General features: G+C 37.6%; 1 protein-coding gene across 1 annotated transcript; it reads right to left on the reverse strand.

Moving 5' to 3' along the window:
* Positions 1 to 32792: 32792 nt before the first annotated feature.
* On the reverse strand, positions 32793 to 117639 carry Vwde (von Willebrand factor D and EGF domains). Its single transcript, XM_087901628.1, has 30 exons — positions 117573 to 117639; positions 112973 to 113157; positions 109279 to 109510; positions 102356 to 102421; positions 99787 to 100034; positions 93914 to 94003; positions 91487 to 91625; positions 89688 to 89905; positions 89204 to 89277; positions 87259 to 87532; positions 84561 to 84769; positions 83482 to 84416; positions 81866 to 82002; positions 78791 to 78946; positions 78580 to 78684; positions 77060 to 77174; positions 74906 to 75156; positions 73717 to 73936; positions 71646 to 71783; positions 69190 to 69753; positions 67722 to 67817; positions 67543 to 67638; positions 66767 to 66862; positions 66083 to 66178; positions 64397 to 64492; positions 54822 to 54917; positions 54635 to 54730; positions 52278 to 52373; positions 49856 to 49959; positions 32793 to 32903 (listed from the first exon to the last, which is right to left on the reverse strand). The coding sequence occupies exons 1-30, from the start codon at positions 117637 to 117639 to the stop codon at positions 32793 to 32795; spliced, it is 5406 nt and encodes a 1801-aa protein (XP_087757754.1).
* Between the last annotated feature and the right edge of the window lie 26540 nt (positions 117640 to 144179).

Raw genomic sequence — 144179 nt, forward strand, 5'->3', positions numbered from 1 at the left:
AGATAATGCTGAATATATAAAATTGACTATTTTTATGATACCACAATTTGCATGAAAAGCTACTATGCAATAAAACTTTAGCAGAAAATTGAGATTAAGCTATTTGTCAGAGAACATCTATTTCTAATTTCAAAGGTTATTAAAATCATTTGAAAAGTTCTCTTTCACCACATCCTCTCATTCCACTTCATAGAACTCCTATTGAGCCCACAGGGCTCAGAAGCTCAGGCCAAGTCAGTTCCCATGCAGGGACATTTTAGTGTGTTGGCTTATTGCATAGTCATTAAGAAGACTGATACTTTCTCTAAAGTAATTTTCATGTTTCTGATTAAACCTTCCACTAACTTATTTAAAAAGTTGTGGGGTGCATTACAGATATCCAATAAAGTAATTTAATTCTAAGTTGAAACCTTATTTCAACCACTATTGTATATTTTATTTCAATTCAGTTAATTCGTTAGTAAAAAAATTAATTAAAATTTTCACTCAAGAAGTATTTTTTTTTATGTGGGTCTCTCAAACTCACGAACTTCCTTCCTGAGCCTCATAATTGCTAAGAGTACAGGTGTAAACTATCATTTCCAACAAGAGGTAACACACACACACACACACACACACACACACACACTTATACTTTGCTTCTGTTGCTATGATGAGGACCTTCTTGAGGGTCTTTACACATACCTTCCCCAACTTTTTGCCACCTGTTTTTGGCTTCATTTGGTCAGAAAAAGCAAAACCTAGACAGTAATAGGGGGATATTATTAATATATTCAGTGATTCGTTTACATTTCCAGGGCTTAATCATATCCTTTGTCTGTTGCCTGTTCCCAGGTAGCCTTCTCCATGTGTTTGTCTTCATCCAGGCTTCAAGCTAGAGCTACCAAGAATCCCCTCTTATTTCCGGATTGACTCTGTGCATTATTTCTTGATGCTTTCTGTCTAAACATTGTGTACTGATGCCCAGGCAGTAATTGTTCTCAGATCTCCTTCACATGCTGCCTTTAGGACACATGTGCTCCTTACCAGAATCTTGCATTATAGCTTTACTACAAGGATGTTTTATTTTTCTTCTCTGCTATAACAGCTAAAATATTTGGTTGTAAACCAAAAATGGAAAACTGAAGCTCTTCACTTACAGAAAGAGAGACACACTCATCATCATCATCATGATTATTAATTGCTACTACTACCATTACATTAGTTTATTTTAAGTGTCTATTCAGTGTCTGTGACTGAGTCTGTCAACTGTGTATGTGTGTGGAGGAGGGCAGTCAGAAGATGACTTTCTGGAGTTGGTTCTCTCCCTTTACCATATGAATTTAAGGACCAAACTTAGGTCTTCAGTTTGGCACACGAGTCTTTAACTAATGAGCCACCTCACTGATCACTTTAAGCTGTATTTTGATACATTTCTGTTTACATCATCTTTAGTAATAAGTATTTTTTTGCAACATAGACTGTATTTTGTCTTTTACAAGAAAATTTGGGTTAACAAATTTACATAAAGACTTGAAAATTCATTGTTCTTTAACAAATTATAAGGCTATTTCTTACTCTAATTTAAACATATCTTGATGTCTAATTAAAAATAAAGCAAGCATTTCTCATGTGGTGATTTTGTATATCACTTTTTTCAATTTATTTTTATTGATTATACTGAGCCTTAGATTTTTCTCTGTTCCCCTTCCTTTCTCTCCCCTCCCCTTCAATCCTCCTCCATGGTCCCCATGCTCCCAATTTTCTCAGGAGATCTTGTCTTTTTATACTTCCCTTGTAGATTAGATCCATGTATGTCTCTATTAGTGTCCTCATTGTTGTCTAGATTCTTTGGGATTGGGATTTGTAGGTTGATTTTCTTTGCTTTATGTATAAAAACCACTTATGAGTAAGTACAAGTGATATTTGTCTTTCTGGGTCTGGGATACCTCACTCAATATGATGTTTTCTTGATCCATCCATTTGCCTATAAATTTCAAGATATCATTAGTTTTCTCTGCTGGTAGTACTCCATTATGTACCACATTTTTCTTATCCATTCCTTGACTGAGGGGCATTTAGGTTGTTTCCAGGTTCTGGCTATGACAAACAATGCTGTTCTGAACATAATTGAACATATGTCCTTGTGGTATGATTGAGCATCTTTTGGATATATACTCAAAGATGGTATTGCTGGGTCTTGAGATAGATTGATTCCTAATTTTCTGAGAAATCACAATACTGATATCCAAAGGAGCTATACCAGCTTGCACTCCCACTAGTAATGCAGAAGGGTTCCCTTTACCACACAATCTCTCCAGAATAAGTTGTCATCAGTGTTTTTGATTTTGGCCATTCTTATAGGTGTAATATGGAATCTCAGATTTGTTTTGATTTGCATTTCTCTGATGACTAAGGATATTGAACATTTCCTTAAGTGTCCTTCAGCAATTTTAGATTCCTCTGTTGAGAGTTTTCGGTTCAGGTCTGTACTCCATTTTTTTTTTATTGGATTATTTGTTCTTTTGATGACTAATTTCTTAAGTTATTTGTATATTTTGGAGATCAGTCCTCTGTCTGATTTTGGGTTGGTGAAGATCTTTTTTTCATTCTGTAGACTGCTGTTTTATCTTGTTGATCGTGTCCTTTGCTTTACAGAAGCTTTTCAGTTTCACGGTCTCAATAATTTATTGGTTCTCTCAGTTTCTATGCTACTGAGGTTATATTTAAAAAGTGGTTTCCTGTGCCAATGCATTCTAGTGCACTTTCCACTTTCTCTTCTATGAGGTTCAGTGTGGCTGGCTTTTTGTTGACATCTTTGATCCATTTGGATTTGAGTTTCATGCAAGGTGATAGATATGGATCTATTTTCTTTCTTCTGCGTGTTGATATCCAGTTATGCCAGCACCATTTGTTAAATATGCTTTCTTTTTTCATTTGATGTTTTTGCTTCTTTGTCAAAAATCAGGTGTTTGTAGGAGTGTGGGTTAATATCTGGGTCTTCCGTTTGGTTCCATTGGTCCTCCTGTCTGTTTTTATGTCAATACCAGGCTGTTTTCAGTACTGTAGTTCTATAGTAGAGTTTGAAGTCAGAGATTGTGATGGCTCCAGATGTTCCTTCACTGGATTGTTTTGATTATCCTGGCTTTATTGCCCTTCCATATGAAGTTGAATACTGTTCTTTTCAGTTCTGCAAAGAACTTTGCTGAGAATAGCATTGAATCTGTAGATTGCTTTTGGTGAGATTGCCATTTTTACTATGTTAATTCTACATACCTAAGAGCATGGGAGATCTTTCCACTTTCTTGTGTCTTCTACAATTTCTTTCTTCAAAGATTTACAACAAACAACAAGTTCTTGTTATACAGGTCTTCCACTTGTTCGGTTACAGTTACTCCAAGATATTTTATGCTATTTGTTGCTAATGTGAAGGTTGATGTTTCTCTGATTTATTACTCAGCCCATTTATCATCTGTGTACAGGAGGGCTACTGATTTTTTTGACTGAATTGTGTATTCTGCTACATTACTGAAAGTGTTTATGAGCTGTAGAAGTTCCTTGGTAGAATTTTTGAGATCACTCATGTAAACCATCATATCATCAGCAAATAGTGAGAGTTTGACTTCTTCTTTTTTCTGATTTGTATCCCTTTGATCTCATTTTGTTGTCTAATTGCTCTAGCTAAGACCTCAAGATCTATATTGAATAGATATGGAGAGAGTGAACAACCTTGTCTTGTTCATGATTTCAGTGGGATCAATGCGAGTTTCTCTCCATTTAGTTTGATGTTGGCTGTTGGCTTGCTGTTTATTTCCGTTATTATGTTGAGGTATGTTCCTTGTATCCTTGCTCTCTCTAAGACCTTTACCATGAAGGGATGTTGTATTTTGTCAAAAGCTTTTTCAGCGTCTAACAAGATGGTCATGTGGTTTTTATTTTTCAGTTTGTTTATATGGTGGATTACACTGACAGATTTTTGTATGTTGAAACATCCCTGACTGTCTGAAATGAAGTCCACTTGATCTTGGTGGATGATGTTTCTGATGTGTTCTTGGATTTGGATTGCAAATATTTTGTTAAGTCTTTTTGCATCAATGTTTACGAGAGAGATTGATCTATAATTCTCTTTCTTAGTAATGTCTTTATGTGGTTTGAGTATCAGGGTACTTGTAGCCTCATAAAATGTGTTTGGCAATGTTCCTTCCATTTCTATTGTGTGGAATAACGTGAGGAGTATTAGTATTAGTTCTCCTTTGAAAATCTGGTGATGGATGGAGATAGAGACAGAGACCCACACTGGAGCACTGGACTGAGTTCCCAATGTTCAGTTGAAGAGCAGAAGAAGAGAGAATATGAGCAAGGAAGTCAAGATCGCGAGGGGTTTTTCCACCCACTGAGACAGTGTGCCTGATCTAATGGGAGCTCACCAAAGCCAGCTTGACTGGTACTGAATGAGCATGTGATCAAACTGGACTCTCTGACTGTACCTGACAATGGGGGCTGACTGATAAGAAAAATGAAAATGACACTGGGATTTGTCTCTACTGCATATACTGGCTTTTTGGGATCCTATTCTGTTTGGATGCACATCTTCCTAGGCCTGGATGGAGGGGTGAAGACCTTAGAACTGGAGAGGGAGGGGGCGGGTGAGTGGGGAAATGGGAGGGAAATGGGAGGAAGGGAGGAAGTGGAAATTTTGAATGGTATTATTTATAAAGCAATAAAAAAATTTTAAAAAAGAAAAAAAATCTTGTAGAATTCTGAGCTGAAACCATCTGGTCCTGGGCTTTTTTTTTTCTTTTGATGACTATTTCTATTCCTTTAGCAGTTATAGGTGTATTTAATTTGCTTATTCTAGACTTGATTCAATTTTAGTAAGTGATACTTATCCAGAAAGTTGTCCATTTCCTTTAAGTTTTCCAATTTTGTGGAGTACAGGTTTTCAAAGTATGACTTGATAATTCTCTGAATTTCCTCCGTGTCTGTTGTTATGGTCCCCTTTTCATTTCTGATTTTATTAATTTGGATATTCTTTCTCTGTCTTTTGGTTAGCTTGGATAAAGATTTGTCTGTTTTGTTGATTTTCTTGAAAGACCAACTCTTTGTCTCATTGATCCTTTGTATTTTTTCTTTGTTCCTATTTTGTTGATTTCACCTCTCAATTTGATTGTTTCCTGCCTCTAGTTCTTGTGGGTGAGTTTGCTTCTTTTTATTCTAAAGTGTTCAAATGTTCCATTATTTCACTAGTGTGGGATTTTTCCAGCTTCTTTATGTAAGCATTTAGCACTATGAAATTTCCTCTTAACACTGCTTTCATAGTGTCCCATAAATTTGGGTATATTGTATGGTCATTTTCATTGAATTTTAGGTAGTCTTTAATTTCTTTGTTTCTTTCTTTCTTGACCCATTGATGCATCAGGTGAGCATTATTTAATTTCCATGTGTTTGTGGGCTTTCTGGAATTAGTGATGCTGTTGAATGCAAATTTTAAGCCAAGGTGATCCAATACGATATATGGAGTAATTCCATTTTTTTTTTATCTGTTGAGTTACTGAGTATGTGGTCAATTTTTTAGAAGGTTCCAGGAGGTTCTGAGAAGAAGGTATATTCTTTTATGTTTGGGTGGAATGTTCTATAGATGTCTGTTAAGTCCATTTGAGTCATAACGTTTGTTATTTCTCTGTTAATTTTTAATCTTACTGACCTGTCCAGTGGTGAGAGTGTAGTGTTGAAGTCTCCTATTATTAGTGTATGGGGTTAAATGTGTGATTTAAATTTTAGAAGTGTTTCTTTTACATATGAGAGTGCCCTTGCATTCAGGGTATAAGATGTTCAGTGTTGAGATTTCTTCTTGATGTATTTTTTTCGTGACTAATATGAAATGTTCTTTTTTGTCTCTTTTGATTAATTTTAGTTTGAAATATATTTTGTTAGATATTAGGATAGCTACACCAGCTTGTTTCTTAGGCATTTGATTGTAAAATTATTTCCCAACCCTTTACTCTACGGTGATGTCTATCTTTGAGGTTGAGTTGTGTTTTTTGTATACAGCAAAATGACAGATTCTGTTTTTGTATACAATCTGTTAGCCTGTGTCTTTTTATAAGTGAGTTGAGTTCATTTATTTTAAGAAATATTAATGACCAGTGATTGTTATCTCCTGTTAATTTAGTTTTCATTGTTGGTAATGTTATTTAGTGTATTTTTTTCCTTATTTAGTATTTGCTACAGTGAGATCATCTGTTTGTTGTCTGTTTTTGTTGATATAGCCAACTTCCTTGGGTGGGAGTTTTCTTTCTAGTACTTTGTGTAGGGCTGAGTTTGTGGCAAGTTCATTTTCATTCAAGTTTGTGTAGGTTCATTCTGATTTTGCCATGGAATGTCTTGTTTTTTCCTTCTATGGTGATTGAAAGTTTTGCTGTGTATAGTAGTCTAGGCTGGCATCTGTGGTCTCTTAATGTCTTCATAATGCTTGACCAGGACCTTCTGGCTTTCATGTTTCAATGGAGATTTCAGGTGTAATTCTGATAGGTCTGCTTTTATATGTTACTTGGATTTAATGCTTTGAAGCTCTTAATAGGCTTTCTTTATTCTGTATGTTTAGTGTTTTGATTATTATGTGGTGAGGGGACTTTTTTTATCCTGTCTATTTGGTGTTCTGTGAGCTTCTTGTATCTTCATAGGCATATTTTTGTTTAGGTCAGGAAAGTTTTATTCTATGATTTTGTTAAATGCATTTTTTTGTGTTTTTGAGTTGAACTTCTCCTTCTGTACCTATTATTCTTAGGCTTGGTCTTTTCATGGTGTCCCATATTTCCTGGATATTTTGTGTTAAGCTTTTTTGTTAGATTTAATGTTTCTCTAACTGATGAGTCTATTTCCTCTATTGTATCTTTAGCACTTGAGAGTCTCTCTTCCATCTCTTGTATTCTGCTGTTTATGCTTGCATTTGTGGTTTCTGATCATTTTCTCTTGATTTCTGTTTCTATAATTCCTTCAGCTTATGTTTTCTTTATTGTCTCTCTTTCAGTTTTCAAGTCTTGAAGAGTTTCTTTCATATGTTTGATTCCTTTTCATGGTTTTCTTTAAGGGATTTGTTGATTTCTTCCAATTTTTTGTTTGTCTTTTCCTCCATTTCTTTGAGGGAATTTTTCATTTCCTCTTTAAGGGCCTCAATCATTCTCCTAAAGTTACTTTTTAGGTCATTTTCTTCTGTTCATCTATATTTGGTTGTTCAAGTCTTGCTGTTTTAGATTCACTAGTTTTTACTGATGTGCTGCTCTTGGTGTTGTTGCGTGTGTTCTTACCTTGTCTACCCGTCTTTTCTTCTGATTGGTATAGTTGGGACTGTCTGTGACTCTGGTGATCAATTTTCCAGGTGACAGTGGATCCAAGTCTCAGATGGTTGCTCCTTGTGGTACAGTCAGTGTCATGGTTCCAGTCACCCCACTGGTCAACCCATGTTCCTGGAGGTCACTCAGTGCTCCTAGGGTTTGCTCTGCAATACCAGGAGTCTTTCTGGACTGCTCCCACAGATTGTTTGCTTGGGGCCTCTTTCTGCTGATGTTCCTGCCTTGCTCCTGCTCTGGCAGAGGTCCTGGCTCTAGCCTACTCCTTCTGCGGTTCTGGATTCATGTCCTGGACCCGGAGAGTTCTCTGGTTCCTGCCTACTCACTCTGAGATCCTAGATTCATGCTGGGACTACAGAGGTACTGGGTCAGACCTACTCCCTCAGAGGTCCCAGCCTCATGCCCGGACCTGCAGATGTCCTGGATCCGGCCTACTCCCTCAGAGGTCCCAGACTCATTCCGGTCCCTCAGAGGTTTCTGGTTCTGGCCAACTCCCTCAGTGGTTGCTCCCTTGTATCTGTTCCTGTGGATTCTCTGTCTCAGGCCTGCTCTGGCTTAGGTCACTGGCTCAGTTCAGTTTCAGTAAATGTGGTCTGGGTCCACTACTGCAGAGTTCCCTGGCTTCAGCTTGGTCCTGCAAAGGTCTCTGGCTCTGGTCTACTCCCTCAGAGGTCCTTGACTCACACCCAGACCCAGAGAGGTCCTGGCTCAGGCCTTGTATATCACATTATTTGCAGGATTATGTTAAAATTTGTAGTCAACAGTGTGTTGACTTTTCTTCCTGCCCATAAAATCTTAGCTGTAATGAAACTATCTAGAAATTACTTTGGAAAGTAGTTAAGTCTATTAAAATTATTTAAGACCTTTTAAAATGCTTTTTTATGGTGCATGCCTTTAATCCCAGCACTCGGGAGACAGAGGCAGGCCTCTTTGTGAGTTCGAGGCCAACCTGGTCTACAAGAGCTAGTTCCAGGACAGGCACCAAAGCTATAGAGAAACCCTGTCTCAAAACACCAAAATAAAATAAAGTAAAGTAAAATAAAATGCTTTTTTTAAAAAAAATTAAAAATCACTTTAAAAATGATTAATATTTTGTCACTCTGAATAAACAGCAATTAGCTAAGTCATAGACTGCTAAATTTAAAAAAATGTAATGAATCCAGGGAATCAAACACCAAAACTGCTGTTTCAAAACAATTTTAGCTATCTATTAGATAGATTGTTCCTTATTGCTCAAAAAATAAGATTAGTCAATTAATCTTTGAGTATGTGTACTAATGTGTATGTTTGAATGTGTCCTTATGTGCATCTATGCATATGTGTGCCATAGCATAAGTGTGATGGTCAGAGAACTGTCTCAGTCTTAGACTTCTACTTTGTTTGATACAAGGTGACTTGTTCACTGTTGTGACTTTCTCTGGAGACTTTCCTTTCTAAGTTTTCCTTCTCCTGGTAGGGACACAATAGAAAGACAAGCACATGGGAGCTACCGCATCTAGCCTGTTGCATGGGATCAGGGGATCGAAAGTTAGACTGTCAGGTTTGCATGGTCAACCTTCTGAGTCATATTCCCAGTCCTGGTTAACTTATCAAGAACAGAAGAAATGTATGTTTCTATGGTTTTGGTGGCTAAGATGTTCAAGATGAAGGGAATGGGCTAGGTGTCTGAGGAGGGTGTACTCTACGCATTCCAGAAGTCACTTTGAATGTTGCTGTGTCTTCTCATCAGGAGGGCCAAAGAAAACAGGTGCTATCCCCATCAAGCCAGCATTTTAGCTGATGAGACTGCACTTGAGAGGGCAGATCACTCATGATGTAGCTGCAACATCTCGTTTCCCAAAGCCACTCAATTTTAATACTTTCACATTGAGTATTAAGATTCAACATTAATTTTAGAGAGGAAAGAAATATTCAAGTCACCACATAAATAGAATTTGAATGATAAATAATACACAATCTACATTAGGTACTGATCAGTCATTTGGATAGACAAAATAGGGGTAGCTTCTCTGATAAATCTTGAGGGCATCTCTTCAAAAGCATTCATATCTGTTAAGATGTTTAAATTCCAGTTTATAATTTTAACGGAAAAGAATGGATTTATTCACACCGAGCTTAGTATAAGTACAACAAAAAAATGGGCAAGAAATATAGCAAGAAAGCTATCAAATCCTATAGACCCATGTTTAGCATCTGGTACTTTTAATGTAACGCTCTGGGCTCCAAACATTTTAATAGCACTACTACTTCATCTCTACTGTCTGAGACATGTACGGAGTATGGAAAGGTTTATTACTTTTACTAGAGAGAAGCTTCCAATATAATGCCATGCAAAAAGAAACATGAACATTTTAACAAGGTTTTTATGTATTATGTATGCATGTACATATGTATGTTTATACAAGTGTTCAAGCCATGGGCAGCAAAGGCATCAGATTCTACTAGAGTTGGAGTTGACAGGCAGCTGTGGGCCATCCAAGTTGGAGGCTGGAAAACAGACTCGAACCCTGTGACAGAACAGTCAACATTCTTAACCACTGAAACATCTTTCCAGCTCCAGAATCAAGGATTTTATTTGAAGATCCTAAACACACTAATTCAGGAAATTACATTAGAAGCATCAAACATTTTAACAGTTTCTCCAGTTTGAAAGTATAGTAAAGTGAAAGCACATCATTTTTTTTATTTTTTTATTTATTTTTTTTCTCTTTTCTTTTTTTTTATTAAATTATAAAAGTTTCCATTTCAGCCCCTCCTCCCAACACCCTCCCACTCCCCCCACTCCCTCTCCTCCTCCCTCTCCATACCCTAGAGCAGTCAGGGTTTCCTGCCCTGTGGGAAGTTCAAGTTCCTCCCCACTCCCTCCAGGTCCAGGGAAGATGAGAGTCCAAACAGACTGGAGCGCCAAAATCCAGTATATGCAGAGGAAACCAGTCCCAGTGTCATTGTCAATGGCCTCTCAAAAAGGCTCCGGGCCAGCCACATTCAGAGAATCTGGTTGGACCACGCCCTCCTTCAGTCCCAGTCCAACAGGCCTTGGTGAACTCTCATTATATCAGTCCCCTTGTATCAGTGGGTGCTCGCATCCCTCGCAGTCCTGATTACTTTTTTAATTTTCTTCATCCTTCTGTTCCTCATTTGGACTGTGGAGTGCTCAGTTTGGTGTTCCAATATGGGTCTCCATCTGTATCGCCATCCAACGTCGGATGAAGGTTTCCTGTGCCCTTGCCTTCTTTGCTCACTGTAACATGAGGGGGCTGGCTTGTTGGGGTTTCTGTCCTGCCCAGTACCCCAACAGCCGGCAAATCCCAAAGAGAAATTACACATAGGACTCCATAAGGTTATAAACTGATTGGTCCATTAGGTCAGGCTTCTTGTTAACTCTTATAACATATATTACCCCATTATCCTTATCTATGTTAGCCACATGGGCTCGGTACCTTTCTCGGTGTGACAGCTTACATGTTGCCTCTTCGGTGGTCTGTACAGGAATGGCTGAGAGAGAGCTTCTGCTTCCAGAATACTCCAAGTCTCTTTGCTCCACCCCTACTTCCTGTCTGGCTTTCCCGCCTATACTGCCTGCCTGGCCAATCAGCGTTTTATTAAAATATGATTGACAGAATACAGATAATTCTCCCGCACCATTTCCCTCTCTTTTTTTTTTTAAACAAAGGAAAATACCCATAATCCATTTGTTGGGAATGTGGGCGTAGTATTTCAGGCTACTTCCTGCTGGTTGGGGGCGCTGATAGTCTTAAGGGGACCTAAAGAAAATTTAGAGTTATAATCAAGTCATGACTGGAGTATCCTGTGAGTCTCGATCATCTCAGGCAGCAGTCTTGGATCAGTTCTGGATGTAGACCTCTGTCATCTGGGCCATCTGTTCCTATCGGAGATTTTTTAGGTGGCCTCCCTTGGTCAAAGGTGATTATTCTTAACTCTGAATAAATCCAGAGACTCTCGTTTTCTGTGGAAACAAAAGCAAAATCGCTTCTCCAAAGTAACATACCTTTTGACTTCAGTTTTGAAGCCAAGGTATTTTCAAAATTTCTATCTTGGGTTAGTTCAGCAGCATTTATAAACAAAAGTCTTTTAGCAGTTGTTGCTCCTTCCTCAACAATCAAACAATTTAAAGAGAGCATAATAGCATACAGTATGAAGATTCTCTGTGCATTTTCCATCTTTATGTGGCTTTATTTTAACCTCTATTTCTTTTATTTTTACTTTTACTTTTTGCTTTTGAGACAGGTTCTCTGTATATATCTTTGTCCTGGAATAACTCTGTAGACCAGGCTGTCCTTGAACTCACAGAGATCCTCCTGTCTCTGCCTCCCCAGTGCTGGGATTAAAGGTGTATGCTACCACACCTTGAACTCACAGAGATCTGTCTGTCCCTGCCTCCCAGGCATTGGGATTAAAGGTGTGCACTATCACACCTTGAAGTCACAGAGGTCAATCTCTACCTCTGTCCCTTGAAGTCATAGAGGTCAATATGCCTCTATCTCCCAGGGCATTGGGATTAAAGGTGTGTACCACCACACCTAACTATTCTCTTTTTACTTTAAGAACTTTAACTTTTATCCTGAATTTATTTGTAACACATTATAAACCATTTAGAGGTTTTCTTCATCTTTGAATCTCTCTTTACTGTTTATCTCCCTTTTCTGACCACATGAGCCTTTAATTTACTAAGCAATATGGAGAGCAGTGGCTTTGACGGCTAGATCCAACCCATTCCCCAGCTCTTCAGTCTCATGGCTGAGATACCAGCCAGAGCTATGTTCATTGCCATAACTCTATGGCGTTTCAAGGTCCTTGCCAGCAAGCAAGCTGCAGCATTTTGCTCATAGACCACACTCAGTCAGACTGCCTGCCTGAAAGAGTCAGAGATTACCCTGTCAGGACAGCCCAGAAAGCCGGCATTGTAAAACAGCGCAGCTTTTTTCCTGCTACGACTGAAAACCGAAAAGCATGTGTTCTGCTTTTCATCAACATGGTTTAAGTGCTTCATGGCAGGACCTCTTTAAAGAGCTGCAAGGTTTTGCAGCTAAAGCTGAGTCAGGAAGCCTCTCTCAGATGAGAGTGCTTGCTTGCCTCTAGCAAGCAAAGTAGACCCAAGAAATTGCTGCTACCAACAAAACATGCTTTACTCTATTCTTTCCCAAGCTTTCTCAGGCTTTCTGTGGATTCAGTTATCCATGTCTGGGCGCCATATGTAACATGAGGGGGCTGGCTTGTTGGGGTTTCTGTCCTGCCCAGTACCCCAACAGCCGGCAAATCCCAAAGAGAAATTACACATAGGACTCCATAAGGTTATAAACTGATTGGTCCATTAGGTCAGGCTTCTTGTTAACTCTTATAACATATATTACCCCATTATCCTTATCTATGTTAGCCACATGGGCTCGGTACCTTTCTCGGTGTGACAGCTTACATGTTGCCTCTTCGGTGGTCTGTACAGGAATGGCTGAGAGAGAGCTTCTGCTTCCAGAATACTCCAAGTCTCTTTGCTCCACCCCTACTTCCTGTCTGGCTTTCCCGCCTATACTGCCTGCCTGGCCAATCAGCGTTTTATTAAAATATGATTGACAGAATACAGATAATTCTCCCGCACCAGCTCACGATCTCTTTCCTTCTGCCTCTCATTTGGACCTAGGGAGCTAGGTCCAGTGTTCCAACGTGGTTCTCCGCCTCCATCTCCATCCATCTCCAGATGAGGGTTCTATGGTGACATGCAAAATATTCATCAGTATGGTTGTGGGCCAAGGCCGGTTCAGGCACCCTCTCCTCTGTCCAGAGAACCATCTGGGGATCTCTCCTTGGACCGGGGATCCCCTTTATAATCAAGTCTCTTGAAAACCCTAAAATGATTCCCTTAGTTGAGGTATATACTTGCTTGATCCCATATCCATCCTTCCTCCCTCCCCCCCATCCCAGTCCCCCGATCTTTCCCCAATCCTCCCCTACTCCCTTCTCTCTAACCCTCTCCCTTTCGGACAACCCTCCCACCCCCCCCCCATGCACCCTAGGTTACCTGGGACTCTTGTCTATTTCCTACCTCCTGGCGGGTAGCTATATAATCTTCATCAGGTTCATCGTCTCATTTAGCTTCTCTAGGATCATGAATAATAGGCTCAAAGACCTTTAATTATGGTTAGAATCCACTTATGAGTGAATACATACCGTGTTCCTCTTTTTGGGTCTGGCTTACCTCACTCAGTAAAGCGTTTTCTATTTCCATCCATTTGCATGCAAAATTCAAGATGTCATTGTTTTTTTACCGCTGAGTAAAACTCTAATGTGTATATGTTCCACACCTTTTTTAACCATTCTTCTATTGAGGGGCACCTAGGCTGTTTCCAGGTTCTGGCTGTTATAAATAGTGCTGCTATGAACATAGTAGAACAAATGCTTTTGTAGTATGTTAGGGAATCTCTAGGGTATATTCCCAAGAGTGGAATTGCTGGGTCCTGAGGGAGGTTGACTCCCAGTTTCCTGAGAAACCGCCACACTGATTTCCACAGTGGCTGCACAAGTTTGCATTCCCACCAACAATGGATGAGTGTTCCCCTCATTCCACATCCTCTCCAGCATAGGCTATCATTGGTGTTTTTGAGTTTGGCTATTCTGACAGGTGTAAGATGATATCTCAAAGTTGTTTTGATTTGCATTTCCCTGATCGCTAAGGAGGTTGAGCATGACCTTAAGTGCTTTTTAGCCATTCGAAGTTCATCTGTTGTGAATTCTCTGTTAAGTTCAGTACCCCATTTTTTAATTGGGTTAATTAGAGTTTTAGTATGGGCCTATTTATTTTAAGTTCTCCAGCCTGGCTTGCAAATTTCTACTTTAACTTCAGATAAATAAAGTGATTAGGAGCCATCACTTCAATCCTTACAACAAGGAAACTTGCTAAAGAGGCACCCCTCCACACACACATTTTCAATAATTACTTTTCTAGGATTCCTCAGAGAATTACAGTTTCAGGCAAACTGCTACCCATCATCTTTCACCAGAAAGATGAACAAATAAAGGGACTCACAGGCAACACAGAGTCTCCAGAGGAGAAGTTACTGGTGCATAAACTGGAGGAAAAACTTCCAGGATAACTTTGATAACTGTTACCTGAGGAGTGAGGAACCATGGCTGCAGTTCTAGAGGGATCCCTACATGTCTCTTAGGCTTCCTCTTCATATTTTCTCAATGCTGTTCAGTGCACTGCTAATACAACTCAATAATTTATTAGTTTCAGCATACGTGACTCAAACTTTTCCAAATATACTTTGTAACCTGATTTGTTTCCCTTGGGATGATAATGAGAAGATTCAAGCACAGGAAGGTTATTACAGATGCTCAAGTGCGCTAATAAATATATATAAGGCTTTAATTTGAGAAATAAAGAGACAATGTGTTTAAAAGAGAACTGATTAATTGTAAGTTTCCCAGTAATGTGCCCCATGACTACTGGAGCTTAATCTTACCAGAACATTTGCACGTTTCAGAGTTATGTTCCATTGGATCTAAGGACACAGCTAACACGTTTATTCCTTGGTACTTCTCATCTATTATGTATAGAAGATAGAACTTCAGCTTTCAGAGAAAGTGATAAAAAAAACCATAATAACTAAAAGTTAAAGCAGATGGAACATACTTTGTTTGAAAGATATAATGAAATTTAGTATAAACAAAATTAATTTTAAAATAGTTGAAATCTAGAACAATGAAGATTCCCTATGAAAGTTGATTGTATAAATCTGTGTTGTATTCATACCATGGACTATTACTCGGTACTTTAAGATATATGAACTCACAGGTCAAGATAAGACATCAATGGCATTTGTTAAGTGAAGAAGACAGTGAAAAAAGCTTGTAATTTTTTAAACTCCCAGTTATATGATATTTTTCAAAAGATAAAACAATAGTAACAGTAAAAAAAAATCATGAGAGTGGAGTGGGAAAAGAATAAATAAGTGAACCCCGGGATACTTAAGTAGTGAAACTCTTTTATATGATCCCACAATGATGTGGTGCATGACTTTTTGGCTTGATAGACACCTTTGTAATACATAGAAAGACATATATGGACAATAATTTTATGAAATATACCATACCAATAGAAGATGTTAGTAGTAGGAAGATGGACCAAAGGTGGTAGTGGAAGTGGAATGTGTGCTTGCAAGTTCATCACATACTGTCTGATCCCTGTACACAGTCAACTACACTACAAACAAAAATAAAATTAAACTAAGCCTGATGCATATACAAGTAGTTCAGGCTATTTGTGAGGCTGAGACAAGAAAATTCATTAAGCCCAAGAGTTGGAATCCAATATGAAAAAGTTTGGGGCATCCTGTCTAAATGAAAAAAAAATCAAATTTTATGAGAAGCTGTTGAAACTATGAAAAAATTTCAAACTATATTGCCTTCTCAGAACCTTTACCTTAGAAATTTTGTAAATGTTTCTCAATTTTTGAAATACATGTGACTCTTTAAAATTCCAAACTCTCTGACTGCGGCATGTCCTTCAAAAGGACTTAGGTGGATCTGCTTGAAATTTAAGCACGGAGAGAGCTAGCCCTCCAAACTCCCAGCTTTGACACAGCCATAGGAACTTAACAATGCACCCACTGCCCTAGGATGTGAAACCACCTCATCATAAAGATAGGAGAGGCTTGATTTTCTTTTGAATAAGGTCAAGTAGCTAACACAACAATCAGGTCACGTCAGGATAAGTTATATAAGACAGGCAGTGCTGTGAACTGCTCTTCCTCAAAGACTGGTTTTTGCTCGTATGTGTCTGCTTTATTACATCAAAGAGTGGAATTCCTTTCTTGTTTCATAGCCTTGGAAGTTTGCCTGGGGTCAGCTCCCTATTCTAGGCTTAACACTTATTTAATTAAAGATGTGTTTTATTTTTCTTTGTAGTAATGATTCTACATTATAGACAGATTTTTAGAATGAAAAGAATTTTGCTTTTATTGTGTTTCCTAAATATAAGTCATATTTTCCTGCAAAAAAATGGTCCATAGGGGTCTAACACCAGCAGTTCTTGCTCACTTATACATTCCAACTTTGAGAAAATAGTGCCATCATTAAATTTCTGGCTTAAATTAATATACTGCACTTTAAAGGACAATATATAACAATCGTACTGCAATTTATAGGCTAGCCTTTGCCACTCCAGAAGCCATTTCAAAGTTTTCTTAGCCTAGCAGCTTTACAGAATGAGCTATATCATATGATCCCTAGATACCTTGCCTTGCACTTACTCCTGTTAAATGGTGCCTTAGTATTAGGTTCAGCTCCATCCCATCTGCAACAGTTATTGGAAACTCTCAGGGTTTCCTTTGCCTCGGCATCACTGTTACAGATACATGGGTGATCAGAGTTTTTTACTAAAACTTTGAGAAATCTGAGCTGGACAGAAGAAGCAACAGAAGTTAGAGAGATTGCTACTCTTCTTTTATTTGTCTAAATTGAGATGGCTTGACAAAAAAAAAGAGTACTTTTCATTTCTATGGAACAAAGATGAAAAACTGAAGACAAATAAACTCTTCTAAATATAATACCAGAGGCCCTAACATTAGCAAGCTTTACCGGCTTGTCCTATTTGTCATTTATTTGACGTCTCACAAATTGCTGCCTGAGAAACTCTGCGACAGGGCAAGATAGTGCAAAGGTTCCTCCTTTGCATTCTTTGTTTATTTGGTTTTGTTTTGTTTTTGAGACATGGTTTCTCTATATAGCCCTTACTTTTCCTGGTACTAGCTCGGTAGACCAGGATGGTCCAGAACTCACAGAGATCAGTCTGGTTCTGCCTTTCAAGTGATGGGATAAAAGGCATGAGTCACTACCACTTAGCCCCTCTTTGTATTCTTGCTGAGGCCATTTCAGATTTAATCAGAATTTGACCCCCTTATTGTAGAATACCATGGGAAATTAACCAACTCTATTATAAAAGCCAAAGGTCAGGTTATTGATGTGGGATTCTCCTCTGTATGCTGTTAATATGTTTTATTCTCATTGACTAATAAGGAAGCTTCTTTGGTCTATGGCAGGAAAGAATATAGCCAGGTGAAAAATCCAAATAGAGAATTAGAGAGAGAGTAGGCAGAGTCAAAGAGACACCATGTAGCTGTTGAAGAAGAAGGATGCTAGAAACTTATCAATAAGCCACAGTCTCATAACATTACACAGATTCATAGAAACGGGTTCGTTTAAATGTAAGAGTTAACTAGAAATATACCTGAGCCATTGGGCAAACCGTGTTGTAATTAATATAGTTTCTGTGTGGTTATTTGAGTCTGGGTGCCCAGGAAACCAACACGCAGTCTCTGTTTACACAATGACGCCCAGTGTTTGGCAACATACATCCACAAAAGACTAACAAAGTTTTAAAATAGGCTTGTAGACCCACAAAAATGGGAGTCAGTTGGAACTTTTTGGTAGCCACATTTTTTCAGACAGGCTCTGCTTGCTGGCTGCAAACAGAGTCATGGCTTCTTTTGGAGAAGGTTTTCTGGTTTGTGTTGGTCATATGAACAGCTCTGGTTCTTTAGGGAGGTACCACTATGGAGCACTTAAGTGGGGTCTGTGAGCAGCATGTTACACATTGCTTAAGGGTCATATAAACCTGTTGCATCCCTGGAGCTGGGGCGGTGAACATGGCTCTCAGAGGCAGTGAACAGACCTCTGCCATGCTGGACCTGGCAGAGACAACAGGCAAGAATTTCAAAAAAAAAGTAAAAATAAAAAAAAAACCTCTCCTGGTCAGAAAATGATTACAGATATACAGTAAGACAGATTCAGATAGAACACCTGTGAATGGGTCACAGTGTTGGATAAATGTACATAGGTTTAAAAGAGACAGAGAAGAAAGAGTAAAGGCGGTCATTGATTAAAAGAGTAAAGATAATAAAAGAAATATTTCAAAGTATTAAAGTAAGCCATGTAATGATGAAAAATAATGAAGAGTATGGATTACGTGTATTACTGTGTCTTCTTTGAATTTCTTGATAACAGAGAAACATTTGATTCTGGGTGCTGCTAAGCTAAACCAACATATATATTTTGAAGATTTCAAAATTTGAGTTCAATATTTGAGTCTAAGGATATGTTACTTTGGAAAAAAGGTTCTGCTTTTGTTTCCACAGAGAATGGGAACATGTGGATTTCTTCCAGACTAATGTGATTTGATGAAAAAAATCCCCCACTCTGGGAAAGTTCTCCATGAACCTTAAAAATTCTTCATCCAACAAACAATAGGAAGCAGTTTGAAGAAAACAACACCAAAACTCCCAAAATTACTGTTTATAAATGTTGATTTTCATTTAAATAGGGTTTCATTTAAATTATAAGTAGTTAATGATCACAGTCAATTTTAAATAAATAAATAAATAATGGTGATATGATATAAAGATAAATATTATTTTGCATTGTTATGGCTCTTGGTCTATTGATACAAATTTAAGGTACAGTTTTGTTACACTGTGTATATATGTATTTCTGCTCATTTAAGGTATTATGTTTGTGCACCCCATTTAAAAATATAATAAATAATTTAAAATTATGGATTAATATATAGTCATCTATAATAGTCAAACTGTAGTCATGTTAGTTGGGTTTTTCAGATGTACAGACAGATATTTAAGTTAGATAATCTTCACACCTCAACGATCTTCAGAATATGGCATATAAACTGTTTTAAGAACTTAGACTTTTCTCAACAATGAGACATGTCTGCTTCTGACAGCACCAATTACTTCAGAAATGTTGATGAGTACTGAAGAAACTCTTTATGGAATTTGCTTTCATTGTGACAAGACTAGCCATTTAGGCAAGAAACTGTTCTTGCCTGGACGGCTTGATATTATGCTGTATGAACTGGATCCACAGAAAAGTCACTGCTGAATTTGCCTAAAGGTGAGATGTTCCTTGAGGGACATGTTCCTGCTTCATAAAAGAGTTTGTCAGACATTTTGCAGGACACAGAAGAAAGTGACTGACAAATTGCCAGTATAGGTGAAAGAGTCTTTAAATTTCCCACTTAATGAAAAAGTCTGCCAGATTCTGTGTTCCTGTAGGCTGAAGGTGGATGTTCCAATGTTACAGAAGAATTTTGGGTGTCAAAGGGACACCATGTAGCTGCCAAAGGAGAAGGATGCCAGAACCTTATAGCTAAACCACAACCTCGTGGCAATACACAGATTAACAGAAATGGGTTAATTTGGATTTAGGACCTCTGGAAGAGCAGTCAGTGCTCTCAACCTCTTAACCATCTCTCCAGCCTAACTTAGCCAAACCTTGATTTTCATAAGTCAAAGAATAAGAGTTGAAATTTCTTATGTGATTTTTGATAAACTGCAGTACCGTTTCTTGTTTCTTTCCATTCTATTGACTGGAGATCCAAAATGGAAGAAGCGAGGCATTCCAAGACCACAGCCACAGCCGCCTCTGAGGTGGTACACAATTTTCTGCATGCTCACAGACCATACCAACTGCCACTGTGCATGTATCAGTGGATTCTACTGTTGCTACGGCTATGCTGAGTCTCAAGCAGCAGATATAGACAGACATCAAGTTCCCTCTAATAAACTATAGTTTCCCTGTAAAAATCAGTGGCTCTCTTTGGTACAGTAACCCCCACTTGACTTAAGACCTGTGTTCTCTTCAGTTGGAATCCTTTTGGCCCAACCATGTCACCCAGACAAACCCCAAAACTCTGGTTGCTCTCTCAGCCCTGCCTGCTACAAGGAGAAGGTAATAGTTCCCAGAGCCATATGCTCCCCAGGCTGTCTTAAGTGACTGGTTGCTGTGGAACAAAGGTCTGTACCCTGTCACTTGTATTATTTTTAATAAAATGCTGATTGACCAGTAGCCAGTCAGGAACTAGAGGTGGGGCAATGAGAACAGTAGAATTCTGGGAAGAGGGAAGCTCAGTCTCCAGTCATGACCCAGATGCAGAGGATGCAAGATGTGACCACCTCACCAAAATATGTACCAAGCCACTTGGCTAAGACAGAAAAGAATTATGGGCTAAAATAAGTTATAAGAGTTAATAAGAAGCCTGAGATACTAGGCCAATCAGTTTCTAATTAATGTAGACCTCTGTATGATTTCTTTGGGACTTAATGACTGCTGGAACCAGGCAGGACAAAAATCTCAGTCAACAACTGGTTGCACCAGGGAAGGGGAAAGTAATTCCTCAGGTAATATAGCCTATGGTGTGTGTGTATGTGTGTGTGCACATGTGTGTGTGTGTGTGTGTGTGTGTGTATAAATTCATCTTCTTCCTCATTCATAGTTCATGTAATCTCTCTGCCAGTTGACTTGTATAATTGGAAGGCCCCAAACTCCCCACTGTTTGAAGAAACCACAGGCCCCCATTAGCCTGTTAAAACTGTTTTAAGGTAAAAGAAAATTGGACACCTTTTTCAACAAGTGTTATTTGAAGGATTAAAATGACAGCCAGAAAACATACCGACTAACTTAAAGAAACTCAAGTCACTCATGGACCTCAGGGGTTTCTGGAAAGGCTGTATGAGGAATACCAGGTATTTACCCTCATAGTCCCAGATGTCCCCCTCCAACCCAGTGAACCACTAATATTGTGTTTGTCTTGCAGTCAACCAAGGCACAAGTAAGAAGGTACAGAAATTAGAGGTATTTGTGGGATGAATAAATCTCTTTTGAAAATTGCTCAGAGAGTTTACAACATCTGAGATTAAACCAAAAATAGAAAAACTCTCTCCTGCAGTGATCTCTGCACTTGGGGAAATAGACAAGTGTGGAAATGTGGAAGATAGAGAAGGGGTGCATGGATTCTACAACACCATGGGGCCCTGAGATCTGTTGGTGGTTAGAAAAATAATATTCACAGAGCACCCTGCTCCAGTATGTGGATGACTACCTCATGACTCCAATTACTGAGGATTGTAGAAAGTGAACAGAAGCTTTCTGAGAGGGACTCATAGCCCTGGTGTACAGAGTCTCAACAAAGAAAGCTCAGTTCTGTGTCCCTCATGTCCATACCTAGACTACAACCTCAAGGAAGGAAAGCAAAAGCTTTCCCACAACTGTATTTCAGGCATCCTACAAATCCTTGCTCCCACATTGACTTACAGGGGATTGGATACTGTCAGCTATGCATAATAGGATTAACGGAGATAGCCAAAGCCCTCTATGCCAGTACCACACTGGTGGTACACAGCCTTTGGAATGCAGTAAGATTGAGCAGAGGGCCTTCAAAGCTGTAAAAAAAGGCCCTGGTGTCTGCCCTGACCATGGCCCTACCAGACATTACTAATTCATTCCACCTGTACATGTATGCAGTCAGAGGCATTGCCTAGAGGCTCCAATTTGTTCTGTGAGACCGCTTGTTTGTTTCCAGTTGTTCAGTTCTGAAATAACCACACAGAAACCGTATTAATTAAATCACTGCTGGGCCTATTAGCTCTAGTTTCTTTTTTTTAATTAAAATTTTTTACCTCCTCCCATTTCCCTCTTCCTCTTCTCTCTCCCTCCCCCTCCCTTTCCAGTCCAAAGAGCAGTCAGGGTTCCCTGCCCTGTGGGAAGTCCAAGGTCCTTCCCGCTCCATCCAGGTCTAAGAAGGTGAGCATCCAAACAGACTGGGCTCCCACCAAGCCAGTACTTGCAGTAGAATCAGAACCCAATGCCATTGTCCTTGACTTCTCAGTCAGCCCTCATTGTCAGCCATGTTCAGAGAGTCCAGTTTGATCACATGCTCCATCCGGCCCAGTGCATCTGGCCTTGTTGAGCTCCCATTAGATCAGCCCCACTGTCTCAGTGGGTGGGCACACCCCTCACAGTCCTGACTTCCTTGCTCATGTTCTCCCTCCTTCTGCTCCTCAGTTGGACCTTGGGAGCTCAGTCCAGTGCTCCAATATGGGTCTCTGTCTCTATCTCCATCCATCGCCAGATGAAGGTTCTATGGTGATATGCAAGATATTCATCAGTGTGGCTATAGGATAAGACCAGTTCAGGTGCCCTCTTTTCAGTTGCCCAAGGAACAAGCTGGAGACATCTCCTTGGACACCTGGGAACCCCTCTAGAGTCAAGTCTCTTGCCAACCCTAAAATGGCTCCCTTAATTAAGATATCTACTTCCCTGCTCCCATATCCACCCTTCCTCCACCCCAACCATCCCATTCCCCCAAGTTCTTCCCATCCTCCCCTCTCCCTTCTCTATCCACATCTCCCCTTACCCCTATACCACCCCCACCTACAAGCTCCCAATTTTTGCCTGGCTCTCAACAGAAGAAGTTCAAATGGCCAAAAGACACTTAAGGTCGTGCTCAACATCCTTAGCGATCAGGGAAATGCAAATCAAAACAAATTTGAGATACCATCTTATACCTGTCAGAATGGCTAAAATCAAAAACACCAATGATAGCCTTTGCTGGAGAGGATGTGGAATAAGGGGAACACATATCCATTGCTGGTGTGAATGCAAACTTGTGTAACCATTTTGGAAATCAATGCGGCGGTTTCTCAGGAAATTCGGGGTCAACCTACCCAAGGATCCAGCAATACCACTCTTGGGAATATATCCCTATCATAATACAAAAGCATTTGTTCAACTATGTTCACAACAGCAACATTTGTAATAGCCAGAACCTGGAAACAACCTAGATGCCCTTCAATGGAAGAATGGATGAAGAAAGCATGGAATATATATGCATTAGAGTACTGCTCAGCGGTAAAAAAACAATGACATCTTGAATTTTGCATGCAAATAAATGGAAATAGAAAACACTATCCTGAGTGAGGTAACCCAGACCCAAAAAGATGAATATGGTATGTACTCACTCATAAGTGGATTCTAGTCACAAATAAAGGACATTGAGCCTATAATTCATGATCCTAGAGAAGCTAAATAAGAAGGTGAACCCAAAGAAAAACATGTAGCTGTCCTCCTGGATATTGGAAGTAGCTCTAGTTTCTTATTGGATAACTCTTACATCTTAATTTAACCCAATTCTATTTCTCTGTGTATTGTCATGTGACTGTGGCTTACTGGGTAAAGTTCTGGCATCTGTCTTTAGCAGGGCTACATGGCTTTTCTTGACTCTGCCCTCCTTCTCCCTGCATTCAGCCTAGCTTTTCCTGCCTAGTTCTGTTCTGCCCTGCCTTGGGCTCAAAGCAGTTTTTTATTAATGAATGGTAATTATAGCATAGGGGAATCCCACATTGTAGGGGTTCTCAAGTAATCCCAGAAAATACCCATGGTGTATGTGTGCAAGAGACCTGTCATAGTCAGGTAGTCAGCATATATAAGGACTATAGCTGCCACTGCCCTGCTGGTAAAAGAAACTAACAAATTAACTTTTAAGACAGGAACGTTTATGATAGCCCCATACTCTTTTGAGGTCCTCTTGAGGTGAGCACCTGAGAGATGGTTATCCATGGTGACTCAATGCCAAGTTCTAGTTCTAGATGAACCCTGCATTCAGTTTCATAAGAGCTTAGCCCTTAACCCTGCCAGTCTTCTGCTGGTTGACACTCCCACAAGTCCCCTGCATGACTGTCCCAAAGTGACTCTCCTAATCTACTTCATCAGGCCTGATCTGACTATTGATGAACCAAATGAGGTATTGTTCACAGATAGGTATAGTTTCATCCCAAATGGGAACAGGTGGTTAGGGTCAGTTGTGATGGCCCAAACTAAGACTATCTGATGACAATCTTTAAGCAGGGGGTATCTGAACTGAACTTTTAGCTCTAATCAAAGCATATCACTAGAGGAAAGGGAAGACTGTAAGCATATGCACTGATAGCAGATACTCTTTTGTCGTGGCCTATGTCTTTGGGGCTCTATACAGGGAGAGGGGATTGCTACCTTCATCAGAAAATGATGGAGGAGGGTCATCTGTCAATGTGTACTTTCATTGGTTAATAAAGAAACTGCCTTGGCCCTTTGATAGGACAGAAAATTAGGTAGGCAGAGTAAACAGAACAGAATGCTGGGAAGAAGGGAAGTGAGTTAGATGCTATTGTAACATGAGGGGAGCCTGCTTGTTTGGGGGTTTCTTTCCAGCCCTGCCCCCCAGCTGTTTAGTCCCAGAGAAAAATCACACAAGAGATCTCTTTAAGTTATAAAGCTGATTGGCCCATTAAGTCAGGCTACTTATTAGCTAACACTCATATCTTGATTAACCCATTTTTCTGATCTATTTTAGCCATGTGGCTCAGTACCTTTTTCAGTGGGGCAGCTCACATCCTGCTGCTTCGGTTGTCTGGGCAAGAGTGGGGAAATCAGCTTCTTCCTCCCTAGAATTCTCCTGCTCTCCTTGCATCATTTCCACTTCCTGTCTGGTTTTCCCACCTACACCTCCTGCCTGGCCAATCAGCGTTTATTTAAAACATGATTGACAGAATACAGACAATTCTCCCGCACCATGCTATAGCTCTCCTCTCCAAGATGGATGCAGGTTAAGATCCTTCCCAGTAAGCCACCACCTCGTGGTGCTACACAGATTATTAGAAATGGGATAGATCAATATGTAAGAGTTAGCCAATAAGAGGCTACAGATAATGGGCCAGGCAGTGTTTAAAAGAATACGGTTTCTGTGTAATTATTTCAGGTGAAAACTAGTAGGGGAACCGCTGCTCCTTTCTACTACAAGAAAAAAGTAAAAACTAAGAAAAATCTTGGCCCTATTAGAAGTTTTCTGGTTACCTAAGAGGGCGGACATTGCCCATTGCAAAGACATCAAAAAGTCAGAGACAAAAACGTAGTCTTAGTCACCCTTAACACAAGTCTTGGTAACCTTGCTTCACCCTAACTTTACTCCCCAGAATGAAGGAATGTAACCCCAGGCCAAGACAAGAACTGCTCAAACAGGAGACACAAAGACAGTAGATCCTGCTGGAGGAAAGACCCTTCCTTAACTGAGTTTTGGAAGTCAACTGGTTAGGCATTTTCACCAAGCCACCTACCCAGGGGCTAAGAGAATTACTTTCCTTCTCACACAAAGGCATAATGTTCCAAATTTGAAAAGCCAATTAAAGACAACATTTAGATGTACCACCTGTGCTCAGGAAAACCCCAAATGAGGAAGGAAGATCCCACGAGAGATCCAGGCTTCAGGAAGTAGGCCCGGGGAACATTGGGAGCTTGCCTTTACCAAAAGTCTATCTGTCTGTCATAAAAACACAGAATAACTATTTTATTTCCAAATATAAGTTCAACTTTTGACCCATAAAAATCTGTACATGATACTTCTGTAATTGTATATCCCTGAACAACTCAGAAACAGGAACTAAAGTTCAGATTATTTCCTGGGTAATATTTCAAATCACAATGAGTACATGTTTCAAGTAAGTGACTGCCATTCTGGTCTCAAAGCTTATTTATGACAAAAAACACTAAACTCTTCAACTCTTCAGTGGGACCAAAATTGACACCCTCAAAGTTGCTCATCATTGAGTAACTGAAAGTCCTACCCCTTCAAATATATATAAAACAATGTTTGAATCCATAAAAGCTAATTGTTGGGAGCTGTGCAGTCTAGTTTTGGACCAGAACATGAATGATTGTTCAACAAGTCGTATGAGCCAAAAGCCCATGGGGACAGTTTTACTCAGCAAGGACCAGTGTACTCTGGGACAGCACAGAATACTGCTGGGACTGCTTGGCGTGCATGCTCTCTCCTCTCTGGTAATACTGAGGACTCTCTTGGCAGTTTTACTGTCATTTCTTCATCATTCCTTGAAACCCCATCTTTTCCTTGAAGGTTTTCCCCATCACTTGTGAGAAATTCATCTGGTGGTTGGACAGTTCATTTCTTTGAGCCGACGCCCCTTCACCAACTCAGGACCTGAACACAGGCTGCAGCAGAAATGCAGCAGCTACTAGCAGTATCATTTATATGTTATTGACTGATTTTCCTACTCTTTCTCCTCTTTGGGGGAGCCTCTTTGGGGGGGCCTACGCAACCCCCCAAAAATCACACACATGGCTTATTCTTAGTTATAAATGTTCAGCCTTAGTTTGGCTTGATTTTAGCCAGCTTTTCATATCTTAAATTATCTCATCTACCTTTTGTCTCCGGATTTTTTTCCTTTTCTTACTTCTGTAATCTTTCTTTCACTCTTACTCTGAGGCTGGCTTTGTGGCTAAGTGACTGGCCCCTTGTATCTTCCTCTACTTGTTCTCTTGCTCCTCTTCTTCCTCCTTTCTTCTTAGATTTATACTGTCTGCCAGGCCCACCTGTCCATGTTCCTGCCTCACTCTTGGTCTTTTCAGCTTATTATTAGACCATCAGATGTTTTAGATAGGCAAAAAAAATCACAGCTTTACAGAGTTAAACAAATGCAACATAAACAAAAGCAACCCATCTTTACATCATTAAATTTTCCACAGCATAAGTAAAATTAACATACCTTAAAACAATATTCCCCAACATATATTATTTCTTCATTGTAAATTTTACATGTAGATTTGACAGTGTATGTATTTATATCATGGTTTATAGTATGTTTTAAAAGTATATGAAGATGATGACTACATTTAAGAACATCAAGAGTTACCTTAATTCACATATCAGTTTGCTTTTTAAATTTTGTATCAGTGAGAGCTTAAATAGAAAGAAGTAATCTATTGATCCTTTCATGAATTTCCCAAATATTTTGGATCACCTTTTAAATATGATGTATGAATGACAGTTGCTGGGCATTCATGGCGCAATGTTACAACAGTAGATGTTAAATATGTGCAAGATTCAAGAACTCTTGATACTTAAATCTGTTTCTTGTTGGGGGGGGTCAACAAGTCCCAATGAAGGAAATGCACATGAACTAGGAATGAAGGTATTCATGGTACCTTCAGATACTGCACCACCCCAGGAAGCATTAAGCTGAAAAATGATAATCCTTAAAAGGAGGACACTACCCCTCAGGAAATGACCTTGGAAAAAGACAGACTGTGGATGGTGGCTGACCTGCTGAAGAGTCTATGATCCTATTGCTCTTGCTGAGGCCCTTCATTATCTTCCTGCTGTGACAGGAATTGGAGAATCAACCTTCTAGCATGTTCTAGGGCTTTCCAGAAGGCATTTGTTTGAATTTTATTGAGACCTAAGTAAAGTAATTCTACTAGTTTCATATGTGGGTCCCATTGACGTTCCTACCAAAGCTAATCTGAGAAATGTGTTCAGATTCACAGTCTTCTAATGTGCTAGTCACTTGTTGATACAATCTGAAATTTTTTGCTCATGCCTTGATTTATCAATATAATTCTCCCTCTTAGAAAACAACATTTTTTTGCAGTACTCACGAATATGTGCAGCGTTTTTAAGTGTGGTGGGTTGACTAGGTATACCCCCATAGGCTCATGTATTTGAATTCTTGGCCCATAGGGAATAGTACTATGAGGAAATATGGCCTTGTTTGTGTTGGTGTGGTTATGTTGGATGAAGTGTGTCACTGTGGGGGCAGGCTCTGAGGTCTCATATATTCTCAAATTATGCACAGTGTGACAGCTTTTCCTTATGCTGCCTGTGGGTCAAGATGCAGGCCTTTCAACTCCTTCTCCAGCACCAGTCTGCCTTCTCACTGCCATGCTTCATGTCATGATGATAATGAAATTAAAACTATGAAGCTGTAAGCCACCTTCAATTAAATGTTTTCCTTTATAAGAGTTACCATGGTCAGCAGTATCTCTTCACATTGATAACACTGAGACAGGAAGAAAAACAGTCTCCATAGCTGCTACTCACAGACTAATAGTCTGTGAAAATAGCCAAGAAATTGCCACTATTAAAGATGAGATCACGATAATGTAAATTAGGGTGGGAGGTCTTCTATGGAATCAAAATAGTAAACAAGAAAGTTTAGCTATTCTGAAGGAAAGAAAAGGATGACAAAAAGAAGAACGTTTGCTTTTGCTCTGCTTTTGCAAACACACACACACACACACACACACACACACACATACACATACACACAGAGAGAAAGAGACAGAGACAGTCAAGAAGTCATGGGAAAGTTGCAAGACTGAGTTTAGGTAGAGTAAGGGTAGACTCAGAAGCCCTTAGTGGTGGCAGTGGCTCTGGAAATGTTCAAGAACGTACGCAGCCAAGTGAAGCTTAATATTAACAAGTGTGGCATAACTAACTGATAAAATTTCTGCCCTTTGCAAATCTTATGCTATTGGTTTAGTTTAAAAAGAAGAGATAAGGCAATGCAGTGATGCTTTAATGCCATGAGACAATGAAGGAATGACAAGGTAACAGCAACAGCTACTGTCCCTTCTACCCAGTAACTCGTAGAGAATATCTAATGCTGGATTGGATTAAGTTTGTATATGTACCCCAAAGGACTCATATGATAATTGACACAAAGGCTAGAAGACTTACGATGAAAAGTCTGAAATTATTTTCATGTGTCCTATAAACCAGAAGACATTTCACAATGATTCTTATTGAATACTCTAACCCATTAACTTTCTTAAGTTATGTTCACTTACATTAGAAGTTAAAAAATGAATAAATGATCAGTCAGGGTAACTTATGCCTATAATCCAGTACTTGAGAGACTGAGGCAGGAGGATTGCCATAGGTTTTTCAGAAACAACTTGCAATGCCAAATGAAAAAAAGCAAGCCAGTGTCTGATTTATATGTTCTATCAGCCTTAGAAATCATGGTATAGATCTGTGAAGTGAAATATTTTTTGGAGAAAGTAGTTTGTCCTGATGATTCTACATACTGACTGATTAATTAGAACTTTCTGCTTATGAAGGTTAGGGTGTTGCAAATTGAGAACCCATATTATTTTGTACTATCTTTCAGTTACCTTGTTGCTCTAATTTCTTAAATAAGGGCTCACTTTCTATCTCATTTGGTTAAGAACTTACTATGTAGCCCTGGTTGTCTTGTAAATTGAAGTGATCCTTCTGCTTCAGCCTTTGACATAAGCACTGGGACTGTGACTGGGAACAAATAAATGTATTTGGGTTATAGTGATACACATTTTAAGTCATCTTTGTATTGGACCTCATGCTGCCTTTGAGTATCAGGTAAAAAGTTTGCAATTTATTTTTAGACCACTAGCTTACAGTGAACAAAAACTTCCAAGGATTTGATCAGATAGCCTCTGAAGCTGTTAACAGTTCTCCTTGACTTGCTGTAACTGCTGTCCCCACTCGTGTTTTTTTTTTTTTTTTTTTTTTTTGTAAATACGTTTGTGCATGAGCATCTTTTGTTCTGAGATTACAAAAGTTCATGCAACCACTTCCTTGGTGGAACATGTCATTCTGGTTACCTGAATTCACATTCTCTATTGTGTTTGATCTCATTTGATTCAAAACACTATGTCTTTTTTTTCGTTTCTGGGTGAGTTGTTTGATGTTGTTGACACATTCACAGTTTTCTAAGAAGTTTATGAAAACTTTTTAAGGCTTTTAAACCTAGCAGCACAGATGGGGCTGATGCACACAGAGCTTTGTATGGGAAGTAGAAATTTACCCTGTAAATGTCGGAAACATCTGGGGAGACTCAGTTGGAAAGAGAATGCCACTGTCAGCTTATAACACAAGCTAGTGCTAATGGAAAGAGGCGAATCTCAAAAAGGAAACCCATTTTGAGAATAAAAGCATACTAAAAACCTACAATTTATTCCTAATGGTGCTTCATTTTTCATTTTTTTTCATGGTTGTGTTCCAGCCAGGGGCAAATACTGACAGACTATTCCTTACTCCCTTAATTTTAGCTGTCCCCTTTATGATGACTCTGGGGCTAGAATGCACAAAGAGAACAATAAATCACACTTAACATAGACGGGAAATGCTGAAAACGTATGCTGAACAAAGTCCCCATACCTCCTTAATAATTAATAAAATGTATTTCATTTTCTGGATCCAGGAATGTAATTTTCAAGGCACATACATTTTCCTATGGTTTCCCTTGCTTCTGTTTCAGCAGAGGCAGCAGTACTCCTTCATGAGGTCATGCGGATGCTATTCTCTAGTCAATTTATTTAGAATGGGAGTGAAATGATTTTGGTTTTAGAAATATTCGTGCTTGCTATGTCCTCTGCACATTGGAAACAACGCATGACTTGCTAGGCTTGAAGCAAGTCCTGCACTGTTGCATTAGCCAAGAAGATTGTGAACCTAGGGTTCCTGCCTGGATCAATCTGTCATTTTAAAGGAAAGCTTCATTCACCTTCGCTGACATCGTCATTTTTTAGATTCTTGGATTACTTTGGGTCATATCTCACTTGATTTTCCTTTATCTCAAGGCAACATTGTAACCTATTTAGTTTAAAAATTCTTAATTAATTTAGACCCACAGTTCTAGAATAGAGCAATCTTTATATCATTTGTACAGATCCAAACACTGCTAGGGCTAAGTGGTCTCATGATATTTTAGACAGTCAATTAAAGCGACATGTACTCAGCATAATTGTCTACACATGGGTGTATGCTCTATTGAACTCAATCTAAGGTTGACCCAAGCTCAACTACTTTGACTAAAACTCAACTCTTTGTACCATTAGTTTGCAGTCTAGTATGTGTTCATGCTGTCTGTCTACATAGGTGCACAGGGAGCTTGAGGTTTCAACTTAGTTAATACCTCCCTTAAATGCTTGATACTTAGACTGAAGAATCATATCTTATATTTGCTGATAAAAGGGGAGAGAATGTCGTTCACATAAGGAGCAAGCAACCTTTAACCTAACACAAGAACCCGATATAAGTAAGTTAGACACCAGGCTTAGAAGCACTTATTATTGGTCATTTTATTCCTGGTCTTTATTTCTGTTCACTTTATTTATTTAGAAGTTAAGTCAGATCAGAAAGAAAATACCAGTGGAGGCTACCTAACAAGGTTTGGCCTCACAAACTGGCCTCTCATGTATCAGTATTTTTTTTCTTTTTCAAAGTTTATTAAATTATGAAAGTTTCCATTTCCGCCCCTCCTCCCAACATCCTCCCACTCCCCCCTCCCCCTCCCCCTCCCTATCCATCCCTAAGAGCAGTCAGGGCTTCCAGCCCTGTGGGAAGTTCAAGTTCCTCCCCCCTCCCTCCAGGTCCAGGAAGGTGAGTATCAAAACAGACTGGATCCCAAAAATCCAGTATATGCAGAGGAAACAAGTCCCAGTGTCATTGTCAGTGGCTTTTCAGAAAGGCTCCGGGCCAGCCACATTCAGAAAATCTGGTTGGATCACATGCTCGTTCAGTCCTAGTCCAACTGGCCTTGGTGAACTCTCATTAGATCAGTCCCCTTGTATCAGTGGGTGATCGCACCCCTCGCGGTCCTGAGTTTTTTTTTCATGTTCTTCCTCCTTCTGCCCCTCATTTGGACCATGGGGGGCTCAGTACGGTGCTCCAATGTGGGTCTCCGTCTGTATCGCCTAAAGTCAAAAACACCAATGATAGCCTATGCTGGAGAGGATGTGGAGAGAGGGGAACTCTCATCCATTGTTGGTGGGAATGCAAACTTGTACAGCCACTGTGGAAATCAGTGTGGCGGTTTCTCAAGAAACTGGGAGTCAACCTCCCTCAGGACCCAGCAATTCCACTCTTGGGAATATACCCAAGAGATGCCCTATCATACTACAAAAGCATTTGTTCAACTATGTTCATAGCTGCACTATTTGTAATAGCCAGAACCTGGAAACAACCTAGGTGCCCCTCAGTAGAAGAATGGTTAAAGAAGGTGTGGAACATATATACATTAGAGTTTTACTCAGAAGTAAAAAACAACGACATCTTGAATTTTGCATGCAAATGGATGGACATAGAAAACGCTTTACTGAGTGAGGTAAGCCAGACCCAAAAAGAGGAATATGGTATGTATTCACTCATAAGTGGATTCTAGCCATAATTAAAGGTCTTTGAGCCTATTATTAGAGATCCTAGAGAAGCTAAATAAGAAGGTGAACCTGAAGAAAATCATGTACTTATCTTCCTGGAGATTGGAAATAGACATGTGTCCCAGGTAACCTCGGGTGCATGGGGGTGGGGGTGGGGGGGAGGGTTGTTGGAAGGGGAGAGGGTTAGAGAGAAGGGAGTAGAAGAGGAATGGAGAAAACTCGGGGGATTGAGATGGGGGAGGGAGGAAGGATGGATATGGGATCAGGGAAGAATATATCTCAACTAAGGGAGTCATTTTAGGGTTTACAAGAGACTTGATTATAAATGGGATCCCAGGTCCAAGGAGAGATCCCCAGATTGTTCTCTAGACAGAGGAGAGGGTGCCTGAACCGGCCTTGGCCTATAACCATACTGATGAAGATTTTGCTTATCACCTTAGATCCTTCATCCAACGATGGATGTTATCAGTATTTTTATATGTCTTTGGTTTGGGTTAAGCTTCTGTCTAACAGAAGCAGAATGGAGTTTCCTGATGAAGGTCTCTCCACCAAGTGGTACCCATTTGTTTGAGTTTCTAAAACATCAGGAGAGAAAAGGAGCATGTGTTTCCATGTGGTGATTTCATCTCATCAGTCTGGACGGCCAAGATTGACAAAGTAGTGAACAACAAGTTCTAGTGAGCTTGTGGAGGAAACGATTCCTGTGCTCACTACTGGGGAACGCAAACTGATGCAGTCACTCTGGAAATCAGGATGGAGGACTCTCAAAAACTAAAAATAAGTCTACGCCTAATCCAGTTCTACCACTTCTTGGTTATGAAAAGCAACTCAACGTTCCACTTCACAGATGCTTGCTCAGCCATGTTCATTACTGCCTTATTCACAAGAGCTAGCATATGGAAACAACCTAAATGCCCTTCAACTGATGAATGGACAATAAAAATGTGTAGAAATACATAATTGGTTGCCATTAGGCTGTAAATAAAATGAAGTCATGAAATTTTCAGGTAAATGCATGGACCTAGAGAAGATTATATTGAGTGAGGTAACCTAGACCTAGAAAGACAAAAAAAGCATGCTATCTCTTTCTTGCTGTTCCTTGCTCCAAATCATGAAGTAGGAGTGTATAACATGGGGTAACTTCTGCTTTTTCTTAATTGTCTTAGAAGGTAACTCATAATTTTTCAACTTTGCTTATGTCCTATTAATATTGTAGCACTTATACATTAATAAATAATAAAAATACACAGAATACGGAATGTATTTTTATTATCATCATTCATATTTTACTTGAGCAAAATGAAAAAAAGTTATTTCAAAAATTTCCCTTTCATCTGTCTGCATTATTTCCTTTCTGAAAGCTTGTGATCACATTTTGCAGTCACTAAACATTTTTCTTTTTCTGTAATCAGTTTCCCCATCTTCACTCAACAATGGCCATTCTGTTTCCAGATGTGGTGCCTCAAAAGAGAATTGCTCTGCCTCTCATTTAGAGTGGGAAGAGTTTATTTATCTTTAACAGTTTTGAGGCAATTTCAAATAAAACAGTGATGATGGGTATGGTAATAGAAAAGTGAAGCAAAGATGTTTTCTGTTTTCTCATCTATTTAGGAATTGGCCATGGTTCTGCAGAATTTAACCTGGCCAAATTTCAGGTAAAGTACTCTTTCTGTCTTTCATATATATATATATATATATATATATATATATATATATATATATATATATATATTTCCCAATGAAGTACGTTTTAACTCCTAACATACACATGTTTTCCTAACAGAGGGTTAAGGAAAGGACTAAGGAGTCTGACACGTCTCTTCCTGACCTTGTCCCCGGAGATGCTGACACCTACTGTTCCCATCTTACCAGGAAGCACAACTGAGGTTCTCTGGGAAACCAGTCTGCAGAGCCCAGAAGCAGGTGGAGTGGGCAGTGTGTTCACATTGCTGACACCAGCAAAGATGGGCCAAACATCACAAACATGTTAAATAATGATGAGGAATTTAAAAAATAGTTATAAAGAAATTTTCCAGCCAATGTGCAGAGAGTGAGATTTTGGTGCATTCTATCTTATTTGGAATGTCTTCATCAAACCCCTCCCTTCCTGACTTGGGAATCCATATAAAAGAAGAGACTAGAAGTTTATAATAGCAAGAGTACTAATACATATGAACCCAGAGTCTGTAACAGTGTGCTGCGGAAGACCTGTACAAATTCAAACCAGACAAAGTCCCTGTACTGTAAAGGGTCAGTAAACAAAAGCCCCACCACTAACCAAGAGGCTATTTGCAATCGATACCTGCTGGGAAAGGAAAAATATGTTTTCTCCAAGAGAGTATCACTGAGTATATAAACCCCACTCCAAGGCAGGTCCCAGACCCAGAAGTAGTTAGCCAACACAAAATAAACTCCATGAGTTTTGTATGTGTCTGTGCTTTTTGTTCATTGTTGTTCTATTCATAATAGCCAGAAATGAGATGTTCCTCAACAAAAGAATAGATAAAGAAAATGTGATACATTTACACAACAGACTATTACTCAACTCTCTAAAAAATGACATCATAAAATTTTCAGGCAAATGGAAAGTGCTAGAAAAAAATTATCCTGGATGAGGTAACCCAAAATGATAAATATGATATGTATTCATTTATATCTTGATATCAGCCATTAACAAAATGATAATCAAACTACCATACATAGAGGGGTTAGCATAGAGGAAGGGATCAGGGACACTCATGGATCTTCCTTGGACAGGGAAGAAAAATAGATTTTATACGTGGAACTGGGGCAAGAGTCATGATAAAGAGGGGCAGGTAGGAAGGAAGAGGGAAGATGTGGTTGGGGGAGAGAATATGGGCACAGACAGCTAGATTTGAAAGGCATTTCAAGGGAGATATAGAAACCTTGTGCAGTGGAAACTTCCTATAACATATGAAGGCAATACTAAAGAAATCTCCAAATAATGAAGGAGACAGAATGGCTATTGGTCATCACTTGTCACCAAACACAGCTTCCAGGGCCAGGATTGGGTTTCACCAAATTGAGTTGCTAGCCAAGAGGGTTCCATGGAAGTCTCCAAACAACCCAAGCTGCTGCCAAGACAATAGATTGAACAAGGAGAGGCCAAACTCTTCTAGTTCTAGTGTCTATAAAATGGAAAGGTGTCTATAAAATGTTCTAGTATCTATAAAATGGAAAGGGACTCTTCAGGCTACAAAAAAAGAGGAAACTAAACACTAACACAACCATAAAACCCTTGATTTATAATCTGTCCTGCCTGCAAAATATGCTGGGACAATAGTGGCACAAATATTATGGGAATAAACAATCAATATCTGATTTGACTCAAGGCCCACTCCATGAGATTGGACGCATACCTGACACTTCTTGTGTGACCAAGAACCAGAGACTGGATATCACAGAAACCTAGGATAAAAATGAAATATTACTGATTTAAAAGGAAAATATTATTATAATGACTCCTAGGGATACTCTGCTATATTCATAGTTGAGTGCCTTATTCAACCATTATCAGAGAAGCTTTTTCCTGCAGGAGATGGAGCGAGGTACAGAACACAGACATTTAGTGGCGAGAGAGGGAGACCTTAGAACCCACAGTTCTAAATGATATTTCTCCATCAATCTTGTTTTCCCATACATACCCTGGAAGAGGAGGCAGAAGAAGAGAGGAAGACAGAGGGGGATGGGGAAGACCAGGAGAACAGGGCCCTCTAAAATAGTAGAGCAAAGCTCATATAAGCTCAAAGAGACAGAAGCAGCACACAGAGGACCTATGCAGGTCAGGACTAAGTCCTCCACATATGTACCATAGCTTTCAGTTTAGTACTATTATGGGACTCATGCATGTGTAAACAAGTGGATCTTGAGTCTTGTGCTGTTTTCTTGGGCCTGCTCTCAATTTTGGTTGCTTGTTTTGTTTAATTTCAATATGATGACTTTTGTTTTACTATGTTATTTTGTTACGTTTTGCTGTTATCTCCTCGGTGCCTGTTCTTTTCTAACGAGAGGAAGGAAAGAAGGACATCCAGATGTGAGAGGTGGAGAAGAACTGAAGGAACAGAGAAAAAGGAAACTGTATTCAGATTATATTTGAGAAGAAAAGAATATCTGCTTTTTAAACGGGGGTGGGGTGGTGTGAAAAGTGGGAGGGGAGATTGAGTCCCAATGACTTGTTCTTACTATGAGTCGATGATCATATGTCATCTGGTTTGTTGGTCTCCAATAATGTTGCTTTATTTCAGCATACTGCACACAGCTCAAATAAACTTAATAGTGCATTTTAACTCTGCCACTTAAATGAAAAAAAATATTGATTAATATTGCCATATTAGTGGTTCAGTCCTTTGAATGCCTTAGAATTTTCAGTGAAAGATGTTCTTCAAGCTTAATAAAAAATACTAGCTGTGTTTTTATTTATGCCCATAAGATTATATAGATATGAGCTTTCTGCTTGAACTGTTCAGTTATATTCTTAATTCTTCTATAAATAAGAACTTCAAACACTAAAACTAATGCACGCAAAACCATGTCATTTTGATTCCAAAGTCTATATATTTTTCTCCTACCAATTATCTGTTCTAAAGATATCAGAAATATACCTTAGTGATTCTAATCATCGGGAAAAAAAATACCAGCCTATAACTGATACTTGTCTAGTTTGGCCCCATAGGAAAGCCACATAATTAAGATCTGGGTTTATAAGCAACTTCTTTTAATTTAAATAGCATAATTTCCAAGTTTAAGACTTTAAAAAAGCTAGTGTCTTAATGTTTGAGTATCCTTTTACCCATCTAAAACTAAAATATTGTAAAAATAACATTAATATATAATTTCAAAATTGTTTCCATTAAGTAAAGCATAGTTTTTGTTTGGTTTGGTTTGGTTTGGTTTGTTTGCCTTTCAATTCATCTTATTCAGAATGTTTCTAATTTTATAATTTTGTAAATACTCTGCTGAAGCTATAATCACTTTATAAGGGGGACCCTCAGATGAGAAAAATGCTACCACTGTATGATTGATATGGGTGGGCACATCCCACAAGATTTGTTACCACTCTTGTTTAGGTGGTCCTAAATGGTATAAGAAAAAAGACTAAGCAATCCACAAGTAGAAAGCTGGTAAACAAGACCCCTTAATGGCTTTTGCTTCAGTTTCTACCTTTAGGTTTCTACCCTCTTTGAGTTCTTGCCCTGACTCCCTTCAGTGGTGGCCTATGAAGTGAAACTGCAAGATGAAATTAACTCTTTCTTCCCCAAGTTCCTTTAGGTTATGCTGTTTTATCATACCAACCAAGCACCAATCAAAAGAGTAGTTGTAACTAAAGACACTGAGGTGGGGGTCAGGGGACAAAGAAAAAGAAAAAGTGCAAAACTAATTTAAGACCATGGTAAGGTTAGAGCTATAACTCGTGATATGTCTACTTCCTGGAACACACAAAGCCTTGAGCTCAATGCCCTCTCTTACCAGGAAAGAGTCTAACCAGTGTAAGTCTCAGGCAGGAGCTTTATGGCATCTGCCACTCTGTCCTTCTTTCCAGCATTTAGTTCTGTCTACTCCACCTACCTAAGTTCAGCCCTATCAAAAAGCCAAGGCAGTTTCTTTATTCAACCAATGAAAGGAACACATAGACAGAAGGACCTCCAGTACCACTACATTATTTATAAACTGGTTGGTCTATTAGCCCAGTCTTCTTATTAACTAACCATTACTTCTTAACCCACAGTTCTTGTCTGTGTTAGTCATTTGGCTTGGCAACTTTTATCAGTGAGGCATTCTCATCTTGCTTCCTCTCTTTCTGGGGGACAATTGCAGACTGAACTTTTCCTCTTCCCAGAGTATTCCTGTTCTGGTGGCCCCAGCAATACTTCCTGCCTGACTACTGGCCAATCATCATTTTATTAAAACAATACAAGTGATAAATCTATACAGGGTACAAGACCATTGTCCCATAGCAAGTTGTTCTCATAATGGACCTGAATTTCATTCACAGAATCCATACTATAGCTTTCAGCATCTGTAACTTCAAACCCATGGGATCTGATGGCTTTTTCTGATTTCTCACACACCAGGCACCATCATAATGCACACACATACACACAGACAAAACACCCATATAGATAAAATGATCCTAAAAATTAGTAAGCAATACAGCTACATATAAAGTAGTAAGTGAAGTCTTCCCCATTTCTCATTATTTCACAGTCCTATTCTCTCATGAGAACCAATTTTAAAAGTTAACTATCTAGCCAGGTAATAGTGGCACACACCTTTAATCCCAGCACTCTTAGGAGGCAGAGGTAGGCAGATCTCTGTGAGTTCAAAGCCATTCTGTTATACAAGAGCTAGTTCCAAGACAGCTAGAACTTTTATAAAGAGAAACCCTGCCTCAAAAAACAAAATCATACAAACCACCCATCCAAAGAAAGTCAACTATCCATCCTTTTTTACCTTTAACATGACTTTTAAAAGTTGCATGTAGTTACATCTGTGTGAATGTTTGCTTTTGCTTTGCAATGAATTTTCATGTAGCCCAGACTGACATCAAACTTGCCACAACATAGCTAGGATAATATTGAATTTTCAATTCTCCTATCTGACTACCCAAGTGTGAGCAGAATTGTAGGTGTGTGCTTTCCCAGGTGGCTTGAAAATATGTTCAAAATTAAAGTGCATTTTTACTATGTCTGGAAACTTCCCTTTGTATCTGTAATAGTTAGACATAAACTTGTTTTGCTCTGTGGTCAACTAGGTGTACACCCTGGGTAAATGTAAAAGGGTATTTCTTGGGGGAACTGAGAAGGGAAGACCATTCCCCAGTATATTCATCATCAGATTGTTGCTGCCTTGATAGAAGAGGCTGGGAAAGAAATCTGCGTCACCTGCTGGCCTTCTTCCTTGTAATGTGTGCATCTGCTCTGCTGCTTCCACCACTGCTGTCCTTCACAGCAGGAGCCCAGCTTCTTTTACTTCCAGTATAGGCTGAAGATGAGTCACTCTCCACAAGCCCTCCCAAACTTCAGTGTCAGACTGACACTCCTGAGCCAGCCAGTCTTGTGGGTGGAGTTTTACAGGATTCTCAGCCTTTCCAGTGTGTAGACAGTCATGCTGGGCTACTCAGATCATATTGTGTTAGCGAACATAATAATGCTGGCAGTAGTTATTCATTCTTTTAGTACTGTTAATCTGAAGAAACTCATATTAATACTACGTCATTCTCATCTACATTAACACAAACCTGTTTGATCAAGATAATTTTACTTTGTCATTGTTATATACGATGCATAGAAACTCTATTGTGGGATATATAATTAGTTAACTATTTTTCATATGATGGTTACTTAAAATCTTTGAATACTTGTCACTTTTCATTTTGTAAGTCTGTACTATCAGTTATAATAATTTTATTTATTAAATTTAATTTTATATTAAAATTGATATAATAAATACTGTTGGCAATACAATTGTCATTATAAGAATAATATCTCATTAAGTGTGTAAATAAACATATACATATGTATATATGAAGATTTATGCCCCCAATCAATTTGTCTTATAATTTGTGGGACTAGAGATTAAAGTTGGCTCCTCATACATACTTAAAATTTTTTGTTTCCTCCCTAATGGTGAACGTTTCCACTGAATGGAAACTGCACAGCAGTGACAGCACTGAACCAAAAGTGGATGTGGTCATTCTTCCTAAACTGGTCCATAATAAAAAGTTACAAACCTTGAATTTAGTTTTAAGATGTTAGCTCAATACTGGTAAATGTTAGGCAAAGGATTTATAATATTATGACAGTTTTAACTCAAACAGCTGAATAATGACATTAAATATATCTCATAAATAGTTCAGTACAGAAATTACAATATGGCAGCTTAAGTGTGCTTACTTTACATGAACACATAATAAAAAATTTACTCAGTTTTCTTTTTAAAAAGTAATGAGTGGCAGTCATTTTAATTAATCGCAATGTGGTTTTTAAGAAGAACTTGGGGCCTAATTAGCTAGAGGTGTACATGTATATTTTCATCATGAATGTTCTGTGGGGTGCTACAAACTGGTTATTCATTTTTGCTTCGAGCATACTTGTCATGTTAGCAGTCCCCGAGGGAGGAAACAGAGCATTCTCCCAGCAAGTCTTCTCACTGGTGCTCAGTAGTAGAGACTGGCAGAGTTGTGTCTGCATTCACAAAGGAGTCTAGCAATGATTTGGAAATTCAATGCTTATTCACCTAGAAAGCAGTGATAATGTATAAAATGATTAGAAATAGCTGTAAGAATTGACTCGTTTGAGTAGGACTGATAGGGTCAGCTTTTGCCTCTGTGTTCTTATCAGGCTAAGCCTTCAGACCTATGTTTGGAAGCTTTTATACCTATATTGAACATCTGCTTTTAACTGTGGTCCATCTTTCTTCTTCTCTGGCCCCATGCTTTTCATGATGCAACCCTACAGCTTTAGAGAACCTCATTCTTAGTGAGCAGAGCCAAGCACACAACTGAATGACAATCTCAAAATGGCCAATTTGGGCTTATATTTGGGTAGTGCAATTTCCAATCTTTTACAGTTGTTTTGTCATTTAAAGTGAGGGACTGAAAATGAAACTGTTTAAAAATGTTTGCCTACGATTCAAAATTTTCTCAGCAAGCTCTGTGGTTGCATCGTAGTTTTCTCTTAAGTTAAACCACTCACTTCATTTTCTCTGAGTAAACTTCTTCCTACCATAGATGGAACAATCAGACTGTAAACTCATCGATATTATCTTTTTCATCTGTAATTAGAATGTTGTGATAAAGTATTTATTCTTTATATAGGGATATGGGTCTCAATTGAAATCCAAAGAAACCACTGACCTGTCTCAAGAAGGAATTTCAGAGGTTTTTTTTTCCCTCTCAGATCCCATAGTCACCAGAAAATTGTAGTCATCAGAGGATCAACAGTGACTGGCAGGGCACAGACAGTAGAGTGGAACATCAACAAACCATCAACAAAGAGCTGGCTACATGAATTAACTGACAGTTCTCTTCCCTGATGATCCAACCTTGGTCCCTAGAATGTGAATTCACCCAAGAATGTGATTTTAGTAGTCATCAGAGCTGTTATCCAGAAAAGCACTTCAACTTGAACATGGAGACAAGGCACTAAGGGAATAGCAGGAGTTTATGCTAAGTTCACAAAATAAAAAAGCAAAGTAGACAGTGATAATAGCTTTTTTTTTTTACCATACTAGACAAGAGTTATCACTGATGTTGTGGTGAGGACAATTTAATTTGATATCATATCTCTTTGTGCATTTTATCTAGATCTATCATCCTTTAAGTTGAAGAACAATGGATGAAGGTTTGTCTTGGTAAGTAAGGCCTTTTTTTTAGCAGGTGTAAGGCCCTGCTTTGATCCTCAGCACTGAATTTTAAAAAAGGAAATTAATATAATTATTGCTATAATATAAATGGCTGTAATTTTGCTATTTCTTACACTCATAGTATCTCAAATCAAAGACTCCACAGATGTTGATAAACATGGTTAGTGATGGGAATTGTACTTAATTTTGATGAAAATGAAGTGACAAAAGCTAGTGTGGCAATGCATGGTTTAATATCAGTACACAGAAGAATAAGGCAGGAGGCTACACTGGGCTACACTGCAATAACCTTCTCTCACAATAAATGAACAAACCATAGTGGAAGGAAGAAGCACAAACAGGTGAGTACTGTCCTTTATAGAAGTTCTTTTCATCTTGAAGTCATAATATGGCTGGGATTATTAATGTAGGATTCCCTTTTGGATGCTGTGAATACCATTGATTAATAAAGAAACTGCCCTTGCCTGATAGGGTAAACAGATCTAGGTGAGGAAAACTAAACTGAATGCTGGGAGAAAGGAGGCAGAGTCAATGAGAAGCCATGGAGCCACCACTGGAGACAGACATGCTGCAACCTTGTCAGAAGGTCACAAACCTCATGATAAAATAAAATAATGGAGATGGGTTAATTCTATATATAAGAGCTAGCTAACAATACTTTTAAGTAATTGGCCAAGCAGTGATTTAAATAATATAGTTTCTGTGTGATTATTATAGGAGTTTGGGTGGCTGGGAAACAAACAAGTGGCCTCCTTACTACCAACTGGCACTCCAACATGGTCAACTAAATTCACAGAAATCCTGAGGAAGCTTAAAAAGAAATCCTAGACACAAAAGAACAGAGTTAAGCATGGTTTGGTAGCGGCATTTTCTTAACTGGTCTCTGTTTGATAGAAGCAAGCAGAAGCATGGCTCCTTTAAAAGCGGTTTTCCTGATTCAGCAGTAGCAGAAAAAAAGTCATGCTTTTTTTGAAACTGCGGCTTCCTGAGCTGTGCTGCCAGCACAAACTCAGATGAGGACCAGCAATGGAGCATTTAATGGGTTTTGTGAACAGAGTGATACAAATTGCTTAATGGCAACATTGACCTGCTATGTGCCTCAAAATGGAGCTGTGAGCATGATTAACACTAAACAGACTTCTTCCCCCACCATGTTGGACTGGGTGGAGCCAAAAAGCAAAGCAGACTTGAAAGTGCTTCTCATTTTAAGAAATACTCCTCAACAGAAAAGGATTACAGATGCATAATAGGATATATTCAGACATAAAAGAAAGCTAAATGAGTCATAGTGTTGGATAAATACATGTAGGCTTGGGAAAGAGAAGAAAATGAGTATAGAGAGTCATCAAAGAAAGTAAATGGTTTAGAAAAAAATGAAACAAAGTCTTTAAAGAGACAGAGTACAGACAGTCACAGATTAAAGGAGTAAAGGTAATAAAATAAATATTAAAAGTAATAGAGTAAAAATGACAGCCACATATAGATGGAAATACACATAGTATGTATTATGAATATTATTTTATTTTCTTTGAATTTTTTGACTGTGATAAAGCTAAGTACAGAGAGACAGTTCTTTGCATGGGCTGCAAAGTTAAACAAACATAAAGGTATCTTGATTTCAGAATTTGAGTCTAAGGATTTGTTGCTTTGGAAAAGAAGTTCTTCTTTTGTTTCCACAGAGGATGAGATCCTGTGGAATCCTTCTAGACTAATGTGGTTTAATGGACCAAGAACCTCTGAAAGGTTGCCTGGAACACCCCTCAAAAATTACTTTGCCCAATAAGCAGCAGGAAGCAGTTTGGAGAGAACTATACCCATATTCCTAAATATTGTTTATAAATGTTTGTTTACATTTAAAGGGGGATATGCTATAGAGATTTGCATTGGTATGGATCTTGGTTTACTGAAACAATTTTAAGGTTAATTTTGTTATATTTCTGCTCTTGATTAAGGTATTGTGCTTGTGTAACTCATTTAAAAATGTAATGTATAATTACGAAATATAGGTTAATAGTCATCTATAGGAGTCAAACTTGTAGTCATGTTAGTTAGATTTTCTAGATATATAGAGATTTATTTCCGATGAATAGGGATTCTTAAAATCTTTCAGAGATCTTCAGAATATGGCATTTAAAATGCTTTAAAATCTTAGGACTTTTCATGACAATGAGACACATCTGCTCCTGGCAGCATCAATTACTTCAAGAGGATGATGGGCACTGAAGAGGCTCCTCATGGAGTTTGCTACCCATTTGGGTAAGAAACTGCTCTTGCCTGTACTGCTTGATGGTATGCTGTGTGAATTGGATATGCAGGACCCACAGAGAAATGACTGCTTAATTTGCCTAAAGGTGAGATGATCTTTAGGGGTTCCTGCTTCATGAAAAGCTCTGCTAGACATTCTGCAGGATACAGAAGAAAGTGACTGGCAAACTGCCAATATAGGCAGAACCGGCTTTGAAATTTCCTGCGTTATGGAAAAGTCTGCTGGATATTATGGGCTCATAGGCTGAAGATTGGATATCCTAACAATACGGAAGAATTCTGAGTGACTGTCCAGGCAGCGAGATGTCTCTGTTAATTCTAGAGATTTGGAAGTTGCTTACAATGCACTTCCTGTTTACTTAGGCAATATTATATCCTTCTGGAGTTTTTGATAGAGTTGAAGAATATATAGTTATAGTTTCCCTTAGCTATGATAAAATATAAAATACATATAAATATGATAATCATATTCTTACTTGATACCTGTTTTGTTATATGCAATTTTACTGTGGTAAAGCTTTCCTTTTTGTTTAACCAGAAAAGGGGAGGTGACATGTAATTCCCCTCTGTATGCTGTGATTACCATTGGTTAATAAAGAAACTAACTTGGCCTGATAGGGTAGAACAGAGCTAGGTGGGGAAAACTAAACTGAGTGCTGGAAGAAAGGAGGTGAAGTCAATGAGAAGCCATGGAGCCATCACCAGAGACAGACATATTGTAACTTCGCTGCCTTGTGGTAAAATATAAAATAATGAAGATGGGTTAATTCTAGATGTAAGAGCTAGCTAGCAATATGCTTAAGTAATTGGCCAAGCAGTCATTTAAATAATACCGTTTCTGTGTGATTAGTTCGGGAGTCTGGGCAGCCAGGAAGGAAACAAGTGGCCTCCTTACTACAGATTATATTCTTTTTCAATGGCACCAGAGAATATGCATATTCTCAACTACCTGGAGCACTGTCTGTTTGAATTGATCAACATTTCCAAATTGACAGTATAAAGGGGAAAATATATTCTGTCTAACCGACTACTACTCAAGACTATGTAAGCCTCTGGTCAATTCAGTACATCACCGCATCTTTACATGAACGCAGTATCCCTTACTAGCACAATTGGAATTGTTAATTGCCACGGTCTACATTTATCAGATAATCACTAGCTGTAATGGAGATGTCTAGGCTTGTAAACAATTTTCTTATAAAAAAAAGTCATGTTTGCATTAAATATCATTATCAAAGAGGTTACCTTGTCCCTAGGATGCAAAATATGAGAACTGAGGTTATGTAGCACCATCTGCAGGTCAAGTCTGGTAATTTCACTTCGCCATAGAAACTACTTAAGGTTACAATGAAGATTTAAATGGTTTTAGAATGAGAGACATTGCTTCCTGTTTCTTTCTCTCTCTCTGTCTCTCTCTCTGTGTCTCTCTGTCTCTCTCTCTGTCTCTGTCTATCTCTCTCTCTCACACACACACACATAAAATTGGAATAACATCTAGTTTTCTCTTCTTTTTTATCATCTTGAAATATCTTCAATAGATGTTTAAAGAGTACTATGCAGAAAAGGCTATGAGTGTGACCACCTTTAACTTTGAGACACTTACCAGAAAAATAACACACCACAACACCACACAAAAGTTGCACAGTCTATGAAGCCATGTGCATAAGTCTGCCTCACTCTGGCAGCAAGGCCCTTCCTGATCAGCAGAGAGAAGTAGCATCTCCCACAATGCTTTTAAGGGCCTTGGGGAGTAGAAGAATCGAACTTCAGGTGTGGTCTTCTAACATAACACTGATACACCCATCTTTATATCAACATGACTCTAAAACATAATTTTGTTTACTTTTGGTGCTGGGGATTATAATCACAGGATCCTGAGTACTAAATATGTATACTCCCTTTGAGCACCCAACCCAGGATTAATATTTAATATTTTTTAAAATGGAGAACACACGTGATAGCAAATGTGCTAAAGGCCCACTGAGCACACAGGCGTTGCCGTTCAATTACTAAATGCTGAGAAGCTACACAGGAAGCCTCATGGTTCCATCAACCGAACACTAGTCAACCACACCGAACAGCTCAGTGCACATTCAGCTCTGCAGTTGTTCTCCTGATATGTCAGCCCTTGTTAGGCTCTTTGCCATCTAGTTACTAAGAACTGTTGTGGACAGTTTAAAGATATGTCTCTTTTAAAGATGGCACCTTCTGATTGGTTTAGGCAGGATTTTCAGGCCGAGAGAGAGGAACTCTGGGAAGATGACCAGAGGAAAGACACCAGCAAGATGCAGAACAAGTAGGACGTACAGAATGGGAGACAGGTAAAAGCCACAGCACAGAATATAGATTAATAGAAACAGGGCAATTTAAGTTATAAGAGCTAGTTTGTAACAGGCCTAAGCAAAAAGCCAAAATTTTTTAAAATATTTATTCATTTATTATGCATACAATATCTGCCTACATGTGTGCCTGCAGGCCAGAGAGGGCACCAGATCTCATTACAGATGGTTGTGAGCCACCATATTGTTGCTGGGAATTGAACTCAGGACCTTTGGAAGAGCAGGCAATGCTCTTAACCACTGAGCCATCTCTCCAACCCCCCAAAAAGCCAAAATTTTATAATTAAAAAAAGTCTGTGTCACTATTCGGGAGCTGGAAACTGACTGACAAGAAAGACTAGCTACAAAGAACTGTGTCTTTGAGTTGACTTAAAGTTTATGCTCTATAGTTTTACTTGTTTAATTCACACATTGCTAACTTGGTGCTTTTAATGAGTATATATTTAAACTTGGCAACAAACCATACCTACTAAATGTAGTAATCACTGAAAAATATAAAATCAGATACTGGCGTCTACTGATGCCCCAGCCTGCTTAAATTATACATTTCAGTACTAATAGTATCAATAGCAGACTAAGATCCATATTCTAGGCTTTGTTTTTCCTTTTTAGTGCTGAGAATTGAACCAAGAAGTTCATGAATGATAGACCAGAGTTCTCCCCTGAACTATACTCTAGAACTATGCTTGGTCTTTGTCCAGTTTAAAGCATGTTAGTCACTTTAAAAATTTTCAATTACCACAATTTAATTTAAAATTACCCAGCAGTCCTGGAAAATATGTATGCTCACAATTATGCTGTAAGTGAATGGATTCAAGAACATAAGGAGGTAACATTTTCTGCATGAGTTTACATGCCTGGAATGAGGTAGAGCCAGGATTTGGAGCTGAATTGCAACTGTGGTTTGCCTGTCACAGGCTTCAGCGGGGTTTGTGTCTTTCATGGCTCTCTTGTCTCATCCCTGTGCCTACACTGTGCTCTTATTAATACCTCTCCAGGTGTGCAAAGATATTCTGTATCTACCCCCACTTACACTTTCCAACTCCCAACATTCTTCCAAAAAAGCGCCCCTCTCCCAACCCAACAACTTTCCATCTTTTTGTTTGTTTTGGACAGTCCAATCTACTTAGCACTACCTGTGTGTTCTCAGGTCTGGAACCATCCACTGGAACATGAAACCAGTGATCGTATCCATGGAAAGAAATGATACCCAAGCAAATATCTACTGCCAGAGCTAATCAGAGGTGGGGTCTGGAAAAGTCCATTCACGCTGGAATTTGGCTGTCTTGATCTTATGTAGCTTGTGTGCAGTGACTGCAGTTGCTCTGAGTTCACAGATGTGATACCAATGTCATGTCCAGTAGGAAGCACTGGACATCACTGCTCCCCAGCCTACAGCCTCTGTGTTCTTTCCACCATCCCTTCCTTGGTGTTCCATGATCCAAGCTACTAATTTTTTCCACTGGTATCTATACCTACGTGATGGATCAGTGAAAGCCTTGTGGCGGCATTATAGTATATGTTTAAGGATAACCTATTGTATCTGAGAATTGTTGCTAGAGTTTGAGGAGTATTTAAAAACTGCATCAGCAACAGCAAAGCTTCTAGAAAGCACTGGGTTGGTGATTTATGCTGAAATCTTCTGGATCAACCTCTGAGACCATCAGTAGCTGATTTCCCAAATTCTCACTCCCTTTCTTCATGTGCAGTTCTTATGAAAAGCCTTGACGATCTCCAATTGTGTATTAAATATTGTGCATATGGGAGACATAAAATGACATGTCATTCTGACTGGCCTCTGATACAGACATAGTCACAGCTGGAACTGAGAAAAACACAAATTTGCAAATATGGCATAGTATCAGAAATACCAACTTAATGTGTAAAGGTCAAACCACACTCCAAAGCCAAATTCAATTACTGAAAGTTCTTATTTTGCTTTTCTCTAACACTGACAACTTAGGTCATTCCATATTTTATTAGTTATTTCAGTATTTATAATATTTTTAAGCAATGTTCAAATAAACTTTATTTAAACTTCACCATTTTCTGAATCAAGTTTCATCTCCAATGATAGAGGCTTGTAAGTAGCGCTTGTACCTCAGTGATGTTTCATCTGGAATAGAAAAAAAAAGTCGAGTTCCTGTAAACAGTAGAAACTGTTTGAGCTTTATTAGCTTTTGATTTTCTCTTCCTCTGACCTGACACAAAACACCCTTTCAGTTCTGTTAGCTGCTATAGTCAACACCACTTTCATAGAATAGACGTAAACAAGAGCAGATGTAAAGCCAAGCTGATATATGTAATGTGACCAATTCCAGAGTAGTATTGCATTAAAATACTCAATGTATTTTAATACATTGATATAAAGATATACAATGATATAAAGATGACTTTTATATCATTTGGGAAAGACTACATACTTAGAATATTTTACACATTTCTCTCAAGCCTCATTCCATGTCCTTTTCTTTCCCCACCTCTTCTCTCCTCTATTCAAGGTAATATACAATAGAGGACTTATATAGGCCTTCCTCATATCTACCATCTCAGCACTGAACAACTTTGCTATCTGAATTTCTTATCATGTCTCTATTTTGTCCCTGCTCTTTTCAAGATGGGACCATGTCCTGGTGCAGGGATAAAGGCATACAGAAATTGATTTTTCACCCAACACAGACTGATTCGATTTCAAACTTCAAGAAGAAAATTTATTATTTTAAGCATTATAATATTTCAGCATATTTATATCTTTATAACTTCTAGCCTATTTTGTTTTCATGTAGTTTCTCACTTCACCACGAAGCTAAAGATGAACTTGAACATCTAATCCTCACACCCTCACATCTTGAGTGTTTTTCCCTTCCAGCCTTTTGAAGTGCTAAGTAGCATGTGATAGCTTTATATTAAAATCATACTGTAAGATATTTTTGAGGGGTCCCTATACATATGTGTACACCTGTGTGCTGTCACTGCACATTTCCAATATGTCTATAAATCAGAACCAAACAACATCTTGATAATCTGGAATTTGAGAGGTGACTGAAGAGGAATAATGCAAACTTCCACAGAGAAGCTTTGGGACAAATGTGTTACAAAAGCTGCCTTATAGGTCAGTGTGAGATCAGGCTTCATATTGCAAGGAACCCTGTCCATGCCTTGGTTCTTTCATTTTCAAAATACAAATTTCAGTGATTCTCGAATGTCTAATTCTAGTGATAGGCACATTTATTTTCCTAGAAATGAATTTTAATAAGCAACAAAAAAGAGAAAGAATTTTTTTGTCAGGGAAAATTATGAAAACATAATTTTTGTGGTATGTGGTCATGAGAAATGTATAGGGCTGCACTTTAATCAGTGAGGTAGTGACTCCTTAATTTAAAGTGATGGTTATATTGAGAGAGGTGAGGCTGGCTTTTCGACTGCATTTGACCAGAGCATAAGTTAGTTGTGCCCTATGCCGTATTGTGGAGTAGCTGCACGCTGGTGTCTTTGAACCCTGCATCCCATTGTGCAATGGGACATGAACATTCCATTCCATTAGGTGCACATAAGACATTTGTGTAAGTATAAAATGATTTAAGCTATAGTTTGGAGGAAAATGTTGAATCCATGTATGTTCTCCTTTGGAAAGAAATATTAATAGTAGTCAGTTACCAAGGACACACAGAGACGCCTGTATCTGTCATTTGTCTTATCAGGTACCTGTATCTTCTTTTCACATTTTACTCCAGAGTAGCCAGTGCGGCAAGAGCATACATCAGGAAATGCACATCTCCCTCCATGAAGACACTTCTGGGTGCAGACGGCTGCAAAATGCAAATGCTTTTTATTCACCGTGGCTTGGCATAGAATCCTGCAACACACAGCATTCCATTGGCCTGAAGCTATTTTGTGATTGAAGCCTTTACTGTGACTCTTGAAGTCATTACTTCATATCACACATAAATGAATTGAAATACCACACAAAGATGTGTACAGTATCTGTGACACATGAAAATAAATTATAATTGACCATAGGAAAAAAGTGCAATGGAAACAAACGTGCAACTTAAATTTTCTGGTAGTTGCATTAGAGTAGAAAAGAAGCAGGTAATGTAAAGAATCTCCTGGTTTCCGCCTATGGGCAGATCTCATCTATGTGCTCTCGTACTTTAGAATCCACACCCCCAACTCAATGGATAATTTATTAAATTAAACTAAAATTGTATTCGTTACATTTTAAGGTATTCAAAGTACATATTTTTAAAAGATTCCAAAGAGACCATTGGTTGTAGCATGTTTGTGAAGGAATTTATATCCTACTTTGGACAGTCTCTAATTGGAAACCCACTGACTCCTTCCTTTCCATTTCTGTTCTTTATGGAGACAGGATCTTGCGATGAGCCCTCAGTAGCTCTGTGTTCCCTATGTAGCTTGCATTGGCTCAGACACATTGCTGTCCTCCCAGGCCAGTCCTTTAAGTACTTAGATTACAGGTCTGCACCACCATGCCCAGTTCATTCAGGAACTTCCTAAACATATTTTCACTGTCCATACCATAAAGATTTTCATGGAAATACATCTCAAGGTAATCTAAAATAATTTACATATATCTCTGTAACTATTTGTGCATCATTATCTGTAAAAAAAATATGCTTGTAATAAAATTATTGTTTGCTACTACTTAAAATGGCCACCACAGGGGAAAGGTCATTGCATTAAATATAAACACCATGCAGTGGCATTACAAAATTTAATGTAATACTTAAAATGATGTTTTAAGGGCAGGTAATGTTTCTAAGTAATATCGAGTGAAAAATAAGCATACCATAAAATTTCATATATGTAGTTATTTTTCACAGTAGTCATACTGTTGTAGCATATAATTTTAAAAGTTCATATAATTGAAGAATTGACAAGCTATGTTTTCCATCAGGTCTGCTATATGTGGTTGGCTGGGAATGTAACACTCACAGTTTCTAGACTAAGAAAGTTCTATTATCTAGATATAATAAAATTGATTGAGCATTATCAGCATTTCCCTTTAGATAGCAGTAACATTTATATTCAGTTAGCATTGTCAGTACATTAGATAGTTTCTGGACAGTAGGAAAGAAAGCACTTTGAGGAAGAAGGTTTGCCTTTTGATTCACATAAAGGTCCTGCACGGTGCAGAAACTGTATCTCCAGCTTCAGGCTCTGTTTAGAGAACAGCAGTTTACAACTATGGTAGGAACTTCCAAGTTCATGGTAGATCATGAGGCACAGAGGAGATAAATGGAGGTGAATATGATCGGAAGACATTACACATTACATGTGTGAAAATCTCATAATGAAACCACTATTTGTATGATCACTATACTATTTTAAAACTTTAAAAGGAATTAAGAGAAATAAACCATCAGATGAACTCACTTCTTTGAAATGTGCAAAAAATTGGCCAATGTTTATTTTTATTTGTAAATTCTTAACTATATTTATTTATATTTTGTATGTGGGACAGTTTTTAATGTCACTCTGACACAGTCTAGGACCACTTGGGAAGGGAGCTATAGTGAAGTTTTGCTTAGATCAGGTTGTCTTTTGTACATTTTCATGGGGGGTTGTCCTGATTACATCTGTGTGAAGTGCGAACAACCAACCTGACTGAAAGTGAATGACACCATTCCCAGATTTAGGGCCCTAGAATGTAGAAGAGTGGAGAAAGTTATCCAGGTACTGGAGTATTGATTTCTCTCTTTTATTTACTGTGGATGGATAGGAACTTAAAGCTCCTGTCACTGTGACCGCTGGATAATAATAAAATGTGGCTTGTAATTGTAAAGCAAGACAACTTTTTCCTTCCTTAAGTAGCTTTTTATCAGGATACTTTTCAGAGTGATACAATTAGATTAGGAGAGTATATGGGGGGGAGGGGACAGGACACACCCATGCTATGGCACATATGTGGAAGTCTTCTAGTATTCTCTTCAGTCTTCATGAGAAGCATCTTTACTCATTGAGCCGCCTTGTGGATCCATCTTTTCAGTTATAAAGGGATCAATAATCTATAATTCTGTTTTTACTGTGAATCTCTCAATGAGCTACAGGTCAATTATTTCCATAGGTTCATAACCAGGCCATCAAGTAGAGAAAGGTTCCTTACGTTTCTCGCACTGTACCCCTTCCCAGGTGGAAGGGCAATGGCACATGCTGGGAGCTACGCATTCACCACCATTCATACATTTCTGAAGACAGATTGCTGCAAGCACAAAGGTGAACAAATTAAAATTTTAAACTGCTAGTCAAAGTTTAACATAAACCACACAAAGCAATTTTCAAAAAGAAAAATCGGTAAATCGAGAATTAAAAGATCGTTCCTCAGATGGGAAAGATGAAACACATCTGCAATTCCACCGTTTTGGAGACTAAGGCAGTAGGATCAGAAGTTCAAATCTATCCTCAGCCACACAGCAAGTTCAAAGACAACCTGGGTGATATGACACCCTGACTGAAGTAAAAGAAAATAAAATAAGAAGGAAAAGAAAACATTTTATCAATTAATCATATTCTTGAAAAAAAGTCTCACCAACATATCTAGCTAAACAAAAACTGAACAAGGAAACAACTGACATACCAAACTAGATGGGAGAAAGACCTGAAGCCTGAGCTGTACATAAAAAGCTATATTCAACTAAGGAATGTGGAGTGTGGGAGAAATAGTCTTCCCCAGAGGAGAGCATACCAATTTGTTATCAATAGTAAATGGTCATCCATTGAAAACATACATAAAAGAAACATTATATAGACTGAACAGGTTGTGTCTGTCATCTATCTATCTATCTAAATATCATCTCTCTCTCTCTCTCTCTCTCTCTCTCTCTCTCTATCTATCTATCTATCTATCTATCTATCTATCTACACATATACACACATACACACAGACACACACACACACACACAGAGAGAGAGAGAGAGAGAGAGAGAGAGAGAGAGAAAGGATAATCAATGAAAAGCCCATGTTTTTTAAAGAAAGCAAGAAGGAGCATACATATGGAAAGGTTTGCAGGGAGGAAAGAGAGGGGAGAGATGATGCAATTATATTATATTCTTAAAAATGGGAAATAAGAAAGAAAAGAAAAAATGTGATTTTAATGATCTTCAGAGCATCAAGGCCCTTCCTAACTTCTCCCCCAACTCTTGGGGTTCTACAATTATTTTCATGTTAAGCAATATACTATAATAACTGTTAATACAAAACATATTTTAGTTTGTTTAGGGATAGAGTCTCATTATGTAGCCCTGCCTAGCCTGAAACTCACTATGTAGACCACCTTGGATTCACAGAGATCTGCCTGCCTTTGTTTCTGTGCTGAGATCAAAAGCGTGTATCATCATACCAGGATTAAATAACAATATATGGGATCCCAGGTCCAAGGAGAAATCCCCCAGATTGCTCTCTGGACAGAGGAGAGGGTGCCTGAATAGGCCGTGGCCCATGACCATACTGATGTATATTTTGCTTATCACCATAGATCCTTCCTCTGGCGAAGGACGGCTATGCAGTCGGAGGCCCTCATTGGAGCACCGGATTGAGCCCCCCGAGGTCCGGAGGGGGAGCGGAAGGAGGAGGAACATGAAAAACGAAATCAGTACTGCGAGGGATGCTATCACCCACTGATACAAGGGAACGGATCTGATGAGAGTTTACCAGGGCCAGCCGGACTGGGACTGAACGAGGACGTGATCTAGCCAGATTCTCGGAATTTGGCCGGATTCTCTGACTGTGGCTGGCCCGGGGTCTTTCTGAAAAGCCATTGACTATGACACTGGGACCTGTTTCCTCTGCAAATGCTGGATTTTGGGGATCCAGTCTGTTTGGACGCTCGCCTTCCTGGACCTGGAGGGAGGGGGAGGGAGCTGGAGCTTCCCACAGGGCAGGAAACCCTGACTGCCCTGGGGGATGGAGGGGAAGGAGGGGGGGAGTGGGGGGAGTGGGAGGGTGTTGGGAGGGGGGGCGGAAATGGAAACTTTTATAATTTAATAAAATTTACTAAAAAAATAAATAAATAAATAAATAAATAAATAAATAAATAAATAAATAACAATTTCATACAAAGAATAAAGAAAACATTTGAGTGAAGGGAGTCACCACCATCTCTGCAGTTAATCTGCTGAAATGGAGCATCCCACTCTGGAAAGGCCTGAACTGCTGAACTGAAGAGGAGCTAAGAAATCAGTGCTTCTTTTCACACTGTCCCCTGAACCTGACTTCAGATTACAAATCCAGATTTGGAGTTGGTGCTAGCATAAGTGATTGTCAAACTGAAAAACACTGTATACTGTCTTCAGATGACTCTATCTTTCACTATTTCAAAACGGTATCTCCTAAAGCAGGAATGTATTAGCAGAAATGAAAGAGAAAGAATGAAAACAAAGATACTCTCTTTGTCTCAAATTTTGCTGTATACCTTCAGGAAGGCAGGCCTTCACTCTGAGCGTCATAATCTTTGCTTTACTTACGTGTGTTACACCATTTCCCACTCCAGCCAGAAGCACAGGAGCAAATATTTGGTCCCACACATTTTCCTCCATTCATGCACATAGGTTCACAGATGCCTTAAGGTTAAAATAAGAAGAAAAATAGATGTGTTACAAAACAAAGGTTTAGTTTTACCTGTAGTATGCAAAAATCTTACTGGTGTCTTACTTTTTTGGCATCTCTTTCCGGTGTACCCACCACGACAGGTGCACACATTATTTCTCATACAGTGGCCACCATTCTTACAGGGAGGGTGACAGACAGCTAAAAGAATACACGACAATAATGTGTGAACAGTACATATTCAGTTATTATATATTACACAATGCTTTATAGGCTTGTTATCTATGGAGCCATAAGATAGAGAAATGTGCTATAAAAATAAAAGATCACAACTGCAAGTCATTGCTACTGTCCTTTCTAAATAATAAAATGCGGAACTCAGAGCCACCCGTTGCTAGCAGGTTAACAGCCTTGGAGTCTTCACTATAATCCTGCATGATTATGAACCTTAACTTATATTTCACTAGCATGCAAAGAAAATCGTGAATTGATCTGGACAGATCCAAGAAAGTGAATCAAAGTTTAGCTCAAAGTTAGAATATATTTTATTCTGTGCAAATTAGAATGACTCTCACTATTTGCTATGTTAATTCATAAAATTATGAGGAAATACTTTAAAATGACTTCAATCTGGTCATGAGGCAACTTTATATGACTGGCTCCTATGAATTCTGGGTAAAAATCTTTTACTCGATGTCTTTTGCTTTATTGAGAAATTTTGTTAGCTGTTTGGTGTTCATTTTCCTGGTACTGACACCACACAAGTGTATCTATGCTAGGAAACAAACCTGAATATTTGTCATTTTTAACGAGATGATGGCTATTGCTTTGTGTTTTGTCCATATATTAAAATTTAATGACATTTTACTTCTTATCCAGTGCTGAGGATTAAAATGGGGCTCTGCAAATGCTAAGCAAGTGCTCTACCAACCAGCTACACTATAAATATTAAATATTGGGTTCTCTTTCGCAGTTTGTTTTGTTTAACTGCGCCCAAGCTAGCTTGTGCAAAAATTTTTAAAATTAATTCCTCACTGCACACATTTTCTGTAACAAGGCCACACCTACTCCAACAAAGCCACACCTCCTAGTACCACTCCCTTTGGGGACTTTTTCTTTCAAATCATATTCCACTCCCTGGCTGTCAAAGGCTTGTAGCCATATTGTAATGCAAAAAATGAGTTCAGTCCAACTTCAAAAGTTACCATAGTCTAGTACAGTCTCCAAACTTATTGGAAAGTCTAAAGTTTAAAGTCTTTTCTGAGATTCATGAAATCTCTTAACTGTAATTTGCTGTAAAATCTAAGCCAAAAAGCAGATCATAAACTTCTGACATACAATGCACTGGATATACATTACCATTCCAAAAGGGAGGAAAGAAAGGATTGTAAGGAAATACTGGACCAAAGAAAGACAAAAAATGACCTGGACAAACTTCAAACTCTGCTTATCCATATCTGATGTCAAAATACTCTTCCAATCTCAAGCTCATTTCATCTTTTTTGACTGCAACATGTTTCCCTTTCTTGGGCTGATCCCACTCCTTGCTAGCAGTTTTCCTTGACAGGCAGTCAACCACTTTGGCATCTTCATCAACTTGGGCTTCAATCCAAGGCTTCAATCCAAAGCAATCCAGGCTTCAACTTCAGAGCTTCACAATGGTCTTACTAGGCCTCCATTTAGGGACACCCTTGACACAGACCTGATCTCAGCAGCTTACCTTAGTCACAAAGGAAAATTCCACAAAGCCTTTCTTCTATCCTTGATTCTAAAGCCAGAACCACTTGACCAAAGCTGCCAAACCTTGCTATTTCTTGGGGCTGAAACATCAGCTAAATGTTCACTCAACTGAATTTCCACCAGTTTTCTGTTTTCAATAATTTTCATCACTGATTAAGCTTGTGTGTCCTGAAACTGGATCTATAGAGTAGGGTGGCCTCATACTCAGAGATCTTCTTGCCTCTGTCTCTGGAGTACTAGGAATAAAGGTGTGTACCACCACACCTGGTTCTAAACTTTTCTTTAATTCCTTTTAAAAAGTTGGAAACATGGCTTTGTGGTGTCTAGTCCTGAGGTCACCATTCCCTTTATTCCAATTCTTAATCTGTTTATTTCCTTGAAAATAGAATTTAGCTCCATTCTCCTTTCAGGGGCTCCTTTTCTCATCAAATTGTACATTTTGTATTTTCCCTTATTCAGCTTGATCCTTTTTATTATCAATCTTCACTAAAGTTACTAATAGCCACACAACAGTCTATACTGGTTTGTTTTGAGATTTCCTCTGACTATAGCATTAATCTAAATCCCTCAGGTAGACTCTTTGAACAAGGGCAAAAATCAGCCACATTTGTTACCAAAATATCACAAGAATGATCTTTAGGCAACATACTAAAATTCTTCTCCTTTGAAATCTGTTTGGGGAAGGGTCACTTGTTTGTTCCTGGCCACCCAGAACCAAAATAATCACACAGAACTGTATTAATTAAAACACTGCTTGGCCCATTCACTCTAGCTTCTTATTGGCCAACTCTTACATCTTAATTCAACCCATCTCCATTAATCTGTGTATCACCATGAGGTCATGGCCTACCGGCAAATTTTCAGCACGTCTATTTTCAGCAGCAGATCAATGGCATCCCCTCCCAGCCTTCCTTTTCCCAACATTCAGTCTAGTTTTCCCTGTCTACCTAAGTTCTGCCCTATTAACAGGCCAAAGCAATTTCTTTATTTATTAACCAATAAAAGCAACACATAGACATAAAAACCTCCTACACCATTTCCCCTTTTCTGTTTAAACAAAAAGGAAAGTTTTAACACAGTAAAATTACATATAACAAAACAGTTATCAAGCAACAATTACAATATTTATATCTGCTTTATCTTTTGTCATAACTAAGGAAAACTGTAATAATAACTATCTATTCTTCAACTCCATCAAAGACTCCAGAAGGATATAATATTATATAAGTAAACAGGAAATGTATTGCAAGCAACTTCTAAAACTCTAGAATTGACAGAGACATTTTGTTGCCTGGACAGTTACGAAAAGTTAGTTTGTATCATTGGGGCATCCATCTTCAGCCTATTTTCCCATAGTATCCAGCAGACATTATCATGAAGCAGAAAATTTCAAAGACAGTTCTGCCTATATTGGCAGTTTTCCAGTCACTTTCTTTTGTATTCTGCAGAATGTCTAGTAGAGTCTTTTATGAAGCAGAAACCCTGAAGGACCATCTCACCTTTAGGCAAGTTCAGCAGTCATTTTTTTTCATATGTTGCATGTCTAGTTAAGCAGTCCAGGCAAGAACAGTTTTTTGCCAAAATGTCTAGCAAACTCTATAAGGAGCCTCTTTGATGCCCATCTACCTCTTGAAATAGCTTGTGCTGCCAAAAGCAGATGTGTCTCACTGTTATGAAAAGCCTTAAGTTCTTAAACATTTCAAATGCCATATTCTGAAGGTCTCTGAGTGATTTGAATACCTATCTAACTGAAATATATCTCTATGCACCTAGAAAATCTAACTAATATGACTACAAGCTTGACTATAATAGATGAGTATCTATTAACCTATATTTCTTAATTTACATTACATTTTTAAATGAGCTACACAAACACAATACCTTAATCAAGATCAGAAATAATATACATATAATAAAATTGACCTTAAATTTGTATCAATAAACCAAGATCCATACCAATGCAAATCTCTATAGCATATACCCCTTTAAATATAAAGAAATATTTACAAACAATATTTGGGAATATGGACATAGTTTTTCTCCAAACTTTTTTCTTCTGTTTATTGGGTGAAGAACTTTTTTTGTGGGAGTGTTTACAGCAACATTTCAGGGGATCTTGTTCCATCAAACCATATTGGTCTAAAAGCAATTCACATGTTCTCATCATCTGTGAAAACAAAAGAAGAACCTCTTTCCAAAGCAACATATCCTTACACTCAAATTTTGGAATCAAGAAACCTTTATGTTGGTTTAACTTAGTAGTCCTTACCATGAGCTGTCTCTCTGTACTTAGCTCCCTTACCATCAAAAAATTCAAAGATAACACAGTAATATATTATGCTATCCAGTCTCTCTGTGAATTTTCCATTTTCATGTGAGTTATTTTTCTTTACTTTTTTAAATCTATGACTATCTATACTCTGTCTCTTTAAAGACTTTACCTTTTTCTAAAGTATTAAGTTTATTTTATGACTCTTTATAAATCTTTTTCTTCTCTCTCCCAAGGCTATTACATTTATCCAACACTGTGACTCATCTGGATTTGTCTTTATTGCATATCTGTAATTATTTACTGTCCAGGAGCAACTTGATAATGGTAAGCCTTCTTAAAACTTAAGTTGCACCATTTTTAGGGTTCATATGGTACTTTCTGCTTGCCCACCCAGTCTAAAACTTAAGCTGCACCATTATTATGATATATATGGTATACCAGCTTGATTCACACAGTCCACTATGGCAGAACCACTTGTTACCTCTGAGTGCCACCATGCACATATGCACAGGCAAACAGCTGGTCCAAGATGCCATCAAGCAAGCCACAACACTCTGCTCCCAAACCCCATTCAAATACTTGGTCTTCTGAAAGAGCCAGAGGTCATGCTGGCAGCACGTTCCAGAAAGCCTGCATTTCAAAATGGTACAGCTTTTTTTTCTGCTGCTGCTGTTGAGTCAGGAAAACCTATCTTAAAGGAGCTGCAACACACTGTCAGCAAACAGCAAAAAGCTGTGTTAAACTCTGTACTTTTTTGTCTAAAATTCCTTTTCAAGCCCTCTCAGGTTTTACGTGAATTTTGTTGGCCATGTGGGCACCAGAAATCTTGATCCCAGCCCCGACAGTTCATCAGACCACACTCAGCATCACTGTCTTCCATGCTGCTACTAGGGTAGCCCAATAGACAGTACTGAAAGTATTCCACTGCTTTCCTAATTTAAACACCTAGATTGTAAATTCCTTCAAACAAAAGGCATGGTCAGGCCTATCACAGTAATACCTGAATCCCTGGTACAAACTTCTGTCTTATGGTTTCTATTGCTGTGACGAGACACCATGACCACAGCAATTCTTTTAAAAACATATAATTGGGGCTAGCTTATAGTTCAGGGGTGTAGTTCATTATCAGACCAGGTGGCATACAGGCAGACATGGTGCTGGGAAAGGAGTTGAGAGTTCTATATCCTGATCCTTAGACAACAGGACGAAAACTGTGACACTGGGCATGACTTGAGCTTTTATGAGGCCTGAAAATCTGCCTCCACAGTGACACACTTACTCTATCAAGGTCATACAAACTTCAACAAAGCCATAACTCCTGATAGTGACAGGCCCCATGGGAGCCATTTTTTATTCAAAACACACTGGTTGATAGATTATCAAGTAAATTTTAATTTGCATCAAAAATTAATTTCAAATAATGTGTTTTGGGGAAAGAACTGTGTAGCCTGCCAGTATTAGATTCCCATTAACAACTGCTTTTTATATTTCTAGCCCCTCTAAAAACAGAATTGTTTTTAACAAGATTAAAAAATGAAAATAGCACTGGATATTTTAATGAATAGATAGTTTGTCGTACACTAGGTTGAACCTCTTCTGGTTCATGTTGAGTCTACTCTTTGATCCATGCACACATGTGTGTGTGTGTGTAATGCATGTGCTTGTGTATGTGCATGAGTTTGTAGTGTATGTGTGTTGGAGGGCATGCAGATCAGAGAAGACAAGTTTCAGGAGACAGTTGTCTTCTTCCACTGTGTAAACTCTGCAGATTGAACTCTGTTGTGACATTGGATCTCAAGCACCTGTACTCTGAGATCCATCTCATTGGCCCTACTGATGAATTATCTTCTAAATATGTACCCAACATAATTTGTTAGTTTTGGAAAAGAAAATTATAAACTATGCTTGTACCTCTGTAGTGCTTTGAAAAAAATGGCCCCTGTAGGCTCATATATTTGAATGCTTCATCATCAGGGAGGGGAACTCTTTGGTGGGATTAGAAGGATTAGGAGGTATGGTCTTATTGAAGGAAGTGTTTCACAAGGGGTGAGCTTTGAGGTTTCAAGAGTTCATGCCAGTCCCTGTGTTTCTCTCTCTCTCTCTCTCTCTCTCTCTCTCTCTCTCTCTCTCTCTCTCTCTCTCTCTCCATCTGTGGATTAGAATGTAGCTCCGAACTCCTTCTCGAGCATCAAGGTGGTTGCCTGTGTGTCACCATGTACCCTAATATATAATGATAATAGACCAATTTGTCAAACTGTAAGCAAGGTCCAGTTAAACAATTTCTTTTAAAAAGTTAGCTTGAGCATGATGTTTCCTCACAGCAATAGAACAGTGACTAAGATGATGTCTCTTCAGCCATATACTTGAAACCATGTTTATCAAGAAAGTAATTTTATGATATATTTACTGTGGTGAAATTTTGTTTCTGATCTAACAAAGTTTGCCTAATGATCAGAGTACAGAGCTAGCCACACTAGTTAGTCATAGAAGCTAGGCAGTGTTGGCACACACTTCCAGCACTTGGGAGACAGAGACAAATGGATCTCTGTTAGTTCAAGGCTACCCTGGGCTACAGAAAATTGATCTCGTCTGAAATAAAAATAGAGCAAAGTGGTGGTGGCTCTCACCTTTAATCCCAGTATTTGGGGGTAGCATGCTTTTAATCCCAACACTAAGTAGGTGAAAACAGAAAGGGATATGGGAGGGAAGAGTGAGGAATATAAGACAGGAGGAGATAGGAGCTTATTACAGTCAGTCTGAGGATGCATTCTGAGGCAGCAGTCTGAGGACAGGATTTCCTCTTTGGTCTGAGCATTGGTAGAGGTAAGAACTCTAGTGACTGGCCACTCTGCCTCTTTGATCCTTTGGCTTTCACCCTCTGATAACTGACACCAAGTTTTTCTTATTAAAAAAAACCTAGAATTTATGCAACAATTTGCAGCTTAATTTCTTTCCTTTCTCTTTTGAAATTCTGCGATGTATATGCCCATCTTCCTTCTAACCATATCCTGCCTATTTTGATTCAGTTGCCCTCAGTATGTCAGCCACCTTCCCTTCCATCTATATGATCAATCTCATAAGGGAATACAATCATATCACATCAAGTATGATAGCCAGGAAATCTGGGCCCTAACAGTAGACTTACAGGAGATTTCCAAGGTCCTAGCATGCTTTGTTGAAACTAACTAGTTTTAAAACCTGCTTTAACTTCATAACAAATTGTTTCCCAGTCCCTTATAACAAGGCATGTACTCATTTGGTTTAACTTAATAGATTAGAGATAATCTCCTTTATTCATTATTGGCACACATTTTGGGGAGGAGTATTTTTCTTATAGTCCTACCCTTACTGTAAGTAGCTTGGTACTGTGAGCTTGCCACTTTCCCTTTATTTTCTCTGCTCAAAACTATATAATGCTTCAGTATAGATTTGGTCATATTCCTTAAGTTTCCAAGATTTACCTTAACTTAATCCTCTTTCTATTTCACAACCCAGTTCCTCAGAAGAAATCTCAATGAAAGGAATACTTTCCCTATGCCCATCTTTCTAGTGTTTAAGTGATATTTTCTTCTCTGCTCCAGTTTTATCTTATGAACCTGAATCAACTTCCCAATAAAAGGTATATGATTATAAATCACACCATATAGCAGAATGTCATTAGGAGTTATTTTATTGCTCTGTTCCTTTAGCAGAACAGTAGTATTTCTTTTCCTTTTAGGTCCTGGCTTATTTTATCTCCGGTACATGGCCACTCAAGAGGTATCAGAGACCTGCTATATTCATGGATCACTGTCTTGTTCACTCATTATCAGACAATTCTCCTGCAATAGTTGGGAACAAACACAGAGACCCACAGCCTGACAATGTGCAAGGAAATCTTGGAATACTCAGTCTTAAATCTGATATCTCCACAGATCTCTCTACTCGGGGCTTAGGCAGCCCTGTGGAAAAGGAGGCAGAAAGACTGTAAGAGCAGAGGAGAGATGGAGACCACCAAGGAAATAAGGTCTTCTAAACACAGTATGATCAAAGCACATACAACTCAAAGAAAATATAGCAGCCTGCACAGAGCCTGTGAAATTCTAAGGCAGATGGAGTCCTAGCTCTGAGAGTGGAAGCAGAGGAAACTCTCCATTCCTAACCCAGAAGATTTAATGATCTAGACACAAAGGAAAAATCAGTGGTTTTGTTTTGGTTTTTTAATGGAGTCTCACTGGGGATACAAACTACTCTTAAGGACAGACCCTGTGCCCAGCAGTAGACAGCCAACACAACATTAACTCAATGGCATCTTGTCTTTGGAGGTTCTTTACCACCCAGCATTTTATCAGGGCATTTTTCTTTTCTTTTATGGGATTTCTCTCTCTCTCTCTCTCTCTCTCTCTCTCTCTCTCTCTCTCTCTCTGTGTGTGTGTGTGTGTGTGTGTGTGCATCTATGTGTATTTCTTGTGCTTTTTTTAAAAAAAAGCTCTTTTCCTTTTATTTTCTTGTTTATTTTGTTTTATTCAAGTTTATTTTTATTTTATTATTATGCTTTAGATACACGTTTGTTTTCTAATAAGAGAAAAAAGTAAGAAGTTGGGTGTGAGGGCAAGTGTGGAGGACCAGGGAGGAGATGGGGAAAAAAATTGTAATCAGAATATATTGAATCAAAATACTATTTTCTGAAAAAAATAAGTCAAATTGTATCACATAATAGTGTTAATTTTGTAAATCTAATTGTGAAGATGTTCAAACATGTTCTAAAAATACATTTGGTATAATTCTAAGAATAAAGATAAAGGAAATATTTCATGCATTTAATTCGCTGGAATTAGTTCCTAGTTCTTATCAATAAGCTCATGTCTGAGATATTTCTATTAATCTGTAAGAGAGGGAGGGAGGGAGGGAGGGAGGGAGGGAGGGAGGGAGGGAGGGAGGGAAGGAGGGAGGGAGGAGAGTTATTGCTATCACAGTGGTTCTCAAGCTGTGGGTCACAGACCCTTTTGTGTCAAAGGACACTTTTACAGAGGTCGTATGACAGATTTCCTGAATATCAGATATTTACAATTCATAACAGCAGCAAAAGCATATTTATGAGGGAGTAACAAAAATAATTTTATGGTTGAGAGTCACCACAGCATGAAGAACTACTTTTATTAAAGAGTCACAGAATTACAAAGGTTGAGAAACACTGCCATAATAGAGTTAACGATATGGGGAAAGGTATTAAAACATGATACAGAAAAGGAAAATGATTCTTGTGTCTCCACATCATCTTGCATAGAGTTGTACACAGGTGCACTTCCCAAATGTTTAATGAAACTAAAGTTAAGAAAGATCACATAAAAACATTCGACAGCATTAAATAAAACGTCTCAGAAATCATTGAACTGAAAGCAATGGGGACACACCATTCATTATGATCTCCACTAGCATGTTGTACAATTCATGTCTTGTCTTAACAAAACTCCACAGACAGTGCCCATGCTGTTGACCTAACATATGTTGATTGACAACTCTAGTACATTTGTATGAGTTAGTTTTTGTGGCCATATCTACATAATCATAAGAAACAGATGGGAAACAATCTTTTTCTGAAACTTGACGTGTTTCTACAAAGCTCACTCTTCAATTTGGATTCCTAGCTTCCCAGTAGCCTTTTTCATTATGCAGAAAGAACGCTTACCATTCTGGCACCGTGCACCGAAGAATCCATTGGGGCAGAGACAAGTGTTTGGCTTATAACAGGAACCACCATTGAGGCAAACAGGCTCACACAGAGCTAATGCACAACAGGAAGAAGGGATCACAAAGTATGGTTATTTTAAACTGAAGGTGGCACAGATGTATAGAAGGAAACACAATGATATATTTTAACTACAAGTAAAAATAGCCTATATTTTAGGCTTTAACAAATGAAAAATAAGCAAAATAACTTTGTAATTGCTTTGAAAGTAGGTTCATTTGTTCCATTAGTAGTATTAATAATAAAGATGAGAATGTGGAATGACTGTGATTGAAATTCAGAATGCTTTTGTTAATTATCACAGAGTAAGAAAGAACAACGCAACTGAATAGCATTGACCACTGGATGAGGCTATGCCTAGGCCTTTATCCCTTTGCAAATAAAATAGGGCTGCTTTACTTAAGCCCTTTCATTCCCAAAATGGCCTGATGTTTCATCACCTTTGTTCTGCTTTGATTGTACTTCTAACTCTATTTTCAGCCTAGATTTCATCCAGTCTCCAATGTCTACTACAGATAGTTTTCTTCCAAATTCAACTTGCTGGAATTAATTGGTGTTTTTACTTCTTGTAATATGTGGTTTATTTACATTTTATATCATAAAACAACTTGCTTCATGGTCTTATATTTAAAAAATAAATGCATCCCATGCCTTTTCATTAATGATATGAATCCTGAAATAAGAGAAAGAATCAACTTAGTCTTTTTTTTTCCTTTGTAGCAGGCTTCACATATAACTAGTACATTTTAGATGGTGGGCTATTTTTATTGAGAAAAGTCATTTGATCAGAGTAAATTAGAATAAACAGACAAACTGCAAACATTTCTGCTGAGGAAGCATGCTGTGGGACAATGGTCTTGTAACCTGCAAAGATTTTTCTCTTGTACTTATTTAATAAAACGTTGATTGCCCAGTAGCCAGGTGGGAAGTATAGGTGGGGTAACCAGAACAGGAGTATTCTGGGAAGAGGAAAGGCTCAGTCTGCAGTGGTCACCGAGACACAGAGGAAGCATAATGAGAATGCCTTGCTGATAAAAACTACCAAGCCACATGATTAACACAGACAAAAATTATGGATTAGTGTATGATGTAAGAATTAATAAGACGCCTGAGCTAATAGGCCAAACAGTTTATAATTAATGTAAGCCTCTGTGTGTTTCTTTGGGACTGAACAGTTGTGAAACTGGGTGGGACAGAAACTTCTGTCATCAGAAGCACATTTGATACTGATAAGTAAATGGATTGATCTGATGGCTATGCTTAACATTCAGAATTGAATAAATGTTTACTAAAGTAGAATGTTTATGTCCTGATAAGAAAAAGAGAGAGAAATTTAAATGGAGGAATTATAACAAAGACAGGTGTTCTGTGTCCATATCAGGTAAGTGAATGACGGACATACAAAAGCAAGACAATACTGATTAGGAAACATCACATGCAAGACAGCATAAGGTTCCAGATAACAGAAAAACAAGAAGATGAAGGTAAGAATTTTTAAAATGTATTATATAAAACAACCTCATATCTTCCTTGTCAGTTCAGTTTTGTTATTTTAGGTATGATTTTTTGAGATATTTAAGGTTTCTTTTTGTTGATATGTTTATTGTATGCAGTGCTGATTTTTACCTGTACTACAGGTGGGTCCATACCAGCCAGACTTGCACTGGCAAATATCTGGTGCAACACATTTGCCTCCATTTTCACAGTGCTTGTTACAGACTACTAAGATCACAAAACAAAGACAAAAGAAAGTCAAATTTAGCTCACAACTGTCAACTACTTCTAGTAATAAATTCTACCAAGGAAGGACCAGGATGATTCACACTCTGGCTTAGATACACTCCAGCTCTCATGTTCAGTTATTTTCTTACTGATAAAGATGTCAAAAGTATAAAATTATTAGCATTAAATGAGGATTAGGTACTTATGGAAATTATTAGTAAGTGGTGAACATAATAAAAAATAAATAAAATAAAGCAAACTTACATGCAAATTAATATGTATTAATTTTACTTATTTCAAAGAACAAGGTAAGTCACTATTCAGAAGAAACTTCTTTATCCATTTTTTCATGAGACAGGGTTTCACTGTATGTAACTTAGACTACTTCTCAATTCATGACTGGCCTTTCTTATCTTCCCAAACATTAGGATTACGACCATGTCCATTTGAACTTCTTTACCCCATTTGTGGCCACTCCTACATCCTCTAATGCATCAACTTCTTTAGGGGTGGGTTTGTTTTCTTTATCACGAAACCATCAACTCATCAAAAGTTTATTATGGCAGACTGCAAGAGAACTTTACTTACACGTTTCACACCTTGGTCCTACAAATCCGTAAGCACAAGTACAGAGATTGCCAGGCAAGCAAGTGCCCCCATGTCGGCAAGGAGGGCTACAACGTTCTGCAGACACAGATACTATTAATTCAGGTTTAATAGTCTACACATATGCATTCATACAGAATGGCTACACTAAAGCCCCCCATAAGAACAATTTGGGATAAACTTGGTTCCCTTTTACTGTGTAGTTACTTTTCTGTGGGGATTTACTACATGGCTTCACTATTACAAAGCAATCATCAATCAGCACCATGTTATGGTTTATGAATGAGTTGTACCTAACTCTCAAAAACAGATTTTGGAAGACAAATATTTGTTTTTTGGATCTCTGATTTCTGAAGTTTGAGAGTTTAAAATTCCAAAATTAGGGGCTGAAGAGATGGCTCAATGGTTAAGAGCCACTGACTGCTTTCTAGATAACCCTAATTCTGGATATTCCAGTACACATGGCACCTTATAACCTTTTGTAAATCTAGTCCTAAGGTATATATCACCATCTTCTGGCCTTTACGGGAATTACATGTACATGGTGCCCAAACACATATTCTGGCAAAACACCATGTGGTTAAATCTCTAAAATGGATTATTATTATAGTGAATATTTTTAAAACTGTGTACTTTTATCCAAGCATTGAAAAGTACTCATTAGCATAAACATAGCAAGAAAATTATCTTTTAAAATATTTTCAAGGAAATAGCTCTGTATTTAGGCCCATATTTGAGATTTTAATTGGAATTATCACCTTCATCGCAGGTTGCTCCATCATGCCCTGGAGGACATTCACAGATGTTAGGCTTAATGCATTTTCCATGTTTTTTGCAAGCAGGGTGACAGATGGCTACATAAAAATAAAGCCCATGACTTAAAAATATTGATTATCAAAGAAAATTTATTATATAAACTAATGAATAATGTACCTACCAGTTTGACAGTTGGAACCAATGTAACCAGGTTTACATTTGCATATATTTGGTGCAACACATTCCCTGTTTCTTCCACATGAGCGTCTACAAAATGCTGCAAAAATCAAGGAAGAATGTCAGAACTATAGACGTACTACATCATATATATATATATATATATATATAATCTTGCCTTCAGATTTATATGAAAAATAAAGTTTTTAAAAACTTTTGTAGTGCAAACATTTCAATGAATTATAATGCACAGCTACTACATCTACTACATTTAATTATAATTCTTTTTCTTATACTGGTTTCAAGATTGATTGAGAAAAATAATTACGAGACTAAGAAAGTACACTGTGTGGCAATTAGTCCGATAGCACTGGCTCATGCACTCATGTTGCAGAGTGTGATGTAGTTTCTGATACTGTACAGCTAAATGTTCATTATAGCACAGTGATGATCAGAATCCCAAAGAGCAAGGTTCTGGGAAGTCAAAAGTTAATGCGACTAGAATCCTTGAGCATCTTCAGTCACCTGACATATTCCAGTGGGAATATAACACTTCTCATGTGGCCATATTACATGAGATGGCTGCATTTTATTGTTAATAATAAGCAATTTAAGGTTATATACATACAGGCATTGAGACTTTATATTCTTACAGGAAACAGAGAGAATGCTCATTTTTGTTGTTGTTGTTGTTGTTATATTTTGATGTTGTAATACCAAGAACATAGAAGTACTGAATTGTTTCTTTTGCTTAATTTTAGTCTCGATTCAAAATGCACAACAACAATAAAAGTAGCAAAGATATAACAGGAACAATATCAAAATACCTAAAAACAGTTTCTCAGTTTTAGGACCAAATCTTTATTTTTATTATACAAAGGCAACGACTATACAGGACAAATAGACAAACAATACTTGTAAAATGGACAGAAAAACTGTTTAAATGCCAAAAGAACTTGAGGAATTACAGAAAATCACAGTTTGTGAAAATGAGCAAGTATGTCAGTGTCAGTAATTTGAGGTGTTGACTGCCAACCGTGTTCTGAAAAGAAGCTGGGCCACAATACTGACCAGGTTTGTATTCAGAACTGTGACTCGTCACGATACTGACAACTGTGACTCGTCTCTTTAGCTGCTTGATTCTAGACAACCAGACTCACAAAGCTCTGCTCTCTCATCTGTACACACAGAAAATCATACTAAATCTGTGAGGTGGTTGTGGATTATATGATAGTTAAAGTAGAATGTTGCATAGAACTTAGACTAGAGCAGGTATCACTGTATTAGTAATACTTATGTAGCAATGGTATTTTCTAACAGTAACAGTATTTTAAAAAGAGCATTTCAGAAAATCCACTTTTCCAAAATGTATTAAACTGAACAGAATGAATATAAATAAAGTGGAGAAATATAATTGCCTAGTTATCTAAGCTCTCCATTTTCACGCTATGATTCAAAGAAATTCACAGTACCTCTGCAGTTGGTCCCATCTCCATAATACCCAAAGGGGCAGCGTCCACACTTGAAGTTACCATTGGTGGTTGGCACACAGGAAACACCCAGGAAACAAGATGCTTCTGTGCAAGTTGATGTTTTTGTTGCTCCATAGTTCTCTGGCAAGACAGTGTTTTCTTCAGTGGTCAAGGATGCAAACTCATGCTGAGTAAAACCTTGGAAAGGTTTGCTAATTTGAGCATCATCCCTTCTCGTCTCTGTTTGGAAAGTGCCCTGGATAACATCTCTTATTTGTCCAAGAGATCTGTTAGGATTGTTGTTTAAAGAAGTACCACTTTGTGCAGGAACTTCTGACTCACTGGGAGTAAGATTTGTACTGAGAATGTGATCTGCATGCTCATAAGCAGGTGTCTGATGAGAAACTGACTTCTTTGTATTATCCATTTGAGTTGTAACTGATCTTATTGACAAGGGAGAGGTGCCTATTGAGTTTAAGAATTCATTGGTAGTTGTTCCTGGACTCCGAGTAAAGCTTGGACTTGAGAGTAAGTGTTCCTGTGATGGTGACTGCAAGCTCAAATCTAGGTAACAACAAAAAAATGAATAGAAATGCTCACTAGAATCAATCATTAATTATCAATCAATAATTAACAAATTCATAATCCATTATAATTTAATTCAATTAATAATAAATTAAAATTTCATTAAAATTAATTCATTACTAATGTTCTGCAATAGTCACAGTTTGGTGCCAAGTTATTCATTCTTTTATGTGGGGTTTACAATATGTAAGACTAAGAATCATAAAGTAATGAAAAGTTGTCATAGTGCGCCAGTCTTCAAGGACACTGTAGCCTATTTGAATACACAAGGTAACACAGAAAATAAGCTAACTTGAAAGTGAACACTCACTAATAAGCATCTCTGAGATTCCCTTTGTTCATTTTTCTATAATAGATACCCAAGAATTAAGAAGATTAGCAAGGATAATATGTATTACAGGTTGCATTATATAACCCTTTTGTTTCTAAAAGTAAAAATAACTGAGGTGCAACTTGTTAGTCGTAGGAAAAACAATAGGGAAGTTTTCTGCACTGGACTCGAACCAAGACCATAACCTACTGGGGGATATTTCCATCTATTGGCCTAGCAACATTTTTATGTTTTTTGGCAGTTTTACCATCCTTTTCTTCAATGACACTTTTATCAAGCCTCATGAGAATCATAATGTTTGTAGTAAAGTCATTTTAAAAAATGGTTTCAACTGTAAGTCAGTACATGAAGCACACCAGAATTCAACTATCGCAAACGAAACTCAAAGAATCACAATCTAAGATTCACAAGTTACTTGAAACTAACTCTTTTCAAATTAGATCAAAGATTCAATTAAGATGTTCTTTTTTTTTTCCCACCAAATCTTCAGATACAGAACGACCTGCGTTCCTGAAAATTTGTCTGTAAAAGTGTAAATCCTCACCATGCCTGTGTTTGGGGAGGCAGTCTTTGCTAAAGGAATTCTGAATGTGTTCGGTGAGAAGAGTGATCTCTGATCTAAGAAGGTGAAGACAGTCATCCTGTGGGGGGGTACCAGGAGAGTTCATGCATACACACACACACACACACACACACACACACACACACACACACACAAGGCCCAGTGATGATATTGCTATCTACCAGCCAAGAGGACAACCAGACTAGGTCCTTGCTCTTGAGTTTCCTGATGCCAGAATTAAAATTATCAAAGAAAAGGACATATTTTGTGTGACATTATACAATCCTTACTATTCCACACAATAAAAATACCCCAGGAGTAATTATTTCAGTCTTATGGAAAAACCAGTGGGTTGGTACTGACTTTCTCACTTGTTATCCTGACAGAGAGGCCAGGATGATATTTGATCACTGGGTGATCAAATTTCCATCAAAAGCATGTCTTTATTCACTTAATTGTACCACAAAAATCATTCTTTGATGCTGTTTTCTGGAACTCCCTTTTAAAATACTAATGTCCCTTAGTTTCTTTTTTCCCCTTTCCTCTAAAAATCTCTGTGTCCCTGGATAATAACCATAGGAGTTGCATCTGTCAGTCACTCCTCCCTCAGCCTTTACACAGATATTCTGTAGCCTCTTTCTATCTAGACGCAAGTCATGCCTCTATTAAGGTCTTCCATTGAGCTGCCTGGCAGGAAAGATGCCCTGCATAGTAATCTTGTGTCCCTCAGGCACATCTATCAAAACACACAAAACGTCTTTTTGGCACCACGGAGCTCCTCATCACGTTTCTCTGTACCACATGGTGATCTATTAAGTGGAGGACAGACGTGGCACACTTCTGTATGTTGTGCATCTAGTTCTCCATGTAGTATGATGCATAGATACTGAAGGAACAAGTGAGTAGAAGATAATGCAATTAAGTGACCCGAATTAGTTAAATGCAACACAAAGCATAGCAGCAATCCGGGGCTTTTACCGTGACATGTGTTCCCATCCCCATGAAATCCTTTTGGACATGGACCACAATGGTAGGAGCCAAAGACATTGATGCACTCTACACCTGGGATGCAAGGCCAAGATTCACACTCGTCAACATCTTTCTCACAGTTCTTGCCTATAGGAAAAACAGACCAATAGTTCACATTATTTATTTTGAAATCCAGTATACGTTTAACATCCCACTGTTTGGTTACTTACACTCCATTTTATTCTGCTGAAATTTTAGACAGAGCTAGTATGTAGACTAGGCTGTCGTGGTACTATATGTGTATCTCATGTTAACCTAAAATGTGTGATATTCCGGCTTCTTGAGTTCTGGGATTGCAAACACCTGCCACCACACCTGCCATATTCTCCTACTCTTTCTTTAGAGAATCCAAGCATCTTCTGAGGAAATAATTTACTCTTTATTTAAAAACTACTATGAAATCTAGTATAAATCCATTAACACTTCTTTTAAGCCAAACTCAGGTATTCACACACACAAATCTGTTTTTCTATACAGAAGACGAGTATTCTCATCACTAGAGAGGGCCAGGAAGGTGAACCTGGAATGGATTAGCATAAGTAACATAACCATATCTGTCTCAAGAAACAGTCTATTAATATTCAAGCTAAGAATTGCAGTATATAACATACAATTCTATACTATACATACTTTTCTTTTAAAACTCTAACTTTTGGAACATTGTACACTTAGGCTAAAGATATCTCATTCAGTCAAATTACAGAACTTTGAAATTTTTAATTATACATGATAAAATGTAAAATTTTTCTCAATAAGGTATTTTGAGCTGATATAGTGCCCTTTGATAAGCTTAACATCTTATTTGAATGAATAAATTCATATTATGAGTAGATACTATCCCTTGTTACATATATATTTCTGAGACAATAGTTAAACATTTTTCAAATACAGTTTGTAACAAAACACAAAAGAAATATCTACTTTCATCTGTCCAAGTGATAACTTTAAAATTATAAAAAAATTAAAAGATAAGTAAATATTTTGCTCTGTTCATATAGTTTAAAACTGATATATTTTGGAAAAGTCCACTTAATGACTATATTAATCTAATAATTACATCTATATAAATGAAGAACTATTTTTAAGTAAGACCTTCGAATATTTGATAAAATAAAAGCTTATTAAGTTTATGTGTTATTTCTGGAACTGGACATTTAAGGACAAGTAACCAATTAATGAGTATGCTAGCATTTCATTTGTTTCCGTTTCTGATTTAACAAAGTAGGTTATTAATGGAGCATTTTGTGTGATAATATTTTTATTCTCCTTAAAATAATTGTTATTATATATATGCTTCTTTTTAACAAAATAAGGTACAAAAAGATAAAACAAAACCATCACATTGAAGCTGGACAAGGCAAAGCCACAGAAGAAAATGAACCCTCCAAGAAAAGGCACAGGAATAGAGACCCATTCATTCACACATAGAAATACTTAACTTAAAGCTATAAAATATACGCAGAGGACCTGGTGCAGACTTATATAGGCCCTGTTCTAGCTGCTTCAGTGTTTGTGAGTTCATAAGAGCTTTGCTCAGTTGATTTAGAGGGCTTTGTCCTCCTGGTGACCTCCATCCCCTCTGACTCCCACACTCCTTCTGCCTCCTTGTTCCCTGATCTGTTATATTTCAATATGTTTAAATGTATTTTTACTTGCAAGAGAGATATAGAAATGCCTATAAAATACAACAGAGTTTCCTTGACTGCTGTAAGACTTAAAATTAGGCAAAATTGCAAGAATATATGAAAACAAAATTACAAAAGTATATGAAAGTAATTAAAAACAATTAAAAAAATATATTTTAAAATAATAAGGATATAAACAGTGTGTATTATGTGATACTTTTTGCCAGACTTTAAAAAATATGCATCAAAATCCCAAGAACACAGATTTGCATGGCTCCAAATAATATATATTTTTATATATAATATATATATTTAATATATATATACAAATAATATTCCAAGGAGTATTTCCTTCTTTGACATTTTCACTTGGTTCATAATGAACCCATACCGACCTGTGAGCCCAGAAGGACAGACACACGAATAACTGTTTAAGTCTCTAACACATTTGCCAGGGTCACAGGGGTTTGGCTGGCACCCACTGGCATCAACTTCACAAAGGCGGCCATGAAAACCAGGCAAGCAGACACACAGGTATGCTCCACTTCCTGGAGGAAATTTCTGATCTGACTCACAGGAGCCTCCATTCAAGCAGTCACAAGGCTTCACAGTCACCTATAAAAGACAAGTAACAAATGCTTTACTTCTAATGAAATTATGTTTAGCTAATTCTAAATATGAAATCGTGACAGGCATGAGAGCCTATGTACAAGTATAATCAAATTATGTATTTCTGCAAAATGCTTGTCTAACAATTATGTCCACTCTTGAGAGCACAACTAAAATATATGTGCTAGGGGGAGTACTTTTAGAATGTTCCAAGTAGAACAATTTATTTTTACTTTCTAATTTTTCAAATAGATTCTATTTGGTTCAGAGTGACTTTTGACCTTTGACCTCCTTCCTCAGCTTTCCAAATACAGATTTTTAGGTATGTAATGTAGCATACTCCATAGTTAGAATGATCCATTTCTGCAATACAAACAGAACTCTAGGAAACAAAATCAGAAATGTTAAAGACAGTCAGCACCTATGTATATCCAGGTAAAGAGCAGACCATAACTTCAGTTTCCAGGCTAATATGACCAAACACAATTACTTTTCATCACATGTCTATGTGAAAGTGAACATGACAAACTTCAAACCCACATGCACATCACAAAGAGTTTATAATACTTCAAGCCTTATGACTGGCTTAACTACATATATCAATAAAGAAAAGTTGTCAATTAGTTCTTTCATGTCTTCTTTCTATATTTTTGGTTTCTAAATCAGCATCCAAGAGTCTTTCATTTGAAGGAAAAAAGTATAATTATGGATCTCATTTTAGTCAGGACTTTCCTGGGAGTGGCAATGAGATTCTCATCTTTGTCTATCAAGTACGGAGTACAATGTCGGCTTTCAGTTTAGACCCATGATTAAGAATGTCTCTAAGGTGCTATGCTGTCACAAGCAACAGTCAAAGATGCAACATTTCGTGACTTCATTGCTCTTTGACATTGAGACTATGTCTTAGACTTGGGTTTAGGATGACATGGTTGTATTTGTAAAAGAGGCGGTGATGTATATAATTACGGCTCTGACCTCCATTGTGACTATAGTTTCAGCCTCGCAGTTATCCTTAAGATGGACAGTGAATCTCTGAGGGGTCAGTGACTCTGTTTTCCATGTAAGAAGTCCTTCAGAGGAGATCCTTGCTCCATCAGGACCAGAATCCAGTATAAAATGTATCTCAGAACCTTCCGGATCCCAGGCCACGAACTGGTATTCAAAGTCTTCTCCGTAAAATACCTGAAATGTGCCTTGCAGGGCCTGTGTCACAGGGGGCTGGTTATCTGCAACAGAGAAAGTCAGAAGGGACAGAAGCCTGATTGTGATAGTTCCCACAGAGACAAGTGTCTAATAAGAATTTAATTCTGATTAAAGTTTTATTAACTGCTCGGTTGGTGATTCTGTTATTTAAATGTTTTCCATTCTGTGTAAATATAAAAGTAACCAGCAGGTTTATGGTCAGTTTAGCAAAGCAAATCTGTAAATACTTTGGGTACTGCATAAGACATACAGGCGGCTTTCCACTCTTTGGGTTGGAGACATTCCTCTTTTGTCTTAAATAACTCTGTGTGGACCATTCCACTCTTTAGGGATCCGGGTGCTCTTAGCCATCACTCTGTGTGTGCTCACTCTTTCAGCTTCACTTTCTCCCTTGGCACCGCCCATTACTGCCTGTGATTATACCCTTCATTCAGATCCTTACGGTTTCTTTATTCTACATGCTACCCTACTTGAAACCATTGGGAGCAAACACTCAGACTAGACTCCTGTTCCTCTTACCCTCTTCCAGTGACCAAACTCACACTCCAGTGGAGCTGTGTCAGGAATAGGGAATGTTTTCGTTACGTGATGAAAACATCTCAAAATGTAGTTTAAGCTGTCTTATATTTTAGTGTGTGTACTTTCCTCATCTGCTAGCTAAACAGAAGTAAGAGAACAACTTCACCATGGCATCTGGCTTGGAAGCGCATCATGTGTACACAGGACACACTAATGCCAAGAAAGCCCAGTTACGACTCCCCATCTTTCCCTGTATACTTCAAAAGCAGCCTCATAGTGGTCTTATTTCCCTCATCCTTCACATGAGAGTTATTTTAAGACTCCTTATCATTGAACACTATGACTTATTCACAAATCTGTCATACTAAAGCCATTAAAAGACAGACTTCAGCTCAGAAGGTTGTCTCTATTTTCTTTATCTCTTTCACCATTTTCCCTCAAATTTTCATTGGCTTTGGCTCTAAATCTTGTTCCTATGTGGTGAATATGACGTTATCTAACAAAGCAATGAAGTTTACATTTATAGTGACATGTGTACTATCACAAATTACTGTGTAAATATAAAGATTACTACCTATATAAAAATGTATATAGTCTCTGAGATTCATGTCTTACTATATCTTACTTACTATCCCATGCAACTAATAATATCTGATCACCACGTGAGGAAAGAACTCACTCATACAGAACTACTGTAGGACTTGGGAAAGTGAAGAAGCTATGCCATATGACTACAATTTGAATGGAACAGTGTATCCTAAATGCATTTGTACACAGGATTATTGTCACAGAATCACATAAGAAGGGCACTGAAAGGCACTTTACAGAGTACTGAGTCTAAATACCATAAATAATAAAAGATAAATTCATATATGTTGAAAGTGAAATAGCTGAATTCTTTGTCTTAAAACTGAACAGAGTAAAGCTAGACTTAGAAAATGTTGTGTACCTGAAATAAAAATTCCTATTTCTTTTTTCCATGAACAATTATTGCTTCACCATTAAATATTAAAATATATCTTATAATATTACAACATGTTGATAGAAATTATATATAGTCATGTATCATTTAACATTAAAATAAGTTCTAAGAGATACATTGTAATCAGTTTTATCTTGGTACCATCATGGAATGTATAGTCACAAATTTTGACAGCTATGAAATCACTTGGTGAATAAACACATGTCAATTCTATTGTTAACAAAGATGATGTTTGGTGTTTGGAGTCATATATAAAAACATACTCCTGCCTTTTGTTTTCTTAAAGCAAAGAAATTTACAAAGTAATGAGAGATGTTAAATAAAAATACATTGTTCATCTATCTGAAATACATCAATATCTGTTATGGTTTAAAATCACATTAAAACTTTTGGGCAAGAAATAGTTGAATTAATAAAGAACTTACTGTCCAAAAATGACCAAGTAGAATTTGATATTTGGGGTCTACAAACCAAACAAGAGCTGGTAGGGTTTTTATCCCCTTCATTGTAGCAGAGACCATTAATAACACAAACATTATCCTAGTGGAATTTGAAAAAAGAAAATATCAATAAGACATCCCATGCCTAACACATAGAAGCTAGAAACAGAAAGACACCAGCATATATATTTGGAGTAGGAAAGAGTTTTCATAAACTCAACACAAACACATCCTTGAAAATTGTTCATTGTATGTAAAAACCAATGGAACTGATTAATTTGGAAAAATAAGAAAATGCAGGCAAGCCAGGCAGTGGTGGATCACACCATTAATCACAGTGTTCAAGAAGCAGAGGCAGGCAGATCTCCGGGAGTTCGAGGCCAGCTTGGTCTACAAGAGCTAGTTCCAGGACAGGCTCCAAAGCTACAGAGAAATCCAGTCTTGAAAAAAAAAGAAAGAGAAAAAAAAGAAGAAAGAAAAGAAGAAAAAATGCATTTAAGTCATGAAATACTATCACGAGGCTTATAAGTAACAAACAGGGAGTACAATCACCACTTTTGTCTATTATCCCCTCCTGGCAGTATTTTATTAATAAAGATGGCATTTTTTCTGTACATCTGAAAACAGTTATCTTCTGTTTTCCTTTGTAACCAACTTTGTCCTTTGAATTCTACTACTAATCCAGATTCATGGCATAATTACCTCCACTTCATAATAGATACAGGTCAAGACATCCCTGAAAGGGAACCTGCCACAGGGAGAAAGCAGGGGGTGCAGTCACCCCTTAACTTACTCAAAAGATTCATTTAAAAATGATTACTTACTATTTTTGCTCATTTTGCAACAACTGTATTGAGACTACTTACAATGCTGTACAAAACAGAACAAATAGCTGAGGGGACATGACAACCTTGAAAGTCATCATTGAAAACACTTTCAAATAAGCAGAAACAAAATATTTTAGATAAAATAAAAAAATATTTACTTTTCTACAACTAAAATTTTGTTGGCATAATCTGAATGCTTATCTCAAGAAAAAATAAAAGGTACAAATTGTTTTATCTTCATATGTGTGGATACTAGTTTTATGGTCCTTGACTTTGAAGAGTTGAAAGATATGAGGTTAATTAATGGTGCTCATCAAGTCATCAATTTTCATGTGAGAAAGTCTTGTAGGCGATGAAAAGGGAAAAAACAGAAAACAAACAAAAACAGTACAACTTTTGGTAAAAGCATTAGATATATTTTATATTTGCTACTTTCATATAACTTCTTTAGTGTTTCATGGAGAAAACATTCTGCCACTTAAGATGCTAAAAGAAGCAATATTTTCCTTCTTGTAACATCCACAAGAGTTATAGGATGATGATCAATTTCAGTTAGACTCATGCAAATGTGAGGTAGGAATTTGCTGATGCCATTCTAACAGAAAGTTGGAAAAGTACCATAATATGCCAAAAACATGTGAATGCATGCATTATACACTATGAAAACAAGATATATACCTTCATAATGCATGAGTCATTCTCCTGGAATTCACAAATTTGACAAGCACCATCATATATAGTCACTATCTTGGGATTACTGAATGCATAACCATCGTTAGATACCTGTGGGATATAGTTTTACAGTAAGATTACTTCTTCTTCTAAACATTGCCTCATCAATCCATTGGGAAATTTTGTTTTTGCATAAATGATAACTTTTATTTGTTACCTTTAATTGAAACTTTGCAAAGAACTTCTCCCCCATGAGATCCATAGTATCAAAATGCTGGCTATCAATGGGTAGTTGACAATCAACTGCACTGTTGTCTTGAAAGACTGTCTGCGTGTAGACACTTGCTCCAAGCACCCATTCACTGCCATTATACTGAAGATGTAATGAAAAGTCAATTAACTGATTCTAAATCGCAGAAGTACTTTGTTACTAAATTATATATGGTCAACATAGAAATTTTATATATATGTGTATATATATAAATTATGTATATATATATACACACATTATGGGATATACAATTAGAAAATTATAACATTAAAATAAGTTTTATTCAGAATGATAAATATATACATCATGTAGTTTGATAAATGAAAAACCTTCCCTATTATTTTATGTACTGTAAAACGTTTTTGTGTGTGAAGAAGAAGAGACAGAATAATATTCTGAACACTGATAACTATACTAAAAACTAGAAGGATGTATTTTACTGACAACATCTGAATTCATATTTATAAAAATACATCCTGATTGCACGAATATTTTCAAACATGTAGTATTGGTTGTACAACTTAATAGTGCCTCAGCATTTAGGTCTGCAGGAAAGGGCAAGGACAGAGACATTACCCCAGTTTGTGTGGAATAGTCTACCTAGCTTTGAAGACTTGGTGATTGACATCCTGAAGTTGTGCAGATATTTATAGTCCTGGAGGAGCAGTCTGTTAGTTCTGTCAGTGGTTCCTTTAGCAGAGGAGGAATGAAAGGAATGTCTCCAGACTGTAATTATAGCTATTCTTAAGGAATGTTAGCAACACAGAGAAATCCTGTCCTGTGGGGGGGGAGGGGACAGATGTAGGATCTCTTGATTTCTTGTGTGAAACCAGGCTGCAGCCAATGACTCATCCTTAAGATAAAAGTTCTACCCCTCTACAAAAATGTAGACCCAAAGTGATGACTAAATATGCTCCTACATACTTCATATTCTATATTTTATGTCTATTATGTGCTGAGGATAGTCTTTTTAACTTAAATAGTTTAACTTTTGAGACTTTCTTACATGTGTACAGTATTTAAACCATATCCATCCAATCCTATGTGTTAAACTCTATACACACACATATACACACTGGTATTCTAATAAAGAAAACACAACAGAAAAGACATAGAATATATCATTTTGTAATGATAACTGAGATGAAATAAGGTATACTACAAAAGCCCCACATCTAATCTAGTCAAGGATGACAAAATAGGTTTATATATTGGGGATGTGAAACTGTGTTTTATTTGTGAAGAAAAAACAGATAGGGAAAGGGTAGTAGAGTGAACCCGTGTCATTCCACTAGGATCAGAGATCCTGTCAGTTCCTGAAGATGGTAGATTAAAGAGATGCTGAGTAGATAGATGGGGATGATGAAGGTAGATGATGGACACACAGATGACAGACAAGTGGAAGGATAAATGATAAAATGATGACAGATGACAGAGAGACGTGTGTGCATGCTTTATTCACTGACACATTTACGAGCAGTGACTAGCTGTAACAAAGGGGAAGACACCAGCTTAGGGGAAATGTAGTATCACCCATTCTAATGAAGCCTGAGGCTTTCAACAAATGCCAAAGACTATATATAGCTGCATGATTTTTCAATTGTGACAAATTATGCAGGATAAAGAGTGAGTCAAGAAAGTCTTTAAAACCCACTTTAGACAGGTTTTATGCTTGGATGTTAAGATTAGGCCTAGCTAGTTGTTTTCCAGCACCACGTGGACATCCATATAAACATATATGTACAAGCAACATTAAATGAACTCTTATTTGATTGCTATGTAACAATAGTTATTAAAAATAAGAGACCAGAAATTTGAGAAGGAGTAGAGAGACTCATACAGGAAAGGTTTAATATAGGAGGAGAGCAAAGCGATGTAACTATATTTCAATTTTTAAAATTAGGGAGAGCAGAGACTGATTCAACTTCAGTATAACATAAGTATTTCTTATATGTGACAATCTTGGGTTTGGCAATCAAATTTGCTTCTTTTCTCCTACAAGCCACTATGATATTTGGGGAATTCAAAAATTCCATGTCAGATGTTTGGAAAGGAGAGACATAAAAATCACAGCACATAAAGTACATCTCAAAGCAAGCACAAGAAGTACTTTCCAAGAGACTATAAATTTGTAAAATTTTCTGTTCAAACATTTATGGTCACACAATCTCATGTTATCAGTTATATCAAGACCACATGCTACTCCCCTGATACTGAAACCCTAGTGGAACTATGCATGACAGAATGGTGTGAGCATCCTTGCGCAATAACTAAGTAAGTAAAACATACGCAAAAATTATTTTCTTCAGTAAATTCTCAGTGTCAGAGTCACACCTCACTTCATCACCTTAGAGAAAAGGTAAGAATGCAAACGTATGATGGACTGTTTTTCGGTCTCAACTTGTCCAAATGAACACCCAAATTTAAAATCATGTCCTTACAGTAAGTTATACTTGAATAAAGAAGAGGAAAATCATATAATTCACAAAAAGTTGCATGGGGATATGCTCACACTCAACAGAATAATGCTCAGCTTCTCTAGCCTTGAGAAACAAACACTGATGGGGGATGGACTGGGAGTATGTTCAAGTCGGAAATCCATAGTGAGGGAGACATGAACAATGAGCACGGTTATCCCCATGTCTGCGTTGTAAAGGCGTATCCAGGGATCTCCATCGCCTACATGCCCTGCCAGAGACCGTGCCTGGAAACCATTGCCATCCTCTGTGCTTTCCAGTCCAAGAAAGGAAGACACTTCCATAGAACAAATTTGATATTCTTTTAGTTTTTAATCAATCATTACTGAAAATCATGACCCAATGCCTCCCCCAAAAAGATATGAAACACTTAATAAAGTTCACAGGGTAGTTTTACTGAAAAAGCAGCTTGGCCATTTTCCCAATTTTTTTCAGTGGGTTGAACACCCTGGGATCACGTTGGTATCTGATAGGCAAAATTAACCTGAAGAACTCATAACTAAATTATTTTAAACACTGTACCTGTAGTCTGCGCTTATCATACCTCTAGCTTAGAAACGTCACACTTGCTGTAAGGTGATTCTTTGAAGCCTTGACCAAAAACTCTCACTGTAACACAATTCTGCTTCTGAATGTCACAGAATCCGGCATTCTCAAGCTCTGTAATTTCAGGAGCTACGTCTTTAGAAAAGAGAATGACAATAAGCAGCACTTGCTTTGTGAATTGCAGTAAAAAACAATTCTGCATTATTATCTTGAAAGTCTAAATTAAAAGCATAGGTCAAATAACATTTCGAAATAATCTCAAAACATTATGTATAGTAATTAATTACTTAAACATTTAAGAATCTTGTTTTAAAGAACTTTTGTTAACCATCGAAAGAATAGAATTGACATGCTGATTACTCTTAAAACAAATTTCCCTATTTCAGTGATATTTGTTATCAATAAAAGGTGGAATTAATAAATTACTACTATCATAAAATAGACCTCTTTGTTTTGCCACATTGGTTTGAGAGAAATAGATGGATTGCAGGTAAAGTATGGTGCTGTAATAACATAGCTTAATTAGTGATGCAATATTTACATTTCAAAAATTATTTCAGTATTAGAAAAAATATCAAAGTGTGTATACACTCCTATTCCAGTATCACCCATATTTTTTGTTGTCTGATAACATACCTGTGAGTTTATTAGTCACTGGCAGGGAATACCTCTCCTAGCACTCAGAGTTCATTGGATTTCATGTGGCCTTTCCCTGACTGTGGCCTTAGGGAACACATCTCACCTGCCTCAGAGAGAGCTGCTTGTTAAAGCGAATGTGTGCATGGGAAAGAGCTCAGTCACCTGCCTAAGTCCTGGAAAAACCTAAGTGAATCTAACAGCTAGCCTTAGGGGACACATTGTAAGCATATGAGCTCAGAATTGTCAAAATCTTCATAAAAATTGTATTTATTCTTTCACATCTGCAACAAATGTCTATTGACTGATATATTTGCATACAGTATCATTACATGAAGTACAGGAATAAACCAAATGAAGTCCCTATATAACTTAAATTTTATTATAGAAGTACAGATATTGTTTAAAAAAGTAAAAAATAAAATGTATAAATTGCATTTTCAGTAATGTACAGAAATTTTATATTAACTGTATTATAGGAGAATTCAAAAATGAGGCTGTGTGAGGAAAAACTACTAGGAATTTTTTAAGTTAATACTGAGACAAAATAGCTCCCAAAATGGGCCGAAAGAAAGACAATTTTAAGAAAATTAGTATACGTAGTAGAACAACATAAAACAGTGCTTAAGACATACTAAATGATGAGGTCTAGGCAAAAGGTCATTCTCTGCAGACAGGAGCACCCACTGTGTACAAAGACCCTGCGCCTGGGTGGGCCTGGCGGTTTCAGGGAATCGCAACGGAGATGAAAGTAGTTCCTAAGAATCAAGAGCTGTCAGAAAGGCCATCAAATGGCAGTGTGCGGTGGAGCGGTGACAGGGGCATCTGCCTTGACTTTGAATAAGATGAACCACTTGGGGAAATCATTAAGATATCAACTGACATACTTTTCACTGTAGACTTAATAAACACCATGGAAAAGACACTTCCCTAATCAGATGCCAACTTCAATATCAAAGCATCAGAGCATTTGCCTACCATATGAGTCACTGCAGTCATAGGAACTGTAGCCCGGGAAACAGGCACAGCCCCAGTTCATACACTGGCCATGACCACTGCATAGATTGGGGCATTTGAACACTTGGAGAATGCCTGCTATTGACTTCCTGTGTTCTTCAGTGCCGTGTTTTCCTTCCTCTAGAATCCTTCTCTCACATTCATTCTCTAACAAGGCCACTCCTGCTTCTGCCCACCTCACGTCGTCCTTCAGCAGAATGTCATTCACGCACATGTCTATAGCACGGTTTAGTGTACTGCCAAGAAAGGGAAGACAGACCCTCCCGATGCTGGAGTTGACTAGAGTCTGCTGACAGAGAGCCAAGATGCTCAGTTCAGTGAGGCCCGAAGCTGTGGGCCACGAGGGCACAAATTCCTGCTGGCTGTCTTCACTGTGGTCCTCGGGGAAAAAGTAAGAAAACTCTTGCAGGTTGACTTGTCCGAAACTCTGGAAGTCGAACATGGGAAACAAGTCCTTCAAGTTTTGCCGTTTCCGTCTGTTTTGTGGATTGTTCCTGATCTCCCAGGCCTGTGTGTGCCTCTCATTACTGAAAAATTTCAATGGGTTTTGTGTCTCATTTTCAGGATGCTGCAAACGTAACTCCACTTTGGTTATGTTTGTATGGGCTTTTTCTTGGAGTAAGAAATTCAAATTATTTTCTTCTTCGGGTGCATGAGTGCTTATTTTTCTAATAAGAGCGTCTGTCTCGATATATTCAGAGGTAACATCTAGGCCTGGTATCAAGGAATAGAACTGGATGTCTGTGTGGTCTTTGCAGCTGGAAGCCATTTCTAAGTGAGAGCCGCTATCCAGATGCTGCAAGGCGGTACCCAAAAGGCAGCTACAGTAGGATAGTTTCGCCAGAAACTGCTGGGAAGCTGGACTTTTGTCAAACATGCTTCTTCCTGGTAAAAGCCTTCCAGATGAAAAACAGGATAGTTATTTGAACAAGAATATTTTCTCCACAAATATATTGTGGGAAAGGCAGAATGTTGAGGGACCACTGTTCAAACTTCATAGTAAACAATAATAAATGAATAATAAATAGTGTAATTCTCACCTCCATTCATTGATAAAAGCAAGATAATTGTTGGCATCATGATCAATTGTGATCCCGTTTTTGTCATGGAAGTCGTTTTCTGGGTTTTCATCGAAAGTGCCACAGAGCCCTAATGTGTTTCCATAGTCTAAACTAGGGGCCCTGAGTGTTATACTCATACCCCACACACTGAGGTCAGCACGGATGAACGCTCCAGAGGAGAACCAAACCTGAAGACAATGAAACGGACACTGGGATGGGAGATGCTGAACTCAGTGGGTTAAGATGTATATAAGATATAAGAGGGCTGGAGAGATGGCTCAGGGGTTAAGAGCACTGGCTGCTCTTACAAAGGTCCTGAGTTCAATTCCCAGCAACCATATGGTAAGGAAAAAAAGATAGAAGAAAGTTGTTTGCCCATACACACAAAGAATGGAACATTGATATTATTTTATGTGAAAACTTTCGTTTAATAATGCATTTCAAAACAATGCATTTCTATGATTTGCAGATTTTAAATTTGGTCACAATTTCAATTTTTTAAATTTTTATTTTCGTGTACATTTATGCTTGGCCAGCATGTATATCTGTGAGCACCATGTGGATGCCTGGTCCCTCACAGGCAAAATAGGGTGTCAGATCCTCTGAGACTGGACTTGTAGACAGTTGTGACCCACCATGTAGGGGTTGGGAGTTGAATCTGGGTCCTCTGGAAGAGCAGCCGGTGCTCTTGACTATGGAGCCCTCTCTCCAGAGCACATCATTGAAACAAATGGTTGGTGATTTCTTTAATAGTTTACATAAAATAATAATATTTTATTTGAATAAAGAAACAATATTTTATGTGAATAAAACAGTTAAAAGTAGTCAGGGTAAAGTTAACAAAGTCATATTTCGGAGGATAGGAATGTAGTAGAGAACAGCTCTGCCAAGTCATTCATTTACACTAATAAACATACTTGGCAGGAACCCAAGGCCTTGCAGCGAATCAATATTCTTTTGCTGCCTGTAAGCAAACAGAATCAACTGCTAAGTTACATAGGTTGCTGGGAAAGCGGCAACAGAGTAAGCAGAGACCAAATGGCCCTAAGAGCCAGTGCCATCTGGTCATGAACCACTGCTCCTAGGCTCAACAGTGTCCTTAGGGCAACCTGGAAAAAATAGCTGACAAAATGACTTTTCCTAAAAGCACTGAAGACACATAACCCGAGTTTCTTTTTCAGCTTATACACACTCCCTGTCCCCTGATAAAAATAATGGTGTGCACTCATTATGAAAATTTCTCTTCAAATATAAACAAACTCTCCTTTCCTACTCACTAAGATAGTCAAACTTATTCCAAACTCTGCATTTTGTATTTCTGCCTAACAATTAACAAATGTTCACTCCCTCATTTTCTTTACCATAATGTTTTCAGCTACGTGTCTCATTTGATTTAGCTTTCGTCCTATCTCCTCACAGGGAGAGACGCAGTGAGCAACACTGAAGTTGACCACATCCTTAACAACAAACTCCAAGATGGCATACACATAGAGTCCCTCAGAAAGACTGAAATTCCTTTTCATTGTCTCTACTCTTGACAATAGTATAGGAAAGGTAGTACTATTTATTTATTTAATTGCTGATGATATATGTTAATGTTCTGTTGATTTTTGTACGTTTAGGCCTATTTTCAGTGTCATTCCTCTGTCAATTATCTTTTTGTTTTTATTTATTTATTTCCTTGAGACTGAGTTTTGCTATGGAAACCAGATTCATCTTGAGTTCATTATTCTCTTACCTTGGCTTCCAAAGTGTTGGGATAAGAGGCATGTGCCACACCCGGTGCTTTGTGATGTTATTCAGTTTTATAAATGACTGATTTTATGTATATAAATATATATATGTATATATATAATACAAATGTTCTATATACTGTGCTACATATATAGCAAATGTTTTTCTGATTCCTGATTCGCATTTGGTTGTGAATGAGAGAATTCAGATAAATAATGCTTTGTTTGTAAGTTATTATTCGGTGTTATAAAATTATAACACATTTAAATTTTTATTTAAATTAAAATATAGTTACCAAGAATTTACTTTTTGAGAGATGAGAAGGTGAGCATGACCTTAAGATATAAATATCTTGCTCACTGGTCTGAAATAATATCATTGTAAATACTCGTGATAAAATATTTATAAAACAAAATTTGGGGCTTTCGCTGGTGATTTTCATGATTATTTCTTTCAAATATTTACCAGCTTCTGGAGTAGTAACAGACTCTATTCATCTGAAAACCTCTTAACTCTTCTTAAATATTGATTTTTAATTGTTATTTTTATGTTATATACATTTATCAGGCACTGCCAAATAGTTTTGTGAACTAATCCACAAAACTGTAACATTAATATGTTTTAAAGGGCCAATTTAGAACTTTTAAAGATGTGTTCCATTTTGAATAGCAGGTTAGAAAAGAAGCCTTTTTCCAATATCTGAGTCAATTTAAAGTCATTTTCTTTCCTTTTTCATATCAGTGAGCATAATATTCTCATATATCTTATATATATATATATGTATATATATACACGTATATACTGTATTTTAACCATACTCATCTGTTACCTTCTGTATGATGTTTTCTTCAACAAGCTAATATTAAAACATAACAGTGCCCCATTTATAAATGATAAAGAGAAAATTATTTTGAATATTAAACTTTGACCTCTGTTCACATACCGTGATTTTTCTTCCTAAATAAGATTCAGTTATTCTAATGTTGCTTGATGATGAATCTTGGCTCTTTACAAATAAATACTGTGGATATTCATGCAAGTGAGCACTGCACATATCAAAAGTCACTATGTCAGCTTCTTCTTTCGCAACAAAGCCACAGTTACATGACACAGGATACTGAAGACTCCCGCAGTCCCACTGGCGCACATGTATTTCAAAATCACGTGACGTACTCTTATAAAGTACAAATGTTCCAGTCCTGAAGTTATCATATACCCTAGTAGGAGGAAACGTCAACTACATTAACAATCAGGATGAAGTATGATATAAAGTATGATATAAATGTAATATGAAAAGGTTTTTAAATGTATGTATAAGTAGTCAATGTATTTTGATATGATACTAAGAAATTTGTATTTTCAGCACCTTTATGATTCTGTAGATTGATTTGTGTTCATGAATAACTCAAAGTGACCATATATACCTTCATTCTTTCCAACAACTTTTTTTTCTTTTTGCCCACCCATCAGGCTCTCTAATTAAAGGCAAACATGTTCACTGTGTATGCATGCAATTAACTTTTTTCTTACCAGAAGCATTTGTCAAATATGACCACTATTTAATGGCTTTTGATAATCAGACTCTTTTCATTAATCATGACCTCTACCTCCATTCTTTTCTACCTGTTTTAATTTTCTTCCTGGTATGTATTTGCTTCCAACACTGTTTTATTACTGTTGTTATTATTGATAGTTGTGCTTTTGTATTTTTTCTTCTATCCAAAGTTCATCCAGGGCAGAGAGAATTATTCTTCATTCACTTCCTAACTTCATTCACTGCCTAACCCTCGGCACTCAGAACATGCTTGTCACCTAAATCTTTTTCAACTAATATTATGGAATGAGCACACAGATTAAGTGCCTCACACTGTGCGTTCTTGAGGGTTCCTCACCGAGGCAGCTAACTCTCCAAGGACAGCCATGAAAGATTTCTGCATACGATATCTTTGCAGTGCTATTTTTAATAGAGGGTTTTACAACTCTTCACTCAGGAATCATTTTGCTGACATCTATCATAGTATGTTTAAAACATCTGTCAGCATGAAGAAAGTTTTTACTACAGAAGGAGTTGTCTTCTTCTTAAAAATACCTTAGCCTCATGAGTTCCTCATAAGAGTATCCCCAAATTCAAATTTTTCTATCCAGACAATAAAATCAGTATCATCTTGATCCCCTTTTCATAACTTTAGGCATTTTACTTAAATTCCAGAAATAACTGTAAAAAAATTTATGGTAAAAATTAATAAATACTTTTGTCATCAAGTAAGAGGAATTAGTATTAAGAAAAATAATTCAAAGATTATTCTGCTATTATTTAAACATACAGTACAGTAAATATTCTCAATGAAAACTGACACATTATCAAACACAAATAGACGGCCAAGCAAAAATGATTATAGATTACATAATTGTAAAAATCGTCATTACATCTGTGCAAATATCTAGTCTCACTGGTTGTCTGCATTATTCACCCAGGACTGAAGTTAAGGCAAAATTATTCAACATAAATACACTAACGTCTAGAAGTAAATCAGTGAATGTGTAAATCATAGACAAAGACAAAGAGGTGACAAAAGAGTGTGATATTTAAAACAAGGACAATGGCACTGGGTTTTGATTCTACTGCATGGACTGACTTTGTGGGAGCCTGGTTTGTTTGCATGCTCACATTTATAGACCTGGATGGAGAGGGGAGGACCTTGGACTTCCACGGGGCATGGAACCCTGACTGCTCTTAGGACTAGAGAGGGAAGGGGAGGTGGGAAGGGGGAGAGAAATGGGAGGTGGGAAGGAGGTGGAAAATTGTAAGTAATAAATAAATAAATAAATAAATAAATAGAAAAAAAAAGAAAATAAAGAATACAAAAGGAGAAAAAATAGAACATTACCTGCCATCAAAGGTAATTATGTGTGGGTCAGTAAATGAATAGCAGTATGCTGATGGGACGTCCTTGACTTTGATCTTCAGAAGAAAAATATGTTTAAAGGTTAACATTGATTATTGGCTAGTGATATGCAGCAAATTATTGAGCAAGTGCAATTAATAATAAATCAATTCTTTTATAAATTTCTAAAAGTGAAATTATTTTAAAAATAAAAATATCGAGTAATTTTAGAAGGTTTATTTATTTATTTAATCAGTCTGTGTATATATGCCAAGTCAGAATAGGTGACGACAGAGACCAGAAGGAGATGTCACAGGCAGTTGTTAGCTGCCCTGCATGGGGCTAGGAACCAAATTTGGGCCTGCTAGGAGAAAAGAGAGCCCTTGAGCCATCCCTTCAGCCCCACTCAACAATTAAAGCAAACATCGTGGCACAAACATATCTTTTAAAATTTTAAGTTACAAAGGTCATTTTTCTGATGAGTCACCTGGATGCTGTCTGGAATGTATTTTTCCCACAGGACATCCTCACTGACTATGGGTTCCACCATGATGTCTGTAACTCTGTCTCCATCCCGGGAAAAGTCTGTCACAGCAGTGTAGTACACAACAGCATGGCTACATATTCCATTGCTACAAGAAGAATTCTGGTGAAGGTCCACATGACAGGAAGATAATGCCAAATTTGAGCCCAGGTGTTCTTTACCTACTTAGGGAAAAAACATTTAATTTTTTTGCAGATATGTACAAATCAAATTCAGTTATTTGAGTAATAAGAAACATTAAGATTCAAATAATATTTTTAAATAATTTAACAAATATGTTGTAATGTTACTCTAAATTAAAATAAAGCTATTGAATTTGCTTAATCTTTACAGATGAATATTAGCTTTAAATATATTTAAACAAATATTTATAGTCACAACTATTTTCAATCAGCAACTAACATATGTGTATTAGATAAAATTCAAAAGCAATTAATAACATAGGCAGGATAAGTTAATAAACATGTTAGTACCGTGGTTTCATCAACATTAATTGTATACATCTTCTGATGTATAAATATGCATATTAGAAAGAGTATGATACCGATTTGTTGATCATGAATAATAATCTTATTCCTCTCATAGGTATCTAATATATTCAGAAACTCAAAATAATCCTGTGCTTAAGTAACAAAGAAAAAGGAAAAGAATGTTGAGAAGAGAACAGTAACAAAGAAAATGAAAACAGAACTTTAAAAAGAGAAATGGCAATCAGGCAGCGGTGGTGAACACTTTCAACTGCAGGACTCAGGAGAATTTTGTGAGTTTCAGGCCAGCCTGGTCTACAAAGCAAGTTCCAAGACAGACAGAGCTGTTACATAGAGAAACCCTCTCTCGACAAACAAAACAAACAAACAAAAGTTATAGTTAATTTGAATAATTTTTATTCTTTCTATAAACAAAAGAACAGAGTCCCAAAGTGGTATATATAAAGGAACAGGTTTTCAAATCCAACTCAGAACAGAAAAGACATCCTGAAGCTCAAGCAGAAATAAATCCTTAGCATTGTCTTTTCGCCCACATAGATTCTACAAGTATAAAATTACAGTGGTCACATAAAAATAAACTGTGCTCAATTCAAAATCCTGGGAAAAATGTTTCCCTTTTTATTTTCCTGGTAACATATTTTTCAGACACACATAAAAAACAGTGGAAACATCCAAATGCCTTAGCCAGCTCTCTGAGTGGAAGGTGGAATATGTCTCACTTAAGCACAGTCTATGACTTCACTTCCCAAGTTTATAGTGTAAGGGCCATTAACCATGATACCCATGAGATTAATCATTTAAATGGAAGAATATTAAGACCCAAGGTTCCACACAAAGTTTACACTTGGGAGAGAAGTGTGCAGAATTCATTGTGAGACCTGAATTTCATAAGCTTGAACTGTTGGAAAACTGAGCTAGTTGTCCGCATCTCTGAAAACAAAGCCAAGAGAACAAGTGGGAGGTAGAGGAGAAGGGAGATGAGCAATAAGGAAGAAGTACAGAAAGGAAAGATGACGGGTGATAACGAAGAGAAGGTGATTCAATAGTGTGCTTGAACCCAGGAAGAAAAATCATGAACCACATTGCCAATCAACTCGACCTTACATCAGATCGTTGTTACAATTAAGCTATTGCTTGATATAAGCATGGAACATTTTCTTATCTGAGCACAGCCCATAGACATACTATAAAGGAGAATGGGGATCAGTTAGTATTGGAAATGTAATAAATCGAATGGAACTCAGTGTGTGTTACCTTGTTCGATGGTTCTCAGTCTTAATGAGATTTTGCAACCTTGATCACTAAATTCAGAACAAACAATAGGAATTGTACTCTCTACCGTCAGCTGGTATTCCTTTCCATCTTCTGATATAGTGCTCAGTTCAGGTTTTAACTAATATGAGAAAAATACATGTGTCAGTGATGTTCAAATAGAACATATTCCTAAAGATCAATTTTGAAAACATTTTTTCTCAACAGATTCTCTTTCACTTAGTGAACTGTTAATAACCCAATTATTGAGTTCTATTTAACTAAATGCAGCCAATTAACATTAAACCAGTAACACACACACACACACACACACACACACACACACACACACATATACGAAACATTCAGTTACAATTGAGTTACATCCGGAGAGTTCCAGCACCACTCTGAATTTAGGCTGAATCACTTCCTCGATATAGGTTGGACAGCCTTGGGGCCAAGATGGATTCATGGACTCTGGAGAATGGAGGAAGAGAGACTTTGCTCCCCCCCCCCATTTCTTTGCTGATGCCTATTGACACAACCAGAGGAGAACCTGGTTATTCTCAAGGATTTACTGTCACCATTGAGATTTATGTACTACTTAATATATGAATCAAAATGGTGTTGTCACCAACAACATCTAACTCCTCAGCTTGTTTATGAGTTTTTGTCTTCTAAATTAGATTTCCTGTGATGTATTGATACAGTCTGAGTCATTCCTGTCGAGAGAATAGTCGTGTGTAGTAGTGGAGATCTTTTGTTATTGTTCTCACAGCCTCGAGTCCTAACTGTCTCTCCAAAGAATTGGTTTTTACTGTTATTTCTCTGATAATCTAATGAGAAACAGTGGCTTGTAACATGAAAAGGCCGGGCCTGCTTGTTTGTGGGTTTTTCTGTCCTCCCACCAGGTCCCCACAATTGTTTAGTCCCAGAGAAAATCACCCACACAGGACTCTGTAAGTTATAATGCTGATTGGTCCTTTAGGTCTGGTTTCTTACTGGCTAACTCTCTCATCTTCATTAACCCATTTTTTTTTTGATCTATTTTAGCCATGTGGCTCTGTACCTTTTTCAGTGGGGCAGATCACACCCTGCTGCTTTGATGGCCTGGGCAGGAGTGGGAGGAATCAGCTTCCTCCTCCCCAGAATTCTCCTGCTCTCCTTGCATCATTTCTACTTCCTGTCTGGTTTTCCCACCTACACCTCCTGACTGGCCAATCAGCGTTTATTTAAAACATGATTGACAGAATACAGACAATTCTCCCGCACCAGTGGCGAACCACTGACGTTGTTTAACTGTGTATACCAACGCAGAACAAAAGGCTCCTGTGTTCCCAGGGTCAGAGTTCTGCTTGCTCTCCCACCACTGGTTCATCTGACAATGTAACCCAGTCTTCTTGCACTCTACGCAAGTACACATAGACTTTAGCTCGACAAAAGCTTTTATCCTATCCCTGAGTCCTGTTCTCACAATTGGCCAATTTCCTATATTGTCTTTGAACAAGAAATGAATCCAATGCATCCTCAAATTCCATGAGTGAGATCCCACAGTGCTGCCCTCCAGCTTCCACCTCTTAACAGTGTTCAGTACTTTCCACTGACCGTGCTCTCCTGCCACTTCTTCTTACCTGTCGGAATCAGTCATCACTCTGATCCAGTGAGACCAGCAGCAACCAAAAGAATAATTATGTTGCTTAGTTAGCAGTTATGGCATAGCAAAAAGCCCAGAACTGTGAGTCATTTCTACTGAAGTTCAAGGTGCTAGCCCTTCAGCTGGTATCTGTCTTCAAGCAGGCACAATAACCAAACAGTGGCCTGCTTATAATATGTAACAGAGGATCTGGTAGAATGGCTTACGAAAATAGAGCCTTTAGCTTATTCTGACTTGAGGTATTTTTTTTTTACTTCCTCCTTCTCACAAGTCCATTAATTATGATGGCTTGACTTATGAAGTTTTGCCTTAACACAGTGTACAATTTTACATTCAGTAGAATTTATACTTTGATTTTTGTCTTTCCTGAAACTAGCAATGTTCTGCAGCATACTTTCTCATGATGCTAAAAGTATTAGCAACCATCTATAGCTCCCAGTCAGCCATGGTTCACCAAGGGTCAACATCCAATATTCCACAGTGTGCTCATTGCTAAGATATGATGCCAGGAACTTAAATGCATTGAATGATATTTGATTTGCACTATTTTCAATTTATGATGAGTTTACTGGGATATAAAGCCATCATAAGCCAAGGAACACCCCAAATTCAACCTATTTACATGTGTCTTCAAGCTTTGTTATATATGAGAATTATTCAGTTATTCTTTAAAAAAAATGCTGATAATTTAGTCCAGACTTTCTGATAAAGTTCAAGAACCGTCATGGAAAAATCACAGCAAATAATCTTTCTTATTCATACTTACTGCTACATACCTTAATTCCCGCAAAAAATCCCTGGCTTTCAACAGCTATGCTTTGTACGTCTGGTTTCTCCAATAAAAATATGGAAGCACTGCAGAATATCTATTAATACAGTTAAGAAAAATCTTTTAGTAGCGACATTATAAAGAAACATGAAGATTATTATCCTTAAATCCTTTATTAAATTGTTAGTAAATGATCAAATTGAGAAACAGGGGCTAGAGAGAGGGCCAACAGTTAAGATCACTTATTGTTCTTGTCAGGGGACTCAGGTTCTAATCTCAGCACTCACATGGTGATTCAGAGCTCTCAAATATTCCAGATTCAGAGGATCCAATAAACTTTCTGAACTGCATGGACATCAAACACACACATGGTATACACACGTCAGACAAAACACTCACACATAAGATAAAATGAAATAAATTAAATTAAAGGTGTAAAGAACCAAAACATTTCACATGTCTAAAATTTGAGAAAATATTGTCATAAGATATTAATTATTTGAACCTCAATATATAGTACAGTGTACTTTTTATTTCATATATATATACACATTAGAAAGTAGTTTAAATGGTATGAACATTGAAAAATTAAAACATTAATTTCCAATATATAAAAGATAATTTTAAAACTTGAAAGAGACATAGAGTTTTGAAGATTCATTGATAATAAGCAAGTTGTTTAAAAGATCTTCTCAGTCACCAAATGTACATTTTTGACACTTCTATCTGTTCCTAGAGTCACCACAATTGCCAAGCAGAAAAATACAAAAACCAGGAACCTACTGCTTTATAATTTGAGGACAAAAGAAGCCTTCAGCATTTAATGTAAAAATTCAATTCTGGCCTGAGTCAGTGATCTCCATGGGAGTAGAACCAAACCAGTAACCTCTGCCAGAGTAGGCCTTAGGCCAGAGTCAGCCACATCCACAGCAGCAGGTACAAGGCAGTGACTGCAGAGTGTGGAGGCCTGAACCAGAGACCTCTGCTGGAGCAGGCCCAAGCTAGGGACCACTGTAAGACCAGACCCTAGCCAGCAACCTCAGTGGAATGATGGAGGAAGGTTATCTGTCTATTGTGTTATTTTCATTGGTCAATAAAGAGACTGCCTTGGCCCCTTGATAGGACAGAAAATTAGGTAGGTGGAGTAAACAGAACAGAATGCTGGGGAAAAGGCTATGAGGCAGAAGCCATGGAGCCAGCCACCAGGTCAGACATGCTGAATCTTTTTGGGTAAGCCACCACCTCATGGTGCTACACAGATTATTAGAAATGGGTTAATATCAAGATATGAGAGTTAGTCAGTAACTAACTCTCTAGAGATAATGGGCCAGGCAGTGCTTAAATGAATACAATTTGTGTGTTGTTATTTCCGGGACTAAGCTAGCCGTGCCAGAGCCGGGTGAGGCGAAAAGCAGGCCTGCCCGCAGCCCCTCACTACCTTTGGAAGAAGGCCTAAGCAAGAGACCTTTGGAAGTAGGCCTGTACAACCTCTGGGATTACAGAGTGACCCTCAGTAGCACCAAGCCACCTCCAGGAATACCAAGTGACTTCCAAGGTGACTGAAATCGTGGCTCCAACTGCACCACAAGGAACAGCCATCTGAGCTTTGGCCTCACTGATACCTGGAAGACTGACCACCAGAGACACAGCCACAACTACACCAATCAGAGAAATGGGTGGGTAGACAAGGCAAGAACACACTCAACACCACAAAGAGCAACACAACCCCAACAAAAACGAATGGCTCTACAACAACAAAACTTGAGCGCCCCGATATAGATGAGGCAGAAGAAAATGACCTAAAAAAAACTATAGAAGAGTATTTGAAACCCTTAAAGAGGAAATGAAAAATTCCTTCAAAGAAATGGAAGAAAAGACAAACAAAAAAATTGGAAGAAATCAACAAATCCCTTCAAGAAAATACAATGAAACAGATGAAAGGAATGAATCAAAAGTTGGAAACCAAAATAGAGACAATAAAGAAAGAACAAACTGATGGAATTATGGAAACAAAGTTTATGAGAAAACAATCAGGAACCACAAATGCAAACATAAACAGCAGAATACAAGAGTAGGAAAGAGAATCTCAAGCACTGAAGATACAATAGAGGAAATAGACTCATTGGTCAAAGAAAACATTAAATCTAACAAAAGCTAAACACAAAATATCAGACAATCTGGAACATCATGAAAAGATCAAAACTAGGAATAATAAAAATAGAAAAAGGGGAAGTACAACTCAAAAGCACAGAAAATATATTCAAAAAATCATAGAAAAATACTATCTCAACCAAAAAAAAAAGAGATATACATATGAAGATACAAGAAACTTACAGAACACCAAATAGAGTGGGTCAAAAAAAAATGAAGTACCCTCACCACATAATCATCAAAATACTAAACCCACAGAAAACAGAAAGAATATTAAGAACGTCAAAGGAAAAGAGCCAAGTAGCATAAAAAAGCAGACCCATCAGAATTACACCGGCCTTCAAAACGGAAACAAGGAAAGTCAGAAGGTCCTGGTCAAGTGTTATGTGGATAATAAGAGACCATAGATGCCAGCCCAGACAGGCTATTATACTCAGCAAACCTTTTAGTCACCATAGATGGACAAAACAAGATATTACATGACACAATCAGATCCAACCAATACCTAGCCAAAAACCGAGCCCTACACAAAGTATAGAAGGAAAACTCCAAACCAAGGAAGTTAGCTACATCCACAAAAACACAGAAAATAGACGATCTTACAGCAGCAAATCTCAAATAATGCGAAACACACACACAATAACCTTACCAACAAAAAATATTAAGATAAAAGGAATGAGCAATCACTGGTTATTAATTTCTCTTAATAAAAATGGACTCATCTATAAAAAGATGCGGACAAACAGATTGGATCTGAAAACAGAATCCATCCTTCTGCTGCATACAAGAAACACACCTCAACCTCAAAGACAGATCTACCTCAAAGCAAGGGTGTAAGAAAATTTTTTTCCAGTCAAATGGACCTATGAAAAAAGCTGGTGTAGTTATCCTAATATCTCAAAATAGTCTTCAAACTAAAATCAATCAAAAGAGACAAAGAAGCACATTTCATAGTAGTCTTAATCCATCAAGAGGAAATCTCAATACTGAACGTCTATGCCCCAAATACAAAGTCACTCTCATATGTAAAAGAAACAGTACTAAAGCTTAAATCACACATTAAACCCCAGACACTAATAGTGGGAGACTTCAAGACCTCACTCTCACCACTAGACAGGTGTGCAAGATAGAAACTTAACAGAGAAATAAGGGAACTAACAGATGTTATAACTCAAATGGACTTAACAGACATCTATAGAACATTTCATCCAAACATAAAAGAATATACCTTCTTCTCAGCACCTCATGGAAACTTCTTAAAAACTGACCACATACTAGGTAATAAAGCAAACCTCAACCTCAACAGATACAAAAAAAAATGAAATAACGCTATGTATCTTATTGAATCAACATGACTCAAAATTAGAATTGAACAGCAATATTAATTTCAGAAAGCCCACAAACACATGGAAATTAAACAATGCTCACCTGAATCACCACTGGGTCAAGGAAAAAATAAAGTAAGAAATTAAAGACTTTCTAAAATTCAGTGAAATTTACCACACAACATACCCAAATTTATTGGACACAATGAAAGCGATATTAAGAGTAAAATTCACAACATTAAATATCTACCAAAAAAGCTGGAAAAATTCCACACTAGTGAGTTAACAGAACACCTGAAAACTCTAGAACAAAAGACACAAACTTCACCCAGAAGGACTAGAGAGCAGGAAATAACAAATTGAGAGCTGAAATAAACAAAATAGAAACAAAGAAAACAATACAAAGAATCAAAGATTCAAAGAAGACTCAGTTCTTCAAAAAAAATTAAGAAAATAAACAAAAATTCATCCAAACTAAGCAAAAGGCAGACAGAGAATATCGAAATTAACAAAATCAGTAATGAAAAGGGGGGCATAACAAGAAATGGGAGGAAATCCAGAGAATCATCAGGTCATATTTTGAAAGCCTGAACACCACAAAATTAGAAAAAATAAAGAAAAGGAACAAACCCAAACCACACAAAGACATTACTAAGAAAGAGAATTACAGGCCAATATCACTCATGAAGGTTGATGCAAAAATACTCAATAAATTTTTTGCAATCCGAATTCAAGAACACATAAGAAAAATTATCTACTATAACCAAATTGATTTATCCCATAGACGTAGGGATGGTTCAACATATAAATGTCTGTCAATGAAATCCACCATATAAATAAGCTAAAAAATAAATGAATAAAACCCACATCATCATCTTATTAGGTGCTGAAAAAGCCTTTGATAACACACAACACATCTTCATAATAAAGGTTTTGGAGAGAGCAGGAATACAAGAAGCATACCTAAACATAACAAAAGCAATATACAGCAAGCCAACAGCCAACATCAAACTAAATGGAGAGAAACTCAAAAGCAACTCCACTGACAAGGTTGTTCACTTTCTCCATTTCTATTCAATATAATACTTGTGGTTCTAGCTAGAGCAATAAGAAAACAAAAGGAGATCAAAGGGATACAAGTCAGAAAAGTAGAAGTCAAACTCTCACTGTTTGTTGATGATATGATAGTTTACATAAGTGATCCCAAAAATTCTACCAAGGAACTTCTACAACTCATAAACACCTTCCATAATGTAGCAGGATACAAGATTAACAAACAAAAAACAAACAAAATCAGTAGCTCCTTTACACAGATGATAAATGGGATGAGAAAGAAATTGGAGAAAAATCACCTTTCACACTAGCCACAAATAACATGAAATATCTTGGAGTAACAAGACAAAATGGCAGCCTACAGAATGTGAGAAGATCTTCACTACCCCACATTGGATAGAGGTCTAATTTCTAAAGTATACAAAGAGCTCAAGATATCCATCATCAAAAGAACAAATAATTCAATAAAAAAATGAGTTACACACCTAAACAGACAACTCTTAATAGATAAATCTAAAAAGGCTGAAAGACACTTAAGGAAATGCTCAACATCCTTAGCCATCAGAGAAATGCAAATCAAAACAACTCTGAGATTCCATCTTACACCTGTAAGAATGGCCAAGATCAAAAACACTGATGACAACTTATGCTGGAGAGGATATGAGGTACAGGGAACACTTCTGCACTGCTGGTGCGAGTGCAAACTGGAACAGCTGCTTGGGAAATTAGAAAACAACCTACCTCAAGAACCAGAAATACCATTTTTGTGTATATATCTAAAGGATGCTCAATCATAGCACAAGGACATGTCCTCAACTATGTTCATCGAAGCATTATTTGTAATTGCCAAAACCTGGAAACAACCTAAAAGCCCCTCAACCAAAGAATGGTTAAAGAAGATACAGTACATTTACACAATGGAGTACTACACAGCAGAAAAAATGACATCTTGAAATTTGCAGGCAAATGGATGGATCGCAAAAACATCATATTGAGAAAGGTAAACCAAACCCAGGAAGAAAAATATCATATGTACTCACTTAAAAGTGTACTTTAGACATAAATCAAAGAAAAGCAAGCCTACAAATCACAATCCCAGAGAACCTGGACAAAAAAGAACCCTAAGAGAGACATAAATGAATCTAGTCTACATGCGAAGTAGAAAAAGACAAGATCTCCTAAGTAAATACGGATTGTGGGGATCATCAGAGAAGGTAGAAGGGGAGGGGAGAAGAAGGGGAATGGATAAAAATATATAACTCAATAAAAACAATTTTAAATCATCCAATTCTGAAAATAAATATATTCGTGATAAGAATATACAAAGGTTTTGATCGTTTGTTTTACATACCTTATCTCCTAGTCTGAGATTTATGCCATCAAATTCTAAGAGGGAAAATGCCTGAAGAGTGCTCTCTTGTCTGAGTTCTTCTTTGATTTCGTGGGAAGAAAGCCTAGACCAGGCTATGAGGAATCCTACTGAGTTGTTCATGGGGGGAACATCAAAAGCACACCTACAGAACACCTGTGAGTCAACTAGCTCCACTGTCACCTTCGGACTGCCTGGAGGCGGAGGAGGTGATACTGTGGAGAGCCAGCCTGGTGGGAGGAAAGCACAGGGAGGAAGAAGTCAGGTATCCTGAAGAAAGAAAACAACCTTACTAAAAAGGGAACTGAAAATGATAATTAAACTGGTGTTAGCATTGAGATTTACTTTAAGAAGACAGGGAAGCAAATTTGGAGAAATGATTATTTTCTAGAAGGCAACAAAGGGAAAGGCTTGTGTTTAAACTATTATGCATATTGGCTGACAGCATGGTAACTTAACTCAAACTTAGGTTAATTGTGCAGAATCGTGCAAAGCCTGGATTGTGAGAAATGGTTCACATTCCTTACGCAATCACTTTTCTAAACTACAGAACAAATGAAATTTAGTCACTAGGCAGTATAACTTCTTATTTTAAAGATAACTATTTACCATAACAACAAATCAAATATGTATTTTACAATTTGCTCAATTCATCCTAACTTGGGTTTCATTGCATAGTGGTTATGCTGGCAGTGAATTTTGAAGTCCTAGACAACTCTCTGACTCTTACCATTTTTCTGAATTTTCTTCTAGGACCCATATGAATGGTTAACAATTTGTTTTATAATTCTAGGTATTTGCAAAGTTAAATTGAAGAATTTGGAAGAATTTTGTTTTGTTTTAGAAATAGAAAAATATCCTACTGATAAAATTTTGCTTGACACTTTAAAAATTATTCTGAAATTCACATTTTCTTATTATATCCATTATTATTTTGTGATAATTACAAAGTTGTCCTTCCAGATCTGCAGATTTTGGAAAGCTTGTGTTAAGTCCTTTCTATAGAGAAAACATAATTCAGATTCTTTCAAGCGTCATTTTGTTAGACACCATATCCCAATGACTAAGAGCAAATGATTCCTTTACAATTAACAAAATTAATAACAACAAATATGTTGAAGTCTCTTGAAGAAAGGTCTTTGTAGGTTAGCTCAGGTTGGCCTGAAGTTTGGTCCCTCTGTCTCAGCCTCCCAAATGTGGATATTAAAGTGGGCCCAGATACAAATATCTGTAATTCCTTAAGTGAAGTGACCATATTCACAGGGAGTTTTTCACTCATGTTGCTTTAAATTCTCTGCAGTTTTGAATAGCTTGTTTTTTTTCTAAGTAATTGCACAAAAGTTTTAAATATCACAATTTGAGAAAATAAGTAATTAAAAAAGTTAAGTAAATGAGCTTGTCTGTTGCTTTCTGAGATTCTGGATTTGGATCCAGGACTTGAAAGTCTCTGTATCACTCAGTACAGCTCCAGCACCAGCTGAAATGTATTTATTCAAAAAGGAAAAGAGTTTTATTTCTTTAATACTGATACCTAGTTAGGAGATGCCTAATATCCATAGTACATCAATAATCATATTATGTGCTTATTGTTACAATGATTAAGGGATACTGTTTTTTTCTGTACTATTAGAACCTAAAAACTAAAAGAAATAATAAAAATTTAAATCACAGGCTCTAATGAGGCAGAAACTTTGAGACAGCATGATTGTTTGATAGTAGATTTACTGGGAAAGATGCCTGCAAACCAATCTGCAACCAGAAGAGAACAGAGAATCAACCCAGAGCTATTAATTATAGTACCTAGATGAAAACTCCTAATGTAGGGAATCATATTTGTCTGTGGACACAATGAAATGACTACCTTTAGTTTGTTTGTTTTGAGGAGGGTTATTCTATGGAGTCAAAGCTGGACAGAAACTTACAACAATCCTCCTGCTTCAACTGTGGTTGAAGATGCACACCAGTATGCTGGCTTATTTACAGATTTTTAAATATATTTTTTCCATGTTATAAAAGAATATGAGGCAGTGGTTGGTGGGCTAGGCCTCTAATTCCAGCCCTTGGAAGGCAGAGGCCAGCAGACCTCTGTGAGTTCAAGCTCAGCCTGGTCTACAGAGTGAGGACCAGGACAGCCAGGGTTACACACAGGCTTTAATTAAAGACTTTAATTAAATGAGAGCCTGTCATGAAAACCACACACATATACAAAATAGTTTTAACTATTGTGTTTCACACGTCTTTTAATAGTTCTAGAAGGCAGATTTTTGAAATTAAAACAGTAAGTACATATACATTTTATGAAAATAAGTTTAATTGACAAATTTTCTTGTGAATGAATCTACCAATATTTCCAGTTGTTTTTAACTCTGTGCTTCTGCCAGCCTCAGGGATATGTTCTACACACATAATAAATAAGTTACTGTTATTGCTGATTTCTACCAGGCTGGTCGTGCTTGTATAATCCAAGATTAAATTAAAGCCACTAAACAAACATATTCACAGAAGTCACTGTCTTGTAACTACATTATATAAAAACCAAAGCCATACACACCAATACAGTCACCTCCAATTTCTATTTCTCCAGGGCTACATGTGTGTAACTTCACATCAGAAATAGCTGCAAAAGATTAAATTTTGTATATTTAATTAAATGACCATAAATGTCTAAATGCACATATATCCATGAACAGTTCTTAAGGAGAGTATGTTTTAACATGGACGTAGGATTTCCTAGTTGCTCTCTCTGGGATTTTTTTCATAAGGGTTTTTCTCCTTATCTTAAGGATAAGATCAAACAGAAATGATTGATGATCAGTGATTGTATTAAGTACCTCCTTTGGTGAGAAAGATATTTGATTAAATATCAAAGCACACTTATAATTTCAAAGTCTGGGGCTGCAGGAGTCTTTATTTCTTATTGAAACACAAAGTGACAAGTCACTTCACTTTGTAGGACAATTTGGCATTTTCATTTGATACTAAATATAGTCTTAACATAACGCAGATATTTCTTTTTCTGATAATTACCCAAAGGACTTTAGAGAGACTTCCTTGACAAAAATGAACATTGATATTTATAAAATTTTAGTCATAATTGTTCAGTTTATAGGTACTCTATGCAGACAATAATTCTGATTTATTGGCTTAGGAGATTTCTGTGACCTGGTCATGACTTTTTTTTTCCTCAAAATAGCCTCGTTTATTTGTGCAGTCTTAGTGGGAGCTTGCTATGTATCACAGACTGACCTCAAATTTATAAACCTCATGTGAACTGAGCCACCTATGTGCCAGGAAGATTGTTGAGCATTTTCACCTTACAGCTTCTATAATATTCTTGTATTTTTATGTCTGTGTTTGGTTGTTTTGATTAATAGTGGCTTCACAGGAGCTTAGATCTTCTAAGAACGAGTCTTCCTTCACCATTTATCCAGAATTTCTTGATGAAACTATTATTATTTCTACTTACTATGTTTGGAAAATTTCTTCTAAAAACAACCTGGTTCCTGGGTGATCCTTTTGAAATTGTATTGAACTAGAAATATAACTTCCTGAATAGGACTATAATTATTGGCTATTAATGGCTGTTACTGTGTACATATTTTAACTAACTTGTCAAGTTCCTCTTAAGATGTCAAAGTATTAAAATACTTGTTCATAATTACACTTTTCTTTGGGTTCTCATGTTACCTGTTGAATCTTTTTTCTGGAGTTCTTTTTCTATTTTTGTTTTTCTGGTTTTCTTCTTTATTTTTGAAAGTAGATCCTTTTCTCATACAATATATTCTGTTATACTTTTCCCTCTGTCTACTCTTCCCAGTTCTTTTCCACATTCCCCAATTCTCTGGATCCACTCCCTTTTTGTCTCTAATTAGAAAAGAACTAGCTTCTAAGAGATAAGAACCAAAGATGACAAAATAAAATAGAATAATGAAGAAAAAAACTGTCATATCAAAGTTGGACCCAGCAACCAATGAAGAAGAAAAGAGAACCAAGAGCATTCACAAAAGTGATAACCCCACTCAAGGGGTCTAACAATTAGGAGTCCCATAAAAATACAAAGCTAATAACTGTAATATATGCACAGAAGACCTGGTACAGACCTGTGTAGGCTCTGTGCTTGCTGCTCAGTCTCTGTGAGCTCATATGCACTTCGCTTAGTTGATTCAGAGTCTTGCTTTAGTTATATTGCTAATATTCTCTTCCTGCACCTCCCTACATGCATGTTCTTAGGGACTGAATCTATGTTTTTCAGCATGCTAATCATATGGCTGCTCTAAATGGCTGGTCTGCATGGCTGGTCCCAATGTGCTCTTTTCTAAACCAAAGTTATGGGTAGAGAATAATAACTTTCACTGAATTACTCAAAGAACTAGATTAAAGTCATTGAACTTTCTGTTGCGTATGTGAATATATTTAATAATTTCTATTCTGTTTATTTTTTCACCTTATTGTTCTGAGTCTCATTAGAAGCATGATTAATAAAATCTCAGGATCAGAAATTGCGGTTCAACCTGAAGATCCAAAAAGCAAAACAGCTAGCCATTGGCTCTTATCTCGAACTCAGTCTTAAATGGTGATCCTGCCACCTGGAATCTCAGAAGGAGAGTGTATCTGAGAGCTGTCCCTCCCCTCCCCTACCCCATCTTTGTTTTATATTCCTCTCTTGGACTGGGATCAAAGGTGTGCACCACTGGGATTACAGGCATGCATTGCCTGGTTGTTATAGCAACTAGGGTGGCTGCTGGGATTAAAGGTGTGTGTTACTATAACCTGGTCTGTAAAGTTGACTAGTGGGACTGGTTTACTCTCAGATATTCAGGCAATCTTTAATAAAATACATTTGAAATGATATTATACTCATTTATATTTATTTTAGTCTCAAGATGTTTAAATTGAGGTACTTAATTAGTAATTTTTATGATCAATGAATACCAATTTAAATTTATTTCATTTTTAAAAATATAGTGTTTTCTTGATTTATGACTCAGGATGAGGTATATCATGATAAATTTTCACATTCTCTTACAAAGTGTTGTGATCTGCTTGCTGGTCTGTCACCTGGATACGCAGTCCCTTTAAGAAACAAGCCCCGTCTTCTCTGAACCCCTCCCTTTCCACTGAGGGAAGTAGATATCTTGCCTCCTCCATCTTATGCTTTCTCTCTCTTTCCATCTCTCTTCTGAAGAGGTTAACCACTGTCTCTTCCTCTCTACCCCATCCCTTTCTCTTTACCTCTAACCCTCTCTCTCTCTTCTCCCTCCTTTCTCTCTCTCCCTCTCTCTCTCTGTCTCTCTCTCCTCTTCTGCTTTCTCCCCTTTCCCCTTTCCCTTTTCCCTCCATAACTCACTAAATAAACTTGCCTCTCTGCATCATGTAGCTGTCTGTCTCTCAACCTATACGGTCTCCCACCAACCAAGGTGACCCTTTCAGCTTCTTTCTAATTTCTACCAGTAAACAGGACTACTGGTGCCCCCCCACCAGCATCTCAGTTATCTGTTCATTGTATCTCATTCCAGACTATAAAAGCAGTAAGTCTCATGGTTTAAATTGGTATGTACTTTCAAGTCTCTTACAAAAATTACTGTATATGCAATACAATCCTGCTTCAAAATATATTAATCTGTTCTCTAGTATTGTCAGTTCTACTGTTAAGCTTCTATTACAAGCAGTTTTTCTTCTTTCTGTCTTTTACAAGTGTATTAAATTGAGAGCCAGTACAGACAAGCTCAGACCCAGCTCTCCAGGCAGATTCTAAGCTGTAGTTAAACCCAAGTAAACTAACCTTATATCTCAGGAATAAAGAAGGATTGTGTTTCTATGTCAAACAAAAGTCTAAAGATTTGAATAACGGTCCAGTTCCTTTATGGAGATAACACTAGAATCCACCCAAGGAGTGGTTTGCCTACCTCTTGCTTTGGTCAAGAGTCTAGCAAGAGAATGTTTAATTATAGGTATAGCCTGTGACCTTCAATTGGTATGTTCATTTCCTTGTATCATGTTAATGCAGTTTTTTGTCCTACTCCTATTTGGGAGGGTCAGGTGTATTTAAAGTAATTGGAAGGGTGAATTCCAGTACTCACTGGAATTTCTTCCCGATACTATCCTATATGCTTCTCCATTTTATTATTTTCTTTCATGTCTTCATATCCTTTACTAAAATTTTCTAAATCCCCATGCTTCTACCCTGGCAAGAGGTATTTTTGTCAAGGCTGGTCCGCGACATGCAGGTACCCTCATCCCTGATTGGAAGTTCTACTACAGAGCTATAGTAATAAAAACTGCATGGTATTGGCATAAAAACAGACATTTTGATCAACAGAATCAAATCAAAGATGCAGATATCAATTCACACAGCTATGGACACCTATGTTTTGATAAAGAAGCCAGTGGAAAAAACAAGGCATCTTCAACAAATGGTGCTGGTCTAGCTAGAGGTCAACATGTAGAAGAATGAAAATAGATCCATAATTTTCACCCTGCAGAAAATTCAAGTCCAAGTGAATCAAACACATCAACATAAAAAAGACTCACTGAACCTGTGATAGAAGAGAAAGAGGGTAATACCACGGAATGCATTGGCACAAGAGACAAATTTTCTTAACAGAATACAAATAGCACAGGCACTTAATTGACATTTAATAAATGGGACCTCATGAAACCGAAAAACTTATGTAAAACAAAGGATAATGTCAAGAAGATAAAGCTGCAGTCTACAAAAAGAAATAAAAATCTTCACCAATGTTGCATCTGACAGAGGGCTAATTCCCAAAATATATAAAGAACTCAAGAAATAGACACCAACAAAACAAACAATCCAAATAAAAATGGGGATCTACACAGAGAATTCTCACCACGGAATCTCAAATTGCTGAGAAGCACTTAAGACATGTCCAACAGCCAGTCGGTCAGTGGTGACGCACGCCTTTAATCCCAGCACTCAGGAGGCAGAGGAAGGCAGATCTCTGTGAGTTTGAGGCCAGCCTGATCTACAATAGCTATTCTCATTTATAACTGTCCATAAGTAAAGTAAAAGATAATAGTGATAAAATCCATAGTTCCAAAGAGGCTAAGTAACAAGGAGAGCTTGAGGGAGACACATGTGTCTCTCTGGGAAGGAGAAATGGAATATACTTTTCAGGTGGACTGGGCCTGGGTGGTGATGGGAATAGGAGTATCACATTTGAGGAGTGGAGGAGAGACAACTGGTACTGGAGGGACATTTGCGGGTAAGGTAAAATTTAGTGCAATGGAAACTCCCTGGAATCTGAGGGGATGGCCCTAGTGAAGACTCCTATTAGTGGGGGATATGAAGCCTGAACTGGCCATCTTCTTTAACTAGACAAGGCTTTCAGTGAATGGACTGGGACATCAACCCAGCCACAAAACATTTGAAAAACAATTTGTCCTGCCTATAAGATAGGCTGGGGTAAAGGTGGTACAGAACTTATAATGGCCAACCAATGACTGATCCAGTCTGAGACCCATACCCCGAGAGAAAGCCCACCCCTGATACTACCTGGAGGGTCAGGAATCTAGGCTGGATAGCCCTCGGACCTACGATGAAACCAAATATGACCAGCAAAAACAAAATGTCAATAATATGATTCCTAATGATATTCTATCATACTCATATGCCTTGTCTACTCATCATCAGAGAGACTTCACCCAGCAACTGATGGAAATAGATGCAAAAACCCATAGCCTAAAATTAGACAAAGCTCAGGTAATCCTGCAGAGGAGGAGAAGAAAGGATCATAGGAGCCAGAAGCTTGGGTACACGACAAGAAAAACTCACAGAATCAACTAACGAGGGCTCATAGGAGTTCAAAGAATCTGAACTGAAAATCAGGGATCCAGCATAGCCTGAGCTAGATTCTTTGCCAATATGCTAATATTGTATAACTTGGCATTCTTGTGGAACAGCTATTAGCAAGAGTGGGACTGACTCTGACTATTTTGACTGCCTTTGTGGCTGTTGCCCTCATTCGGGCTTACTAGGAGGGATGTGTCTAGTCTGAATTGCAACTTGCTGTGTCATGTTTGGTTAATATCCATGAGAGGCCTGCCCTTTTCTGAAGGAAAATTAAGGAAGTGGATGAGGGGGAGAGAAGAGGTGGGAGGAGGGAATGGGAAGAGAGAAGAGAGGGAAAACTTCAGTGGGGATGTAATACATGATAGAAAATAAACAAATATTTTGCTTTATTATAAATATTTAGTTTTAAAGACTTTTAAATTCACACAAGAAAAGTTTTAGCACAAAACAACCCCATCTCTGAACCATCTTCTGCAAATGTCAGCACTTTATAAGACCAGGATGTATTTGTCAAAATTAGGAAACTGACTTTAGAACTAATTTAGTCAAAAAAAAATTTCCCCCTCTGATGCTATCTTCTGTTCCAGTATCCATTCCAGGAAATCATGGTGCATCACTCAGAATGGTTTTCTCCAGTTTATGCAAGTTCCTCATTCTTATCTGTAATTTTCTTGCTCTTGTTACTTCTGAAACATATTATTCATGTGTTCTCTAGAGTGCTTCTTAATCTGGTATCATACAAATTTTCTCACGATGAGGTTAAGGAGTTGGTTTCTGAGAAGATTGTGGTATCTAGAGTCCTTATTGCAAGCTCACAGACAATGCCTGGTAGCCCCTGTTCTAGCACCAGGAATGCTAGCACCAATCAAGAATGGCATCTTGCAACCCTCTTTTCTGTGAAACCACTGGAGATTTTTCCTTTCTATACACTGAGAGTTGCAAACAAGTTCTGAAGTCCAGACCACAATCAAAAAATAAAGACAAAAATCTAGGCGACACAGAAACTGAAAATACTATCTGGTATTGTTTTGTTTGTTTGTTCTTGTTTTATAGTTTTTGTATTATTGAGGATTAAAACTGTAAATGCTAAGCAAGTACTCCAAGATACAAACACATTACAAACATGACTGCAAACTCTTCTTTAGGGGAACTTTGCATGTGGAATACATAGCTATTCATTCTCTTCTTTGAGAGTTACATCAAGCTTCTTTTTTGACTTGTTTGAGCTTTTCCACTTCAGAAGAGATCATACATATCTTGATCTTTACAGTAACCAACACCAGGGATTAAAGTAATTCCTGGCTCTGTATAAAGACTCATTAAGTTTTTCTAATTAAAAGTAAAATAATACTGAAGTCCAAATTTTCTTTGGACTTCACACCTTTTCTTATTATCTGTCATGTTTCAATTGGAGAGGGGAAAGGCAAAAAGAAATCATGTTTCTTAAGACCTTCAAGCATTATGCACAGTAAGTTTTCTTTAACAGGATCACAGCAACATAAACTTTTGAGCATTTTAAGAGACTAATAAATATCTGTAAACAAACCTGTACAATTGAAGTTAGAATGTTAGCTTCGGTTTAGCAAAAATGATAGACCAAGTTTCCTGCTAGCTCAGTACAACCTGTCCAGAGTACAGATGTATTACTGACGTTCTCTTACCTTCAGCACAGTAACCCATGCATCCCTGCGTGGGTTGCAGCAAGTACACAAAAAAATCTCCACAGTTTCTTACAGACACGGGGATTTGAAAGAGGCAGCAGTCTTTTTCAGTGCTAAACAGAAACTGCCAAGTGGCACAAGCTGTCAGTTGCTTGATCTCTCCAGGAAGAGGCAGCTTTTCTGAACCACTCAGAGATAGCCAGATGGGGGCCTGAGTTCCACAGTGGTTCATCTTTTATTTATAGCAGGGAAAATAGAAGTTGAAAATCCAATTAATTTCATACATATAAAAAACTGTACATTTTTAATAATCTTCAAATCTAATGTAATCCTCAAATTATCAATGAGTGTAAAAATTAAATAAATTGGAGCGGGAGATGTGGCTCTGCAGTTAAGAACATGTGCTGCTCTCGCAGAAGACATAGATTCGGATCCTAGCATTCAAAATGTGACTCATAACCATTAACTACAAATCCACGGGACCCAGAACGTTTTCCAACTTCTCTGGGAGCCAGGAATGTATGTTGTGTAAGTACATACATATAGATGAACCCAGCATGCATGTTGTATAAGTAAATACATAACAAGCAAAACACTTATACACATAAATAAATCTTTTAAGAAAACCAAACCACTTATATATCTATTGCATGGAAAAGTATATTTAGAGAACACTAAATAAATGTAATATTAATTAATGTTAATATGACCTGTTCAATGTATATACTTTTATTTTACATTTGTTTTATAAATGAAAAATTCAACTTCAAATAATTTACTAAAACAGTGAACACATCATAAAACAAGACAAGTTAAACTGAAAGTGTATTAATATACAGCACAATACCAGATGATCTTAGAGATTTTTTGGACAATTGCTAGAGATAATGTATATTTGATATTCATTCAGAGTGAAGTGCAACAAATAACAGTGGAGAAAAAGGGTATTATTTATAATTCGATATAGAAAAATAATTTAGTAACTTGGAAAATGGAATTAAAGCATTGTTTGAGGCCTACTATCAACATTATTTCCAGGTAGAAAAATGTAATTCAATAGCATATAAAGCTAGGTAAAAACCTCAATTTTGAGAAGAGCCAAAAGGCACATGACTTTGGGCAAGGTTCCCAGAATCCTTCTCTGGTAGGAATAGAGGTCTTAAAAAGCTCAGATAAAATGTAAATGAAAATGTAACATCCAAGTAGAAATAAGTAATAATCACTATCTAGGGTATGGTTGTTAATCATGTTACCTCAATGATTAAAAGTAAAGGTTGATAGATACAATTAAATAACAATCCCAAAATACAAACTAAATAAGAACTAAATAAGAAAAACATTTTTAAATAGTATTTTTACTATGCTATGATTCATTGTTATATTATTATATTTATTTTATTCATGTAATTCTATTCATTTACAAATTGTAATACCACAAATTCATAATTCAGAGAAGAAATACAAATGTCTAATACATGTATGAGATTATGCAGTATTAAGAGATGTATTTTTTATCTATTGCTATAATAACAAATATTATCATCACATCTAATAGATTAAACATATTTTCAAAGTCTTAAAAGATGTCTTCATTAATTTTACTTATAAGAAATTTAAACATTCTAAAGTTACTATGATTATGTATTATTTCAAAAATAACATGAAATAATTTGCAATATAGGAGCATGTTAATAGTGTATTTATCTACAAAGTATGTTGCAAACAAAATAAATAAGAGGAAAGAGTAAGAAGATGTTAATGATGAAAACACTGCTGTAATGCCTATCCTTTCTTTGCTCTGTTTCCTAGGGTTCGTGTGTATTACTTCACATCAAATGAACAGAAAAGTATTTCAACAGGCATATATCATCCTGTGGGGTGGGGGTGGGGAACCACTTGACTGTTGAGACCATGTAGGCGGTGGACACTTCTTCAGCACAGACAGCGTGATGATATGTGCTCATGTGCCGAGCTTCAGGAAACCCAAGCAAAGCCAGTTTCATCTTCACATGTCTGTAAGGTTCTAGAATCAACTAAATGAGCTAAAGGAAGAGAGCATAAATACTTAACAATGTTGTGATTACTCCCAAATTGATCTCAAACTTTACTTTCAAATTCTAATGACTTTTGGTTTCTTTCCAATAAAATGTCACAAAAGTGATTTTTTAAAATGGTAAATAAAGAAAAAAAGGAAAAAATGAGATAGCTCTGACATAAATTTACATTAAACATTGTTAAAAAATAAATGCTTTTTCTGAAGTTTTTTGTTTTTACATTAGTGTTGAGGAAGAAAAACTCACATCTAAATAACTCTTGAAATATATATGACAATAAGATAAACAATATTTTGCTAAGACGTCTTTTTGTGTAATGTATTCTCACTACAGATCTTATATATCTAGATTAAAAATTAAGAATAGTACAATACAGAGAGATACAGAGCGCAGTTATTAGTGATGAATGTCAACTTGAGCATAATTATTTAAGGTTACAATACTAGTTTAAAGATACATATTTTACCCAAAAGTTGCTTGTGCCTGCACAGTACTTGGAACCCTCTGAGGAGCTAGTGGAGGTTTGTGATAAGTCAAAGAACTCATCTCTGGCAATATTGCATATTGTTCTATTTCTAATTGTAATGACTTTGGTTACATGACTCAAATTTACATTCACATTTTTATAATGAGGTGCATTAGCTACCTCAAAGTCTCACTGTGAAATCGAATGAGGCTACCTATCTATAATAACCACAGTGAAAGAACATGTTAGTTGTCAAACAAATGTCATGTCCAAATACTTTCTCACTATTTTCAAAGCACAAGCAGAGGTTCTGAAGAACTAGGGTTTTACAATATTTAGACTTAAGTCATATTCTGTAGATTATGTGGATAGGATTATAATAGCAATAACAGGGGTGAATGAAACCCTAACTGGTCACAAGTAACCTGCCTATAAACGGCAGCACTGAGCATTTAGAGACAGAATGATCTCTGGGGTTTTCTGACGCATCAGTCAAGCCTCATTGGGGAGGTCCTGATTCAGTGAGAGATCCTACTTCAAAACCTAAGTGGAAAACAATTGAAGAAGGCATCTAATATCAACTGGCTTCTCCACACACACATACACACACACACACACACACAGACAGACAGACAGACAGACAGACAGACACACACACACACACACACACACACACACACACACACACACCATGCAAATCACATATGTTGCACTGAAAAACATGGAAACTTCACTGACAATCTGTTTTCTTTAGTTATGGAATAGTAGGTGATGGGCTTGTAGGTTTTGACATATATAAGAGTCCATAGTTAAGAAAGGAATTGCCAGGCAGCAACTAAGAAGCACTGAAGCAAAAATTCAACAGTATTCCTTAATGGCAGTTTTCCTGCAGTTATATACCCTGGTCTATGTTCAGATTTAACTCCTTGGCCTTCTAATGGGACAACCAGGAATATCTGTTGCACATAATTTGGTGGAGAATGATTTCTATTACATTGTGTTTCTCAGCTGTGGAAGTTATCTAAGATATTATTTTTCAAAAACACTCGTGGACTAAATGGAGCATAACATTTCTATTATAGCCATTACCATTGAACTAGGTATTACAGGAATATTTCAAATTAAGTCAATCTACCAAGAATGAAGGTAACACTTCAGTAAGGGGAAAACATACCTCAACACATTTGGTTGGCATCTCAGCGGGTCTGTCAAAGATGAGAAATCGGTACCATCCAGGAATGAGAGAATGGTCACAGATCAGGTCTTGAGTAGCTGAATGCTGGAGGTACACCGAGTCAAAGTCGACACTTCTGTAAGGACTCCGAAGAAACTGGTGGCCCCCAGGAGAACACTCTGGAGCTAGACAGAAAATATCCATGCCTTGCATTTAGCAGCATAGTAAGTCTTCAAATAAAGAAATAAAAAAGATTCTCTTTCCCAAAGAAAGCAAATAAACTCACTATTGCACACGCCAAAAAAGGCCATCAAAGTATCAGGGACATCTAGCAAGTCAAAGATGACTTGGCTTGCGCTTTCTGTAGCTGCAACAAGCAACTAAAAGCCAGTCACAATGTGTGTTTGAGACACTTTAGCACTGAGGTCTTTATTTTTATTTGACTTGAGCAGAGAAAGTAACAGAGTTGTGTGCTCTTGAATTAAAATGTGTGGTGACCACAAGTCACCAACCCTGAAAGGATTCCTCTTGGGTCAAGCCCTCTAGATGTCAATGTCATTACTGGCCTTCCTTGAACAAATTTTCTGTAAAGCAAGCATTAAAATCCTACCTCTGCTAGACAGTAGAATGCTCAACTAATTTTTAATGACATTCTTATCTTTGCAACTGTGAAATGCCTGCCACCTAAGTTTCCTGTATTTACTACAAGATTTTAAAATCACTGCAAGGGTTTTGCTCCTCCATAGACGCACATTTTTAGGAAGAATTTCACCTCCATAACTCTAATAACTTTGATAATTATCATTAATAATAATGATAAATATTTTAATAAGCATATGCACCATAATTTCATTTACTCTTTTAAAAATTCTAAAGCCTTTAATATTAGAACATGCACATAATTAAAAATTAAAGACATTATTCTAAAGGGCAATAGTAATGCGATTTACATGAATTACAGAAATATTTTTACTGATCCTATTACCTTCAATATGATTTTATTTAGAAGAAACTCAGTAAGTTTATTTTTTTCCCACGTGCATGGAAATGTGATGTGTGTTCTAATGTTTGCAAGTGTGTGCAGGCTGCTTTTAGGGTATTTACATGGGCCTTGGACATCTAAACTCAGGTCTTTACACTTGCATAACAAGTGGTCTAACCACTTAGCAATTTTCCCAACACATAAGTCTATTTTAATTCTATGTATTATTTCTCCTTCAGTTTCTTTATATCTCTCACATTTCTTCTTATGCTGCTTTGAATAATATTCCCTATTCCAAAGCAGCAGGAGGGATAATTGCAGGGGACATTACTATGTGACATTATCAATATTAGAGAAGTGTATATTATTTAAATGAGAATTCTATTTCACTTCATTTTATTGAGAAAATCCTTAGCAAATAGAAATAATAGTAATTCCTATTTTTAGATAATTTTAAAATTTATTTCTTGAAAATGTACTTGTCTCTTACAGAATGTGGAGTAGAAAGTTTAAAGAACACTCATAATGAAAAAGCCACCCTGCAAAAGTTTTAGTCCAGCCTTGGCTGTAGAATCTATCCAGAGGTAACCAAGCATTGTGATGATGTCTAGACTCTTGTGTAAGGGCAAGCTTATCTTGGTCAAGTACTGAATGAATAGCTCTGCAAATCCTTCTCAGTCATCAGTGTCCTGACTTGACTGACACTCTCTCCAGAAGAGCCTCAGTGTATTTTGCTGGAAACAGAGCTTAGTATAAGTTTACAGTCCTGTTTCTTCATCTACTTTCTGATGTTATTTAGGTCCATTAAGCAATTTTATAATGAGATATTCACTACTTAAATTTCAAATACTTTAAGAGAATGTGTCAGGTTATAAATGATAGGTACCCAGTGGCAGAATATGCAAATGAACTTTTGATACATTTGGTACTTAATCATAGATTGTTTTCTGGCTTACTACAAAAGGCAAGATCATGATTATCTAAAACTGAGAGTTATTTCAGAAATATGTCAATAAATGGAAATCAAACTTCATTAAAAATTAAAACTCCATGTAGTGGTATATGTCATATGGCAATGCATACCTCCAACCCCAACCTGCTGAAGATGAGGAGGAAAGGAGTCAGAGTTTGAGACAAGCATGGGCTACCAAAAACAAAAACAAAAAACAACAAAAAACACAAAAATTGCTTGTGTACTGCAAAGCATGCAGAAAACAAAAAGACTATCCACCAGACATAATGGGAAAAATAATTACATATTATACAGGTAGTAAGAGAATAGAGTGCAAAATATGCCAAGAACTCATATAAATCAACAAAACAGTCAAGACTTCATTATTTATTTATTTATTTATTTTTAGGGGAAAAGATCTAAGTCGGATTCTTCACAAAGAACATGTGAAATGTCAATATAACATACGAATAACACATGCTTGAAATCATTAATCAGGGAAATTCAAATCAAGCCACAATAAGATATACCAGCTAACATCCACTAGGTTAGCTAAAATCAAAATGTCAGGTTATGTCAAGTGTTAGCAGGTATGTGAATAAAGTGAAGCCTTTGTATGCTATAGGAGAATAAAATAGTGAAGCCACTTTGGGGAGGTAGTAACTATTCTAAAAATGGTCAATCATAGCTAAGTAGGACTCAATAAATCTCCTTCTAGGAAAATATAAAAGTATGTGTTCATATAAACACTTGTACAGGGATGTTCATAGCAACATTATCTATAAGAACAGAAAGACAGAAGAAACACAAATACATCAATAGAAAAATGCACACACAAAATCCACTTTCTCCTAGCAGTGGCATGTTTTTCGAACTCAAAGACAAATAATGTTCTGACCCATAGTGTATCAAGTTAAAGCTGTAAAATATTGTATTATATGAAAAATGATACCTTTAATATGATCCTGTTTATGTAACATATAAGACTCGGCAAACACTTAAACAGATTAGTGATTGCCTATGGAAGGGGAGACAGGAAGGTAGATGGAAATAATAGTTTTGATATCCAAAGGCACGGCTTTCTGTTTTGACTCTAATCCTGACTATAACTATATCTATCTATCTATCTATCTATCTATCTATCTATCTATCTATCTATCTATCTACCTATCTATCTATCTATCTATCTATCTATCTATCTACATAGATATATGACTATATCTCTGGCTATGTGGATGTAATACCACAGTGCACTTTAGGCGAGTGGTATGTATGGTCTATGATGCACACCAATAGAGCTTTTAATGTGATTTACAGTAAACTTTGAAGCATCTTTCTAAATATTTGAATGTATTAATAAATATGTTTACAAACCTTTTCTAGAGATATAATGGCTGCATATTTAGTACTTATTTGTGAGTTTTAAAAGTTATTTATATCATTTCTTCTATGGGTTAGGAAGGGGGAGGGGGGAGGAAAAGTTGATGAAATAATTGACTTGTAAATATCTACAAGGAATAAATTATGATGTTCTGCAGCACAATAAGATGACTACAGTTGACACAAATGTGTCAAATACTTTATAAAGAACTAGAAAGAGAAGAATTCAAAGGTCCATAGCAACAATGATAAAAAACAGCTTTAATAAGCCTGAGGTGGTATTGACTGATTTGCCCTTTATGCACCCTGTACCTGGATGCAATCACACAGTTCTGTGCCTATGAATATGTACAAATATCACACTCATTTAAGAAAAGCCTTTTCTCAACACCTGCTAAATCCAGGCAAACCTAAGAAGCCACAGAAGAGTGACACCTGGTTAAGGAAATGCGCTTCTAGAAATAAAGAGAGTGTTGATGCTATTTTTAGAAAGAAATTCACGTGGGGAAGCGCCTGCTTTTCCCTCAGTCCTCTTTCAAACCAAATTTGCGTCAATAAAAGTGCTCAAGATTGACACGATGACGCAAAGACGATTTTATCTTCAACCTTTAGAGTTGTGCACGTGGCTTTTCTTCAAGCAGGGGGTAGCTGTGTATGTCACTTACTTCTTAAAAAGAATAAGCAACTTACAAGACCAAGTGACCTTTTGTGTAAAATATTCTGATAGGTAGGAGCACAAAGAAGTTCAGACAGGCTGCGGAACGTGGCTCTATTTTGTGTCATTAAGATCACTACTGTATACTTTTCTGTCACGGTTTGATGAAGGGGGAGAGTGTATTCTATCCATCGAGTTCGCTTTGGCAGCAGCAAACTGACTGTACCAGACGATGGGAAAGCTAGCATACACAGAACTAGCCCAGTGGACTATGCGGAGATGCAACTTTCTCCAATTGTTTCCAGAAGTGGCCTGGGAGTGGAGCTCATTAGTTTCTAACTAATTCGGACCCACTTTCCTGTATAGTACCCGCAGATTCGGCAAAGGTTCTTGCAGCAAATTAAACGGAATTTAAATATCAAGAGATCCACAGAGAATTAAGAAAAAATAAAAGCAAAATAACAAAAAAACACAACAGCAAATTATCAAGACATTTCAGGAAGAGGGGGCTCCGGCTGCTGAGGGTAAAAGTAAACGCAAGGAGAAGTTGGTACACCGCTGAGTCAGCAGAAAAGCCGGTTCTCATGCGCAGCTACAGATGGCCTCTGTGCTACCCTCTCCAGTCACCTACCTTGGTCTTCCCCCAGGACCAGGAGCATCAGTGCGGTCACCAGACATGCCCATGCTCCGCCCGGCATCACGTGCGTCCCAGCGCGTCTCACAGATGGGGAGAACCTGGCCTCAGCCCTACACTCCCTAAACTGTCTCAAAGTCTGTTTCCGCTCAGCCTTCAGCGGAGCTGCAAGACCTTTGTCTGCAATAAGCCAGTCCTTCTATGTGAGACTTCTGAACCCTGGCGCCAGCCCCAGACTTCTCCTCCCAACCCTGGCTAAGCTCCTCTCTGAAAGCCACGCCCAAACTGTCCCAGGGGACCTGCAGCATCCAGCAGGGAGTTGAAATGGCTTTACCTAGAATGTCACTTGCATTACCATAGCCTGCCAGGATCTCTGGGATGTAGCTCTGACAGAGGGTTTTGCTGTCCTAAAATACTGAGAAAGTCCTCCCGTGTATTCTTTCCAAGAAGTCTAGACTGTTCTGTTAAGGTCTGGAATTTTGATTTTTTATTTATTTTTTTGTTCTTTGGTGTCACGGTGCCACAACTTAACTCAGGTTGCCTTTGAACTCACAATGCTCTGCTTTGGCCTCTTGAGTTGCGGGATTACAGGAAAGAGACATCAGCATCTGGTTATAAATGCATTCCTTTTTTAAAATTTTACAGATTTTTATTGAGTTCTACATTTTTTCTCTGCTCCCCTCCCTGCTTCTCCATTCCTCATCAGCCCTCTCTCAAGGTCCCTATGCTCCCAATTTACTCAGGAGATCTTGTCTTTATTTACTTCCCATGTAGATTAGATCTATGTATGTCTCTCTTAAGGTCCTCATTGTTGTCTTGGTTTTCTGGGATTGTGATTTGTAGGCTGGTTTTTTTTGTTTTGTGTTTAAAAACCACTCATGAGTGAGTACATGTGATAATTGTCTTTCTGGGTCTGGGTTACCTCACTCAAAGCGATGTTTTCTAACTCCACTCCATTTTCCTGCAAAATTCAAGATGTCATTTTTTTTTTTCTGCTGTGTAGTTCTCCATTGTGTAAATGTACCACGTTGTCCTTATCCATTCTTTGGTTAAGGGGCATTTAGGTTGTTTCCAGTTTCTGGCTATGACAAACAATTCTGCTATGAACACAGTTGAGCACACGTCCTTGTGGCACAATTGAACATCCTTTGGATATATACCCAAAAGTGGTATTACCGGGTCTTGAGGAAGGTTGTTTCCTAATTTTCAGAGAGATTGCCACAGTCACATCCAAATGAGCTGTATCAGCTTTTATTCCCATCAGCAATGCAGAAGTGTTTCATTTTCCTCACAACCTCTCCAGCATAAGTTGTCATCAGTGGTTTTGATCTTGGCCACTCTTACAGGTGTAAGATGGAATCTCAGAGTTGTTTTGATTTGCATTTCTCTGATGACTAAGGATGCTGAACATTTCCTTAAGTGTCTTTCAGCTATTTTACATCCCTCTGTTGAGCGTTTTCTGTTTAGGTCTGTATTCTATTTATTATTGGATTATTTGTTCTTTTGATGACTAATTTCTTGAGTTCTTTGTATATTTTGGAGATCAGACCTCTGTTTGATGTGGGGTTAGAGAAGATCTTTTCCCATTCTGTAGGCTGACATTTTGTCTTGTTAACCATGTCCTTTGCTTGACAGAGGCTTGTCAATTTCAGGAGGTCCCATTTATTATTTGCTTCTCTCAGTGTCTCTGCTACTGGGGTTATATTTAGGAATTGGTCTCCTGTGCCAATGCGTTCAAGGGTAGTTCCCACTTTCTCTTCTGTGCGGCTCAGTGTGGCTGGCTTTATGTTGATGTCTTTGATCCATTTGGATTTGAGTTTTGTGCATGATGATAGATATGGATCTATTTTCATTCTTCTACATGTTGATATCAGGTTATGCCAGTACCATTTATTAAATATGCTTTCTTTTTTCCATTTGATTTTTTTTTGCTTCTTTGACAAAAATCAGGTATTCAAAGGTGTGTGAATTAATATCCAGGTCTTCTATTCGGTTCCATTTGTCCTCCTCTCTGTTTATTATGCCAATACCAGGCTGTTTTCAGTACTGTAGCTCTGTAGTAGAGTTTGAAGTCAGGGATTGTGATGCCTCCAGAAGTTGTTTTATTGTGCAGGATTGTTTCAGATATCCTGGGATTTTTTTGCTTTAAGTCCATATAAAGTTTAATTTAATTTTGTTATTTTGAGATCTGTGAAGAATTTTGTTGGGATTTTAATGGGCATTGCATTGAATTTGTAGATTGCTTTTGGTAAGATTGCCATTTTTACTATGTTAATTCTACCTACCCCAGAACATGGGAGATCTTATCATTGTCTGGCGTCTTTCTTCAAAGATTTAAAGTTCTTGTCATACAAGTCTTCCATTTGTTCTATTAGAGTTACTCCAAGACATTTTATGATAATTGTGGCTATTGTGAAGGGTGATGTTTCTTTGATTTCTGTCTCAACCCATTTATCATCTGTGTACAGGAGGGCTACTGGTTTTTTTTGTTGTTGTTGTCATTGTTGTTGTTTTTAGTTAATCTTTTATCCTGATACATTACAAAAAGTGTTTATGAGTTGTCGAAGTTCCTTGGTGGAATTTTGGGGGTCACTTATGTAAACTATCATGTCAGCAAATAGTGAGAGTTTGACTTCTTCTTTTCTGATTTGTATCCACTGATCTCCTTTTGTTGTCTTATTGCTCTTGCTAGGACCTCAAGAACTATGTTGAATAGATATGGAGAAAGTGGACAACCTTGTCTTGTTCATGATTTCAGTGGGATATCTGAGGATTTTTTTCCATTTAGTTTGACATTGTCTGTTGGCTTGCTGTGTATTGCCTTTATTATGTTTAGGTATGTTTCTTGTATCTCCGCTCTCCCCAAGACTTTTATCATGAAGGGGTGCTGTATTTTATCAAAAGCTTTTTCAGCATCTAATGAGATGATCATTGGTTTTTATTTTTTAGTTTGTTTATATGGTGGATTATGTTGACAGATTTTTGTATGTGGGATTCTCTGGGTTGAAGCCGATTTGATTGGTGAATGATGGTTGTGATGTGTTCTTGAATTTGATTTGCCAGTATTTTATTTAGTATTTTTGCATCAATGCTCATGAGTGAGATTGGTCTGTAATTCTCTTTCTTAGTAATATCTTTATGTGGTTTGGGTATCATGGTAATTGTAGCCTTATAAAAAGAGTTTGGCAATGCTCCTTCTGTTTCTATTGTGTGGAACAGTTTGGGAAGTATTGGTATTAGTTCTTCTTTGAAAATCTTGTAGAATTCTGAGCTGAAACCATCTGGTCCTGGGCTATTTGGGGGGGGGACTTTTGATGACTGTTTCTGTTTCTTCAGCAGTTATAGATCTGTTTAAATTGTTTATCTGATCTAGATTTAATCTTGATTGTCACTTGGTAAGTGACAGTTATCTAGAAAGTTGTCCATTTCCTTTAAGTTTTCCAATTTTGTGGAGTACAGGTTTTTGAATTATGACCTGATGATTATTCTCTGTATTTCCTCCATGTGTGTTGTTTTGGTCCCTTTTTCATTTTTGATTTTGTTAATTTGTATATTCTCTCTCTGTCTTTTATTGGTTTGGATAAAGGTTTGTCTATTTTGCTGATTTTCTCAAAAAAAAACAACTCTTTGTTTCATTGATTCTTTGTATTGCTTTCTATATTTCTATTTTGTTGACTTCAGCTCTCAATTTGATTATTTCCTGTTGTCTAATTCTCTTGGGTGAGTTTGCTTCTTTTTGTGCTGAAGTTTTCAAATATTCTGTTAATTCATTATTGTGGGATTTTTCCAGCTTTTTTATGTAGCCATTTAGTGCTATGAACTTTCCTCTTAACACTGTTTTTATTGTATACCACAAATTTGGGTATGTTGTGTGGTCATTTTCATTGAATTTTAGGAAGTCTTTAATTTCTCCCTTTATTTTTTCCTTGACCCATTGATGATTCAGGTGAGCATTGTTTAATTTCCATGTGGATGTGGGCTTTCTGGAATTAGTGTTGCTGTTGAATTCTAGTTTTAAGTCATGGTGATATAATAAGATACATGGGGTTATTCCAATTTTTTGGTATTTTAGGAGTTTACTTTGTTACTGAGTATGTGGTAAATTTTTGACAAGGTTCCATGAGGTGCTGAGAAAAAGTTGTATTCTTTTCTGTTTGGATGGAATATTCTATAGATGTCTGTTAAGTCCATTTGAGTCGTAATATCTGTTTATTCCCATATTTCTCTGTTAATTTTTTTGTCTGACTGACCTGTCCAATGATAAGAGTGAAGTGTTGAAGTCTCCTACTTTAGTGTGTGGGGATTAATGTATGATTTAAGATTTAGAATTGTTTCTTTTACATATGAAGGTGCCCTTGTATTTGGGGCATAGATGTTCAGTATTGAGATTTCCTCTTGGTGGATTTTTTTTTATGACTTGTATGAAAGGTCCTTCTTTGTCCCTTTTGATTGATTTTAGTTTGAAGTCTATTTTGTCAGATGTTAGGATAGCTACACCAGCTTTTTTCTTAGGTCCATCTGAATGGAAATATTTTTCCCAACCCTTTACTCTGAGGTGATGTCTGTCTTTGAGGTTGAGGTATGTTTCTTGTATGGAGCATACAACAGATTGTATGCAATCTGTTAGTCTGTGTCTTTTTATAGGTGAGTTGAGTCCATTTATATTAAGGAATATTAATGATCAGTGATTGTTATCTCCTATTAATTTAGCTTTCGTTATTGGTGATGTTATTTTGTATGTTTTCCTCTTTTTTGGGATTTGCTGTTATGAGACCATTAATTATGTTTTTGTGATGTAACCAACTTCCTTGGGTTGGAGTTTTTCTTTTAGTATTTTGTGTAGGACTGGGTTTGTGACTAGGTATTGGTTTGATCTGGTTTTGTCATGGAATATCGTGTGTTCTTCTATGGCGATTGAAAGTTTTGCTGGGTGTAATAGTCTTGGCTGACATCCGTGGTCTCTTAATGTCTGCATAATGCTTGACCATAACCTTCTGGCTTTCATTGTCTCCAATGAGAAGTCAAGTGTAATTCTGATAGGTCTACCTTTATATGTTACTTGGCTTTTTTCCTTTGAAGCTCTTAATATTCTTTCTTTATTCTGTATGTTTAGTGTTTTGATTATTATGTGGCAAGGGGGCTTGTTTGGGATCTAGTATGTTTTGTATTCTGTATGTTTCTTGCATCTTCATAGGCATATCTTTATTTGGGTTGGGAAAGTTTTCTTCTATGATTTTTGTTAAATGTATTATCTGTGCTTTTGTGTTGAACTTCTCCTTCTTTTATACCTATTATTCTAATGTTCGGTCTTTTCATGGTGTCCCATATTTCCTGAATATTTTCAGTTAAGCTTTTGTTAGATTTAATGTTTATTTGACTGATGAGTCTATTTCCTCTAGTGTATCTTCAGTGCTTTAGATTCTCTCTTCTATCTCTTGTATTCTGCTGTTTATGCTTGTGTTTGTGGTTCCTGATCATTTTCTTATGATTTCTGTTTCGTTAATTCCCTCAGTTTGTGTTTTTTTATTGTTTCTATTTCAGTTTTCAAGTCTTGAATATCTTCTTTCATATGCTTGGTTGCTTTTTCTTGATTATGTTTAAGGGATTTGCTTACGCCTTCCAATTTTTTGTTTGTCTTTTCTTCCATTTCTTTGAGGAAATTTCTCATTTTCTCTTTAAGAATTTTAAACATTCTCCTGAAGTTATTTTTTGATCATTTTTTTCTTCTTCAACTATATTTGGTTGTTCAAATCTCACTATTGTAGGATTTCTAGATTTTACTGGTGTTATGTTGCTCTTTATGGTGTTGCATGTGTTCATAACCTTGTCTACTCATTTTTTCCTCTAATTAATGTGGTTGGGGCTGTCTGTGACTCTGGTGATTAATCTTCCAGGTTCCAGTGAGTCCAAGGCTCAGATGGTTGTTCCTTATGGTACAGTCAGTGCCACAGTTCTAGTTACATCCTTGGTCTCTCTGTGTTCCTGAAGGTCGTTCTGTACTCTGGGCTTTGCTCCACTCCCATGGAATTTGCTGCCTCAGGCCTGCTTCTGCTTTGGCATAGGTTGTGGGCTCAGACCTGTTTCTGTTGAAGTCCCTTGTCTGGATCTGCTCCTGCAGATGTCCCTGGCTTGGGGTTTGTCCTGCAAAGGTCTCTGGCTCTGATTTACTCCCACAGAGGTTCCAGACTTTGGTGTTCTCAGACCTACAGAAGACCTGGCTTAGGCTTACTCCCTCAGAGGTCACAGACTCATGCCTGGACCTGCAGAGGTTTCTGATTTATATCTACTCCCTTTGATATCCCAGACCAATGCCCAGTCCACAGATGTCCTGACTCAGGCCTATTCCCTCGGAGGTCCCAGACTCACACCTAGATCCACAGAGGTCCTGGCTCATGCCTAGTTCCTCAGAGTTCCTAGACTCACTCCCAGACCCACAGGAGTCCTGGTTCAGGTCTACTCCCTTGAAGGTCCCTGATTCATGCCCGGACCCACAGCGGTCTCTGGCTCTGGCCCATTTGCTCGGCAGTTGCTTCCCTGTACCTCCTCCTGTGGAGTTCACTGTCTCAGGTCTGCTCTGGCCCAGGTCACTGGCTCAGTCCTGCCTCTGAAAATATCTCTGATCTTAATTCATTCTTTCTCCCATGGACTTCACTGTCCCAGGTCTACTCTGGCACAGGTTGCTGGCTCAGCCCTGCTCTTTTGGAGTTTGATGCCTCAGACCTGCTCTGACTCAGGTCACTGGCTCAGTTCTACTCCTGTCCAAATGCATTCTTTTTGTGTGGAACCCATATGCCAACCTAAATCTCCAGGATTTGTCCACTGTCCACATGATTCTAAGAAAGAGTCACTAGCCTAGAGCATAGCAAATAGGTTAGGGTGGCCATCAAGGTCCATGGATCCTGACCAATGCTATAATCACAGGAAACTATCTTGGGTCATTTCTGGGTTTTGAAATCGAACTCTTATACAGGACCAGCATTTTACTACTTTAACTATCTTCGCTGACTGGGTAGGCACATTCTTAATCTTCTAGCTGTGTCTGCAGCTTTGCTTTGCTTCTCCAGGTGAACATGTTTCCCAGAAGATGCCCATGTCATCTTGAAACTCACCGATGAGTAGTAGTGGGAGCAGGGAAGTGAGAGCAATGTGATAACAGTGTGGTGCCTGCCAGCAATTTGTGAGTTAAGGGGCTGATAAATGAATCCTAGAGCTGACTCAGTAGTCAGTAAAGGACCACATTAACCTTTCTGGCTGTTCTGAGAATGATTTCCCATCCTGTGAGTTTTCAGAAGTGAAGTTGCCTCTGTAAATAAAGCAGATCTCTCTCTCTCTCTCTCTCTTTCTCTCTCTCTCTCTCTCTCTCTCTCTCTCTGTGTGTGTGTGTGTGTATTAATGTTTTGAAATAAATCCCCACTCTTCAGAGATTTTGCCTTGAAGGCTGAGACCAGTGTCCCATGATCCATCACCTAGAACGTTATCCTAGGAAAAAGAGACACTGGTGAACAGGTGTTTTGGAGGAGCCTGCTGGACCCCAGGCACAGATTACATTCTCCCTAAAGAACTGTGTAGTCTAGATGGTAAGACAAACAATGCTGTAGAGGAACGGCGGGCTGTTTCCTGTCGCCCACCAGGCTAGCTTTTCCCCCTGAAATAATTACACGGAAACTGTATTCTTTTAAACACTGCTTGGCCCATTATCTGTAGCCTCTTATTGGCTAACTCTTACATATTGATCTAACCCATTTCTAATAGTCTGTGTAGCACCACGAGGTGGTGGTTTACCAGGAGGATTCTAACCTGCAGCTGTCTTGGAGAGAAAAGTCATGGCGACTACCTCATTGTCTTCTTCCCAGCATTCTGTTCTGTCTACTCCGCCTATCTAAGCTGCTGTCCTATCAAAAGCCAAGGCAGTTTCTTTATTAACCAATGAAAGTAACACATAGACAGTTAACCCTCCTCCATCACAATGCCACAAACATTAAGAAATTCTATTTTAAATGGTGCACATATATATACATATATGTGTGTATATATATATACACATATATATATACACACATTTGAAAGAAAAATGGTCTCAAAAACATTTAAAAATATTTCTCAAAACTGAAAACAATTTGGGTCTCCGTCTCTATCTCCATCCATCGTGGCATGAAGGCCCCCTCTGATTTTGCTTTCCTTGCTCACGATCTCCCTCCCTCTGCTTCTCATTTGGACCTAGGGAGTTAAGTCCAGTGTTCCAATAAGTGTCTCTGTCTCTATCTCCATCCATCGCCATATGGAGGTTCTGTGGTGACATGCAAAATATTCATCAGTATGGTTATGGGCCAAGGCCAGTTCAGGCACCCTCTCCTCTGCTGCCCAGAGTACAATCTGGGGACCTGTCCTTGGGCCTGGGAACCCCTCCAGAATCAAGTCTCTTGCAAACCCTAAAATGGCTCCCTTAGTTGAGATATAAACTTCCCTACTCCCATAACCATCCTTCCTCCCTCCCCCCCCTCCCATTCCCCCAAGCCATCCCCAATCCTCCCCCTCTCCCCTCTCCCTAACCATCTTCCCCTACTTCTACCCACCCCCACCCCCCATGCACCCAAGTATGCCTGGCAATCTTGTCAGCTGAACTGGGATTGAACGAGCATGTGATCAAACCGGATTCTCTGAATGTGGCTGACATGGGGGCTGACTGAGCCCCCAAAGTACAAATGAAGACTGAGAAGCCATTGACAATGGAACTGGGTCTTGTTTCGTCTTCATGGACTGGCTTTTTGGGATCCTGGCCTGTTTGAATGCTCACCTTCCTGAACCTGGAGGGAGGGGGGAGGAACTTGGATTTCCCACAGGACAGGAAACCCTGACTGTTCTTGGGAATGGTGAGGGAGGAGGAGAGGGAGTGGGGGGAGTGGGAGGGTATTGGGAGGAGGGGAGGTAGTGGAAAGAGTGTTTTTGGATACTTGAATAAACAAGTCTAAAAAAAAACCCAAAAAACAAACAAACAAAAAAAAACTGAAAACAATTGAAAACAACCCATTTGGGAAGTAAGTTCTCTTTGACACACCAAACTTGCTTATAAGTTTTTTTCTATGCCAAAGGGGAACCAAATCTTACAAAACAAAGCATAAATCCCAACTTCTTATTTAGTCTATTATGATTTGCAGGCTAAGTCTTAATATAGGTAGAAGAAACTCAGAGATTTCCTTAATTTTTGGTTTTTTTGCTGTTTCATTTTACAAATAAATTTGGTAAAGAAAACAAATTATTGATCATCTGCTTTTTTAATCTTCAGGAATAATATAATAAATATTGAGTTTTTATATTTGTACCCTGGCAGTGCTGAAGCATGCATGGAAAGCCCATATATGGTGGTTCTGTTGAACTTATTTATACATATTGTGTTTCATGGTCTAAGCTGATGAGGATGACTGATCAGGATATAATAAATATAACCAGGATCAAATCATAGCCAGTGCTTTGTAAAATAAAATATAAATATCTGCAAAATGAATTTTGATAACTTTCTTGAAGAAAAATGCCGCTTACATCACTTCCAGCAAGTATACAGTTTATACTACAGTAGGATTTTATTTTCCTCAGCGAAAGTTTTACAGCTGCCAGTCTGTGAGTTTTCAGTAGCTTCGTACCAGAAACCAATTACCCTCCAAGTAAATGAACTAACATGCAACACACTAAACATTAATGCAATGTTTCTCACTCCTCAGTGAAAATGAATCTTGTAAACTTCAAGCATATATAGAAGGGTATATATTGAAAGAAATGAAAGAACAATAAAATATTCTGTCATGTGCCATGGTATTAATAAAACAGTAAAATATTCAATTTTTTAGAATTTTACTGTTGAAAAATGAAAAAATAATGTAAGTATAACACCTTACTTATACTTATTATAACATCAGTACTCATGCAACTTGTAAAATGTATTAAATATCACCGAGAGAGAAAGAATAACAGGTGGACGGGCACAATGACCAAGGGATTACAGGACACTTGGGCTCTGATTGCAGGTCTAATACATAGTTCTTATCTTTGTAGCATCAAATACCATGCTCATGTCCATTTAACTTCATTTTTCCTGTATGACAACAATGAAAATAATACCACATAGAGTTTAAGAATTAAAAGAGTTTGTAGGCTTATGCACGGATAAAGGGGTAGGAGAAAGGGGTACTTTGACTAGCACCTGGCTCAGAGTAGCTATTATGAATAAACATGATAATTTACTGTTATTAAAACAATGAATAAAGTCTATGTAATTATGCCTTTCCTTATCTCTTATTGTATAAAGACATGTAGTTTCTCTTTATTACTCTATTATAGTGTACTGCATCATTCAGGACACAGTGAAATTATGTTTATATAATACAAATACCACATGTTTTACTAAATAAGAGCACTCTTGTTTTTTTTCCAAAGTCATGATAGCCACGGTGCTGTTGAAGAAAGATGAAAGATTCTCTTGCCACAAAATGAATAGGGTTGCTTGTGTGGTTCATTGCAGCTGAATATAAGGGAATTCAAAAGCAGACGTGAAGTCATATTTCCTCTGGGAGTGGTCAAATAGCGAGAGAAGAAAGGGCACAGTGAGTGCTCAACGAGGACAAAAGACGAGGAAGAGCCTACAAGGGAAATATCCCATAAATCACACTCCTGAAAGAAGATCAGGAAAGCACATGGTCAGGGAAAGAGGAAAACAAAAACAATCAGAGAAACACAGACAGAGAACACTCTCATAATTCCCTGGAGTATCCCTCTCTATCATTCTGTGATATTCCCTGTATGCTGTCCATGGACTTGGTTGTGAGTTTGGACATTGTGGTAGCTTGAATGCAATTGACTGCCATAAGTTCATAGGGAGTGGTATCATTAACAAGGTGATTTTGTTGGAGGTAGTATGCCACTGTGGGGTGGGCTTTGAAGTCTCCTATGCTTGAGCTACACGCAGTGACACAGATCACTTTCTGTTGCCTGTGGGTCAAGATACAGAGCTGTCAGATTCTTCTCCTGCACCATGTCTGCCCTGTGTGCCACCATATCTCATCATAATGATAATGCACTAAACCACTGAAAACATGAGCCCCTCCAGTTTAAATGTTTATCTTTTATAAGAGTTGCCTTAGTCATGGTGTCCCCTCACAGCACAGAAACTCTAACTAAGACAGACCTTTTGTTTCTGTTGCTATTCTTTAACCTAAAAACAAAAAATGTTGTTGGAGGTCAGGAGAAAATATAAATGATACAATTGCTAGCTTGTATCATTTTTATTTTGTTACTCATGCATTTTGCTAGTGAAAGAATGGAAAAATACTGTCATGTTCTATATTTAAATAGTCACCTACTGAGGGTCAGCTAGACTAGTTATTAGGCCACAGAGAAATTATCCAAAAAAAATAATTTCTGAGACAATAAGTTTGGGTCTTTGCAGAGTAAATTGTGATGACCATAAATTAGTATAATGTTATATTACTAATAAAGGTGTTATAGTCAGCTATAGAGAAAGTAACTGAAACACTGTAGGAGAGACGGCCCAACAAACTCTCACACAGGCTAGGCGTCCTCTTAGTCTTTTCCCCATATTTAAAAGAGCTCCTCTTTGTTAATTCCTTAAAAGCTAATGAGAAAAATGTGGATGAATAAAAAGGAGACCAGCTTTCTTCCATTAAAATGCATTGATGAAGAAAAGCAGTTGTTATCCAAAATGAGAATGTCCTTGAACCTGCATTATAAAACATTTCAGTCATAATATTCCTGCTCCATGTAGACCTGAAATCATGTAATGCTTATTTTTAAAAGGAAAACGCTAAAGCCATTACTTGCCCCCAAATTTTTTATTTGGATCCTCTTTTTTTTTCTTCCCTGTTTAGGAAAATGGCCATACTTGCTGTTCCCTCTCATAAACTAGGAGCGACTCAGTCACTGGCTCCTCCCTTCTATGTTCAGTCCTTGACAAGGTTTGGCAAGAAACTTAAAGATACCAGTTGTGTTGTTGCTCCACTGGTCCAGGACACCCCTACAAGCCCTGTGAGGCACTGCAGGAAATACCACCCTTGGGCATTATCTAAGCTTGGGTCAATTATGTCATTTTTAGAATTAAAAGCAAACTCAGTATTTATTCTATATTCTGGATATTTTTCTTCCAGAGAGTAAAGTCCATGCATTAGGGAACAGAGGTCTTTATGTCTGCATCTGTAGTGAAAATACATCTTACAACAGAAATTTTTAGATTTATTTTACACACACACACACACACACACACACACATATTTATAGATGCATATGTGTGTGTGTGTGTGTGTGAGAGAGAGAGAGAGAGAGAGAGAGAGAGAGAGAGAGAGAGAGAGAGTTTGTCTGCATTTGTTTGCAGAGGAACACACCAATGTGTGCCCTGCTCTGTCAGAGCTATTATTGGCATTTGTGGTGAGTCTCACTTGTTAAGTGAATGCTGGGATCTGATCTTGAGTCTTCATGATCATGCATACATCTCCCTTAACTGCTGGACAATTTTCATAGCCCCCAGCATAAAAATCTTTTAAGAAAAGTTTTCTGTTGCTGTATGTCGTTGAAACCTATAGCAAACCCCATTTATGAGCAATAAACTCTGAAAAGCCTCTGGGGGAAAAAAAGAATAGCACATGTATGGTATTCACATGGGATGAAATTATGCTTTGAATGTAGTTTTGTGTATTTAAATCAATATCTACTCATCCAAATACTTCCAAATGATTTGTATCATTTTATTCTCATTTTTTAAAATAAGAAGAATAATTCTTAGGGTTTCAAATATTGTTGGGTTTCAGTTGTATAACAAGTTACAAATTTAGTGTCTTACCACAAAGTTTTAATATAATTATTTGAAAATGGAAATATAAAATCAGTTGCTCTGTATTTGAACTTGTTGACATTCATTCTTTATGGAGTATTTCCTTTTTCTCCCCACCTCATCTTTAAAGATTTACAATTGGAAAAATCAAAATACATAGTAAATATAATAATGTGGATTTTTGTTGCATGTATTTATTTGAGATAGGTATGTATGTGGTATAGCACAGGTGTGACTGCCAGTGGACTGCTTGTAATTCTCTTTTACCAGGAGTCTCTAATTCAGGTGGTCATGCAAAGGTTACCTGTTTCTATCTCTCGGGCTCAACACATGTTTACTTTGATGAACATAAACTCTATGAAGTGACTACACTGTTAGTATGGCTACCGTATCTATTATTTTCCATAGTTGTGTTTTTTTCTCACAGGAAGGGTATTTAAGATGCGCTCATAGTGAGTTTCAAGCATATTATACTGTGTAATTGATGTTAATGGTCACACCAACATTAACCCTTCTAAGCTTTCCCAAGCCCACCTAGCTGAGACTTTACTCCTTTGACCAACAGCTTCTGAGTTACTCAGACCAGGGTTGGCAACCATCCTTCTGCTTCCTAATTGTGTCAGTTAGGCTGACACTTTAGATGTTTACATGGAAGTGAGATCATAATTGCTGTCCTTTTTGTGTTTGACTTATCTTTCTTTAAATGATGCCATGTAGACGTAATCACATTGATATAAAAGGCAGTTTCCTTCTTTTATGGTTGAATAATACATACAAACATAATATTTTTTATTCGTTCATTTTCAGCTACTATGACTATTATAGCAATGACCATGGAAGTACAGATCTCTCCTTTAGATTTTGATTTCATTTCATTTTGATACACCCAGTAATGGCATTTCTAAGTTATATGAGAAACCTTTTTTAGAGAAACCTCTCTAGCATTTTCCACAATGGCTGTATCAATACTGTATGAGTTTCGTTTTCTCCACATCTATGCCAAATGTGTCAATCTCTGTCTTTTTGATAACAGACATTCTAATAGATATGAGATGCTAACTAGTTTGTTGTGGTTTAGATTTGCATGATGTTGGAATTTTTCTATATGCTTCATATATATTTTTAATGTCTTATTTTTAAGACATCCATATTTATTAAATGTGATCAAACTCAAAGAACTAATTTTTAAACAGGTTGCTTATTCTCTTTTGTGATTACTTTGGATTGTCCCAATGGCAGAACTGATCAATTAGCATCATTATGACAAGTGTTTGGAACTAAGCAAAGGGACACCTCACAGGACAAATTACTGCATGATGGAAGCAATGGTCTCAAGGAGCTAGAGCAGCCATTCCTGGGAACTACATAGTTTCTTGAAAAGAGTGACAGCAGTGAACCCTCTATAGTTTGTGGAAAAAACGTTGAAGCAGTGATTATTCTGACCACCAGTCTAACTAAAACTCTTAATCTGATTATGCACATTACCATCATCTCCTTTGTTTCCTTTTCCTATGGAATCTGAAAATTCCTGCTAGACATTTTAGAACAGATCGAGCCATAGTGGACATGTGCTACAGAGACTTAGTTCCTTTTCTATGCCCTGACTACAACTCATCTCTTTGACTAGCATATGTAGACTCCTAGAGCTCAGCCCTTCATCCTAAAAGTCCACTCCCAGCCCCACCACTAAGAATGCTGAGAAGAATGATCATGACTTCAAGACCAGACTAGGTCATGGTTTGAAACCTTTTTAACAGAAAAGCAAGTGAACAAAGGAGAAACAGAAAAGAAGAAGAAAAAAACATTTTAAAATCAACTTATTTTCTAGTAGACATGAATTCTTTCTGAAGATTCAAGGGGAGAGCTGTTTTGTGGGCTTTTTCCAGCTTGAAGAAACCACCTACATATCCAGTTTCCAAGTTCTGCAGTTGCCATGAGAGCCAAAGGGCAGCAGCTTCTTTCTGTCTGACCTCTCATTCACTCCTTAAATATCTATTCATCCAACTCCCTGTTAGAGAAGAGTTCAGATTACAAAGGGGTTATCAGAGTCACCTAGGATGATCTTCAACATTAATTTAATCCCTTTTACAAAGTTCATTTATTATGTCAAATAACTTACATGTGAACTAATGTTCAAAATTCTGGGCTAGGATCTTGACATATGTGGGGGAGTCCTTACATACATCTGAAATTTCAAAATTTCAGCTATCTTTCTCAAACACACTAATATGTAATTAACAGCTAGTACCAAAATAGAAGCAAAATTTCTGCATTGGTAAAAATACTGATAGCAGTTTTAGGGTATTGTTTTCTTACAAACTAGATCAGAGAATTATACTATATAATTACTGTGAATTCTTTTACTATCAAATTTGAACTTTTGAATGTGGAAGAATAACTTAATTTTACCAAATATGTTCTGGAAGACTAAGAATTTAATTTTCAAAAGTCCAAATTTAGCATGTTAACACATTAAAGGCAACTTTTAAAGGGTTTTATGCAGAAATTAAATTTGCTTCAACAGTATGATTTTAAAATGTGATTATAGTGCTACTGTTCTTTTGAATAAAATTGAAAAGGGTGAGTCATTTATTCTTTCAACAGGTAATCATACACAAGAAGTGACACGGGACATCTCACATACACATTATAAAGTTCCTTTGTAATGTCACAGTGTCAGCTAGTAAAGACGATGGCTCTGTTTAAATGGATTGAGATTCGTTCTGAAGCTGTAAATGAAATGCTGTAGCAGGTGGTGATGCTATGCGATACTTCTGGTGGTGTTTATGGGATTTCTGTATTCAGTTCTTTCTAAATAACAGAGCATTCGAGCCTCAAAATTATAAGTTGTAGCATAATGCATGGTTTGTATCTGGAAGTGGATAGGTTTGGAAAACAGTCTAAAAGATGTTTGTAAATTTGAGATTTGTCCAGCTATTCTTGATTCACAGTACTTTAGCTTGAAATATACCAGATACAATAGATACAAACTCACTTGAAGATATCTTGATTGAAGCATAGTTTAGATAAAATAAAGTTAAACTGTTTTTATTTATTTTTTAAGAATTCCATACCCATGTTTTTCATACATAGTATGGATCCACCTACTTCTAGCACATAGCTCGATGCATATCAACATATTTACAGTTCTATCCAATCACCAACATCTCATTTGAAGACATTTCTATGACTCTGAAGCAGTGGTTCTCAACCGTCCTAATGTTGCGACCCTTAATAAAGTTCCTCATGCTGTGGTGTCACCCAAACATTACATTATTTTAGTTGCTACTTCTTAAATAATTTCACTACCATTATGAATAATAATGTCACTATCTGATATGTAAGATATCTGACATGTGACTTCTGTGAAAAGGCTAATTGACTCCCAAGAGGGGTTGGGAACCGCTGCACTGATGAGAAATGTCCTGCCAACTCATAACTAGTCTCCATTTCAACCCCAAGCCCACAGCACTATTGGGAGGAGATGAATGGACCTGTGTTAACTGTGACCACAAACCCACAGCACTACTGGGAGGTGATAAATGGACCTGTGGTAAGTGCAACCCCAAGCCTAGAGCGCTGTTGGGAGGTCATAAAACTTATTTATAGATAGGAAGCATTGGAAAGAGATTGGATTACAGAAGAGATGCCCTTTCAGACACATTGGGACCCTGATCTCTTTAATGTGGCTGCTCTGAAGGGAACAGCCCTCCCTTACCCCCCTCACCCCCACCCCCCCTCACCCCCCCACCACCTGCTTTTTACCATACTGATTGTATCACCATCTGCCCAACCTTGCAGGATGAGTGACCATGAACTGAAACCCCTGAAGCCAGGATGCAAATTCAGCCTTTCCTCCTCTTAAAAAGCTTGTCCCAGGTAGTTTTCCTAGTGATGTATAGCTGGCCAGAAGACTGTGAAAATTAGTTCTGCCCATTATTGATATTTAAATATTATATAAATGTATATATGTTCATAATATTTTTAAAATTTCTATACTATCTAATTGATAGGCACTAAATATTATTTTCATTTTCTTGATAGTTTAAGGACATGTCCGGTGTCAAATTTAAACCTGGTATGATGTAACAAGGTAATAAGAATTTATGGAAGTGTATCCTAAGAAGGGACCAAGATTTAAACATCCAGGAATGTTTGTTAGAGGTGATTCATTAGTTGAAATGTAAGAAGTGTGGCAGAAAAAGAAAGACATGGGGGGGCAGACCCTAACTATCCTAAGAATTTGTTGAGACTCAGTTTGCCTGTCATGTTGTATGGCACTATCCTTCTAATTAAAACTTTCTCCTTCATTGGATCCTATTCTCATTGGATGTAAACCTTGCTCCACCTAGATGTAGTAGGGAGGACCTTGGACTTTCCACAGGATGGGATGCATGGCACTCCCTTAGGGCTAGAGGGGGGAGGGGAGGGTCTGTAGAGGGAGAGGGAGGGAAGCGGGAGAAGGGAAGGGAATGGGAATTTGGATTGGTATTTTTAAGTAATAAAAAAAGGAAAAAAAAACTTTCACTAAGGGAGGGAGGGCTAGACTCATGAGATCCCCAGAGGTAAACAAAAATGTCACACGTATAGAAAAAACTGCAACTTCCAAGATTCTTTAAGTCCCCACCCTAGTTAAACAGAAGCAGTGGGGAGGAAAGACTCTGAGAAGCCCTGCTGAAGGGAAGACAGATCTTCTCAAACTGCTGAGCTGCCTGCAAATTGGGCAAAGAGCTCTAGGATCGCACCTTTCGTGAATCATCACCCATGTTCGGTGGAAACACTTTCTGATAATAGAGCTGCTCCTTTGAATGGTATTTGTTCCTGTAAGTAACTCTTATTTCTAGTATTCACCATAAAAATATTTCTGGTAGCTCTTGTCTCCTGTCTCCTTGGAATACCAGCTGTCCCTGTTTTAGTGCTGAGGAGTTCTGTCGGGAGAGGTGAGTGGGTGCTGGCCAGGGCAGTCTGTCCCAGAAGAGAGCACAGCCCCCCCCCAGAGTTGGCGGCAGGATCTTCGGTGTTCTACGGGATGCTTCCCTGTCCCCACTGTCGTCCTTTGGTCTCCTGTGTCCTTGAAATACCAGCTGTCCCTGTTTCAGTGCTGAGGAGTTCTATCCAGAGAGTGCTGAGGAGTTCCATCCAGAGAGAAGGAGATGGGCAGGCGCCAATGCAAGAATTCCTCCAACAACCTGAAAGGTAACATGACATCACCAGAATCCAGGGATCACAAACCTAGAAGAATTGAACACCCTACTCCAGAAGAAACAGAAGAAATCGACTCTAAGTGGATCTTTATGAAAATAATACAGGAAATTAAACAGGAGGTGAAAATCTGCCGTAAAGAAATTGAAGATAAGTATAAAAAAAAAAAGATTGAAGAAATGAGTAAAGAAATGGAAGAGAACTGTAGCAAAAAGTTGGAAGAAATGAGTAAATCTGTAAATGAAATTCTGCGAAACCAAGAAAAAACAATCAAACAGGTAATGGAAACAGTTCAAGATTTGAAAACTTTCAATGAAGAAATCACAAGCCGAGGGCCATCTGGCTATGGAAAATCTAGGTAAATGAACAGAGATTTCAGAAACAAGCATAACCAACAGAATACAAGAGATAGAAGAATGACTATCAGACTCTGAAGACACCATAGAGAAAATAAACGCTCTGACCAAAGAAAACAGCAAATTCAACAAATTCTCATCACAAAACATTCAGGAAATGTGGGACACAATAAAAAAACAAAATCTAAGAATAATAGGGGTAGAAGAAGGAGAAGAATTTCAGATCAAAGGCCCAGAAAGTATATTCAACAAAATTATAGAAGAAAACTTCCTCAACCACGATATCCCTATGAAGGTTCAAGAAGCATACAGAACGCTAAATAGACTGGATAAAAAAAAAAGGCCTTTGCCATATAATAATCAAAACACAGACATTCAGATTAAAGAAAGAATATTAAGAGCTGCAAAGGAAAAAGGTCAAGTAACTTATAAAGGTAAACCTATCAGACTTACACCGGACTTCTCTATGGAAACCATGAAAGCCAGAAGGTCCTGGATAGAGGTACTGCAGAAACTAAGAGACCATGGATGCAAGCCCAGACTACTATACTCAGCCAAGCTATTGTTCACTATCGACGGAGAAAACAAAATATTCCAGGATGAAAACAAATTTAAACAATACGTAGCTACTAATCCAGCCTTACAAAGAGTATTAGAAGGAAAATCACAACCCAAGTAATCCAACATGTCAATACTGCCTACAATAACTCAGACAACTAGCAACCCTTCACAGGCACATCTCAAAAAAGGGAAACACACACTCTACTACCCCCCTCCCCCCAAAAATTAAAATATCCGGAGTCAACAACCACTGGTCGTTAGTATCACTTAATATCAATGGACTCAATTCACCTATAAAAAGGCACAGACTTAGAGATTGGATATAAAAACAGGATCCAACATTCTGCTGTTTAAAAGAAACACACCTCAACCACAAAGACAGATATCTACTCAGAGTAAAGGGTTGGGAAAAGGTTTTCCAAACAAACGGACCTAAGAAACAAGTGGGTGTGGCCATTCTAATATCTAACAAAGTTGACTTCAAACTAAAATCAATCATAAGAAATGGAGAGGGACATTTCATACTCATAACAGGAACAATTCATCACGAGGAAGCCTCAATCCTGAATATCTATGCCCCTAATATAAAAGTGTTTCTTATGTAAAAGAAACACTTCTAGAACTCAAGACAGTCATCAAATCACACACACTAGTAGTAGGAGACTTCAATACACCTCTCTCACCAATAGACAGGTCAATCAGACAGAAACCTAACAGAGAAATAAGAGAATTATTGGAGGTAATGAATCAAATGGAATTGACAGACATCTGTAGAACATTCCACCCAAATAGGAAAGAATATGCCTTCTTCTCTGCAGTTCATGGAACCTTCTTGAAAATTGACCACGTACTCAGTAACAAAGCAAACTTCCCCAGATACAAAAAAATATTAGTAACTACCTGTGTCTTGTCAGATCGCCATGGACTAAAATTAGAATTCAATAACAATGCTACCCCCAGGAAGCCAACAAACTCATGGAAGCTGAACAGTCAACTACTGAATCACCCCTGACTCAAGGAAGAAAAAAAGAAAGAAATTAAAGTCTTCCTTGAATTTAATGAAAATAAAGACACAACATACTCAAACCTATGGGACACTATGAAAGCACTGCTAAGAGGAAAGTTCATAGCACTAAGTGCCCAATTAAAGAAAACAGAGAAAGCGCATATTGGAGACTTAACAGCACACTTGAAAGCTCTAGAAAAAAAGAAGCAGATTCACCCAGGAGGAGTAGAAGACTGGAAATAATCAGACTGAGGGCTGAAGTCAACAAAATAGAAACACAGAAAACAATACAAAGAATCAATGAAACAAAAAGCTGGTTCTTGGAGAAAATCAAAGATCGACAAACCCCTATCCAAACTAATCAAACGGCAGAGAGAGAACATGCAAATTAATAAGATCAGAAATGAAAAGGGGGACATAACCACAGACACAGAGGAAATTCAGAGAATCATAAGATCTTACTACAAAAGGCTGTATGACACAAAATTGGAAAATGTAAAAGAAATGGACATTTTTTAAAATAAGTACCATATACCAAAGTCGAACCAAGAACAAGTGAACAATCTAAATAGACTTGTTAGTCGCGAAGAATTAGAAGCTGTTAACAAAAATCTCCCTACCAAAAAAAGTCCAGGACCAGATGGTTTCAATGCAGAATTCTACCAGAACTTCCAGGAAGAGCTAATGCCTATACTCCTTAATGTATTTCACAATATAGAAACAGAAGAGTCATTGCCAAACTCCTTCTATGAAGCTACAGCTGCTCTGATACCAAAACCACACAAAGACACAACCAAGAAAGAGAATTACAGGCCAATCTCACTCATGAACATCGACGCGAAAACTCTTAATAAAATCCTGGCAAACCGAATCCAGAACAAATTAGAAAAATTATCCATTATGATCAAGTAGGCTTCATCCCAGAACTGGTTCAACATATGCAAATCTATCAATGTAATCCATCATATAAATAAACTGAAAGAAAAAAAACCATATGATCAATTCATTGGATGCTGAAAAAGCATTTGACAAAATTCAACACCTCTTTATGATAAAGGTGCTGGAGCAATTGGGGATACAAGGATCATACCTAAATATAATAAAAGCTATATACAGCAAGCCGACAGCTAACATCAAATTAAATGAAGAGAAACTTAAAGCCATTCCACTAAAATCAGGAACACGACAAGGCTGTCCACTCTCTCCATACCTCTTCAATATAGTTCTTGAAGTTCTAGCAATAGCAATAAGACAACATAAGGGGATCAAGGGGATTCGAATTGGAAAGGATGAAGTTAAACTTTCGTTATTTGCAGATGATATGATAGTGTACATAAGCGACCCCAAAAACTCTACCAAAGAACTCCTACAGCTCATAAACACTTTTAGCAATGTGGCAGAATACAAGATCAACCCCAAAAAAATCAGTTGCCCTCCTATACACAAAGGATAAAAAAGCAGAGAGGGAAATCAGAGAAACATCACCTTTCACAATAGCCACAAATAGCATAAAATATCTTGGAGTAACTCTAACCAAGGAAGTGAAAGACCTATTTGACAAGAACTTTAAGTCTTTGAAGAAAGAAATTGAGGAGTATACCAGGAAATGGAAAGATCTCCCTTGCTCTTGGATTGGGAGGATCAACATAGTAAAAATGGCAATTCTACCAAAAGCAATCTATAGATTCAACGCAATCCCCATCAAAATCCCATCAAACTTCTTCACAGACCTTGAGAGAACAATAATCAAGTTTATATGGAAAAACAAAAAACCCAGGATAGCCAAAACAATCTTATACAATAAAGGAACTTCTGGAGGCATTACCATCCCTGACTTCAAACTCTATTACAGAGCTACAGTATTGAAAACAGCTTCGTATTGGCATAAGAACAGAGAAGTAGACCTATGGAATCAAATAGAAGATCCAGATATTAACCCATAAACCTATGAACACCTGATTTTCGACAAGGGAACTAACGGTTTACAATGGAAGAAGGAAAGCATCTTTAACAAATGGTGCTGGCATAACTGGATGTCAACCTGTAGAAGAATGAAAGTAGATTCATATCTATCACCACGCACAAAACTCAAGTCCAAATGGATTAAAGACCTCAACATTAATCTGACCACTTTGAACCTGATAGAAGAGAAAGTGGGAAGTAGTCTACAAGACAGGAGACCACTTCCTAAGTAGAACCCCAGTAGCACAGACAATAAGAGAATCAATGAATAAATGGGATCTACTGAAACTGAGAAGCTTCTGTAAAGCAAAGGACACTGTCAGTAAGACAAAAAGGCTACCTTCCAACTGGGAGAAGATCTTCACCAACCCCTCATCAGACAAAGGTCTGATCTCCAAAATATACAAACAACTCAAGAAACTAGACACTAAAGCTCTAATTAATCCAATTAAAAAATGGGGTACTGAACTGAATAGAGAATTCACAACAGATGAACTTCGAATGGCCAAAAGACACTTAAGGTCATGCTCAACCTCCTTAGCAATCAGGGAAATGCAAATCAAAACAACTATGAGATACCATCTTACACCTGTCAGAATAGCTAAACTCAAAAACACCAATGATAGCCTATGCTGGAGAGAATGTAGAGTGAGGGAAACACTCATCCATTGTTGGTGGGAATGCAAACTTGTACAGCCACTGTGGAAATCAGTGTGGCCTCAGGAAACTGGGAGTCAACCTGCCTCAGGACCCAGCAATTCCACTCTTGGGAATATACCCAAGAGATGCCCTATCATACTACAAATGCATTTGTTCAACTATGTTCATAGCTGTACTATTTGTAATAGCCAGAACCTGGAAACAACCTAGGTGCCCCTCAATAAAAGAATGGTTAAAGAAGGTGTGGAACATATACACATTAGTGTTTTACTCAGCGGTAAAAAAAACAATGACATCTTGAATTTTGCAGGCAAATGATGGAAATAGAAAACGCTTTTACTGAGTGAGGTAACCCAGACCCAAAAAGAGGAATATGGTATGTATTCACTCATAAGTGGATTCTAGCCTTAATTAAAGGTCTTTGAGCCTATAATTCGTGCTCCTAGAGAGGCTAAATAAGAAGGTGAACCTGAGGAAAATTATGTAGTCATCCTCCTGGATATTGGAATTAGACAAGATTGCCAGGCAAACTTGGGTGCACGGGGCGTGGGGAGGTGGAAGTAAGGGGAGATGGTTGGAGAGAAGGGAGAGGGGGAGGATTGGGAATGGCTTGGGGGAGTGTGATGGGAGTAGGGAGGAAGGATGTATGTGGGAGCGATGAGGTGTGCATCTCAACTAAGGGAGCCATTTTGGGGTTTACAAGAGACTTGATTCTGGAGGGGTTCCCAGGCCCAACGAGAGGTTCCCAGATTGTTCCCTGGGCGGCGGAGTAGAAGGTTCCTGAACTGGCCTTAGCCCATGACCATACTGATGAATGTTTTGCATATCACCATAGAACCTTCATCTGGCGATGGATGGAGATAGAGACAGAGACTCACATTGGAACACTGGACTTGACTCCCTGGGTCCAGATGGGAAGCGGATGGAGGGAGAGTGCGGGCAAGGAAGGCAGGATCGGAGGGAATCTTCATCGGACGATGGATGGAGATAGAGACGGAGACCCACATTGGAGCACTGGACTGAGCCCCCAAGGTCCAAATGAGGAGCAGAAGGAGGGAGAACAAGAAAGAAGAAGTCAGGACCTCGAGGGGTGCATTCACCCACTGATACAAGGGGACTGGTCTTGATGGGAGCTCACCAGGGCCAGCTGGACTGGGACTGAATGAGCGTGTGATCGGGCCGGATTCTCTGAATGTAGCTGACGTGGGGGCTGACTGAGAAGCCATTGACAATGGCACTGGGTCTTGTTTCATCTGCATGTACTGGCTTTTTGGGATCCCAGTCTGTTTGGATGCTCACCTTCCTGTACCTGGAGGGAGGGGGAGGAACTTGGACTTCCCGCAGGGCAGGAGGCCCTGACTGCTTGTGGGACTGGAGAGGGAGGAGGGGAGGAAGTGGAGGGAGTGGGAGGGTATGGGGAGGAGGGGAGGAAGTGGAAATTTTTTATAAATAAATGAATAAAAATAAAAACAAAAACAAAAACAAAAACGAACACAAAAAATATTTCTGGTAGTCACTTCCATAAAGACTCACTGGTTCTTCAAGTCAAACTTTGGTGTAATTGTTACTTTTGTCTGTTATGTGTAGCATTCCTGGGGTGAGTAGAAGTGTTTGTGTGTGTGTGTGTGTGTGTGTGTGTGTGTGTGTGTGTGTGTGAACTGACTGAATCTCCCTAGGAAAAAAATCTTATGCAACAAATATACATTAAATCAACAAAGACACATTTATTGGACAGTGAAAAATAATAACACTGCCAATAACACAAGCAAGTTCTAAATGCCCTGTTTGGTAAGACATCACAGACACTTGAAGACACAGAGGCACTCACTTAGCAATGTAATAGCAATGTTAAAACGTATCAGTCTATTTTAAGAACTGCCTTGAGGTAAGTTGGTTTGATATTTATTTTTAATTTTCTATATAATCTATCTTCTATGTAATGAATTTTCATACCTGATTTTTAATTGTAATGTGTTTCAAAACACTCTTAAATGTCAATCGTGACTCACAGTGAGCACCTAACCTGAGAGACACTTAATCTGTCTCGCTTTTTCACCACTGTGGTACTTAATTTGAAAGGAGAAGGGACAGTGCTGTAAAATAACCAAAGAGAGGAATATAATTTACTTCAAACAGTTGTCAAAAATTGTCATGTTGAGGAAATATGCAGCCTTCATAATAGCCATGTTTAACATAGCCTTAATCATAGAGTGCAGGCAGATGAAAGCTTAGAAAAGAAGTCTCTTCTACAACAGCAAAAATAAAAGGCAACACCTTTAGTCCCCTGGAATCCAAGCATCCTGACTCTCACCTCTTAGATTCACAGATATGTCTATTGAGTGGCAGTTTCTACTCTAGACAGTTATGAAAAAGACATATCCATCTAAGCAACTATAATAAAAGGATTTAGTAGAGAGGATAGAGGACATCATAGGAATTAGATAAAGACTGCAGGAAATATAAATCACTATGTTCATGTTTCAATTCTTTAGAACAGGTATATAATTCACTCTGTACAAGCTGCACATGGCATGATTTCTGAAAGAATGTGGCACAAACACCTTCGTTCAAAGGGTTTCTTTTAACCTCAATTTCCTAAAAATGATTAAATTCCTTTACAAAAATTAATAAGATATAATTTTTATGATAATCTCTAAAAACAATGTGCTAGAGTAAGAACCAAACTGAAAACAGCTATGTTTTAGTCTCATAACATTAGCACTAAAAAATGCCTATGAAATTGAAAATAAACATTTATTTAGGATAGGCATGATTTATTGGGTATGTGGCTGAAACAAAGACAACATATGTGAGAACTGAAATAGAAACTCTGTATTAGTCATTGCATAGAAAGGGATTTAGTAGAGGAATTACACTTACATGATTTTATTGTAAGGTTTGGACACAGACATTTCAGAATACAAAAGTCTGAGCAGAAAATGAAGGGTGATAAGGAAGCTGCCCATGCTCCATGCTGAATGGAAAATGAAAACAAATGTATCTGTATCCTAACTAAGATACTCTTGGACACCCCAAAGCAATGATTGGATTTTGTCATGAAGTGCTCCTATTAGAGACATAATTCACACTCTTTTCCTAGAAAGCAAATTAAAGGTGGTACAAAGCTGGATTGCATGACTCTTGTTCAAACCCCATAAGGTATGCCTCCCAGTGGGAATCAAATTCATAACTAGGAAGCTACTTAGAGTGCTCGTGGAAGAGTTTTGTTTTCTATTTATTACATTAAGTGAAGGTATATTGGTGTGGGAGAATTGTCTGTATTCTGTCAATCTTATTTTAATAAAACACTGATTGGCCAGGCAGGCAGTATAGGCGGGAAAGCCAGACAGGAAGTACGGATGGAACAAAGAGACTGGGAGTATTCTTGGAAACAGGAAGCTCCTTCCGCCATTCCTGTGCAGACCACTGAAGAGGCAGCATGTAACCTGCCCAGCTGAGAAAGGTACTGAGCTGTGTGGCTAACGTAGATAAGGATAATGGGGTAACATAAGTTATAAGAGCTAATAAGTAGCCTGACCTAATGGGCCAATCAGTTTTTTAACTTATAGAGATCTCTGTATGATTGATTTTTCTTTGGGGCATGCCGGCTGTGGGGTACCGGGTGGGACAGAAACCCCAACAAGCCGGCCCTACATGCTACAGATGGCGTCCACATGGATAACTGCATCCACGGAAAGCCTGAGAAAGTTTGGGAAAGAATAGAGTAAAGCATGTTTTCTTGGTAGCAGCAATTTCTCAGGTCTGCTCTGCTTGCTAGAGGCAAGCAAATGCTCTCATCTAAGAGAGGCTTCCTGACTCAGCTTTAGCTGCAAAACCCTGCAGCTCTTTAAGAGGTCCTGCCACAAAACACTTAAATGGCATTGATGAAAAGCTGAATGCATGCTTTTTGGTTTTCAGCTGTAGCAGGAAAAAAAACTGTGCCATTCTAAAATGCCAGCTTTCTGGGCCATCATGCCAGGGCAAACTCTGACTCTTCATGCAGGGAGTCCGACTGAGCGTGGTCT

The sequence above is a fragment of the Myodes glareolus genome, chromosome 25 (genome assembly GCF_982192425.1).
Source record: "Myodes glareolus chromosome 25, mMyoGla1.1, whole genome shotgun sequence".
Classification (NCBI taxonomy): Eukaryota; Metazoa; Chordata; class Mammalia; order Rodentia; family Cricetidae; genus Myodes; species Myodes glareolus.

Coding starts and splice junctions, on each gene's coding strand:
- Vwde (XM_087901628.1), bottom strand. CDS start 117,639: ATGCCGGGCGGAGCATGGGCATGTCTGGTGACCGCACTGATGCTCCTG. Junction 82,003..83,481: donor TGACTGCAGTGACTCATATG/GTAGGCAAATGC, acceptor TCTTTTCTAAAG/ACGTAGCTCCTGAAATTACA. Junction 69,754..71,645: donor GGATGGGAACACATGTCACG/GTAAAAGCCCCG, acceptor GTTGTTACCTAG/ATTTGAGCTTGCAGTCACCA.